Genomic DNA, 144179 nt, shown 5'->3' on the forward strand with positions numbered 1-144179 from the left:
ACCCCTTTTGTGTGAGTGGGTGTGGATGAGTGTGCATGGGGGAGGTTGTTTGGGTTGATGCACTGATTGAAAGTGTATCTTGTGTTTTTTCTATGTAGATTTAATTAAAAAAAATAAAAAAATAAAAAAAAATTTAAATTTTTTTTGGAACAGGCCCGCGGGCGACTCATCTGGTCCTTACGGGCGACCTGGTGCCCGCGGGCACCACGTTGGTGACCCCTGGTTTAGAAACATTCAGTATTAATTGTCTATTTATTTTTAGCACAACATAATTGCATGTAAATGTATTCTTTGTCGGTTATTATAGGCCCTTGTCATGCAAAATATTTGGTTAGTATTTATTTTTCTAATCAGCCTGACCAAAGCCTAAGGCTTATGTGTTAAATAAATATTCATTGTCATTAACACATGCTTTCGTATCATTTGGCAAGGTTGTAAACTGTATGTAGGATAGAAATAATTACTGAATACAATTAAAATCAAGACTAAGATGACTAATTCAGTGTAAATATTTAAGTGAGCCCTGGGCCCCTCTGTAGTTGAAAAGTTGGTCCCCGAGGTTAAAAAAAAGTTAAGAAACCCTGCTCTACAGTAGAAATTTGGTTTTAGTCTATTTAATTTTGTCAGAATTACAGAAGTGCTCTGCTATTTTTAAGGACATTCCACAAAAAAGCTTGTCAAAGATCATCTCTATGACAGCACTCTAGTGTTTTTAAGAATCTGCTGCAAAAAGTATTTTGAACTGATCTCACCGGCCACTAGATGAATAGCCCAAATGATGAAAAAGAGAAGACCTATGATGACATTTATTTATTTGCATACATATACTGTAATATTGTACACGGTAGGGATTTGTTATATATTGTATATATTATATACAAATATAATATGATATAATAATATAATATATCAGTATATATTATACACTGTATATATAATATGTAAATATTACATATATGTTATATTTTGTATTGCTACTATGGTAAATTTTAAGTCTACTTCATACCTGCATTATCCTTTCCATCCTTACCCTTTCCATCCTTTGAAGCTGAGCTACTGTGTGGAACAATTTCCCTCGTGGATCAATAAAGTTAGTCTAAATCTAAGTCTAAGAAACCTTAAGGAACATTACAAGTTGAACTAAATAAGTTAGTTGAACAAAGGACTACTAACTGCATCTGAAGTAAACAAGCTTTAGCAACACCTTAGTTACACGAATCACATTCCCCAAAAAATTAAAACAATGTAACTTCCAAAAAGGAGAGGACTTACAGTCGTGCCTTGAGGAACGCCTCAGTTATGTAAATCACAACTTTGGACTGCAGTGTTCTATGTTTGTTGGCAAGGTTTAAATATCAGTGCAAGGATCTGCCAATGTGTTTACAGTGGTCTAAGTAATTAGGAATTTTCTGCAAAAACGTTTGTCTCCAAAGTTTTGAACTGGACCCAGGTGCGGTGTCATGCATGCAGAAGCTCAAATAGTCCTAATGGCAAACCTTTGACTTGATCTGTTTAGATACACATCCTTGATGGATCAGAGCTTTGTCACATCTTGGGTATATGAGCCATGCAAAGTGACATATACGGTGCAGGCAGTCAAGATGACTCCATGGGGTCCTTTCTCGCCAGCGCCGCTCCTTTCCCAGCTGAGGAAATGAGTCACGGATGTGTGCTGACCTCAGGTTTCCTTTCAACTTTGGCCACTTCTGAACAGACCATGCAGCTCCTAATGCTTCTGTATGTGTTTGAATGTTAAATGTTTGTACAGGTTGAGAGTGACCCAGCAGACCCTGATATGATGGATGGATTTTGGCGTCTTCTCATTTCTCCCCGTAGGCTGACTGAGTGATCCTGCGCCATCAAATCCATCAATCACCAGGAGCAGGAGTGTCGTCCCCTTAAGGGTAAAAAAACAAAAAGTATTTGACCTCCTGACAGTCAATTTTATATTGACAAATTGCAAGCGGCCTGCACATGCCCGATGCGACAAGAGGCAACAAGTTCACAGATGCGGCCTGTGACCCCCAAGAGGAAATCACAGGGTAGAGAAAATATTCGGGACTATTTTCTATCACAACACCGACCTTCCTTTGCCTCTAATTATTATCTGACATGTGTGAGAAAACACCCAAATAAAAGAACAGGTGCCTGGCCAAGTCCCTGAACGCGCCAACAATTACGGAAGTAGGGCAACGTCTTTAACATAAGGATGAGAGGCACGTATATGTGACACACATTCCAGACCCTACGCCTCACGTTGCGTACGAGAGTTGAGGTGATGTTAAAAACAGTATTTTTACCATGCATGAAGCAGCTTTTTACTTGCCACGTGTCCGCCACCATCTGCCTTCTCGACAAGACTGGAAGTCTGCGTCTCTATAAAAATGCATGCAGGAGAATCAACAGCTGTTGAAGAAGAGCTCCCTCCAAGTAATGAAGGGTTAGGGAGGCCTGGCTTACTGTACTTGAAAAGGATGATATAGAGCAGTGTTTTTCAACCACTGTGAAATACAGTCTGGTGTGCCGTGGGAGATTATGTAGTTTCACCTATTTGGGTTAAAAATATTTTTTGCAAACCAGCAATTATAATCCGCCAAATAATGTGCCGTTGTTGAGTGTCGGTGCTGTCTAGAGCTTGGCAGAGTAACCATGTTATTCTCTTCCATATCAGTAGGTGGCAGCCGGTAGCTAATTGCTTTGTAGATGTTGGGAACAGGTCCTGTGAGACGACGATGGTTTGTCGTGATCACAATATGCAGACGACGACAGGTAAAAAGGTATCTAATGCTTAAACCAAAAATAAACAAAAGGTAAGTGCCCCCAAGAAAAGGCATTAAAGCTTATGGATGGCTATGTAGAACAAAACTAAAACTGAACTGGCTACAAAGTAAACAAAAACAGAATGCTGGACGACAGCAAAGACTTACAGCGTGTGGAGCAGAGACGGCGTCCACAAAGTACATCCGTACATGACATGACAATCAACAATGTCCACACAAAAAAAGATAGCAACAACTTAAATATTCTTGATTGCTAAAACAAAGCAGGTGCAGGGAATAGCGCTCAAAGGAAGACAGGAAACTGCTACAGGAAAATATCAACAAAACAGCAAAAGCCACCAAAATAGGAGCGCAAGAAAAGAACTAAAACACTACACACAGGAAAACAGCATAAGTCACGGCCTGATATGACAGGTCATGACAGTACACCTACTTTGAGACAAGAGCTATAGTGATGCATGGTTGGTTATGGTTTAAATTCATATAAAACAATTGCGACAACAACTTTTTATTATCTACTGAGTTTAATTTTTTAATGATTTCTGCTGGTGGTGTGCCTCCGGATTTTTTCAATGAAAAAAATGCGCCTTGGCTCAAAAAAGGTTGAAAAACACAGATATAGAGGATGTGTGCCAGCAGAGAGAAAAGTTCATCTGTTGGCACAAAGGTGACGTGTGCCAGTTTGAAAGGGGTTACAGTAATTTACGCTGTTTCTAACCTCAGCGCTTGTGATCTGACGGGATAAAATGTTTCTAACCTTAGTGCTTGTGATCTGATGGAATAAAATGGACCACTAAAGGTGGGGATAAGGAGTGAGAGCACTTGTGGCTCTTGCTGCAAATAAGTGTGATGACATGCATGAATGCAGTGTGTGCAAGGCAGACCACACATTTGCTGCTGGTGCTTTTGTCCAAAGGAAAATCTTGGCTGCTACGTTTAAAAACACTAAATTAGTCTGATTTCTCAAATAGTTTGTTTTTTTGGATTTCCACACCTACAGCCGCGATCAAAAGTTTACATACACTTGTAAAGAACGTAATGTCATGGCTGTCTTGAGTTTCCAATAATTTCTACAAGTCTTATTTTTTTGTGATAGAGTGATTGGAGCACATACTTGTTGGTCACAAAAAACATTCATGAAGTTTGGTTCTTTTATGAATTTATTATGGGTCTACTGAAAATGTGACCAAATCTACTGGGTCAAAAGTATACATACAGCAATGTTAATATTTGTTACATGTCCCTTGGTCCGCGACCCCGAAAGGGACAAGCGGTAGAAAATGGATGGATGGATGTCCCTTGGCAAGTTTCACTGCAATAAGGTGCTCTTGGTAGCCATCCACAAGCTTCTGGTTGAATTTTTGACCACCCCTCTTGACAAAATTGGGGCAGTTCAGCTAAATTTGTTGGTTTTCTGACATGGACTTGTTTCTTCAGCATTGTCCACACGTTTAAGTCAGGACTTTGGGAAGGCCATTCTAAAACCTTAATTCTAACCTGATTTAGCCATTTCTTTACCACTTTTGACTTGTGTTTGGGGTCATTGTCCTGTTGGAACACCCAACTGCGGACAAGACCCAACCTCCGGGCTGATGATTTTAGGTTGTCTTGAAGAATTTGTAGGTAATCCTCCTTTTTCATTGTCCTGTTTACTCTCTGTAAAGCACCAGTTCCATTGGCAGCAAAACAGGCCCAGAGCATAATACTACCACCACCATGCTTGACGGTAGGCCTGGTGTTCCTGGGATTAAAGGCCTTTTCTCCTCCAAACATATTGCTAGGTATTGTGGCCAAACAGCTCAATTTTTGTTTCAACTGACCACAGAACTTTTCTACAGAAGGTCTCATCTTTGTCTGTGTGATGTCAGATGAAACAAAAATTAAGCTGTTAAATAAGAGTTGTAGAAATTATTGGAAACTCAAGACAGCCATGACATTATTTTCTTTTCAAGTATATGTAAACTTTTGATCGCGACTGTACGGGTGAAGTCCAAGTGTCCATGCACACTCTCAAATGTGACTATTGGTCATACGCAGTGTGCCTCCCCGTACACTGGGAGGCTCTTATTTTCTTTTAGCGCGTTTAATTTATTTATTTTCCGGTTGACCTATATGACATCACACTAGACCAGGGGTGTCAAACTCATTTTAGATCAGGGGCCAAATGGAGAACAATCTACTCCCAAGTGGGCCGGACTGGTAAAATCACGGCACGATAACTTAAAAATAAAGACAACTTCATATTGTTTTCTTTGTTTAAAAATAGAACAAGCCCATTCTGAAAATGTACAAATCATAATGTTGTTGGGGTTTTTTTCACACTTACATGTTGCGGTTAATATTATTCTATCGTTATTTGTTGTTATTTATATTTTCTGAATAAAATATGTGATAATGTTCATCAGTCAACTCATTGGTGTTAATTTTCAATCTATCAATATTAAACAATTATATCAAAATCAAATTACAGTATGTTATTTATGTAATTTGATCATTTTCCTCGACTGATGTACTAACATGTGGTTTATTTTGTACTTATGTAGCATCATCTACACAGATACAAATAATTGCTATTGCGACATCCAGTGGACACATTTAGAACAGCAGTTTCTTCCATTCAAAAATTTCAGGTACATTTTTATACTTAGCAAACTCATCCCGCGGGCCGGATAAAACCTGTTCGCGGGCCTGATCCGGCCCTCGGGCCGTACGTTTGACCTCCATGCACTAGACGTATGTGGCTTCTAACAAGTTAAGAGCCTAGTTAGCTATGTTGTGATGTCCGCTGTAATATTGACAAATATGACGCCTCTAATGGCTATGCTGATGTTAAATAGCAAACAGCATCAATAAATAATCTTGGATTGCGCTACGAACATGACGCTACTACCAAGAATGTATCAGAGCGGATGCAGGTCCGAAGTAAAGAAGGAGCGACGGCAGACAGGTTGTTTTGAAGGAATTCTTGGACCGAGAATCATGAAAACAAAACTTTTGAATGTCTCGAAGTTCATTCGTAAAGCAGCAAAAGCTCTGTAGATTGATGGAAGGAGTTTTAAATCCGAAGGAAAACACTGCTCGTGCCCCGATTGGATACGGAACTTGGTTGCTATTTTTCTGGACTATCTTGCCAGTTGTGTGAAATACAGAGTAAATGTTAATTAGTTTGGTAATGCTGCTTGTAGAGGTTAGTGGTTAGTGAAGCATATAAAAAGTCTCCAATTGTTTACAATTGTTGCTGTTTTTATTGAATGTTATCTGCTTCCGGGATATATCCCGCGTTTTGAGGCTGACGCATGCGCGACACGAAGGGTCCCCTCGGCTGCACACCCCCCCTCGAGAGAGATCTTGTTTCCAATCGCATAATCTAGCAGGTGTGTTAGTCCAATTTTTCAAAAACCGAACACGGATGGATTTAGGTGGTTCCATGGACTGTAGGAGGCTCATTCAGAGCCAAGCTTTTCGAGAAATTGGACTGATTTAGTCCATGGACACAAACTTATGTAGCGGTTAACACTGAGAATTACTTAACATACAGCCAGTATTGTCTAAATCGGGGATGACAAACATAAGGCCGGTGAACAGGTTCAATCCGAGTTTGCTCAGTTTAAATTTGAGCTGCATTTTTATAATTAAAGAAACTGTTGTTCTAAATTTGTCCAATGGATGTCAAAATAGAAATTCTGTTAGGCAAGCAAACAGCTTATGGGGAGAGTATACCAACGAAGAGGGACACGGTAAAAAGAACCCAGCGTAAAACAAACAGGAGTAAAATAAACAATTGGTAACCCCGCTTAAAATGTTGCATGAGACACTGCACATTGATATAGTTCTGTGAAAATGATTGTCTTCTGTGCAAATGTAAAGAAAGTTAACAGTGTGATTTACTTCAATACTGTCACTCTTTTAGGTTTTTATATTTGGTTTGTTGAAATTGTTCACACATTGCACAGCTTTTATTTTTCTATCGATACATAGTGATGCCTAGAAGGCAACCTTCTTGAATAGTTTCTACCTCAGTTTGTTGAGTTAGCACAGGATTAATATGTGGAAATGACACATGAGGTAGTTGATACATAGAAGAGCTTATATTTATGCTTTACTTTGTTTTTTGTTCAATCCTAGATGGGCTGTGACTTAAAGTTGAACTGCTTTGATCAAGTTCATGGTGTTCTTCATGGTGTTTTTGAAACTGCACAAATTTTTTCCTCAGAATTTTCAACCAAATTGAAGTCTTTTGTCAAGAGAATTATTTGTGATATGCACATTTTCAGAATGGGCTTTTTCTATTTTGGGCCGAAGTAAAACAAAGAAAACAATCGGAAGTTGTCATAGTTGTATTTTTAAGTTATTATGCCATGATTTTACCCGTCCAGCCCATGTGAAAATAGATTTTCTTCCATGCGGTCCCTGAGCTAAAATGAATTTCACACCCCTGGTCTAAATAGTGGGAAACTAAATAACAGGAAACAAGTGAGTACTAGGGTCATTGTGTCTTGCCTATAGTCAATCAAGGTGGTTGGTAGCAGGGGTGTAGCACCAAGAGGCCCCTATACATATGACTCCTGAAGGGTCCCCCATCCCACCCTAAACCAAACTTCGCCACACACACACACACACACACACACATTTGATAGGTTTACATGCACTAAAAACAAACTATTGTATGGATTTGGTTGAATCCAGCTTTTTAAAACACATCTAAAAATTAGAAGTTTTTGACTTTTCAAAGATGGTTTAACATATCTAGATAAACCCCCTAAATTTATTTTTACAAAAAAGTGCCAACAAATTCAAAATAAAGTGACCAGAATATGATTTTGAATCATCATATAACCTGTCACCATTTCCTTAAATATTACAGTATAAATAGGTGAAGTCTTCCTTAACTTCAATAGTTTAAAGTAGAGATTAGCAGACTGATGTAGGATTATACAAATAATAAAAATACATTTGTATTATTATATTATTATTGGTGCATCTACGGGGGGTTAGCAAAGCTGTCTTTTAAAAGACAATTTTGTTTTAGCTTTAATAGAGGGTCTTTGAACGCACCACAGTTATGGGAAATTACATGTAAAAGTGAAATGTACACATAACTCTCTAAATGGTGACTATTATTATATTATTGCCTTTCTTCTATCACTTCAGCCGTGTTCCAAAATGTTGGTGCTGTGTATCAATGCTTAAAGGTGAGATTTGATGACGTTAAACATCCGTTATGAGTGAAGTTTTCCAAGCTGGCTTTGCCGGAACAAACCATTTAGCATTTTTGATAAGGGTGTGCAAGTAGATGTTTTTTATTTAATTCAAGCAACCTTAATATTGAACCATCAAGGCTATATTTATTTCATATTCTCATATTTAAGTGCCCCTGGGTGGCCGTGTCAGGTTCTGGAACTGCATGAGTGCTGCGGTTCATTGGGGGAAAAACATTATTTCTAATTTCCTCACAATTTGGACATGTTCACTGTGGTGCACCTGTGTTGACGGAGTATTTAGACAATAATCGCAATGCATGTATTTCTATATAGGACTGTAAATCTATACTGCTAACTGATGTACACTAACTGCTCCAAAAAGTACTCCTTCCTGGAGCAGACTCACCAGTGGCTACTTATGGAGCTTAATAGCACTCATATCGTAAACAAAGAAGTGTAGGTCGTAGCAAGGGACACAAGCGCTCAAAAAGCAGAGAAAAAGTACTATTCTGTTTTGCGTCCTCTTCTACTGATGTATTAATGCTGGAATTGTACCTTGAGTTGAGTGCAATTGTGTAGAAACTTTATTCATCTTAAAGCAAAATTTATTTTCCAGCAGCTTTACAGGGGTGGGAACACAAGGTCATGCAAGGTTTAAAACAAAAGAATATAAAATATTAAAACTGTCATAATAAGCTTAAGAAAATACTCATGACAGGCAGACATTAAAGATAACAAAACAAACACTGTATTTCTCTCTTCACACGTTCTATAACGTTCCTTTAAAAAATAAAAAATAAATACAGTACTGACAAGAAGACATGTCTGAAAAAGTTTGTCTCTTTTTTTAGGGACCAGAAGTTTATACAAGCAAACCCACAGGCGGTGCCGAACAACTTTTCCCCAAGCGAGTCAGAGCTTTTGTTCTTGTGACTCACATACAACAGTTTGTCAATATAGGGCAAATTAGTCATTTGTAAGATAATAGTAATCATGATCACTCATCTACCAGTTAACAGGGCTGTTTACAAAAAAGGTACATTTTTGTCTTTGTCACCTTATATTCAAGTCAATATTGGTACTTTTTTCATCTACAAAACACATATATAAGCTTTCGTGAGAATTCAAGAGTGGCAAGTGGTGCTGCAGCCAATCAGGAGCTGGAAGAAAGTGATTGCTGGAAAAGGCAAAAGGAGGAAAAAGGGACTTTTTCAAATTGATCATGAATAAACTAAAATGTTAAGTTAAAAATATTGGCTAAGCAAGGAGATTACAGTGCAAACTCCACACTGAAATGTTGAAATTATAAGAAGTACCGTATTTTTCGGACTATAAGTCGCAGTTTTTTTCATAGTTTGGCCAGGGGTGCGACTTATACTCAGGAGCGACTTATGTGTGAAATTATTAACACATTACCGTAAAATATCAAATAATATTATTTAGCTCATTCACGTAAGAGACTAGACGTATAAGATTTCATGGGATTTAGCGATTAGGAGTGACAGATTGTTTGGTAAACGTATAGCATGTTCTATATGTTATAGTTATTTGAATGACTCTTACCATAATGTTACGTTAACATACCAGGCACGTTCTCAGTTGGTTATTTATGCGTCATATAACGTACACTTATTCAGCCTGTTGTTCACTATTCTTTATTTATTTTAAATTGCCTTTCAAGTGTCTATTCTTGGTGTTGGGTTTTATCAAATAAATTTCCCCAAAAAATGCGACTTATACTCCAGTGCGACTTATATATGTTTTTTTCCTTCTTTATTGTGCATTTTCGGCCGGTGCGACTTATACTCTGGAGCGACTTATACTCCGAAAAATACGGTACATTAAATGTAAAAAAAACAAAACGTGTATGGGTGGATAGGTGAAATTCATTGTTGAAAAGTGTAAAAAGGTAATTCATGCTATACAATCTGTTTCTACCCTTGAGTGTGTGTGTGTGTGTGTGTGTGTGTGTGTGTGTGTGTGTGTGTGTGTGTGTGTGTGTGTGTGTGTGTGTGTGTGTGTGTGTGTGTGTGTGTGTGTGTGTGTAGATAGGTGTGCAAGCATTTTTGCGTGTGTGTGTATGTGTGTGCAGTGTGATTGGTGGGGGGGAGGCCCATTCATCTGTCTGGTGTGATCGTCTGTAACTGGGCCCGGGCACAAGCATGCATTCTGTGATCTCCCAGATAAGAGTCATCCATCTGCTGTGTGTATGTGACAAGGCCCAGACAGCCCCTCTTATCACTGCACTCGTCCGCTTCCCCTCCCTCCATAACACTTCCCCCTTCGTCCGCCGCTCTCGTCAACCCGCTCGCCCACCCTCCGATGCATTTCTTTATCTTGATTGGATGAAAAGTGTACCATCAGAAGTACTTATGTGCTTCAAATTTGTAATGCCAGTGCTTCTGTGGAAGAAGAAATCAACATGGAGCATTCCCAAGTGTGTGATAAGGTACACACGCACACACACACACACACAGGTAATTGGTATTCTGGGGCTTTTCTATCATCTTACCCACTATAGAGGCGCCTCAGAGAGCAGTTCTCCTGCGGCCCACCTTCCAGAAGAACACCACCTCACCATCATCTATCACACAGATGAGCGTGTGTGTTATCTTTCCATTTTTCAGACATGACTGAATCAGTCTGCATAGCAGGAAAGCATGAAAGCACCCATGACAAGCGGATTTGTGTACAGTAGCAAAACCCGGGGGAGTGGCGTTTGACCGCAAAGCACGTCTGTACAAACTTTGTAACAATCAATATTGAAGGACCCAAACCGGTTATTCATTTAGAACCATGAAACATGTGGCGCCCGGTGGTGGGCTGAATGAACGACACCAAAGTGGAAGCAAAATGCTGTGTTGCACATGGGATCATTTCGCATGGTGTAATGTGTTTGCATCATTAGTATTAATAGTGTGTGCCCATCCTCGGCCGCATACACTGAGTGCTACTGGGCCTTCAGCAGGACAGGTTTTTGCTAGTGGAATATTTATAGCTGTGCATTAAAAGAGGAATCAAAGGTTTAAGTGTACCGTTGCAACACTGCTGCCGTTCCTTTGTCTGGGCCTGTCCAAAAATGCCTCGCTGGAAGCTATTTACAGTGCTACTTTGAAAACGGGAGTGGTATCACATGCTGCCACTGCACCAACAATGAAATCCATTAAAGCACAACTGTCACTTCTGCTTTTGTTAGATCCCACTTCAAGAGGGGCAAACAAACACTTTGAAAGGTGACTTAAATGTCAAGAAGTCTTCTTGAAAGAGTTCATTGTCAGAAGTAATGATTTAAAGCGTTGGTAAACGTTACTGTTTACTGTTATATAATTATTATTTTTTAAATAAAGCTTACATACATTAAAGGGTGATATCTGACACAGAATGACAGCATATCAACATAATTAAAGGAACATGCCCGGAACAATTTTCAAACCAAAAAATATAACAAGACCATAAAGTATTTTTACGGATAATGTTTTAAAATATGTATTTTTTAAATGTCTAAATTTTTTACAATTCCTAATTATATTGAATAAACATTGTTCATTGACACAAGGAAAAAATTTGGCGCTCACTCTTGACTGTTTTGCATGTGCACATATACACAAAAGCAGTCCGAGTGAAGCAACTAACAATTTGCAGTCTTGTTAGCTACTATACCAAGATAGCTATATATTTAATGATAGCTAACATTAGTAGTTGGGCTGTCAAACATACGTTAACTCATGTGACTAATCACAAAAAATATTGCATAAATCATGTATATACACAGATTAATCATGCTATTTATTTTGACCGTACATGCTCCTTTACCTTAACCAAGATGGTTATCTGCAAGGCTGAAGGATGTGAGACTGGGGTGGCCAAAGTGACGCCCGTGGGCCAAAATCGGCCTGCAAGTCGTTACGTTTAGCCCACCAAAAGGTGGCTTCCAAAAATGTTATACATATTCATACGCTTTTAAACTCACACAATCATTGATGGCATGTCTGCAAGACTAAAAATGTTCATCTATCAAACGTGATGAGCTCAACTCCCTTAAATAATGGTGGTATGGGATTAAACTACTCACTTATTGTGCAGCACATGTACGCTTTAAATCGCTGCGTTTGGCCCACTGGCATGTTTGTACTTTGACACTTTGAGGCAAAATGTTTGGGCACCTCTTGTGGTCAGTGGTCAGGTCAATTCATACGTCAGTGCAAAGATGAGTGATGAGACTTGGACTTTTGTGCTCACTGGCAAATTTCACTTCAGAATGCACTAAATGGACTTCAGATAAATCTGTTACCAAATTTTGAACTAATAAATTACGTGCACTCAAGTAAAGCATTTAAAAAAAAAAAAAAATCCTTGACATTCTCACAAAATTGCATTTGTGTCTGAATATTTAACTCTTTTAAGTTAAATTAAATAATGCAAGCAGGTAATAACCTGTGATTGATTATGATTAATCTGATTGAAAGATGTATCATTTGATAGCACTAGTTAGTAGCTAAACAGACGCGAACATCAGAATTGAGCTGCCAAAAAACAATGTGTGTGCATTACGTGTGGCATAGTTTTCATGACCAAAGTCGGAAGAAGGTCCGCATATAGTGTAATGCTTCACAGGACAACACTTTCCAAAGTTAGTGGCCTCAAGGCAGCAGACTAAAGGTTGTTAACAGTCACTTTTCCACAGGTGATAAACTAAACCACACCGCCATCTTGTGGCTGTGTGCACGACCACTCCACATACAAGCAGAGCTGGTTCTGCAGAAATTACTCTTTTCTAGAACGCTAGCACAAGCATAAAGAAAAGGCCAACAGCAAAGTGAAACAATTTACTACTTTATTAAGTCTCAGTCAAACGGTGGACATTTCACCCATAACAAATCAAAGTAACCAACACAATGGGTTACAATGTTCTATCGAAGCACACAAGGTACAGCGCGAGGAAAAAAGTAGGCAATACCTAAACTAGCTTTTATATTGTGCATCCGAATGTCTGTTTTAATAATGCTAATGAATTATTTTCTGTACATTATCTTGTGAGCGTACTCTGTTCCTGTCTGTTTGCGTGTAGTCTTGGTCCTATATTTGCAGTTGTACATACATACTCAAGTATACTTACTACTATTTGTGTACACAAATGTTGTCATCCAAAAACAACTGCAAGCATACTGCTGGGCATAGTTAAAATTAAAATGTGGGGCTACTTTTGAAACAGGTGTTTTCTGAGAAAGGGCTCCACAATTACAGGGGTTGGACATAAACACTTAAACATAATTACACCAACATGTACTTATCAACTGTAAACTGAGGGCAAAGTGGACAAAGCATTAATGGGTAGGGACATCAATACATTACACACCTCTTGATGCTCACATGCCCGAGTTGTAGAAAAAAACAATTTCTTAATAGCATCGCTTGAAAAAAAAAAAAGAGTTGCACATCATGTGGCGCAGATTTAAGCCAACATCTATTAAAAATGAACATTCTACCTATAGCAAGATGGGGCGGGGGGTAGAATGCATTATCACACAGTGTTTACAGAGGTGACTTGTTAAGATGTGGAAAGCCAGGGGAAACATAAGAAGCTTATTGAAACAATTATGCTCTTATTGATACAGTAGAGTACACATTTGCTTAGTCACATCCCCGAATTGTGTAAAAGAGTGTATTGTAGGCCCATCCCTGAGAACACATTTTGGTTCAGTTCTAAGTGCTCCTGAAATGTGGTCATAACTGAACATAGTTGAATGGAATTTTTCTTTTTCCAAAAACAGCCAACGATAAAAATGACTGCTTCCAATATTGGTGAGATTCTTATCAATTGTTTTGCCAAAGGTAGGCTGACACACAATGTCCATTAAAAAAGAATCCTCTGTCCTTGTGTATATTGTTTTACAATATACTATATAAAACCATAGGATCATGTTGCCTGGGCTTCATTTTTTTTAGTTAACCCTGATTTTGAAAATCCTATAAACCATATTTTGTTACATTAAAAAAATATAATATTTTGTGCATAATGTAACTGACATCAGGAAAATGCGCGGCGGGCATACCCGGTATCCATCCTAACTTTCCGGTTATCATGTCCATTGATGACTGGTCCTCTCAGGCCCCCTCGGTTTCATGGTCACTGTCATCAGAAGCTGCAACACAAACAACAGACTTATAGTATTTTCTAGGGCTGTGAATCTTTGGGTGTCCCACGATTCGATTCAATATCGATTCTTGTGGTCACGATTCGATTCAAAATCGATTTATTTTTTTCAATTCAACACGATTCTCGATTCAAAAACGATTTTTTCCTGATTCAAAAGGATTCTCTATTCATTCAATACATGGGATTTCAGCAGGATTTACCCCAGTCTGCTGACATGCAAGCAGAGTAGTAGATTTTTGTAAAAAGCTTTTATAATTGTAAGGGACACTGTTTTATCAACTGATTGCAATAATGTACATTTGTTTAACTATTAAATGAACCAAAAATGTGACTTATTTTATCTTTGTGAAAATATTGGACACAGTGTGTTGTCAAGCTTATGAGATGCGATGCAAGTGTAAGCCACTGTGACACTATTGTTCCTTTTTTATATTTTTTATAAATGTCTAATGATAATGTCAATAAGGGATTTTTAATCACTGCTATGTTGAAATTGTAACTAATATTAAAACTGTTGTTGATAATATTCATTTTTGTTTCACTACTTTTGGTTTGTTCTGTCGTGTTTGTGTCTCCCCTCAATTGCTATGTTTATTGCAGTTCTGAGTGTTGCTGGGTCTGGTTTGGTTTTGGAATTGGATTGCATTGTTATGGTATTGCTGTGTATTGTTTTGTTGGATTGATTCATTTTTTAAAAAATAAAATAAAATAAAAATGTTTTAAATAAATAAATAAAAAATGAAAATATCGATTTTTTAAAAATGAGAATCGATTCTGAATCACACAGAGAATCGCAATTCGAATTCGAATCGATTTTTTCCCACACCCCTAGTATTTTTATTTTCCATGATGACACCATTCATACAACAAGTTGTTTTGTATGTTCACAGTATAAACAAACTATAAAGATGACTTACCATCTATCACAATTTCCCCACCCCTCTCCTCTTCCTCCTCATCATCGTCGCTCTCCCCTGAAGAGAAAACATTTGTTGTTGTTTTTTTGTGTAAAGTTAGTCAGACATTTACTTGTCTCAACTCAATGGGCTTGAGGACCAAAGCTGACACTTAACACTTTAAGAAGTTTTAGTTTCAAATAACACCATATAACGTAAAGAGTTATCATATTTTTCAGACCATAAAGTGCACCAGATTATAAGCAGCACTGTCGATGAACGGGTCTATTTTCATACACAAGGTGCACCAGATTATAAGGCGCAATAAAGGGGTCATATTATGATTTTTTTCTACATTTGAAACACTTCCTTGTGGTCTACATACCATGTAATTAGGTGGTTATTTGGTCCACATTTTGCACAGATTATGTTTTACAGATCGTTTTCAAGATGCTTTTAGACATTGGGTTTCACTATGTAAAGCGCTTTGAGTCACTAGAGAAAAAGCGCTATATAAATTTAATTCACTTCACTTCTGACCGTCTCTTTAGGATGCGCCATTTGGTGGGTGGTCCTTTTTTCATGGCTTCATTTCGACTACGTCTTCTCCCTGTTATCTTTGTTGTAGTTGCTAGCGCGTCCATATGTAGTCTACTGACAGATTAAGTTCGAACTATACGATAATTAGCATTAGAAATGGCAACAGCGGAGGAAGAATACCCCACAACAAGAGGATAGAGAAAAAGAAGGACCTTATTGATTGCGAGTCGGACTACAATGGCGGACACGGGCAAATTTTTAGGACTTATGCAGATCCCAAATACACATCAGCAGGTAGCAATAGGTAAGAAAAGTTGGTTTGGCAGAATAGGTCGAAACAAAACGCCAGATAATATGTCTCCTAATATTTGCCATTTTGGGGTCCTTATACACACGTACTTGCTCGAGTCATTTATTGAACAACAGGCAGTCCAACCGTATCTCTTTTGTGTGACTGCCATTTACTTGTCACACTTATCAAACCATGTACCAAATAAAATTGGTTTGAGGTCGGGTTAGCACAACTAGAAATACATGCATACACAAGGCGCACCGGGTTATAAGGCGCGTTGTCGATTTTTGAGAAAATGAAAGGATTTTAAGTGGGCCTTATAGTCCAGAAAATGGTACCTACCTGCAGTTGGTGCCTCATCCTCTTTTTCCTCATCTTCCTCTTCCTCCCTTTGGCCTTGCTCCTTCTCACTCGTTTCCTCACCGGGATCGTCGTCTGAATCAGAGATTACCACACAGTCGTCACCATTGCTGCCGTCAGCTGCTCTGGCATCGCCTCCCGTATCACTGAAGGAACACATGCACTAGTCAGGTCGATAAGCTAGAAATGCATGATTGTAGATTATGGACCACAATGCATTCCACCAGATATCTTTTTAATTTACACTGCAGGTCCAAGTCCCTAAACACAAAGAAAACATTAGGGGTATTTTGATTTCAGAATGCACTTAAAATCCACTATAAAGTTTGAACTTAAACGTTTTACAAGTGACTTGTTTTTCTTCATTTTACATCCCTCTCTCTGTATCTCTTTTGCAACTTGCTGATGACACTAATCTCATTGCCCACTTACCCCTGGGAGCATTTTGTTGGAATCCTAACAATAGTGAGGTACTGTTGCTCAATTGTTAGTTGGGATTTTCGAAATAATCGCGATTTGTATTTGTAATGATTCTTGATAAATGATAAATGGGTTATACTTGTATAGCGCTTTCCTACCTTCAAGGTACTCAAAGCGCTTTGACAGTATTTCCACATTCACCCATTCACGCACACATTCACACACTGATGGCGGGAGCTGCCATGCAAGGCGCTAACCAGCAGCCATCAGGAGCAAGGGTGAAGTGTCTTGCCCAAGGACACAACGGACGTGACTAGGATGGTAGAAGGTGGGGATTGAACCCCAGTAACCAGCAACCCTCCGATTGCTGGCACGGCCAACTTCTACCAACTTCGCCACGCCGCCCCCAATTAATTAAAAATTAAATTTAAAAAAATCAAAAATTGATTTTTGAAGAAAAACCAACAACTTTTTTTTAAACTGTCATGTCGATGTAGATTCCCATATCTGCCGTACAGACTTAAATTAGAAAAGAAAAGTGTGGGATACTTCTCTTGTTGCCTTATTTGTATTTGGTGTTTAGGTAGAATTGTATTAAACAAAACCAGTTTTATTTTATATAATATAGAAATTTATCAGAGCGGTTCATCTATTTTATGGAGGAAAGCAGTTAATCATAGAACTTGCACCCAATGTTTTTGATTTTGAATCGAGAATCGATTCTGAATCAAATCGTTACCCACAAGAATCGAATCGAATTGTGTGGTGCGCAAAGACTCACAGCCCTAAATTTTAGGTGTCATCTCATAATGTCAAAATGTGAAGAGCATGATGAGGAGGACCGTTTAAATATCAATTCTAAATCAACCAGGACATTAATTGGTTGATTCATGGATCAAACACCTTTTCAGTTCCTGGTTAGAGAACATCAAGTTGTTTTAAAGGCAGTGAAACATTGAAAAGTTAGGCATTTGCGTTCAAAACTTTATAGAAGGTCTAGAAATAAGTTCACCTTCATACTTTACAGTGTATTTTAGTTTCACCGGAATATCCCTTTGCACTTTTTGAGAGTAGTGTACATCCTTTTTTCAAGAATGTTTCAGGTGACCCTTATCGGATATCAGAGATTTAAATCATGCAATAATAAATACGAATAGAAATCTGGTTAGTTAGCCTAGACCAGGGGTCGGCAACCCGCGGCTCCGGAGCCGCATGCGGCTCTTTGACCACTCTGATGCGGCTCAGCTACATACTTGCCGACCCCCCGATTTTCCCAGGAGACTTATGGATCTCAGTGTCTCTCATTAATAACTCCCAGGGAAAAAATAATCCTATTTAGACTATAAATACTAGATAAAGGGCGTGCCCTGATTGCACTGCAGTAATTGTCCTCTATAGCATTTACATACAGCGTGCCAGTCCAGCCACATGTTGCATGTTATTATTAATCGCACACACAGGAGACAGCAAAGCATACTTACTCATCAGCCACACAGCTTACACTGACGGTAGCCGTATCAAACAACTTTAACATTGTTACGTTACAAATATGCGCCACACTGTGAACCCACACCAAAAAAGAATGAAAAACACATTTCTGGAGAACATCTGCACTGTAACACAACATAAACACAACACAACCATTACCCAGAATCCCATGCAGTCCTAACTCTTCCGGTCTAGATTATACACCCCGCTACCACAACCCCCCCCACACATCAACCCCCCCCCCCCCCCCCCCCTCTCCTTGCGTTGGTTGAGCGGAAGAGTTAGTGCTGCATGGGATTCTGGGTATTGGTACCGTCAGTGTAAGATGTGTATTGGTACCGTCAGTGTCAGATGTGTATTGGTACCGTCAGTGTAAGATGTGTGGTTGCTGAACTAGTACGGAAGAGTTAGTGCTGCATGGGATTCTGGGTATTGGCACCGTCAGTGTAAGATGTGTGGTTGCTGAGGTAGTACGCCTTGCTGTCACTTACGTGTGGTCAAGCAGGTACACTGTTAGGGCAGACTGTAGAGGGCGGTGTCATCACGCTCTGATATTCGGGAGTCTCCCGGGGAAAAATGAGAGGATTGGCAAGTATGACGCTATCAAGCGCCATTCATTCAAAACTCGCGGGCTGCACTAACATCAAATGTCCACATTAAAGTGCGTGCCGGTGCGTGTGTCGGAGACCCCTGGTTAATATAGCACAAAGCATTTAAGCTCTGTATGCAGTGTTTTTCATTTTAAATTGTAAATTTTTTTTGTGGCTCCCATCACTTTCTTTAATTTGTGAAACTTGCAAAAATGGCTCTTTGAGTGGTAAAGGTTGCCGACCCCTGGCCTAGACTGACTCTTCACATCATAAGTGTAAATACAATCTCAGCATTACATCGATGGCAGCCACCAGCAATTACTTTCTTTTCTTTGTGGCCTCTATCTATACCTCTAATGTGCCACATCGATTGTTATCCACATTTGGAAGAGGCCTGCTCCGATATAAAAAAAAATCTCTCTCTGACAGGACCGATGAGGGGCATTTTGACATGTATCTGCATTAGCCTTTTTGGAAATCTGATGACAGATAAGATAGCAATTTAAAAGAGGGATATACTGGCTCTGATGCAGCCACTACTTTGTCTCCAGCATTGTCCCATTCAAAGCACCATCTGATTGGTTATACCCAGAGCCAGCACGGTTAACAGCCAATCATCAGTAACAGCTGTGCATGCACAGTGCTAATCAGTGCTCACACGTGGCGCAAAGGGAAAAAAATTGTGTGGAGAAGTCTCTTAAAAAATGGGTTAGTCTTTCCCATGAGTTCGTTTTTTTGTGGGAGGACACCATAAATTAAATTTCGACCTGCCAAAAATGCAGACTATGCCTACTCAGTTCGTCCACACTCAAACATTAAAATGGAACTGTGGTGGCATGCATAACTCCGCTTCACAGCACATCTCATCGTTTGCCAGAGAAAACATGGCAGAAGGGATCTGTGCTTTCCACAAGAGCTTAGATGCGCTTCCACAAGACCAGTGAGTGTGCATACAGCCGCCTTGCAAGGTACAGGGTTTCCCGTAGGTTGCCAAGCTACCTGTGGCAGTGGGGGTGTAGTTAGAGGCATGGTCACACAGCCGTAATCGTACAATTTGCAAAATTTATCTATGATTGTATGATATTCTTATCTATGCTTATTGTACAATGTACTTAGTGGAAAATTAAGTGTCTAGAGACTTTTGGTGATTGTCTTTATTAAAAACGACTAGCAAAACATCTAGTATCTTTTTGTGGTTTTATTATAGACTGTACTCGTGTTTAGAGACTCTTCTACTTCAGTACCCAACAAAAAGCGAGCTGCAGCAAGCATGACGACACACTTGCTTCACGCTGCTGCTCCAGTTGAACTTTCTCTCCTTGAAAGCCACCACCATCCCCTAATATTTGCACATTTTGTAGATCACTGGCTGTGGGTAAATCTTGGATATATTAAAGTATGTCCACATCTAATCGCATACATGCTGTCTATGCTCCAGACAATCGCGTGTGTCTTGTTTACGTCATCACAACATCCGGTTTCGGCGATTAAAGTTTTTTCCGGTGGTCGAATTTTCGGCGCATTACTAGTCAATATTGCACAAATAGGCTATTCTCTTTTCATACTGTGACAACCTGTTGTTGGTAATGTTTTATGTTCGTGTGGTTGTGATTTGATGTTCATTGTTCCCTAATCCCATTATCGCAAAAGGCCTGAAAGGAGATTGACGGAGAATGAGGAAGTGTTGTTGTGTGTCTGGGGAAGCATACAGACGTGCAGGTGAGGGAATACCATTGGAAAAGGGCAGGTTGTTAGCATAAGATTGGGGGAAAAAAATGTTTAAATAAAGTCAGACTTTTGACTTCTTCTGGAAGCAACAATTCATTGTGTTACTTTAATTTTTTGATGTAAAAGGAAAACAACTTATTTTTAAGGTGTGGCGATTTCAATTTGGCCGTGGCGGTACGCCACAATCAAATACCTTAAGGAGAAACCCTGATGTATGGAGAAAAAAAAACAAAAAAAACTCCAGAAGCGTGCAACCCATCGTTTATTACTTCCGTAAGTGTAAAGAAGACAGACCAGAGACACTCTTCTGTCACTTGGCAACCTTTTGCCTTCTTTGTGAAACAGTAATCCAGTGATGTTAAAAGTGTGGCCCAGGGGCAATTTATGGACCCGTGGCACATAGTAGAAACTTTGTTTTATTCACTTTATACAACTTTAGGAATGTATTTGTTTATTTAAATGTTCCGTTAACTTTTCAAAATATCCTGCTGACCAGGGAACTTCCTTCACTTTTTGTTTAAACTTAGAAGATAAAATAATGTTTATCTTAATAAAAATGTTGTAATCCTTTACATTAGGTAAATAAACTGTTAATTTACCTTTATAACACATGCTGCTGAGCTTTGGAAATCCCTACATTCCATATTGGAATTTTAAACCAAAGATTCCTAATGTATAAGGTTATTAAAAAAACTTGACCAATGTTACAAACCCAATTTTTTTTTTATTAAAAATGAATTTAAACTACCGTATTTTCCGCACCATAAGCCGCCCCGTATTATTAGCCGCACTTTCAATGAATGGCATATTTCAAAACTTTGTTTACCTATTAGCCGCCCCGTGTTATTAGCCGCACCTACGCTACGCTAAAGGGAATGTCAAAAAAACGGTCAGATAGGTCAGTCAAAATTTAATAATATATTACAAACCAGCGTTCTAACGACTCTGTTCGCTCCCAAAATGTAATGTGCAAATGTGCAATCACAAAAATAGTAACACTCAAAATAGTGCAGAGCAATAGCAACATCAATAACTCAACGTTGCTCGAACGTTAATGTCACACAACACACAAAATAAACATTTAAAGCTCACGTTCTGAAGTTATTACTCATCCACAAATCCCTCGAATTATTTTTCTTCTTCGGTGTGCTTCACTTGTTTTTTGACACCATCTGTGATGTGGACGCGCATGCAGTCGTAGATCAACAGGGACGGAGCTGCGTGAAAAAAGTCACCCGGTCTCTTCGCTCATCTTTTCTTCATCCATCCATCCCTTCGAGTTAGCTTTTATGATGACGCCGGCTGGAAAGTTCTCTTTTGGCAAGGTCTTCCTTTTGAATATCACCGTGGGTGGAAGTTTCTGGCCGTTAGCATTGCAAGCTAACGGATATTCACCGTACGTGCTCCCGTTGTATCCACAGTGCGGTTCACAGGAATATCAAAAGTCAGTGGAACCTTGTACGCGTGTCTCTTAGTAGGAGCCATTTTGTGGTCTTTACAGAAACACACAAATGAAATGAAATATCCGCGCGCTTCTTCTTCTACGGGGGCGGGTGCTCACCTTGGCGGTTGCTTACAGTAGAAGAAGAAGCGCTTCCTCTTCTATGGGGGCGGTTGCTTACCGTAGAAGAAGAAGCGCTTCCTCTTCTATGGGGAAAAAAGATGGCGGCTGTTTACCGTAGTTGCGAGACCTAAACTTTATGAAAATAAATATTAATATTAATCCATATATAAAGCGCACCGGGTTATAAGCCGCACTGTCAGCTTTTGAGAAAATTTGTGGTTTTTAGGTGTGGCTTATGGTGCGGAAAATACGGTAAGTGTTGAATTTTTTATTATTTAAACATTTAATGTAAATATTTTTACTTGTACTGCAAATGAATATCCAAATATGGGCTAACAGCCTCCTTGACTACAAAAAATCGGTATTGGTCCTGCATAAACCACATTGGTGTATCACTAGTGTAAATCCAGTCTTAATTTATTTTATGTATTTCACTAAAAAAAAATTTAAATTGTTATTGCTCCACATAGTGGGGAGGTTATTAAATTAGTTAAATCAATTTACACAAAGTGTGGATAGATGTAAAACAAACACTAAGAATCTGTCCTACCTGCCGTTCTCTCTTGGTTGCCAGAGTGGCGTGAGGTAGTATCTCAAAGGATCCTTGTACAAGTCGTCCTTCAATATCTAGATAAGGACATACAGTTTAAATAAGAAGATCTTAACTGTATGCATTAAACAAATAAAAACAGAAACTGTAAATTCAAAACATAGAATATTGCAAACACACAGTCAGCCATACCTGTGCTACATCATCTTGACTGGGGTTGCTGTGGTCACTGAACCAGCTGAAAAACGTCTGGTAGACGCCACGTGACATCTTCCTGGGTTCGCTGTTGGCCGTTAGGTTATGGCCACGGTTCCACAGAATGGGGTTGGAAATAGACATAGGAGATGCTGAAAAACATCAGAGCGTTAGTCCCAATCCAGTGGCTGACAGGTCAAGAGATTTCCATACAAAATATGACAAATGAAAACCACAAAGTGATACCCTGACCATTTCAAAATAGCTCCATTGATAATAATGGAGCAATATGTCAAGGAATTCAGAATAATGATTTTGGTTGCACTAAAATTAAATCAAATTTACTTCACATCCACATCAGTGTTAAATCGCGACAGGGTTTTATGCTGTCGATCTTCAATGAGTGAGATCTACCAGTAAGTAGCAACTAAGGCTGCACCAAACTATTTCTTGAATCATTCAATCTATTAATAAGTTTTTCAAACAATCTGTTGATTTAATTTATTTTTGTAACAAACTGTTTAGTGTAATGGTGCAACACACTTTTCGAATTAATTCCCTCAAAATACACAAACAATTTTCTTGTAGATAGAAACTTTAAATGCATGTTGTTTGGTCGGGGATAGAAAATAAAATTACGGTTTTGTTTCCTAAGCCATTCTGGAGAATCACCCTTGATGCCTTGTGCATTAGAATGTGTGCTGTTGTGAAAAGTCATTCCTAATTTGCAGTTTACAGAGCACTTCAAAATAGTTGCATTGTTTGCTGTAATATTATCCTCTCACTAGACTCATACTAATCTACTTTTTAATTTCCGAGTAATATCCGCTAAATTTTGTAACTACCGTATGTTAAATCTACAGTTTTGTTCAAGTGGACTAAGAACTTATTCTTATGTTGTTTCAAGCTATCCTAACTTATGTTTCCTTGTTGTCTGCAATCTTGCTCTGTCAGTCACATCTTTCTTCAGTTTCATAGTGATATGAAAACTTGAAAAAATGCAGTATATTTGCTGAAATTGTGGTAATATTAATTTTGGCAGGGTGACTCAGATGTTAGAGCAGCCGTCCAGCAACTTGAGGGTTCCTGGTTCGATTCCAACTTCCGCCCTTCTAGTCACGACCGTTGTGTCCTTGGGCAAAACACTTCAACCACTTTTCTACCAGTGCCCCTCACTCTGGTGTATGAATGTTTGGTGGTGGTGGGAGGGGCCATAGGCGCAAATTGGCAGCCACGATTCAGTCAGTCTACCCCAGGGCAGCAGTGGCTAAAATTGTAGCTTACCACACTATCAAGTTCGAATGTGGAGTGAATGAATGATGGGTTCTCAGTTTTCTGCAAAGCACTTTATATGTCTAGAAAAGTGCTGTATAAATCGAATCTATTATAATTAGAGGGGTCACACTGCATTGAGTATGAACATACACAAACAGTTAGCAGTAGCTGCTAGCAGTAGCCTCAACTGATTACAAAAGGACCAAGCTGCAAAGTACGAGCCACAAGTGATACATATTTGTGATCAGCATTGAAAGGCCTTGATTGGGATCTGTCAATCACAAACTTTTCCACCAAAATTGGCCAACAATGATTGGGGGACGATTGGTTGGAACACAGTGGCATCTTTTTCACCATGCGTGGCCATCTTTTCACGTGACAATTATGTATTTACCTCATCGTCCCAGCCCTACGATCACATGCACTAACTGCAAATGTTTGAATGTATTCATGGTGAGTGCTAGACAGTGTAACAATGTCAACACAATAACTAAAAAAGGTACTTTGTTGTTCTCCTTTATTATATACACGAGTTTGCGCAAAACAAAGTCAATAGTACAAAATAACTACCATTATTTAAATCCTATGGTTTTGCCCCATTGATCATCCTGTGTCCGGGGACTTATATTCCGCGAGTTTGTAAACATGAACAAAAATTATGATTTTGTGAAAATAAAACTTTAGACTTCTTAAAGCACTTATTTATTGTGTTGTGTCAAGCTATCTAGACGTTGGGATTAGCATGCCTGTGAAACATGCTCAGCCTTGTCTGCTGATAAACAATGGTACTTGAGAGTGATACTTAAAATACTAAGAACTAAAGTTTATAGGGCATCTCTAGCTGATAGCCGCTTCTGTCAGTCGAGTTACAAAAAATAAGTAAAGTATCAACCAGAGGGGATCAGCGTTGAAAAGCATTAATGGGCTGTGGCCAATTACATACTTTTTTACAAAAATCGTCAGTGGCCAATAGATCGGCTCAACTCTAGTGTTAATGTAGAATGTTGATAAAAGTTCTTGAAATGGGTTTTCAATACTGTGCGCAGAAGGAGTATATGAACTGTGTGTTTATTTATTTGTTTTACCTCCAAGTCCAAGTTGCAGCTCCTTCATGATGATGTTGTTCTGGAAATATGGGTTACGTCTAAAGTGGAAACGGATTCGGAAACCCACTTTGTGGTTCTTGAAAGTCTCGATCTGAGGTAGGTAAAATGTTAGAAAGTGGCTTTGTTAAAAAAAAAAGATCACACACAAAATGACTTACACCTCACAAGTGTGTATCCTACCTCCAGGTCAATCATGTAGCTCAGAGCATCTTCGTCCGTCTCATCAATGTGTGCAGAAAGGTGCGGGTGGTTCAAGAGCTGATAACGTCAGAGTCAAGGTAAAGCATCAACATGTTTACGTTCATGAAGTATTCACTTAAAGTAAAGGTAACGGGTGGCGAGTGGGGTAGTCTTCAGTGGAAGGATACAGCAGTCACCCAGAAGCCAGGGATTGTTTTTGTGATGGAGCTGCGCTGGTCAAGATGAGGCCGACGCATGCGGCTGATTTTCTGCTCCAGGCGCTGGTGGAGCCAAGCGCTTTTTTTCTCGAGAGTTTCAAGTCTCATCTGTACCTGCGCCAGGAGAGCCACTGACTGTCTCATCTCTGGAGCCATCTTAACCGACACAATGGCGCACTCACCATCCTCATTGTCCTCATTCTCAGATGGGAAAGAGGAGCTTGGTGTGGAAGAAGATCCAGACAAAGAGTAATCGTTTTCACCTGCATCTGCAGCATCCTCTTTGTCTGTGCTGTGCATGGATGTGGAGCTGTCTGCAGCAGCCGCCTGGGTTTTGGAGCGCGCTCTTAAGGCCTGTTGACCCCCTCGGTTTTTCACTTTGCCGCCCTGCTTCACTTGCTTGGCTTTTTCAGACGAGCATGGAGTCTCTCGGCTGTCTTCCCCGTCTCTTCCTGTGAGGCTGGCAAGTGCTTCAGCAGCTGCTATAGCAGCTGAATCAGACTGGTCCAGAAGAGTACGGGGATCTGGTCCTGTGGTCTCCCCGGCATCATCCTTTGCATTAGCAGATGTTTGAGCCTTTGAGGACTGCGGTTTGTCGGATTTGTGGTCTTCAGAACTGGAGTTGTTGGCAGTTGTAGCATCGGTGTTGTGCATCCGTTCTGCACCAGGGGCTATTTGCACGGCATTTGCTTCCTCCTCACCTCTCTTTCGCCCAACTGCTCCTGTGCTCTCAGAGTCCCCATTCTTGCAAGTTTCCGATTGATCAAGCACTTCTTTAGACGAGTCTTTTACTTTAGATAACTTGTTAGGGATAGAGCTCCCCTCATCTTGGTCCGGCAACGGACACCTCTTCCTCGATTCGGAGTCGGCGGACTTTTTGCTGTCCGTCAATTCACTCATGCTGGCTAGCTAGCCAAACAGCTAACAGGGTAGGTGGCCTCTAAGCTCTAGCACAAGAAATGTTAACGTATCGCGTAAGTTCTAAGAATAAACAAAAACGGGCGGTCGTGATTGTGTGATTATATGATGTTTCTTAACGTAACCTACATCATCAATGACGCGCAAACAGGAAGCAGCTCGCGGCCTACGAGAAACGTTAGCGGATAGCCGTTAAAATGCTAAAGCTAGTTAGCGCTACATTACCCAGTGCGTGTGTCCTCGGAGTTACAAAAGGCGGGCCATCAAGAACGACCACACGAGGCAAACAATACAACTTTTACCGTGTTATATTTATATCCTTCAAATGCAACGCGTGTTCTTTGTATTAGCTTGTGTTGGAATAATCCTGCAGCTTCCTGTCCGTCGTTACAACGTGCCAGAAAAAACAATTCTCTCATTGGCTGCAGCACGTCGCGCTAAAATCTCTCCACCAATCAGATTCAAGGGTGTGTTTGCTGGATGATAACAGTATACGCTAGTTCTTATTATATGGCATTATTATATCATTGCAATGTTTACATACCACTTTATAAAGGTGTGGCATTTTGAATTAAACACAAACGGAGTAAACCATTTGTTATGTACATTTATGCATCGATTCTCTCTGTAAGACATTAACATTAAACAATACGGTTTTAAAGGTGCAGCTGGATTGATGTACAGTTGCAATTTTCACCTGATACCCCAAATTTGTGATGTCCGGATCGATATTGAACTATCAATAACCCCGATACTGGTATCAATACTTGTTTAATAAAAATGTAATTCAGTGATTCTCAAACTGTAGTTAGTTAAAGTTAAGTTGAAGTACCAATGATTGTCACACACACTAGGTGTGGCAAAATTATTCTCTGCATTTGACCCATCACCCTTGATCACCCCCTGGGAGGTGAGGGGAGCAGTGAGCAGCAGCGGTGGCCGCGCCCGGGAATCATTTTAGGCGATTTAACTCCCAATTCCAACCTTTGATGCTGAGTGCCAAGCAGGGAGGTAGTACGTGCGCAGGCTCCATCTAGTGATACGACAAAGAACCACTTGATTAAAGTACAGTATTTTCCTATATTCAAACACAGTGTTACTAATCAAACTGTGTGTAATGTTACAGTGGCCAACATATTAAGTAAAAATAAAACCTGTGTCTTGTTTTTAATGAATACTTAAGCCTACTATGCTACTGTATTTTAATGTTGGTCATTATGATGGTACTTGGAGAGCCAAGTTTTTTTTCTCAGGTGGTACAAGGAGAAAAAAGTTTGAGAACCATTGCTTATAGTTTTTTTTAAATAAGGTGTAACATTAACGAGAAAACAGTGTAAAAAAAAAAAAGTAATTAAACTTGTGAAAAAGAAAGTGTGTCAAAATTGGATGCGTTTGTTGAGTGTTGTTTGCAAGTTCAGTATTGTCAAGTTAATGTATATTCTAACTGAATTGTGATTCATCTTTATTGTAATATTAGTTTATTATTAATTCATTTATTGTAATATTTTTATTATTTTACTTCTTTCCTATTTCGGGTACTTTGTATGATTTTGTCCTCTGCTTTTTCTGTCTTATTAGCTTGCTATATCGTTATTCACGCCATCAATATAGAGTTTGAAATAAATAAATAACTCTGTCTCATATTCTTCATGCTTTGAGGTATGTTATTATTTATTTATTTTTTTTCATTAATCAATCCAACAAAATAATACACAATAATACCATAATAATACAATTCCAATTCCAAAACAAAAACCCGGCCCAGCAACATTCAGAATAGCAATCAACAGAGCAATTGAGAGGACACACAAACATGACACAAAACAATCCAAAAGTAGTCAAACAAAAATGAAAAATAACAACAACAGTTTCAATATTAATAAGAATTCCAACATAGCAGTGATTAGAAATCCCTATTTGACATTATCGTCACAGCCATTTATAAAAAATAAATAAAAAAACATTTAAAAAATGAACAATAGTGTCACAGTGGCTTACACTTGCATCACATCTCATAAGCTTGACAACACATTGTGTCCAATATTTTCCACAAAGATAAAATAAGCCATATTTTAGGTTAATTTAATAGTTAAAACAAACAGGTATGTTATGGTTTGAAATGCATAACATTTTTACATTTTTGCAGACATATTCGGTATAGTTGCACAAAGTATCGGTATTGGATTGGTATCGCAGACACCAGCCTGAATTTTACTCGGTGACGGATCGGAAAAGAAAATTAGCGGTGTGGTACACTAACTCTGTGTTTTTCAACCTTTTTTCAGCCAACGCACATGTTTTTCATTGAAAAAATCCTGAGGCCCACTACAAACAGAAATCATTAAAAACTAAACTCAGTAGCCGATATTGACAATAAAAAGTTGTTCTCGCAATTGTTGAATATGAATTTAAACCATAACCAAGCATGCAACTATAGCTCTTGTCTCAAAGTAGGTGTACTGTCACGACCTGTCACATCACAATGTGACTTATTTTGAGTTTTTTGCTGTTTTCCCGTGTGTAGTGTTTTAGCCCCTTGTCTTGCGCTCCTATTTTGGTGTTTTTTCCTGTTTTATTGGTATTTTCTTGTAGCAGTTTCATGTCTTCCTTGAGCGCTATTCTCCACCGCGCTTTGTTTTCCCAATCAAGACTATTTTAAGTTGTGTGGACACTTTCCTTCTCTGTGGGGCATTGTTGATTGTCATGTCATGTACGGATGTACTTTGTGGACGCCATCTGCTCTCCGCACGCTGTAAGTCTTTGCTGTCGTCCAGCATTCTGTTTTTGTTTACTTTGCAGCCAGTTCAGTTTTAGTTTTGTTTTGCACAGCCATGCCTAAGCTTCAATGCATTTTCTTAGCGGCACTCGCCTTTTGTTTATTTTTGGTTTAAGCATAAGATACCTTTTTACCCGCACGCTGCCTCCTGCTGTCGTCTGCATATTGTGATCACCACAAGACTGTTCCCGACATCTACAAAGCAATTAGCTCCCTGCTGCCACCTACTGATATGGAAGAGTATTACACGGTTACTCTACCGATCTCTACACAGTACAGACACTCAACAACGGCCCATTATATATGGATTATAATTACTTGATTGCAAAAAATATTTTTAACCCAATTAGGTGAAATTACATAATCTCCCACGGCACACCAGACTGTATTTCACGGCACATTGGGGTTTTCCCGTGTGTAGTGTTTTAGTCCCTTGTCTTGCGCTCCTATTTTCGTGTTTTTTCCTGTTTTGTTGGTATTTTCTTGTAGCAGTTTCATGTCTTCCTTGAGCGCTATTCTCCACCGCGCTTTGTTTTTGCAATCAATACTATTTTAAGTTGTGTGGACGCTTTCCTTCTCTGTGGGGACATTGTTGGTTGTCATGTCATGTACGGATGTACTATGTGGACGCCGTCTGCTCCGCACGCTGTAAGTCTTTGCTGTCGTCCAGCATTCTGTTTTTGTTTACTTTGCAGCCAGTTCAGTTTCAGTTTCGTTTTGCACAGCCATGCCTAAGCTTCAATGCATTTTCTTAGCGGCACTCCCCTTTTGTTTATTTTTGGTTTAAGCATAAGATACCTTATTACCCGCACGCTGCCTCCCGCTGTCGTCTGCATATTGTGATCACCACACGACTGTTCCCGACATCTACGTAGCAATTAGCTCCCTGCTGCCACCTACTGATATGGAAAAGTATTACACGGTTACTCTACCGATCTGTAGACAGTACAGACACTCAACAACGGCACATTATTTCATACTTGCCAACCCTCCCGATTTCCCCGGGAGACTCCCGAATTTCAGTGCCCCTCCCGAAAATCTCCCGGGGCAACCATTCTCCCGAATTTCTCCCGATTTCCACCCGGACAACAATATTGGGGGCGTGCCTTAAAGGCACTGCCTTTAGCATCCTCTCTCACCTGAAAGGGAGACTATTATATGTGTTCGTTATCCATAGGTTTATCTATAACCCATAAAGTAGGCAGGCAGGGAGCTATTTCTCCAACGTGTGTTTATTCCAGCCGGCACGTTCATACACTGACACACAACATCCGGATTCCCATCATGCATTGCTTCAAAACTATGGCAAGTAGTAATGTCCAAAAACATAACAGAGACGAAGCAGAACAACGAAGAAGAGACATGGCGATGAAGAGTAAGAAGAAGTACGCTTGCAAGTTCCAAAATGATTGGAAAAAATAATTTCAGTTCATCCAGGACAGCTCGAAGGGGAAGGGGTATGCTGCCTGCACATTTTGTAGATCAGACTTTTATGTGTGTGTATATGTGTAAATAAATGAACACTGAAATTCGAGTATTTCTTTTATTTATATATATATATATATACATATGTAACCGGTGGTCTTTTCCTCTGCGTTGTGTGGCTTTTATGGAACACGACCAACACCATGGATTGCTCAGCTGCACTTTACTGATAATACACAATTGTTGTCAATAACTTTTTGCCATCGTCGAGTCCCTTTCCCCGTTATCGAAGACAAAAGGCCACGTACAACACTGAAATAAACATACCTGGTAACTCACAGAATGCAATTGTTGTCAATAACTTTTTGCCATTGTCGAGTCCCTACACAAATATAATACAGAACAACAAAGTGAACTTAAGTTCTTAATAAGACAATACAATTTCTGTCGTCGCATGGACGCCTACCTTTCCCCGTTATCGAAGACAAAAGGGAAGTTGGAAAGCTTGTCCAATGCATATAGAAAGACAGGTGTCACAGTAATTATTGCAGTAGGAGGTTACAACGAGACAATGGTTCCACATTGACAAAACATCAAACAATATTCAGGTATTTACATGTAACTTACACATTTTGTGTAATTATAACAATAATAAAACATTATAAAATTCATTATTTACAATACATAATTGACCCCGTTACACATACATAATAAAATAAATATACTCCTCCCCCTTAACCCCGCCCCCGGCCCCGCCCACCTCAGGTAGAGTGGCTGTGCCAGCAATCGGAGTGTTGCTGGTTCAATTCCCACCTTCTACCTTCCTAGTCACGTCCGTTGTGTCCTTGGGCAAGACACTTCACACTTTGCCTCTGATGGCTGCTGGTTAGCGCCTTGCATGGCAGCTCCCGCCATCAGTGTGTGAATGTGTGTGTGAATGGGTAAATGTGGAAAAACTGTCAAAGCGCTTTGAGTACCTTGAAGGTAGAAAAGCGCTATACAAGTATAACCCATTTATCATTTATTTATCATTTATCTCCCGAATTCGGAGGTCTCAAGGTTGGCAAGTATGCATTATTTACGGGTTATAATTTCTTGTGTGCAAAACATATTTTTAAACCAATTAGGTGAAATCACATAATCTCCCTCGGCACACCAGACTGTATTTCACGGCACACTGGGGTTAGTTCCAGCATGTCTGGTTGCCAGTGTTCTGTACTACATGGTAGTGTGCTGGGGGGGGGGGGGGGGGGGGGGGGGGGGGGCAGTACATCTAAGAAGGACAGCTCCAGACTGGAGAAACTGATCAGGCGGGCCGGTTCTACGATCGGAATAAAACTGGACTCACTGGTGACGGTGGCAGAGAAGAGGACTATTTATCATTTATTTATAAAAACTAGTGAGCATATCATGGATGATGCCAGTCACCCTCTGCATACCGTTGTCAGTTGCCAGAGGAGCCTGTTCAGTGCTAGACTGCTTCATCCCAAGTGCAGGACTAATAGACTCAAAAACTCCTTTGTCCCACACACCATTAGACTGTACAACTCCTCTCTGAGGGAGAGAGGGGGGTACTAGCTAGGATGACAGGGGATGCAAAACAATAACAGTGCAATACTTTTTCATAACATGGTCACTACTGTCTAGTTTCTCTTGTTATATTCTTATTTTACTGTTATATTTTTATTCTCATTGTTGTTTTTTATTTGTATTCTATTGTAATATTTTTTTTATTTTGTTTCCATTTATACCCCCATTATTTACTTTTTACTTTTTAAATTCGATCTCAATTCTGTACACTGCTGCTGGAATTTTAATTTTCCAGAGGGAACTCTCCTGAAGGAATCAATAAAGTACTATCTATCTATCTATGTCGAACAGGGACGTGCACATGATTATAGAGGGGCAGGGGCTCAAAGTCAGAAAAGGGCAGGAAATTTTTTTTTTACACAATATGGAAATTAATGTAAAATGTAATTTGCTAATAGGAAGCTAACTACTTAGCTGTGTGTCCTTTGTAGGTAAAAGTGATTGCCATTTCTTTTGTGTCAACAAATTATGATCATAATGAGTTAATTCACATTATCATAGGCTTAGAAGACATGAAAAGCAACAAAACACTGGTTTATTATTAGGCTATTTATTGTAAAAGATAAGCATTTTAATAATGGACATTGAACAGTGCAACATGAACTTTGAAAAAAAATACAAAAATAAATACCCAAATGGAAAAAACTTCAATGTGAAAATCTGTCCTTCTTCCCTTAACTTGATGAAAACACCATCAAGTTGTAACTTATGGTCTTTCTCACTTAATGCTCAGACTAAACAACTGAAACGCAATACAGGGCCAAAAATATGGACCAGGGGCCAGTAGAGGGCTGTATCCTTTCCTTTCTTTTTTTTGGCATTGTGCTGCATGCAGGCATAATCAACATGAATCAAGTTTAAATACAGATGGCAATATTCCGAACAGATAACCTACATCTTATATCCCCAGAATGCTGAAATTATTATTATTATTAATAATAATAATAATAATAATTATTATTATTATCATTATCATTATTCTCATTCTTATTATTGTTATTATTATCATTATTGTTATTATTATTTTGTTAACCCACACAGTAATAGCAAAGTCACAATAAACTTTATATCTAAAACTCTATTGTGAGAAAAATGTGATCCGCCGTAAACACAATGCATTTTATTTTGAAAATTAACCCGGTGTTTTATTTTGTATTTTGGACACTACTTCCTGTCCCGCACGATCCGCTCTGCTCTGTGCGGACTTGATGTGCCGTGCTCAATTGATGCGCCGTGCTCCGACGTCCGGCAAAAACAGAAGCTGACACATTGAATAATAGAATAATACAGCGTTTTTCTGAAATATTACCCATATTAGATGCTGAATAAGTGGACGGCGACTAGACCATAACTCACAGGTTCAAGTTGCTCCACTGTCACGTCTCAGCGGAAGCGGCAGGCTCAAACAACCCGGTATTACAAGAAAACGTGGGGTTTTTGTACCGCTGTTTTTTTGTGTGTTTTTTCTTTTACATCCCTGACAGGAATTTATTAATGTTGTTTACAGAAAGAAAAAACACACACACACAGGCAGAGGGCACTTTTTAAGACCAGGCAAAAAAGGGCAGGTGCTCAATTAGCTCCCATAGGCCTGATGTCGAAGCTCCAGTTGCGGCGTCAATTGCCAGCCCGAACCAAACGCAACAGGGGGACAGGATCATACCAACTTGAAGACACATTTGGAGTATGGAAATCCCGGTAGGTCAGGGCTAAAATTAGCCTGCCGCTGCGGCCGACGTGTGATGTTTTTTGCAGGGGGGATACACGATCACAGGGGCTGGCATGACAAGTTTCCCATGCGTGACATTTAACGCGAGGAGTAGTGCTTGTTGTCATTAATTGCGTGCACAGACAGCCGCCGCCACGCAGCATCGCGTCCCCCCTGCAGCAATGTCCTTTTTAACCATCCCAAGCCAAGAGGGCCTTTTTATTCCCATCAGCAGCAGAGCAGAGCATGATGACGACGACGAAGATGACGACGACGACGACGAGGGAGACGTTCGCCTGATCCCAAGGTGCTCCCCGATCCCCAGGAGGCGAGGCGCGTCCATCCACGACGAGACTGCCGAGTACCTGCGCATCCAGGCGGCTCTCTGCCCCGGGAAGCGCGTGTCGTTCGCCGACATAACCGGCGGAGACCTGGTGGACGTCCGGGAGTTCGTCGCCTTCGACTCGGACGACGAAGAGGACTCTGCGAAGTGGCAGGAAGAACGCGCAAAGTACGGCAAGTGTGAGCGAGAAGCTGTGTTCCACGTCCACGCAGACTTTGAGCCCCCCGGCGGAGACGCGCTGCTGCAGCAGGTGAGCGCACATAAAGTGGCCATAGAGCAGATCCAGCCTGTGGCGTACGAGCCCCTCGCTTTCCACGGTCTGGTCCGAGTGCTCAACGTCTCCTTCCAGAAGGCAGTCTACATCCGGTCCAGCATGGACAACTGGGCCTCGTACTTTGACCACCCCGCAGAGTACGTCCCCGGCTCCCACCACGGGGACACGGATCAGTTCTCCTTCAAGTTGTCGTTTGCGCCCCCTTACGTCACTCATGGCTCTCGCATCGAGTTTGTTGTCCGCTATGAAACCACCGAGGGGGATTTCTGGGACAATAACGGCCGTATGAACTATGTGGTCACACTGCTCCTGACCCATGAAGAGGAGGAAGAAGAAATAAACAGTGAGCTGCAAGAGACGAGAGGGATCCTCAGACACCCCAAAGAACACAGGTAAATGTCGGATTAACTCAGGAGTGTCCGGACGTTTCCCACAGGTATAGCTCAGTTAGGTAGAGGGTTCCAGGTTTGATTCCCGCTTCCGCCATCCTAGTCACTTCCGTTGTGTCCTTGGGCAAGACACTTTACCCACCTGCTCCCAGTGCCACCCACACTGGTTTAAATGTAACTTGGATATTGGGTTTCACTATGTAAAAGCGCTTTGAACCACTAGAGAAGAGCGCTATATAAATATAATTCACTTCACTTCACTGAGGGCTGCAAATGAACAGTTTGATATTTTTAATTTTCAAAACCAATGGGGCTCCCCTCAGTTTTGGGGAACGTTAAAGTTCCTGGGGCACCCAAATGGGTCTCAGTTCATTGCTAATATATATATATCTATTTCAGATCTATCCATTGCCATGACATTAAAGTACCACTGATAGTCACACGCACACTAGGTGTGGTGAAATTAACCTCTGCATTTGACCCATCCCCTCGTACCACCCCCTGGGAGGTGAGGGGAGCAGTGAGCAGCAGCGGTGGCCACGCTCGGGGATCATTTTGGTGATTTAACCCCCAATTCCAACCCTTGATGCTGAGTGCCAAACAGGGAGGTAATGGGTCCCATTTTTATAGTCTTTGAACTCACGACCTACCGATCTCACACTCTAACCACAAGGCCACTAGACGAGAACTTAGAAACACATTTTATTAAACAAAGAAAAGCCTGTTTTTTAAGCAAAAACACGAAATATGCAATATTTTCCCCAAAACCATTTTTCAAAATGGAATATTTGATGTGAAGTAATTGGAGCTTGAAAGTAGGTCAATACTTCATAACAACATTGCTTTTGATTCATTATACCTTTTTTTTTTTTTTAACAATGACTGTTTAAAAATAGGGCAGCACGGTGGCAGAGGGGTTAGTGCGTCTGCCTCACAATACGAAGGTCCTGAGTAGTCGTGAGTTCAATCCCGGCCTCGGGATCTTTCTGTGTGGAGTTTGCATGTTCTCCCCGTGACTGCGTGGGTTCCCTCCGGGTACTCCGGCTTCCTCCCACCTCCAAAGACATGCACCTGGGGATAGGTTGATTGGCAACACTAAATTGGCCCTAGTGTGTGAATGTGAGTGTGAATGTTGTCTGTCTATCTGTGTTGGCCCTGCGATGAGGTGGCGACTTGTCCAGGGTGTACCCCGCCTTCCGCCCGATTGTAGCTGAGATAGGCTCCAGCGCCCCCCGCGACCCCGAAGGGAATAAGCGGTAGAAAATGGATGGATGGATGGATGGATGTTTAAAAATAAATCAGACTAAATAAATCTCCAAGGTTTCTCATTGTATCCCATTGGGTTGAGTTTTTTCTTGCCCTGATGTGGGATCTGAGGATGTCATTGTGGCTTGTGCAGCCCTTTGAGACACTTGTGATTTAGGGCTATGTAAATAAACTTTGATAGATTGATTGATTAAAGATCTTGTGGATCCAAAACGCCCCTACTCACAAGTGTTAAAAACAAGTCATATAGCAATACATATTATGTTTATTTTCAACACTTAACTATATATAGATCAAGTTCAGATCTATCCGTCGATTACAGGGTTTTATTATTTTTTGAGCAAAGTAAAAAAAAATAGCCTGCATGGCAGCTTTGTCTTATGAGTGTCAATATTGTAACTTTTTCTCATTAAATTTGACCTGTTTGCTATTCTATTCCACTTTGTATGGAGTTTTTTTTGTAATAGTATTTTTAGAATGTGCTGCGGACCGTTAAAAAATTATCTGCGGGCCTTTAATGCCCCCAGGTCGCACTTTGGACACCCCTGGATTCAACTATCAAACCCATAGGCATAAACTTTAGGGGTGTACCGATACAACTTTTTCACAGCTGATATGATACCGATGTTAGATCCTTGATTATTGCTGATACGATATCAGAACGAATCATACATGTTTGTATTGTTTTGTAATGTGGAATGTTAGAAAAAGCTTGATCGAGCGAAATTACACAGATAACTATGATCTGTATGAAAAACACAAATCTATTTTTGGTTAACCTTCTGGAGTAGACAAATACTGTCTTTAAATTGAAGTGGAGTGGTAATTGTTTTTTGTGAACCTGATGCGGACACATTTGTTACTGGATACTTTCTAATACGTTTTGCCTTGGAGGCCTTGTATCTGTAAGTAATATACAACTATAATCATTAGATACTTTTTTTTTTTTTTTTACAAATGTCAGGTTTTAGACTGCAATATTGTTCAATTAAGGCAGGGATGTCAAACATGATGCCCGCGGGCCAGATCAGGCCCGCAAACAGGTTCAATCCGGCCCGTGAGATGAGTTTGCTGTGTGAAAAATGTAGCTGCATTTTTAAATTAAAGATACTGCTGTTCTAAAAGTGTCCACTGGATGTCGCAATAGCAATTCTGTTAGGCAAGCAACTAGTTTATACCGAGGGTGAGCAAATATACCAAGCAAGAGGTACGTGATAAAGCGGGGCTGCGACTCCTCCCCCTCGACCCAACGTAAAACAAATAAACATTTTTAAACTTAAAGAAAGTGAACAATGTGAGATTTACTGTAATACTGTCAGTCTTTTAAGTTTTTATTTTTGGTTTGTTGAAATTGTTCACACATTGCACAGGTTTTATTATTCTATCAATACATAGTGATATCTAGAAGGCAGGGAGTAACTCAACCCTCTTGAATAGTCTCTACCTCAGTTTGTATGGTTTGTTGGGTTAGCACAGGATTAATATGTGGAAATGACAAATAAGGTAGTTGATAGTAGTTTTTATTTCTGCTTTATTTTGTTTTTTGTTCAATCCTAGATGGACTGTGACTTAAAGTTTAATAGCTCTGTAGATACACTGAGATTAAGTTCATTGTGTTCTTCATGGTGTTTTTGAAACTGAACCAATTTTTTCTTTAGAATTTTCAACACACTTGGAGTGTTTTGTCAAGAGGATTATTTGTGATATGTACATTTTCAGAATGTGCTTGTTCTATTTTGGGCCGAAGTAAAACAGAAAACAATCTGAAGTTGTCGTAGTTGTATTTTTAAGTTATTATGCCTGTCCGGTCCACATGGAAATAGATTTGCCTCCATGCAGCCCCTGAGATAAAATGAGTTTGACACCCCTGAATTAAGGACACTTATTACATATGACTAGCTAGCTATTGTCTAGCTTCTATAGCCTACCATTTACATTTTGTAAATGGCTTGACTAAAATACAAGAAGTACTCATGGGAACAACACTTAACTTCCATACTAAACTGCACAGATAATAGAGTTATTGAATAATTTCAAACTGACATTTTATGACCATCTCCTGGGACGTAGCGCTCCACCACCCCAGCCACTAGAGAAAGGACAGGGAGATCTATAAAAAGCACAAGTCAAACGAGGTATATATTAAAATAATGCGACAATAATGGTTCTTAGTAATATCTTGTAATGCACAAACAGTTAAGCTGACTGCTCAGAAGAAATAAGCATTCATTGCCTCTTCAGTGTTGCTGCCTAGAGACTGCAATTAGAATAGCAAGAACAGAAAGTCTCCAGTCAAGCAGGCTGTCAACAAATATTATGTAATGGCAGCATAGGTCCAAGAAAGTCAACGTTTTCAAGGAGATTACATCTAGCGTGCTATGCCGTTACCAAACAATAACACAAGTGTTATGAAGCCAGTGGACACACCCCTCCGAATGGCAGTGGTGTGAGAGGACAGACAAAATAGGAAAAGGGCAGGTGTCAGTTTTCAGTCGACCGAATTTCACCTCTGACCTTTTCCATCTGTCAAGAAGAAGACGAGCTACTTGAATGGAGATTGGCCTTTTCCCTCTGGACACAATTGTAACCCGGTTTTAACTTAATGGAAAAAGCACAGTGATTCTCGACTGGTATAGTCACGACCCACTGGTATAGATGTGACCTTCCCAAACGAGTGGAGTCTTTTGAACAGCTCTTTAAAGTAAATGATTCGACCTGATCTGAGAGTTGTTTGTTTGTGAGTTGCATCCTAGTTAAAGATAAAGTTAAAGTTCCAATGATTGTCACACACACACTGGGTGTGGTGAAATTTGTCCTCTGCATTTGACCCATCCCCATGTTTACCCCCTGGGAGGTGAGGTGAGCAGTGAGCAGCAGCATGCGCCGCGCTCGGGAATAATTTTGGTGATTTAACCTCCAATTCCAACCCTTGATGCTGAGTGCCAAGCAGAGAGGTAATGAGTCCCATTGGTTGTAGTCTTTGGTATGACTCGGCCAGGGTTCGAACTCACAACCTCCCAGTCTCAGGGCGGACACTCTACCCCAGGGGTGCCCACACTTTTTCTGAAGGCGAGCTACTTTTCAATTGATCAAGTCGTGGGGATCTACCTCATTCATATATATAATTTATATATACTTATTTATGAAATATATGTACCTCGCCTTCCGCCCGATTGTAGCTGAGATAGGCTCCAGCGCCCCCCGCGACCCTGAAGGGAATAAGCGGTAGAAAATGGATGGATGGATGGATGTTTTTGTTAACAAGTTAAAGGTGTTTAATGATAATACAAGCATGTTTAACACATATAGTTAATATTGTTAATAAATTAAAGGTGCTAATGATAATACAAGAATGTTTAATACATATAGTTAATATTGTTAACAAGTTAAAGGTGTTTAAAGATAATGCAAGCATGTTTAACACATATAGTTAATATTGTTAACAAGTTAAAGGTGTTTAAAGATAATACAAGCATGTTTAACACATATAGTTAATATTGTTAATAAGTTAAATGTGTTTAATGATAATACAAGCATGTTTAACACATATAGATTCCTTTCTTTCATGAAGACAATAATATAAGTTGGTGTATTACCTGATTCTGATGACTTGCATTGATAGGAATCAGACAGTGGTGCTGATAACGTCCGCATTTTCAAATGGAGGAGAAAAAAAGTCCTCCTTTCTGTCCAATACCACATGAAAGTGGTTGGTTTTTGGCATCTTATTTGTCCAGCTTCCGTACACCTTTGTATACACTTTACAAGAAATACTTTGGCAGCAAACTCCGTAGCTTGCAAGCTTGTGCACGCCAGCTTTCTGAGACTCTTATTTTGTTAGCGCAGGCAGGATGAAGCAGAGCTTTTATTGTGCAACTGTGCAGTCGGTCTTTGGAGTTTTGACGACAGGTACGGCGCCAGAGTCTGTTGAAATAAAAAGTGTTTCTCGCCTTCCTGTCGGTAATTTTCTCTTAATAATGAGCTGGCAGCAGCCAGCGTCATCTCAGAAGACCCTCCGGTGCCGTGAATGTCAATCAAGTGACGAAAGTGACGTCATAGTGAAGATTTATGATCGCTCATTTTTAGGACTATTTTTTTCATGCCTGGCTGGCGATTGACTGACACACCCTCCGTGATCGACCGGTAGCTCGCGATCGACGTAATGGGCACCCCTGCTCTACCCACAAGGCCACTGAGCTGGTTAAAACATACACTGCAGCATAAAAGACTGCAACGATTCTTTACTGTGAAGTTTTCCATACATGCAAGATACACAAAGAATCACGGTGGTGTCAGACTGCATGGTGGAGATCCTTGCTTTATGTGTTTAGAACAGGGGTGGGGCCATGGGTGGGGCCAGGGGCCCGTCGAGTCGTTTGCTTTGGCCCACCAAAGGGTGGCTTCCTAAATTAAATATATTCATATTGACCTCTTTCCGATCCAATATTGCTATCGGTCTGATGGCGGCAAAAAAACGCAAGTATGTAATTATATGGGCTTGCAGATAAAATGTCCTTCAGCATGTTTACTTGTGCAAAAATGTCCTCCAATAAGCACACAAGGTTGGGCTTTTCTTATATTCATTATGTATGTAGTATTGTAGGCTACTAGGAGCTAGCAGCTACACAACAGCTAAGCACACAATAGCGCACAAGCTAAACGTACGTAATAAGTGTCCTTAGTTGAAGAATACTGCGATCTAAAACTGCGCATTTGTCAATATAAACAAGTATCCAAATATCGTACTTGCATCTTACTTACACATACAAATCTCCAAGGCAGAAGTGTATTGAAAAGTATCCAGTAAAAAACTTATCACCATTATTCAACTTTCTGCGTCACCAGGTGTCGCCAAAAAAACTATGACTACTACACTTTAATTTAAAGACAGCATAAGTCCATTTCAGTGGGTTGATAATAAATAGGTCATTGTTTTTTCACACCTACAATTGTTCTCCGTTTGACTAATTTTACCTGTAGAAGCCTTTTCTAAAACCCTCTCCAGACACCACTAAACCTCTCCCGATCATTACTACTGGACATCTATCATTGCTATTTGCACTAATTAAAGGCACTTCAATCTATTTGTGTTTCACTTATAATTGCTATATTTGGACACATTTTAACTTTGGCCCTTGGAGACAAAAAGGTTGGGCACCTGTGGTTTAGGACGTCTAAGGAAGTACCTACTGGTGATACGGCTGTTTGCAAAGAACAAAAAAGACTACCATGGAAACCATTCTGAAATGTTAACGTGTACATATTGTGTCCAATACAGTGATAGTGTTTGCATCACAAAGTCATGGAAATTCTATCTCAGATTTGTAAACCTATATATGCAGCAACCGAGATGAGCTGCTTCTGTGAAAAGGTTTTAAACATTTTGGGGCTTGATTTTACATAAAGTATTTGTGTAAAAGCATCTGAGCAACTGCTGCATGTGTTTATATTAGCACCTTAGGGGGGTATTCCCAGGTAGGAGATTTAGCAAACTCTGACTCTAATCTTCAACTCAGAGTTGACCTTTGTCCAAGATTTAAAATTTGGCAGGACTTTTGTTGACTTTAGTACAACATATAATCCAATACAAATAACATTTGAAAAACAACAAGACAAGGCAATACAAATAAAATATACATCTAAAATGCCAAAAAATTCAAATGTGAAAAACAAACCTGCAGAAAATAGGCAACCTTAAAATGTTTTTTTTTAACCGTTGGTTTGGTGGGTTCCACTGCCCTCGTTCTTTCCCCCCAAAAAAGAACAAGTAACAAAAGTTGGAACACATGTTGACAAGTTCACAAAAGCAGGACAAATAGCTCTACTATCAATCCTGAATTGTATGATCACCGGAAGTAATTGAACATTCACCAACCAAAACAAATAGGGAATGGGTGTCTAATTGTTTTTATGGAGGGCCCAATCGCAATTATGGCTGCTCTCAGATGGTCGCATGAAATAGTGAACATATATGAATACAAACGTATAATAGCCTTGTAACACAATTTGCATAGGCAACTGTTTTTGAACATTACTATAATTATACATATATTATTATTATGATATAAAAACAGATTGATGGATAATTTGCTTGAAAATGTAAGTCAAGCTGACAAGCAGACATCCATGTATATATTTTTTAAATTTGTTTAAAAAAATGAAGGCAACATCTTTATGCATGATCAGATAACAGTGTAGAACACGAAATTGCATGCAACACATTTTTTCGTCAAAATTGAAGGAACACATACATTTAGTCAGAAAGTGTTTTATTATTTGTAGCCTCTTGCAGGCCACATAAAATCAATCAAAGTTGATTTATATAGCCCTAAATCACAAGTGTCTCATGATGTGGTGTACCACTTCAAATGATGTGGTGGCCGGGCCACATAAAATAATTGGGTGGAACCTGTAAAATGATGTGATTGGGTCACATAAAATGACGTGGTGTACTATATAAAATGACATGGTATACCACATAAAATGTTGTAGCGGGCCTTGAGTTTTACCCCTGTGATATAAAGGGAGGATTTTAATTTACCGTCTGCATGTGTGGGGCAAACTTATTAACACATTAACCTTCATTAACACATCCAATCAATCATATGCATTATCATTTATCATGAATGTTAGGTCCAAGATAGAAAATATGACTTGATTAGCAATTTTCTAAAATATGTAAACGTGTGCAGAACGGTTTATTTACCCACAAGGCTTGCAGGCATATGCACAGTCCTGGACAGCTTTCCTTATGTGTACACTTTAGGAAAATAATATTGAACTGTGCAGATAATGTAGTTTGTACTGAATAAGTATTACAATCACGGAATCAGACCCTTTTGGCGTGGTTACTATTTAATGTGCATATACTAAACTATTTAGGGAAAACATATCTTATACAGTATAGCTGACAAAGCAAGTATTTGTCATGTGTCATATCTAATACAACTCTTTAATAATGAAGTCATTTAATATATATATTTTTAAATGCATGTAACATCTTTTTAAAACTAGCTGTGGGTCAATAATGGCCCAGAGGCAACACTTTAGACACCTCTGCAGTAACGGAACAAAGCAGTTATGTAGTTCTTTACAGAGAAGGCAAGAAAATTATAGCATCAAAACATTTATTACAAACTATGTGGGAATCTATGAAGGAGAGAAAACAAAGGTTTGCCCAAGGCAGTCATAGTTTGAATGCAGTATTTTATTAATTCAACATTTTGTTATTGGTGAAGAAGTGGTGACTAAAACGTTTTTAAAAACACACAAAGGATGCAGACAATAAATTGTAAAATTACTGTTAATTTAGTTTTAAATTATATTTGCCATGCGAAGTGAATAAATGCAAATGCCTAATACATAACACATTTTCCACGTGGGACCAATTTTCTTATTTGATGTATTTACTAAAATAGGAGACATTTTTAAAATAAACAAAACAATCTGCCATTTTGGATTTGCCGATTATTTTTTTCTTAATTTATATACAATGGGTACAGAGAGTATTCACTCTTTTAATTTTTCACTCTCTTTTTTCATTGGAGCCATTAGCTAAAATCAGAAAAGTTCATTTTATTTCTCATTAACGTACACTCACCACCCCATCTTGACGGAAAAAAACTGAATTGTAGACATTTTTGCAATTGTCTATAAAAAATAAAATATCACATGGTCACAAGTATTCAGACCCTTTGCTGTGACACTCATATTGAACTCACATGCTGTCCATTTCTTCTGATCCTCTTTGAGATGGTTCTGCTCCTTCATTAAACTGACTGGACTCTATTAGGAAAGGTACACACCTGTCTGCATAAGACCTTACAGGTCACAGTGCATACAGTATCAGAGCAAATGAGAATCATTAGGTCTAAGGAACTGCCCAAGGAGCTCAGAGATAAAAAAAAAAAAAATGTGGCAAGGCACAGATCTGGCCAAGGTTAAAAAATAATTTCTGCAGCATTTAAGGTTCCTCAGGTTCCCAAACTTCTTCCATTTTAAGGAATAAGTTTGGGACGACCACAACTCTTCCTGGCCCTCCAGCCAAACTGAGCAAGCGTGCGAAAAGTGCCTTGGTTAGAGAGGTAAAGAAGGACCCAAAGATCACTGTGGCTGAACTCCAGAGATGCAGTAGGGAGAGAGTTCCACAAAGTCAACCATCACTGCAGCCCAGCACCCCTAGGGGCTTTATGGCAGAGTGGCGCGATGGAAGCCTCTTCTCAGTGCAAGAAATATGAAAGCCTGCATAGTTTGTCAAAAAAACACATCAAGGAGTCCTAGACTATAAGAAAAACAATTATCTGGTCTGATGAGACCAAGATTGAACTTGGTGTCAATTCTAAGCGTTGTGTGGAGAAAGCCAGGCACTGCTCAATACAATTCCAACAGTGAAACAAGGTGGTGGTAGCATCATGCTTTGGGGGTGTTTTTCAGCTGCAGGGACAGGACAACTAGTTGCAAGATCAGGGTTTGTTCAAGAAAACCTACAAGCGAGCATGTTAGGTGTATTGACTATACGTTACCATGGTAACTGACTTGCGGCGCTTTCTGGGATACCCACCCCAACCCCAAGGTGTAATCAAACCAAGCTTTGTGTTAGGCTTTAATGAGTATCTACTGCATAGTTGTGCCAGCTAAACTATAAACTGTTAAACATTTTCTGCTTCCTGGCTCTCACCCCAAACTACTTTTCTTTTTCAGTATTTGCAATTATTTTGAATCATCACACGAGTGGACAAGTGAAGGTAGAGTAGAAATTACAACAAATATCCCCCCAGAGGGTGCATTTCTTTTGGACATAAAGGCACTGAGTGAAATTGTTTAAGTGGTGCACAATATTTGTTTTGTCTTTGTTCGCTGAAGCAGATGGATCAGAGACCTCTCCGAGTGATTGTCTTGAAGCCCCCAGCCATTAAGCGGACTGAAATGGATGCCAAGGCAAGAAGGCTGTTAGAAGAACTGCACTAAATCTTAAAGTATGAGGACTGTCATTGTTGATTAGGAACTTCTTGTGAATTAAGACATTTTAGAGCAACATGATTAAAGTATTTACTCTGTTGTTAACCTCCACCTAATGTATGCATGACTAATCAGAATCATCTTAATTGGTCAAGTATGTAACACGGAAGGGATTTGACTTTGAACTCTGTTCAATGCAATCAAAGATTTTTAAGAAGTCTAAGGGGGTAATGAAAGATTTATTTTTTACAACATCTGACCTAGAAGGAAAGAATGGTTGCCCTTTGGTGGCCATCTGTATCGATAATGTTCACCTGTGCAAATGTCAAAAGACCACAGATCAAGATCATTTGATGCAAACATTTTAATATAAAATCAACACAAAAAATGAAATACTGAAAAGCTAAATGTGTTAAAACAATTAAGAACAATTAGTATTCAAAAAAACATCAATCTGCTCGAACAGCAACTTAAATGAGAAATAAAGTCCTGTGTAAACCATTTTTGTCTACCATGGCAGTGAAGTTGGTGGACGAAAATTTGAACCAATGATGTTGGTGGGTCTGGCCTCTGATCTGGTAGAAAAGGAAGTTACAACCACATTAAATGACAAAAAATAAACATGTTTCATAGTGCCACTATTAAAGGACAACCACACTTTTTATTTTGTCTATACCTCATAATCCCTACCTGAGACAAAAACATGATTCCCTTTGTATTCATTTGTAATATTCGGCTTGTACTACACAGCCAACATTATTTTGCCCTTGACTCAAAAAAAAAAAAAAAAAAAACCCAAAACCCGCCAACACTCCATTGAGCTGCATATTACCTAAGCATTAGTGACACCGTTATTAGAAGAACTAACACAGAGGAACTACGTTAACCAGCACATTGATCACAGAAAACTAGCTACTGTGGCTATTTACATACTGAGCTGGGGAGCTGTTGCATTATCGCCTCTTGAGTTGTTCAAAGTTTGTATTAGATTATAAATCATGCCTCTCAGCTGTGTAGTAGAAGGTTGTGGTCATGAGCCAAGAAGGTGGTGGACTTTGAAATTCAATTCAGCCCCGCAGATATCAATAGTAAGATGCGAAAAAACGCTGGTTTGCAGCCATCTTTTTTTTCTTCTAAATTTTACCTCTAAGGATTATGCTGAAATCTTCATCTAAACGGGAAACAAATCATGAGAGCAGACATTGTACGGTAAGTGATTGTTTTATTATATACATAGTTTGTATTGCTTTTTGCTTTACTATTGTTAGATCTGCTGTTCACACAGCGTCTAAAACTTTTAGCTCATCCTTCGTATATTCAGGATCAAAAAGATTTAGTTCTGGATTATCATGTCCCAAAGTAGTCGTTAGTTCTCATGAAGTCCGCTGTTACTGGTAGTTGAAGGGAATAATGAACACCGTTATGCGCTCTATAAAATAATGAGCCGCCGTAATGCTAAAATGTCCAAAATACAGTAAATATTAAATGTTATTATGAATGTGCCTGTTATTACGTTCAATCACAGATTTACTTGCAGCATTTATTTAAAACATTGATGGAAGTGTTTTACAGGGCTTTATAGGCTAAATACATTGAATACTCATTACCTGCATTGTTAGCAGTCTACAACAAATTAAAATGCACAACAAAGAAAAAAACATTTGTGTACTTGTCTCACATGGTGATTAAAAATGAGGGGCAACATTTTTAAAAAGTGCACTTCCCCTTTAAGATACTGTCTGACTTACCGATGAGTATTGTTACCCCACACAAAAGGAACTGCTTCTTCATCAACCTCTGTATAACAAAGAGGGAAATCAATACATTATATGTATACAATAAATCTCTTTCATACTAATTGTGATATGCATTCTTCAATTTATACTTAAGAAATAGATGGGGTGTTTTAAAATTTCCTGCAATTGGGTGCATTTCTACACTATGTCAACCTCTTTTGGCTGTCTTTTTGACACTTAGAAGTCCCATGTAATGTACCAAATAATTTGTTTATTCTTGGTAGATAGTTTACTAATGATTGTATTACATCCGGAGATGCTTTCCTCTTAATTCACCTTAGGTGAACGGAGCCTTGGCCAGGAGGACTTGATATCATCAGACGGTATCCAGCGGTCATTGGGTGTTTCGACCCTGAACCGCAACACCCTACCGCTGGTGGGCCGGCAGTGGTGGCCAAGTCACTGCCTATCTCCTCCGCCTGGCTTCCAGCTCATCTAGTCTCTCCTGCTCCATAACCAGCAAGAGGCTCTCTCTGCTGCCTCCCCCATCCTGCGAGCTGCTGTCTTTCTCTCCTTCACTGTTATTCCCAAGGCTGTGAGCATTCTCCATACCGACTGGGCAGGGAATCCTCTGCAGCCGACCTCGACCGGGAACAGCCATGCCTGCCATCCTTTTCCCCTGCAGTCATTCAAAAGGTCCTGGTATTTGGCACTTTTCCTTTCAAAGGCTTGGTCGCACCCTTCTTCCCATGGGACTGTGAGTTCTATGAGAATGATCTTCTTTGCCTCTTCAGACCACATCCGGCCTCAAGGTTGTCTGGACAACCTGGGGGAACTGCAGCCCTCCTCCCAGGTATACCTTAATGTCCCAAAAACGGGCCATTTGCAATAGGCTCTCCCTTAATGTTGCTGTGGTTGGTGGCTTTTTTCCCTCCCTCACAAACTGGATTGATCTTGTTCTTCCTTGTGGTTGCCGTTTCTTGCATCTCTGCTGCTCCAGGGTGTTAGCCAGTGTCATGAGCACCTTGTCATGACGCCATCTGTATCACCCTTGAGTGAGTGCTGCTTTACACCCCGACAGGATGTGCGCCATAGTACCCTTCTGCCCGCAAAGCTTACATAGTGGATCCTCTCTCATGCCCCACCTGTGCAAGTTTGTTGGAGTTGGGAGTGTGTCATACACTGATCTCAGCAAGAAAGAGATGCGGAATGGTTCCAACTTCCATAGACTCTGGCAAAACTTCAGTATTAATGCTATTTGACCTCAGTGCTGCATTTGACACTGTCGACCACTCAATATTTTTGGACAGGTTGGAAAACTGGGTGGGGATCTCAGGCACCGTTTTAAGCTGGTTCAAGTCATATCTACAAGATAGGACCTGTTTTGTTTCCATTGGTGACTTTGTATCAGAACCAACCAACGTAACGTGTGGAGTGCCCCAAGGTTCAATCTTGGGGCCGACTTTATTTAACATCTATGTGCTCCCACTAGGACAAATCATGCAAAATAATAACATTGACCATCATTGCTATGCCGATGACACCCAAATCTATGTAGCGCTATCACCAAATGACTATCGCCCCATAGATCTTCTGTGCCAGTGCATTGAGCAAGTCAAACACTGGATGTGCCAAAATTTCCTACAACTAAATGAAGATAAAACTGAGATAATTGTTTTTGGTGCTAAAAAAGAAAGGTTTAAAGTCGTCCAACACCTTCAATCACTGTCCCTGAAAACCTCAAATAAAGCCAGAAATCTTGGGGTTATTTTAGATTCTGATTTACATTTCGACAGTCACATCAAATCAGTAACAAAATCGGCCTACTATCACCTCAAAAATGTAACAAGACTTAGAGGGCTCATGTCAGCTCAAGACTTGGAAAAACTTGTACATGCCTTTATTACCAGTAGGCTAGACTATTGTAATGGTCTCCTTGCAGGTCTTCCCAAAAAAACTGTCAGGCAGCTACAGCTTGTTCAGAACACTGTTGCTAGAGTTCTAACAAAGACCAAAAAATGTGAGCACATTACACCAATTCTTAAATCCTTACATTGGCTCCCTGTACATCAGAGAATTGATTTCAAAATCCTCCTGCTCACATATAAATCACTACATGGTCTAGGGCCGAAGTATATCACTGATATGCTCCCACTATATAAGCCCTCTAGATCACTAAGATCTTCTGAGACCAATCTGTTAGCGGTTCCCAGAGTAAACTCAAATCAAGGTAACGCATCATTCAGTCACTATGCAACAAATAGCTGGAATAAACTTCCTGAAGATGTCAGACTTTCCCCAACTCTGACTATTTTTAAAACTAGACTGAAGACTTTTATGTTCACCATAGCTTTCAGCTAAATCTTTTAATCTTTTAACGTCCGCACTGTTTTTATTTTTATTGTCTGCATTTTAATTTTGCTTTTATTTTTCTTTAATTTCACTTTGTTGTCTGTGAAGCACTTTGAGTCTGCCTTATGTATGAAAAGCGCTATACAAATAAAGTTGCCTTGCCTTGCCATAGATCCGCCCACGTAATCCTTCTCTTAGGGAGGTCCCATTTGGTCCAGGCTCCCTGTAGTTCCACTGCTCTTGATTTTCGACCTTCCTCTTCCAGGTTTCATACTTCCTCCTGGATCATAGCTCTTCTTTCCCTGAGTTCTGCCTTACTCTACTGTTGGACACGGGAAGTTCCAAGGCCTTGTCTTCCTGTGCATGGCGTTCCTATGTCACATAGCTTCAACATGCTCTCAGCTTGTGCAACAGATGTGTCAGCTGCCCACTTGCGTCCTGATCACGTAGTGACGCCTGCGTGTCTGACTTGTTCATCCTGGGAGTCTCTGTATGTCATTAAGACTCTGCACTTTGCTACCTTGAATTCCTCCACCACGAATGACAAGGGAAGCTGGAGCTGTCCTGATCTTATGTAGAGGCCTACTGATGTGAAGCTTGGAGGGATTCCCAGCCATTTTCTGAGGTACTTATTGATCTTTCTCTCCACTCCTTCTACACATGTCATAGGGATGTCATACACCGCCAACAGACACATGAGTCTTGGTAACAGTCCATGTTGGTAGAGCCATGTTTTACATTTACCAGGGAGTCCTGATTTTTACATTATTTAACATTATCATCATTAGGTTAGGTTAAGTTACTTTATTAGTACCAAAAGGTAAACTTGTTTTGCAGCCAGGAAGATCAGGACATCCATTAAAACATACAGGAAAAAGTAAACTCTTAGACATGACAATACAAAGACCTACCACATAAGCATTACAAACATTGGTAAGATTATAAAATTGTAGATGTACTTAAAGTTCCCCCTAATAAGGATTGAAAATGTGATGTAAAATTCTATAACATGCATGCAAAGAACACAGGAAACATTTCCAAAAAATACCTTTCATACAGTATTTCACCATTTTGGCAACTAAATTCTGTAGCCACGCCACCACGGGTAATATATTTCCGGTGTTGTGACTTCTGTTTACAACCTGTCACGCCAAAAAATACACCTTCTCGCTTGCTACTAATACTGTAGAAATACAAATGGTTCGGAACTAACAGTGTTTGGATTGTAATCATCTAAATATGATTAGCAACAAAGTGGACAGCCTTAAACGTTATGGCTCGGAGAGTGAATGGAGGTGACAACAAGTAAGCTAGCTAGATGGTTAGCTAGCTAGCAAGCTTGTTTTGGTGCTCCTCATTGTCTCCCTGTCCTGCAACTTGTTTAGGCAAGATGAACAGCGAGTACCTACAGCTGAGGAGAGCGTTCAACAGATTTAGTTTCAATTGTATTTTTATTGATGTCGCATAAAAAAACCCGCAGAAGTGATATTTTGCCGTGAATATTAATGTTTTCACGGACATTTCACGTGCCTGCTATTGGTACCTGTTTTTGTGCATTTAGGATTCCCATAAGTCCAGAGAATATGAAATCAAACCATGAAGACATTGTAGAGCTGTTAATAAAACAATCTTGCCTGCCTTCATACTTGCTCCAGACAAGTCATTTTAGATTTTCCCCAAGTTCGCTATTGTAGTCCCTAAATTCCTTCTTTTTCTGTCTTCTTGTTGTGGGGCAGACTGTCTCATACATGCACATGTATCCTCCGCTGTTGCCATTTATAAAACAAAATAGTGCAGAGTTCAAACTTATATAGGTCAGTAGACTCCATATGTAAGCGCTAAAAACTACAACATGGCCAACGGGGAACAGAAGCAGTTGTAGTAAAGGCACGTGTTACAAAGGCTCCAAAGTAGGCTACTGACATATGCGGTAAAATATTGCGTCATTTCCCATTTTATCAATATTATTAATCTAATTGCTTATTTACTGTTGATAGTTGGTTACTTTCTGTTGTAAAATGGGTCTAGCTACACTTCTGTTTAAATGTATTGACAACTTATTCTTCTGTTTGGCTACTTTACATTAGTTTTGGTCAATACTACAAATTTGGGTATTGATTTAATACCAAGTAGTTACAGAGGCAGAATTGGCCATACCTATGCTGATACTTTAAATTTGTAACATCATTGAATGATTGATTTTTCTCATCCACAATTATAATGCGCCAGAAACACAGAATGGCGTATTAACAATAGCAATAAATGATTTCCTCCTATTGGCTTGGATTTAAATAATTTAATGTTTGCCCTTAAAAGCCCCATGTGTCCTGGGACTTATTTCCGGAGTTTTTATCTCTCTAAGCACTGTGAGACCAACCATATGCTGTAGGTTGTATTCAGTCACATGACATGAGTGGAAATAAAAGAAAGTGGGAGGCCACCAAACCAACATGGCTACTGTGCAACACTGCGTGCAAACAGAGTACGCAAAGAGTCTATATTTTACCGCTAAAACCCAATACGAGCAAAAAATCTAATTATGCAATGCAATCTATCTCTATATGTTATCAAAGAAAGATTTGTCAAGTGATCTCAAGGATTATCCATCGGTTGCATTCCCAGACATGTCGAACGATACGTTGTCAATCTACATAACAAAACAAATGAATTTTTGGAAAAGCATGTAGACTTAGAACTTCTTTGTGTGTGGCTGCGTCAAGGAAATTGGTATCAAATTATCTCGGATAAATTGTGCATTGTTAATGCTCAGGTAAGGTTGCATTTGATAATTTAACCTAACTCCATGTAAACAAACTGTGTTTAACAGTTGATAACCTTGATTCACTGTTGTTCATTTTCACATAATGTTAACCACTGAAAGATCATCGGGGACACCAATTAAGACCTGGCTGGTTGTGAAAGAAGAAAGAAGTGATCACAGCTCAATAAATATGCGTGATTTTTGCCCTGTCTTTATAGAAATATAACTATGGATGTCAACGTTGTGTATGTGTTGAAAGCTTCATTTATAATTGCTGCCCTTAGTAAAAGCTGAACTCTTTCAGGTTTTGCTCACATTTGCTTTCTTTTATTTGGACTCGCCGAGTTGGTGCTTTACGAAACACTCACAGCAAAAATGCGTTTTAAGAATTCCGAAACAAATAAAAAAAAAACAATACCAAGATAATACTTCAAAGGGAATCACTAAAAGTTAAAAGTATATCAAACAAACTTAATGTGATAATTGCAAATGTTCTTTGACTCTGCTACCTTGGACTGGAGTGATATATTTCAGAGCCACTTTTCTCGTCGTTTTGTAAAATCTTTACATCCTTCGCTCTTCTTGATTACCTCTCGAGGAACTCTGAAGAAACGTTATCCTTTTCATGATTTGAACAGTTCCACAGCCTAACAATGCAAGTATAATGCATTTTTCTTGGAAACGCTCGCTGACCTCCCACTTCGAGGCTTGCATAGTTAATGAGCCATACGTGACATCAGGTGAATATAATCTATTCTGATTCTAAACTTGGTATCATTACCGTTGACATTTGTATCAATCCGCCCAGCTTTGCTTACATTCAAGAGCTGTAGTTTGCATTTAGCATAGTCTCCTACAGTGTATAGTGTAGCAACTTTAGCTATTCGTTGTCCTCCAAGGATGATACTTGTAAGAAACAGTTTATTTGCCGCCATGCAGGCGAGGATTGCTGACTTACAAGTGACTTTGCACTGTGGTAGGACGTTAGTTGCTAGCGTGAATACTACATTGCATTGAGGACGCCTTCGTTCGCTTGTCGCTGTCAAAATTGCAGACACAGCTACAATGTGTCATCAACACGCATTAACACAATATTACGATAGTATTAAAAGCTCTATTATCAGCCAAATTTATATCATGTTGGACAAAACCCAAAACCAGTGAAGTTGGCACATTGTGTAATTCGTAAATAAAAACAGAATACAATGATTTGCAAATCCTTTTCAACTTATTTTTAATTGAATATACTGCAAAGATAATGTTCGAACTGAGAAACTTAATTTGTTTTTGCAAATAGTCGTTAACTTAAATTCTAAATTAGTGATTATTTGCAAAAACAAATTAAGTTTCTCCTTCTGCAAATAATCATTAACTTAGAATTTAATGGCAGCAAGACATTGCAAAAAAGTTGTCACAGGGGCATTTTTGCCACTGTGTTACATGGTCTTTCCTTTTAACAACACTCAGTAAACGTTTAGGAACTGAGGAGACCAATTTTTAAGCTTTTCAGGTGGAATTATTTCCCATTCTTTCTTGATGTACAGCTTACGTTGTTCAACAGTCCGGGGTCCCCGTTGTGGTACTTTAGTCTTCATATTGCACCACACATTTTCAATGGGAGACAGGTCTGGACTACAGGCAGGCCAGTCTAGTACCCGCACTCTTTTACCATGAAGCCACGCTATTGTAACACGTGGCTTGGCATTGTCTTGCTGAAATAAGTAGAGGCGTCCATGATAACGTTGCTTGAATGGCAACATATGTTGCTCCAAAATCTGTATGTACCTTTCGGCATTAATGGTGCCTTCACAGATGTGTAAGTTACCCATGCCTTGGGAACTAATACACCCCCATACCATCTCAGATGCTGGCTTTTGAACTTTGCGCCTATAACAATCTGGATGGTTATTTTCCTCTTTGGTCCGGAGGACACAACGTCCAGTTTCCAAAAACAATTTGAAATGTGGACTCGTCAGACCACAGAACTCTTTGAATCAGTCCATCTTAGATGAGCTCGGACCCAGCGAAGCCGGCGGCATTTCTGGGTGTTGGTTGATTAATGGCTTTCGCTTTGCATAGTAGAGTTTTAACTTGCACTTACAGATGTAGCGACCAACTGTAGTTACTGACAGTGGTTTTATGAATTGTTCCTGAGTCCATGTGGTGATATCCTTTACACACTGATGTCGGTTATGGATGCAGTACCACCTGAGGGATCAAATGTCACGGGCATTCATTGCTGGTTTTCAGCCTTGCTGCTAACGTGCAGTGATTTCTCCAGATTCTCTGAAACTTATGATGATATAACAGACTGTTGATGGTGAAATCCCTAAATTCCTTGCAATAGCTGGTTGAGAAATGTTGTTCTTAAACAATTTGTTCACGCATTTGTTTACAAAGTGGTGACCCTCACCCATCCTTGTTTGTGAATGACTGCTCATTTCATGGAAGCTGCTTTTATAACCAATCATGGCACCCACCTGTTCCAAATTAGCCTGTTCACCTGTAAAAATCTTTAAATAAGTGTTTGATGAGCATTCCTCAACTTTCTCAGTCTTGTTTGCCACTTGTACTAGCTTTTTGGAAACATGTTGCAGGCATTAAATTCCAAATTAACTAATATTTGCAAAAAATAAAAGTTTTTCAGTTCGAACGTTAGATATCTTTTCTGCAGTGTGTTCAATTGAATATAGGTTGAAAATTATTTGCAAATCATTGTATTCTGTTTTTATGTACCATTTACACAACGTGCCAACTTCATAGTTTTTTGTATATTTGGCATTACCCCAACTGATGGTATAAAAAGCAATTACTAATTCACAAATTAACACTTAAGTATTTGTAATGAGCCCAAAGCACAAACATAGGAAATAGTGTATTTGTGAGAATGTTGTAGCAGATCTAAAATGTGGATGTAAAAGTTATTAATCTCACCATTCTCCCAGTCTTCAGTCATGTCTGCGCTGAATTGTGACATGATTGGAACCTCCCATTTTCTGGGTTTTTCAACTCCACCTGCCAAACAAAGCAGCTGTCAAGTCAAAAGCAACGCATTAAGATGGGCTGAGGAGTCTTCTCACCACTGTCTGTGCCCATGGAAATTTTGTACGGACATGTGTCAGTGTGGCTGGCCAGCTCCTCCTTAGGCACAAGGTGGCAAGCATTAAATGGACAAGTTCTAAGTTCCTTTGCCAGTTGTGGATGGTTCTGTACCAATAAAGCAATTGTCAAAAATACATTCGACTGGGCATAGACAACACAGAACAATTCAGAAAAAGGGGGAGTTGGGGTGTTTTTGAAAGGGTTTCAAACATGATAACTAGCACAACTTGACTCGCAGGAATGCCAAATAGACCTGCAAGATATGTACATACAGTCGTGGTCAAAAGTTTACATACACTTGAACAATGTCATGGCTGTCTTGAGTTTCCAATAATTTCTACAGCTCTTATTTTTTTGTCAGAGTGATTGGAGCACATACTTGTTGGTCACAAAAATCCTTCTTTTATGAATTTATTATGGGTCTACTGCAATGTTCCCTTTAAGGTGCGCGCCTGTGCAATTGCGCACTGCTCAAGCGTCCTCTGCGCATGGCAAATCTATGCCACACACAAAATCAAATAAAAAAATAAGTGCATAACAATTTTAGACACGGACACTACAGAGAAAACAGTTTTCGTCATCATTGTTCAAATATTGTAACGTTTGTCGAGACGCTTTGAGGACATGAATTCCATCCATCACTTTACTGAGCAAAACTCTTTATTGTAGGCCATAAACACATCACCAAAACATTAGTAAAAAAAATTATATCTAGCAAAAATAGTCATTTTCTGCAGTACAAACCAGACCAAAACAAACTTTGTTATATCAACAGCAGTCGCTCGCTCTCTCACTTGCGCCAACACATGCACATATGGCACTTAGCCAGTGATGCGTTTACAGCCACACAAAAAGTCGGACAACTCCAACACCACACATAAAGTGTAATTCCAGGTCGTTACACTATGATTTACCAATCAAATGTGTGCTTATTCTAGTGTCATTTATTAGGAATCTTAATTTATAAATATTAATCATGAAATGCTGTTAGTATATTAAATGAATACTAATAAAAATATATTTTTTACAAACAGGAAGTTGCAGGAATGTACACATGATCCCCTGCTTACATCTCATTGTGCAACATGTGAACGTTTTAATGGGAACTAAATGCAATGTCTGAAAGAGGTACAAATTATTTCCAAAGCAGGACCTCCACCCAGACAAACAATACACGTACACAGTTCATGAAAAACAATATTTTTTGTTATTGTCATTGTAAGTGGGCCTAAACACTTATATTAAAAAATAACCTCATGGAAATGACTGCTGTCATTTGATTATAATAAGAGAATGTTGTCTGTCTATCTGTGTTGGCCCTGCGATGAGGTGACTTGTCCAGGGTGTACCCCGCCTTCCGCCCGAATGCAGCTGAGGTAGGCTCCAGCACCCCCCGCGACCCCGAAAGGGACAAGTGGTAGAAAATGGATGGATGGATGGATGGAGATTTAACTTGTTATTTAGTCAGGTTTGGGACAGGTGTGATGCTGGTGTAGCCACAGTGTGCACATCTGATGTTGCTCACATGGGCTCCACTGAATGTTCAGGGAGTTTTTGCGTTTGCTCACACATGAAAAATTAGAGGGAACATTGGTCTACTGAAAAAGTGACCAAATCTGCTGGGTCAAAAGTATACATACAGCAATGTTAATATTTGGTTACATGTCCCTTGGCAAGTTTCACTGCAATAAGGTGCTTTTGGTAGCCATCCACAAGCTTCTGGTTGAATGTTTGACCACTCCTCCTGACAAAATTGGTGCAGTTCAGCTAAATGTGTTGGTTTTCTGACATGGACTTGTTTCTTCAGCATTGTCCACACGTTTAAGTCAGGACTTTGGGAAGGCCATTCTAAAACTTAATTGTAGCCTGACTTAGCCATTACTTTACCACTTTTGACATGTGTTTGGGGTCATTGTCCTGTTGGAACACCCAACTGCGCCCAAGACCCAACCTCTGGGCAGATGATTTCAATGTGTCCTGAAGAATTTGTACGTAATCCTCCTTTTTCATTGTCCCATACTTGACGGTAGGCATGGTGTTCCTGGGATTAAAGGCCTCACCTTTTCTCCTCCAAACATATTGCTGGGTATTGTGGCCAAACAGCTCAATTTTTGTTTCATCTGACCACAGAACTTTCCACAGAAGGTCCTATCTTTGTCCATGGGATGTCTTCAGGACAACCTAAAATCATCAGCCCAGAAGTTGGGTCTTGGGCGCAGTTGGGTGTTCCAACAGGACAATGACCCCAAACTAGGGGTGTAACGGTACCCAAAAATTTCGGTTCAGTACATACCTCGGTTTAGAGGTCACGGTTTGGTTCATTTTCGGTACAGTAAGAAAACAACAAAATATAAATTTTCTGGTTATTTATTTACCATATTTGTAAACAATGGCATAACATACATATACACACAGGGTCCATTGCCAGGGTTAATGTGGTCAACATATATCAAATAAAAACTAAATAAGATAAGGCTCAGAATGGTTTCTTAACAAAACCTTTCTACATATAAAGTGCTTTTTTTGATTGATTGAAACTTTTATTAGTAGATTGCACAGCACACTACATATTCCGTACAATTGACCACTAAATGGTAACACCCGAAAAAGTTTTTCAATTTGTTTAAGTCGGGGTCCACGTTAATCAACATTAAACTGCCTCAAGTTGTTGCTCAGATTAAATAAAATGACAAAACTTTTCTTCTACATATACAAACCCCGATTCCATATGAGTTGGGAAATTGTGTTAGATGTAAATATAAACGGAATACAATGATTTGCAAATCATTTTCAACCCATATTCAGTTGAATGTGCTACAAAGACAACATATTTGATGTTCAAACTGATAAACATTTTTTTTTTGTGCAAATAATCTTTAACTTTAAAATTTTATGCCAGCAACATGTGACAAAGAAGTTGGGAAAGGTGGCAATAAATACTGATAAAGTTGAGGAATGCTCATCAAACACTTATTTGGAACATCCCACAGGTGTGCAGGCTAATTGGGAACAGGTGGGTGCCATGATTGGGTATAAAAACAGCTTCCCAAAAAATGCTCAGTCTTTCACAAGAAAGGATGGGGCGAGGTACACCCCATTGTCCACAACTGCATGAGCAAATAGTCAAACAGTTTAAGAACAACGTTTCTCCAAGTGCAATTGCAAGAAATGTAGGGATTTCAACATCTACGGTCCATAATATCATCAAAAGGTTCAGAGAATCTGGAGAAATCACTCCACGTAACCAACATTGAATGACCGTGACATTTGATCCCTCAGACGGCACTGTATCAAAAACAGACATCAATCTCTAAAGGATATCACCACATGGGCTCAGGAACCCTTCAGAAAACCACTGTCACTAAATACAGTTTGTCGCTACATCTGTAAGTGCAAGTTAAAACTCTCCTATGCAAAGCGAAAGCCATTTATTAACAACATCCAGAAACGCCGCCGGCTTCTCTGGGCCCCAGATCATCTAAGATGGACTCATGCAAAGTGGAAAAGTGTTCTGTGGTCTGACGAGTCCACATTGCAAATTGTTTTTGGAAATATTCGACATTGTGTCATCCGGACCAAAGGGGAAGCGAACCATGCAGACTGTTATCGATACCAAGTTCAAAAGCCAGCATCTGTGATGGTATGGGGGTGTATTAGTGCCCAAGGCATGGGTAACTTACACATCTGTGAAGGCACCATTAATGCTGAAAGGTACATACAGGTTTTGGAACAACATATCTGCCATCTTTTTCATGGACGCCCCTGTTTATTTCAGCAAGACAATGCCAAGCAACATTCAGCACGTGTTACAACAGCGTGGCTTCGTAAAAAAAGAGTGCGGGTACTTTCCTGGTCCGCCTGCAGTCCAGACCTGTTTCCCATCGAAAATGTGTGGCGCATTATGAAGCGTAAAATACGACAGCGGAGACCCCGGACTATTGAATGACTGAAGCTCTACATAAAACAAGAATGGGAAAGAATTCCACTTTCAAAGCTTCAACAATTAGTTTCCTCAGTTCCCAATCGTTTATTGAGTGTTGTTAAAAGAAAAGGTGATGTAACAGTGGTGAACATGCCCCTTCCCAACTACTTTGGCATGTGTTGCAGGCATGAAATTCTAAGTTAATTATTATTTGCAAAAAAAAAATAAAGTTTGAGTTTGAACATCAAATATCTTGTCTTAGTAGTGCACTCAATTGAATATGGGTTGAAAAGAATTTGCAAATCATTGTATTCCGTTTATATTTACATTTAACACAATTTCCCAACTCATATGGAAACGGGGTTTGTAAAAAGTGCAACAAACAGTTTCAAGTCAACTCAGCCTCAGATTAACTTTTCTTCCCCCCCCCCCAGCCTGGCTAACTTGGCAGTAAGAGGATATATGGGCTCATTGTTCTTCCACCATAGAAGTGGGTCAAAATCTAGTTCTTAATGCAATATGGTCTTAAATCTGCTGCTATAAAAAAATGTGTTATTGCTTTAGCCCTGCCTGACTCGCCGAGGAGAGGCTGCTTGAATGCGGTGGTGACGCTTCAAATGGGTTAGCATGTTTGACGTGTTGGCAGAAGCATACCTGCTGCTGCTGAACAATGTTGGCAAACCTCCGTCCTCCATTTCTGTATCGCACCGAAGTGTTCCCAAACGGGAGATCTTAATGAGGCAGGAGGGTCTTCCAGCTCCGGTCGTTGCTAGCATGCCGTGTGTTGTGCCTCGGTGTGCATTGTTTACACAACGTGCGGGACGCTACTTAATATGTCCGTGTGGAAACTCGTTCGGTACACCTCCGAACGGAACCGAAACCCCCGTACCGAAACGGTTCAATATAAATACGCGTACCGTTACACCCCTCCCCCAAACACATGTCAAAAGTGTTAAAAAAATGGTTAAATCAGGTTAGAATGAAGGTTTTAGAATGGCCTTCCCTAAGTCCTGACTTAAACGTGTGGACAATGCTGAAGAAACAAGTCCATGTCAGAAAACCAACAAATTTAGCTGAGTTGCACCAATTTTGTCAAGAGGAGTGGTCAAAAATTAAGCCAGAAGCTTGCCAGAAGTGTATGGATGGCTACCAAAAGCACCTTATTGCAGTGAAACTTGCCAAGGGACATGTAACCAAATATTAACATTGCTGTAAGTATACTCTTGACCCAGCAGATTTGGTCACATTTTCAATAGAGCCATAATAAATTCATGAAAGAACCAAACTTAATGAATGTTTTTGTGACAAACAGGTATGTGTTTCAATCACCCTATCACAAAAAAATAAGAGTTGTAGAAATGATTGGAAACTCAAGACAGCCATGACATTACCGTATTTTTCGGAGTATTAGTCGCACCGGCCGAAAATGCATAATAAAGAAGGAAAAAAACATAAGTCGCATTTTTTGGGGAAATTTATTTGATAAAATCCAACACCAAGAATAGACATTTGAAAGGCAATTTAAAATAAATAAAGAATAGTGAACAACAGGCTGAATAAGTGTACGTTACATGACGCATAAATAACCAACTGAGAACGTGCCTGGTATGTTAATGTAACATATTATGGTATAAGACATTCAAATAACTATAACATATAGAACATGCTATACACGTTTACCAAACAATCTGTCACTCCTAATCGATAAATCTGATGAAATCTTGTACGTCTAGTCCGTGAATGAGCTAAATAATATTATTTGATATTTTACGGTAATGTGTTAATAATTTCACACATAGGTCGCTCCTGAGTATAAGTCGCACCCCCGGCCAAACTATGAAAAAAACTGCGACTTATAGTCCGAAAAATACGGTATGTTCTTTACAAGTGTATGTAAACTTTTGACCACAACTGTACATTCCCTGCCCACTCACCTTCTTGCATTTGATAATGTGATATGGTAGTCGACAAACACGAATCTGGTGGTTTTTATCAAACGGGCACTGGAAAAGTCTGTCCGGGTCAAATTCTCCCTTTTCCTCTTTATGTGAGAAAAAAAATACTTTGAATGATTCAAGGAACTTCATCATACCAGCACACATGAGATGACATGACAATGATGTGGTGAAACAATTACCAGATTGTTCTGGACACATTTTCTCCACCGAGCGAGTCTGGCATGGTCCAGTGCTGCTCCCAAACCTGATGGTTGTCATTTTTGCAACTTTTTAGACTGTGCCTCTAAAACAGAAAAACTGTTAAAACCTTCTCATTTAAAAGCAGTGAATATGTGTGTCCAGTTTGTCGTCACATAAGTTTAAATACAACCAAAAAATGTTATGCAAGTCCTTCACACTCACATCAAATGTTGAGTATTACAAAAGGATTGTTATATTTACAGTTCTGATAACTAAACTAATGTGAAGCCACAGAAAATATAAATAAACGTAAAAACAAAAATGTCAAATTTTTGAGAATTTATTTTTGCAAGCTATAGAAATGTAATCTCAGGGCATTCAATCGATCGCAACTGTACTGTTACAATGACCTGGATGAATGAGAGCATTCATAGACTATATAAATTTATTTAGGCAGTGAGGATTTTTTGCCTATATACACTTCATTAGAATGCATTTGAAATGAAACATTCATGTAATTGAAGTGTACAACTTTAACTTAAAATGTATTACAAAAATATGGCGGCATTAACCATTTAGGGCAGGTTGCACAAAGTGTGGCCCGGGGACCATCTGTGGAGTTTTGTTGGCCCGCAGCATATTGTCAAAAAATTAAAAACTAACAAAATAGAGCAAAAAGACCTAATTAAATAAGAAAAATCTTAACTTTTGGTGCTAATAATAAACACTTTGTCACCTATAATACAAAGCTGACACAAAATGTTGACTTTAAATATATATATAGTCTGTTTTGAGCAATTTTTTTATAAAATAAAACATTAAAATGGCCCCCGCATCCTTTGCTTTTTCAGTATGCGTTCCTAGCTAACTGATTGGTGATTGAGACCAATACTGCCTTTGCCTGTGATCTCTGCAAAATAAGGCCCCGTTTACACTAAGCCGGATAAGGTTATCCAGGGTAAATCACACCTAACCTTATCCGTGTCCACGCACAACAATGCCACCGTTTAAGACCCCCACCTCCCTCTGTCCGCCGGCGCAACGCGACCTAGTACGCATGCGCGGGGAAATTTTATTTAAAAAAATGCACGAGTCATATAGTCACCTCTGACGTGGAAGTGTATTCTTTCTATCTGCGACGGTATAGAAAATGGCTGCTCTTTTTGTGAATAAGAGAATTCTTTGTGTGGTCTGACGACGACGTGGAGTTACTCTTAAAAGTGACTCAAGACTATAAAACCTCCATGGCGACGAGGAATGTTGATTGGGAGTCCTCGCCATCGAAATCAAGGACATACTGTCATGGTTTTTGGAGTGCTACCCATCGCCGGGGGAGGCCAGCTTGAACAGCAAAGGTTTTCCCCACCAAAAGGAGGACATAACTAAAGGTATGTTTTTGTGACAAGGTTATTCTGTCTTAATTTAACCACACTTCCTGTGTGGGCGGCGTCTTTCTGGCGTCACTTCCTCTCTGAACTCACTTTGTAAACGATCAATGAGTCCATACAAAGCTAAGTGCCGGAGATTCAAGAAATACACGGCTGACTTACCCGTGTAAAAATTTGTCTGAGGAGGGGGACCTTAAACACTGGTTTAGTGTGGCTGAAACGGGGATTAGGCTAAATAATTATTCGTTTAAGGGGTTAAATGACTTAGTGTAGACATGGCCTACCTACTCAGTGGCCTGGTGGTTACAGTGTCCGCCCTGAGATCGGTATGTCGTGAGTTCAAACCCCGGCCGAGTCATACCAAAGACTATAAAAATGGGACCCATTACCTCCCTGCTTGGCACTCAGCATCAAGGGTTGGAATTGGGGGTTAAATCACCAAAAATTATTCCCGGACGCGGCCACCGCTGCTGCTCACTGCTCCCCTCACCTCCCAGGGGGGTGATCAAGGGTGATGGGTCAAATGCAGAGAATAATTTCGCCACACCTAGTGTGTGTGTGTGACAATCATTGGTACTTTAACTTTAACTGTTGTCAAATCTTTCAAGGAAGTCCTGGCCTCCGACTGTTCAACGTGGGTAAAAATCTAACAATATTGTGATAAAAGGACTTCTATCCAAGTTTTCTGTCATGTAAGACAATGAGGTTCTAATTACAAAACTAATGTTGTGATAAAAGGATTTCCATCCACGTTTTCTGCAATGTAAAACAATGGGGTTCTAATCACAAAACTAATTAGGAAACTATTTAGACAAATTTACTGCAATAGATGAGGTACGTCCAGGCTGTATACTAGTAAATATTAAAACAAGAGTAGCAAAAGTACAGTTGAAAAGAAGATAGTTTTCCAAGCCTCGCTACACAAACAATTGCGAAAAGGAGACAACATCGTGGCACACAGCCAACTTTGCAAGTCGCAGAACTACTTACTACGTGCAGTTTCTCAAAATTGAAGTAATTATGTTTAAAGTACGTACGTACGTATATCTTTAACAGGTTGTTGTCAGGAAAATGAGGATTTACCCAGCGATGTTAGTTGATTGCCTGATTGCCTTGAGGTGAGGATGTCTGCGAAACCTTACAGATGAAAGCGCGATCTTGAGATTCCAGAAAGACCACGTGACCAAGACGCAATGCACCCTGGGAAGTAGTGGCAACTCCTCTCATGTGGCTTTTTTTTCTTTTTTCATATGGTCTTATCTGTTTTTGTTCTTAATGTGCGAGGGATACGTGACATAACTAAAAGAAAGTCATTATTTTCAGTCAGTCTGAAAGTAAATATTAGTGATGGGTTGATGAGGGGTCATGAAGCATTTTGACACATTGCAAAACTGTATTGATACTGTGTCGACACTATGTCATCTGCTGGACATTAAAAATCCCTACAGGCAACCTATGGACCGACTCAACTGACACTGATTTTACGACCTAGTATATACAATAATATAAACCAAGTCATCGTATTTCATTTAGGATTATTTCATATCTTCATTTAAATAAAAATATATTTTTATCTTTTTTAGATACAGTCAATAAATAATGTGAACATGTATCATAACATGGAAATCTAAGAGAACGTGTTGTGAATGAGGATGCTTGTGGACTGGGATTTAAAAAAAAATTTTTTTTTACACATTTTTATTTAAAAAAAAAAAAAGTTTATCCAACGTATTAAATTTTAGACGACTTCTCTTCTTAGTTATTATTTCTCCGGCTGTAGAAAAGACCCGCTCACAGGGCACAGAGGAGGCGTCAGTGCGACACAGTTCGCGTATCGGTCACGTGACCGAAACAGCTCATGATCGGTCACGTGACTTTCTAAAAGCAGTACGCGCACCGACACAGGGTTTTGCTCTATGAGCTCAACGCATGCGCCGATGCATCTGTGTTGCCGGACCCATCACTAGTAAATATGTATGCTTTCTACAGGAACCACATTCATGTAAAAAAGAATAATCTTTTTGGAAACAACCGTATAGGGAGGTCGATCTCATTTTAGTCATGGCTCCAATAAATCTAGTGGAGTCGCCAATTAATTCGACAGTAATTTTAAAGGTAAAATTGTTGACTTACTATTAGGGTTGCAAAGGGGTGGAAAGTTTCCGGGAAATTTACCACGGAAAGTTAAGCTCGGGAAGTTTGGAAATATTTACCATTTTTTGATTATTCAAAGTTGGACACTGTCCATGGGAATTAATGGGGAATTACAATAATTATATACTTCCGCCCGAATGCAGCTGAGATAGCTCCAGCACCCCCCGCGACCCCGGAAGGGACAAGCGGTAGAAAATGGATGGATGGATGGATGGATGGATATATTATTGGGCACTTATCTAAATGCTGCTGCATCTTTGTGGCATTTTTGACGTAGCTCTTTGCACAGTATTTGAAAAAAACCCTACTTACTATGTAGTTTGGAAGGCAGGTGTATCATAACAGCAGTGCAACAAAATTCATTATGTTTCCTTCTTTGTAACGTCCTTAACGTCACAGCTGCAAATGGCGAGCTTTTTGATAACATTGCCCAATTTTTTTTAGAAATGAACAGTCAATATACAACAGATTATTTTATTATTGGAGGAGACTTTGATGAAGCCCCAAAACTCTAAACTTGACAGATCTTCACAAAGAACTGAGTGACGAATATATTATCAACCCAATATACAATAATTTCTTCAGTAAATTATCTCTGCTAGACCCGTTTAGTATTATTCATCCTGACTCAAAAAATTCAGGATATTGGAAATTAAATTGCTCTCTTTTAAATAATAATTTGTACTGTGAGGGTATCAAAGAAATACTATTTAGACACATAGAACTCAAAGATTTCACGTATACTCTGAATTGGGAATTACTGAAATTTGAGTGCAGAATGTTTGCCATTAATTTTGGAAAATAACTTGCTAAAAAGAAAGCTAATGAATACAAATATATCGTCGTTGAAATTAACAGAAATATTAAAAGAAAAACAATTTTGGATGATATAGAGAAATGGCATTAGGTAATCTTCGAGATGAACAAAGTGTATATTGAAAAGGCTAAAGGTGATTTTATAAGATTAAGAGCTAAATGGTTGGAGCTTGGGAAAAAAATATATAGTTTTATAGTCTGGAGAAGAAACGTGGATCTACAAAAAAATTTTCAAACTTAACATAAATTAAGTTCTCATTGCAGATGCTAAAGTAATTAAAACATATATTTGAAATTTCTAGCATAAACTATACTCGTCTTCTTTTAATGTAGAAGATTGTGACTCATTCTTACAAACAGTTACCCCCTTTATACCCAAAATTTCTTCTCATAATTCAACAACATGTGATAGTCCCATAACAATAAGAGAACTGGATACAGTGTAAACAAAGCACCTCTTAATAAAAGTCCTGGAATTGATTGTTTGGGATTATGTTCTGGGATTATATAAAATAATTACTGTTGTGTGTCTTCAACGAAGCTTTAGATTTATAGGACAACTGCCAGAAACAAGGTATCATCACTCTTTTACTTTTACATCGATAAAGGAGTTGTCATTCTTTTTTTAGATTTCTATAAAGCTTTTGACTCTGTAGAGCATAACTTCTAAAACAATTGGGATAACTATTCAAGCCCTAGATTTATTTAGGTTTGGTGTTAGGTTTAGAGAAATGGTCCAAACTATTTATAATGGTAATAGCAGTGTCACTCTTTGTGAAGGCTCCTCTTAATAGATTTGAACTTAAACGAAGTATCAGACAGGGTTGTTCAATTTCTCCCTTTTTCTTTTTAATTGCAGCTGAGATGTTAAACTTATACGTGGTCAACTGCATTCGCGCAGAATCAATCAGTGTTGGAGAACACACTGTATTAATTGGCCAACTAGCAGACGATACTTGCATCTTTCTTCAAAGTGACCAGCAGGTCCCAACTGTCATACAGGGTTTACAGGCCTTTTCAAATTATTCTGGTTTGGTAATTAATATGAAGAAGTGTGATATCATGTTTTTTCATGAAACAGAGAAGCAATCGGTTGGTGGAATTACTGTTAAAAACTCTCTTCGATATCTTGGAATTACTATCAACAAGTCGACAAGTGATAGATTGGATTAAAACTTCTCTAGGAATATTCAGAAATCAAAGTCTATGTTTAACTGTTGGCTTCAAAGGGACCTCACTTTAAAAGGAAGGATAATCGCTCTCCAAGGCTGAAGGGGTTTATATGGTTTATCCTTCTCTATCATTATATGTAGATAAAAAAAAAATCTTCAACCATAAATTCTACTCTGTTTAAATTTATATGGACAAATACAACATAGTATGTTAAAAGAAATGGAATGATTAGAAACTACGCTGATGGAGGTTTCAATGCAATATACTTTGAATAGACAATAGACTCTTAATCATGTGTTCAAAATCAAATGGATAAAAAAATGTCTGATGTCTGATGAAAATTGTGGGGGCCTCGGATTTTTACGAAGTTGTGATTTTAAGTGTTCTAAATTACTCATTAAGTTATTTAATTTCCAAAGAAGCTTTGTATTCCTGGGAGGTGGCCTGAAAACATAACTTCTCCCCACATAAATGCATTCGTTGGAATAACCAATACATCTTACACAGAAACAAGGCATTGTTTTACAACAATGCTTTGGAAAAAAAAATCTTTTTTTTTCTGTAATTTTTTTTATACGAATGGAATGTCTTTTGAAAAATTTGCCTTTCCTCAAATAAGGCTGAAAAACACTGATATTGTCATGATCCGTGGTCCGGATCATGTTTTTGTGTTTTCTGTTAGTTTTGGACTTCTTGTGTTATTGCTTGTGCACCTGTGAGTTTGTTTGGTCACCATGGTTACTTGATTGTTGCGTCGACCAGCATTCCTCCAATGGGGAATTCAAATTGCTAGTCTCTCCCAGATTCTTTTTATGGCGATATGCTGTTGTTTATATTCAATCACCAGGCAGAAGTTGGTATTTTGTGGTTTATTCTCCAAGCTTAGAGGACAAACCTGAGACCAATCCAGCACCCAAGCGTTCCCTAGCCCGGTCCAGATCGGTCTAGCTCGGTCTCCCGGAGGTCCCGTGATCTTCCGTCTGTCCCTCGCCCTCACTCGCTTTGTTTAGACTACTCCGAGTTATCTCTACTCTGACACATTCCAATCTAGAAGGCCAACACCTCACTATGAGACTCAAAGAAGGAAGAATACTAGCTATTCTTTATATGACTATAGGAGTTTAGAAAGAAGTAACACTTAAATATGGATATATGGAAAATATCTCGTTCCATCACTCCCCCTTTAAGATCTTCTTATAAGATCTTTTACTACTAGTTAAACACTTCTAAAGCACGCCCCACATTAAAGTAGGTGCTGTTTTTTTTCTTTAAGCAAGCTAGCGATAAAACAACAGCTTATTTACATGGGAGATAGATGGAGGGAGTCCACGTCAATGTCGTCATGGTCAGGGAAGTAAACCAACAATTCTTGAAAGTCTTAAAGTTACCACTTTGCTAGACCCCCTTTAGTGACACTTAGCCCAAGGGGCGATAAAGCAACCGCATGAGGCTATGATGGCCAAAAAAGCTCCGAATGGAGACCAAGACAGACTTAATTAGGTCAGTCCACCTGCCTAATGTGCTTAGAAGCCAATCTTTGAAGGGGTCAGAGAGAGAGTTCCCTAGACAGGGCCTGGAGGCCCTTTAAGGCCCTCTGAACTGAGCCATCAGGGGTAGTGTTGTTAGGAATGAAGGTACAGCATTGGTCACCAAACATTGCACACACTCCTTCTTCCTTGGCTAGGATGCGGTCAAGGGCTATGCGGATCTGAACGGCCCTGAGGGAGGTCGGGGCAAGTTGTTCAGCAAGTCCCTCAACGGCGTCACGAGTCAGGTTGGTTAGTCTCAACGGCGGCGGGGAGTTAGAGAGGCCGCTGAAACAGGAGTTCCAAGGGGTGTTAATTTGGTGACTGGGGTCATCAGTCTAACCATAGCACAAAGCCCAACGGCTGACGTCGGGATTCTAATGTACAATCTGTGCTTCCCACAACACCAGAATGAGTCAGCTCGTGCCTAAGGGCCTATCCTAGAGCCATCTATCAGTGTGGTGCACCAGTAATGGTTGATGTCACCCAATTTGTTGGGGGACGGAGAGGGTCCTGTAATTTGAAAACGCGTGTAATTCAGCTTTTGGGCCACAAAGGGAAGAAGTCGGGTGGCATTGTCAACAGAAGGGTACACATGTCAGTCAACTTAAAAGGGGCGGGGTAAGTGTGGGAAAAGGGACGTCCAGCGGAAGAAGCAACACAGTCACCCAGGTTTTGGCATCCACCTGAGCCACAGGTTGTCTGCACCCGCTCCTAAGGTCAAAGGTCAAAGTTACCAGGCCTTCGGTGGTGATGTCATTAGCACGCACGGATGTGAGCCTTTGAAACACCACCGAGGTGGGGTGGTACTTTAGGTGCTACAGAGGGTGTAGAGGTAGTTAACGCCCTCTCAAGGACATTAATTTTAATAATTCCTTTAGCGTCTGTATCAGTCAGGTCAAGCCCCAAAACAACATAAAAGGGAAGATGGGCACAACTTACCAGAGTATGTTGTCTGCATCCGACACCAATGGTTCAGGGTTGAGTCGTAACAAATATAGAGGTTATTACCACGGTAATAGTTATTGTGTCCCCCGTAATTAATCACACTGCACAGGTCAAAAATAAGTCTTGCTATCCCCTTTGACCCAGTCTATTTAAAGTCCGCTGTATGTTCTTAGACACTTGTCAGTCACTGTCGTCAGGAAGGATGAACTGAGACACAAAGACAGTAGAACACGCCCAAGGGATAAACGGGGATAAACATCAAACTTTTCACTTAATGTAACGACACAGATAGTTATGCTGCAAACAAGCAAGAAAAACTAAGAAACATTTAGCATACTGGATTGGTCTCACACAAGGATATACAATATAGAAGTTGAAAAGAGTAATGTAGGTAGAAAATCTCTCTCGTCTCCTGGGCTGAGGGGCAGATGTTGTAGCGATGTCAGCAATGACATCCGCTGGTAATCTGTCAGGTTCTTCAGCTGTAGTGCAGAGGGAGAGGTGGTACCAGGTGTCCCCTCCACCAGCCAGTCGAAGTGAAGTGAAGTGAAGTGAATTACATTTATATAGCGCTTTTTCTCAAGTGACTCAAAGCGCTTTACATAGTGAAAACCCAATATCTAAGTTACATTCAAACCAGTGTGGGTGGCACTGGGAGCAGGTGGGTAAAGTGTCTTGCCCAAGGACACAACGGCAGTGACTAGGATGGCGGAAGCGGGGATCGAACCTGCAACCCTCAAGTTGCTGGCACGGCCGCTCTACCAACCGAGCTATACCGCCCCAGGTATAGGACTGGTCCCTTCAAGGGCGTGGGACGTCCGTTCCACGACCTTGAAGGGACCAGTCCACCTGAGCTCCGTCCACTTGCGTTTGATGACCTTGATCTTGACCCTCTCAGCGGGCGGAAGGGAATCTGTACAGAAGAACTGGCACACAAATTCTGCAATTTTTTGTGTAAAATACCATTTTGGTTTTACGCTGAGTCCTCCTTCCATGGGGGGCTGCTGGTCCTGTGAATGGCTGACCTGTATGCAGCTCATAGGGTGAAAAAACTCAAAGGGCGAAAAAACTCAAAGGGCGGTAAAACAGTTTTATTCACGAACCTTCGAATGATCATTAACGCTAATTGCAACATGTCAATCCAATTAAATTTGGTCTGTGCACAGATTTTAGCCAATTAGTTTTTTATGTTCTGGTCCATCCTTTCAACCTTGCCTTGGGACTCAGGATGGTACCCCAAACCTGTGTTCTAGTCCGAAAGCCTTTTCGACCAAGGCTAAGTGAGTATTTTTTTAATGGTTGCCGTTGTCTGACCTAATCTTTTTGGGGAAACCATGTCGGGGTACTAGGTCATTCACAAGTCATTTAATTACTGATATTCATCCTCTTTTGAGGTTGTTGTTGCTTCCGGCCAACCACTGTGATTGTCAACACAAGTCAGTACGTACCTTTTCCCTTGATCATATCAGTGAAATCAAAGACTATACATGGTTCACCCTCACCTCCTCCATTTTCTAAATTTGATCTATTAACCTACTATCGATGTGTAAAATCGTTTTTTTCAAATTAAAATTAGTTATAACTTCTTACCCACGGTAAAAACGTTAAAACTATGGAATGTGTCAGAGTCGGATGATTGTCGATTTTGTTCCAAGGAGTCTGTATCCACCCTCACTCACCCCCTTCTGTTTCTGAAAAAAGGACTGTGTTAGTCATACTATCACTTTCAGAAACATCTCAGAAAAAGGTCAGCTAATAGTCAAGTAGCGGAGGACAGGTCATGTTTGAGGTCAATGAAAGTCTCTTTAGCCTCTATGGTCCACTGGGGGGGTGGTGTTAGGGTAGGGGACCCCTTAGCGATATCACAAATAACTCAAACTCAACTAAACCCTAGCTTTTATGTAACTTATTCAATATGGTGAAAGTAACAAATATGCTTATATTTGTATTGTCACCAATACTAGAAAAATACTACCCTTGTGGCGAATGCTTTAGCAATAGTATTTTGAATTTTTACCACACCTGGTGGCCCCAATAATTCATTAAGTCAAGCTCATGTTGTAAAAAGTTGAATGATGCGGACACGTTTGTTACTGAATACTTTCTATCAGACTTCTACCATGGCAACTTTGTGTATGTAATGAGCAAGTATAATTATTTGATATGCTTAAATGTGTAATGTGTCGTTTTAGCTCAGCTGTTGTGTAGCTGCTAGCTCCTCGTAGCCTACAGGTGTCTAAAGTGCAGCCCATAGTAATGTGTTTAACATAACCATGGGCTAAACCTAAACAATTGAAAATGTGGTATTTGGGTGTTGGTGTAATGTTTGGCAGCTACGCCGTGTCTTATCATTGGACCTAAGTTCTTTGGTTTTGTAGGCGAGACAGAGAGCAAGGGAACAATGTGGGACACTATTGTGTCCATCTTATACCATGCTAGCTGTTGCAAAGATAGGTCAACATGAGCAGCCACACCCTGAGTTCCAACATATATAAATAATCATAACATATGGCGAGTCGGGTGGCAGAACACACGGAAGCATCTCAGCCAGTCAGGGTTTTCACTGCTAGAGCAGTTGGATGTCAGCCATTCCTGTTGTTTCAGGCTGTGGTATGAGCTCCTGGAGTAGCCTTGGTAGTGGTGTCGCAGCTGGGTGGTTCAGCCGTCAGGTAACACCAGGAATGTTCCTTCTTTGCGATTTGAATGTCAGGGTACAGTCTGTAAAGGAGGTCCAGCAATCTGAACCGGAAGTGGTTTGGTGACAGGTAACCTTCTTGTGACCCCAGCGAAGCCTTCGACCTTTAAAGAGGAAGCACACAGTTTTTTTGTACCTCTGCATTCAGAATCGAATGGGTGGCTGATAAAATTGTCCGTTGACACTCATGTCCAGCAGGGGTCCTGTCGGTACTTCCTGCTGCGGCTCCTGATGTGGGCGTCCTCTTACACGCCTTCGTGTTCGTTTGTTGGCACGACGGAACCTTTCCTGTTCGGAAATGTTCGGACAGTCACGACTCCAGTGACCAGGCTGGTCACAGCCGAAACAGTGTCTACCCCAGACTGGCTTTGAAGCATCGTGTTGTCCACCACCCGAGTCCAACCGCACGTCTGTTGAGGATTCTTTCCTTCACCTGTTGGAACTCAAAAGCAAGGTCACCCACTGCCGAATATACCTTAGCTCACATATGTCAGAGTCAAGGCCCGCGGGCCATATCCGGCCCGCGAGAAGGTTTTTTACGGCCCTTGGGATGATCTTGATTTATTATTAGAACCGGCCCGCAGACCGCAGATCTTTTACACGCACCAAGCGGATGCCGGTCCAAGGTTCCGAAAGGGGGCGAGCGGCCCGCCGGGACGCGCCTGCCGGCCGAAGGGCTGCAGCCCGGCCGTCAGTCGCGGAGCCCGCCGTGCCACGCGCGCCAAGGGGGCGGGCCGAAACCCGGCCCCGAGGCCCTGAGACTTCTGCTTTGTTTCCCCAAACCGCGCGTCACCGCCGGGCCCGCACCACCGTCGGGCTGCAGCCCGAGCGTCGGTGGCGGAACCCGTCATGTGCCGCGCGCGCCAAGCGGAGCGGGGGGGTCAAGCGGGCCGAAACCCGCAGGCCACCCCCTCACCACGAGGCCCTGAGACTTCTGCGTTTGACCCCTACGCGCGGCCCGTCGGGACGCGCCCGCCGTCAAGCCACGAGGGCCAGCCGTCGGGTCGCGGAGCCCGCCGTGCCACGTGCGCCAAGGGGCGGGCCGAAACCAGCGGGGGGTTTCGGGCACCCAACTCGCCTCCCTCCCACGGAGGGAGGAGGGGGGTTTAATGTGAACATTACTGTGCAATCACATATTTAGAGTTTTTACTCAATTCAAGTTTAAAAGTTAAAGTTTAATATTTGTTTTCACTGCATGTTACTTCTCCTTAAACAAAGTGTTGTTTTTGATTTATAGATTTTTGCACTTTATTTTATTGTATTTCAATTTAATTATATTTTAAAAATATTTCAGTTGAGTGGATGATAGAAAATTGCTATTATTGTTTTTTTCTTTGAAGTAAATTTAGCCCACTTTTGCTAAAATAGAAAATATAGGCTACTGATGGTGCCTTGAATACCGGTTTCTTTCATTTAATGTTCATGTTATGGGGATTTTTATATAAAGGAAATTTGTCTTTTGTGTCTGTTGAAAATTAAAGATTACTGACAGAGCCATAAGAAAATATTGCTTTATTTATCTGATCATATTGGAATATATTTGTTAGGTTTTCAGTAGGTTCAATTAGGTTCACTAGACTATATGCGTCATTTAAAAATTTTTCAATGAACAGTCGAACAGTCCGGCCCTCGGCTTGTAGCTAAATTTTTTATTTGGCCCTCCGTCCATTTGACTTTGACACCCCTGCCTTAGCTGATCTTTGACCTTTTGGTTCTTTTAACCTTTTATCTTCAGCGATCTGTAATTTAAGTAGTCGTTTCCTTGTTGCTCTGTCATTAGCCCTATTTTGCATGGGATGAATAAAATGTCCTGCCATATATTGTTTTTGGCACCGTGTATATCAGGGTTAACTTTGTCCAAAGTGTTTGGCCAAAGGTTCCCTCCCGGAGGTACAGGTGGGAAACAAGGTCAACAATGGCTTGCATGTATGCATCGGCAAGAGACTTATATTCAAGTAGGCCCCTATAATTGTCATGTGTCAAAAATGTCTGGTGTGCACCGCCCTCTGCTGGAGGAAAATGGTCAGACTTGCAAAATAAGGGGTTAATACTTTCTCTTTTAACGTTGATGTTCCAGGTAATTTAATGTTCAGTGAATGTATAGGATAGGCCGATGTCGTTGTGGCTTGTACAGCCCTTTGAGACACTTGTGATTTAGGGCTATATAGATAAACATTGATTGATTGATTGATTGATGGTTGATGGTTGATTATATGACCAAAATGAACTTATTTCATTTATTCATTCATTTTTTATCGCACTCATAGTTTTCCATTCCATTTTGCATTTAATTATTCCTATTGATTTCTTCCCATTTCACTCAAACAACTAAACAAACAAATAAACAAACTTGCAGCTAACCACAATCAACAGCATACCATTTACGAATACCTTCATTTGTCACTTTCTCATCTTTCTTTCACTTTCGTTTTCCTTTACAAACAACCTCCTGTACCCTAACTCTTCCTTACACTTCACACAATGTTTCTATTTTCTGTTCTCCTAGAAACCATTCACGTAACGTAAGGTTATAAACATCCTTTTCCCCTATTGTTAATGTCATTTCTCAAAAATGTCTGCCGTAGGAAAATGGACAGACGTGTAGAAGGGGTTAATTTTCGGAGGCAAGATTAATCTTAGAGGGGCGTGTTAATACCTCCTTCTCTTGTCACTGGAGTAGGGGGCGGTGGCTTAGTCAAAGTCTGGGCGGGTCGTTTGAATTGTCTTGCGCATGCGCGGCAGACAAAAAACCAATCAGTTCATTCTGTCATTAATCGTTTCTTTTGCTGCATTTCGTTTTTCCACGTAATCCCCGTTTACTTTTATCATACGCCAAACTCTTAAATTCTCTCCCTGAGTGTTCCATTTTCACCAGCGCACACACACACACACACACACACACACACACACACACACACACACACACACACACACACACACACACACACACACACACACACACACACACACACACACACACACACACACACACACACACACACACACACACCCACACACACACACACACACTCACACACTCACACACTCAGCAGCACACACACACACGAGCACTCTCTCTGCGTTTCACCTACCATAAAACTTCCAGTTACTTTTTTATTTTATTTTATTTTATTTTTTATTTCCTTATTTTACCAGACGTTTGAGTTCACGACTTTTCGAGTATTGTAAACCCCCTCTTAACCCTTTCAAGGAACGTTCTCTTTTTTTTTTTTTTAAACTGTACCTGCTAATTCCATTGTCGACAACCGTACATTCAATTGATCATCAAAAACAGTAATGATTCATCACATTTTCCCCAGCCGCCATCACATTCTTGTCTGTCACACTCCTTGGCCATTGTGTCCATTTTTTTTTTCAGGGGCCTCGAACCCCTGAAGGCCTTTAAACCCCAACCCATACGGCGGCCTTTAACCCCGTGCAATTTATCGTACAATATGCAGGCCTCCAACCTCCATATCATACGAGGGCCTTTAACCCGTTACTCTTTTAGGCGGCGACCAACTACCCAGGGTGAGCCACACCCAACTATTTGCTTACTCGTCAGTGAAGCAGCCCGTCACGGTAATCTTTATCGTATTATTAATAAGGACTCTAACCTCAGAATTAAAAATACGAACGGACTTTAACCAACAACTTTATCGTATTATTAATAAGGACTCCAACCTCAGAATTAAAAATACAACCGGACTTTAACCAAGAACTTTACCGTATTATTCAGAAGGACTCTAACCTTGCGAATTTTAATATACGGATGGACTTTAACCAATAACTTTATCGCACAGATGAAAGATTCAAGACACAATGACATGAGTTGACCACTATGTACAACTATTATGTAAAATGGCGGACAGGGCAAAAATGCAATCAATCTATCAAAATCACCACTCTGTGCCTGGGATTACAAAACAGTGTTTGACTTACAGACTTCAGGACAGACTCCTAACGCAGATTTTATCTAAAAAGAAAGGTTCTGCTTACCTTGAATTGGCCAATTGAGTCTGTCCAGAAGATTGCAAGAAGTCATCAATCAACAGCGTGCCATCTCGGACGAAGACCCCAAATTGTTGCGTCGACCAGCATTCCTCCAATGGGGAATTCAAATTGCTAGTCTCTCCCAGATTCTTTTTATGGCGATATGCTGTTGTTTATATTCAATCACCAGGCAGAAGTTGGTATTTTGTGGTTTATTCTCCAAGCTTAGAGGACAAACCTGAGACCAATCCAGCACCCAAGCGTTCCCTAGCCCGGTCCAGATCGGTCTAGCTCGGTCTCCCGGAGGTCCCGTGATCTTCCGTCTGTCCCTCGCCCTCACTCGCTTTGTTTAGACTACTCCGAGTTATCTCTACTCTGACACATTCCAATCTAGAAGGCCAACACCTCACTATGAGACTCAAAGAAGGAAGAATACTAGCTATTCTTTATATGACTATAGGAGTTTAGAAAGAAGTAACACTTAAATATGGATATATGGAAAATATCTCGTTCCATCAACGCGCACCTGTTACTCATCAGAGACTCTATTTAGTTCTGCCTTTTCCGGTCAGTCGGTGTGGAGTCATTGTTTTTGCGTCACACCTATGCCACGTAAGTGTTGATTATTCTATGTCCTAGTCCATGCTAAGAAATTAGCTTCATGTGTTTTAGGCACGCTTGCCTTTTTTGTTGTTTTGCCTGCATTTTGGTAGTTTGGATTATTTACGTTTAATAAACCAAAGCCTACCTTCACGCTGTCGTCCGGAGCCGTCCATTGTTGCGTTGAGAGAACGAACCGCAGCAAACTGCACCCCCTATGTGACAGATATACAGAATAATTAAAGCGGGAAGTGTGGTAACATTTCTCTGGGTACCTGCTCATATACGAGTGGTGGGGAATGAACTAGCAGATACTGTAGGTACGCAAAGCAAGCAACCATTAAAACAGAAGGCAACATGGCGATTGACCACAGTAAAGAAGAAGTGAAGAATATAGTTAAGATAGAACACAAAGTGGCAGGATAATTGGAATAAGGAAACAAAAGGTAAGGGGTATTACAAAGTCCAGAGGAGAGTAGGTGTCATGAGAGGAGGCAATAGAAATATGAGGTTAGGACATACATATATAAATGGTTCATTGAAATTGATAGGGAAACATGATACAGCCTGTGTGACTATTGCCATCAGATAGAAAGTGTAGGGCAGACCTGGGCATTCGGTGGCCCGTGGGCCACATCCGGCCCTTTGTGCGTCCCTGTCCGGCCCGCATGAGGCCAATCATAAATTACAAAATACATTTAAAAAAGTATCTGTCGAGTGTGCAATACAACGGTGCTGCTTTTGTTTTGAAAAGCGTTATTTGTATTACTTCTGCGTGTACGTATGCTCGTGCGTGATTGTGAGTGAATGTGAACAGCGGCAATCACAAATTACAAAATAAAAAATAAAAAAACATCTATGTCGTGCGTGCAATAGAACTGTGCTGCTTTTATTTTGAGAAGTGTTATTTATGGGCGTATGTCCGTGTGCAACCTGTGAGTGAAGGTGTACAGCGACAAGTGATGCCCGGTTATCCCTGAGACGCTAAAAAGAGAATAGTTGATGACGAATGCCGTGTTTTCAACAAGACATGGACTGCCAAGTATTTCTTTACAGAAATTAAAGGTAAAGCCGTGTGCTTAATTTGTGGTTCACAGGTTGCTGTGTTTAAAGAATATAATTTTAATTGCCACTACATGACGAAGCACGAGGAAAAATACCGGAATCTGTCTGATGAAGCGCGCGCGCAAGGGAGGCTGATGCGTTGATGGTAAAACTGCAAACCCAAATAAATGATAAATGGGTTATACTTGTATAGCGCTTTTCTACCTTCAAGGTACTCAAAGCGCTTTGACAGTATTTCCACATTTACCCATTCACACACACATTCACACACTGATGGCGGGAGCTGCCATGCAAGGAGTTTTTGCCAAATTTCACACCCCCAGAGATGCAGCCATCAGGACAAGTGTCGTCATTTCTCACAAAATCGCCAGAAAAAGTAAAGCGTTTTCTGACGGAGAGTTTATTAAGGAGTGCATATTGGACTCTGTTGCGCTGATATGCCCAGAGAAGAGGGGCGCATTAGAGAACGTGTCACTCTCCCGACGCACTGTAACGAGGCGGGTTGAGACCATCGCTAGAAACTTGGAGCTTCAGCTGAAGAACAGAACGGCCGACTTTGACTGTTTTTTGCTGGCTTTGGATGAGAGCTGCAATGTACGTGACACCGCCCAGCTGCTCATCTTCTTACGTGGGATAACTGCAGACTTTCAAGGAGGAGCTGGCAGCCATGCAGTCAATTAAAGAGACAACCACAGGTAATGACTTGTTCACATTTAAACGAAGGTAAATGCGTGTTTGGACATGTTAGGACTGAAATGGGACAAGCTGGCAGGTGTGACAACAGATGGTTGTCCAAATCTGACGGGGAAAAATGTTGGACTTTTAAAGAGGATGCAGGATAAAGTGACAGAAATGGACATTTTTGCATTGTATTATACATCAGGAAGTGTTGTGTAAGACAGTGTTAAAAATAAAACCATCAAAAGCGATATGCTTTTGTATAAAGTTAAGTTAGGTTAAATGAATTATTTATCTTACGGTATATCAAAAATAATTTGAGCAAAATTTAATTGAAATATTGTCGGTGTGGCCCTCCAGCAGTGCTCAGGTTGCTCATGTGGCCCCCGGTAAAAATTAATTGCCCACCCCTGGTGTAGGGCATGTTTTCATGCACTATAGGAAATACAATAGAGAAATATAGGGAAATACTGGAAAATAAGTTAGCGAAAGAAAGGGTTAGGTTAGTAGTGGAAGATATTTTAGGATTCCACTCAGAACACGCAGGATACAAAGCATTACATACATTAAAAAAAAGACAGGGGGTTAAATAAAATAATATAGTGTAGGGTTCCATCTCGGTCCACACTCCAGATCAAAAGGTGGCGGTAAATAGACACCAGAAGGTTGTTTGCCAACTGCCATTAAACCAGAGAAGAAGTCATGACGGTACCTACCCGGAAGTTGACGTTCCAACATGGCGCTGTCCTCTTTGAGAATGGCTCAACATTTGTCTTTGATTCGACTCCGGAGAGTGACAACTAACTGCAAAATAAACGACCTGTGCCCACCTTATGCGTGTCTTCAGTCCAGGTGTGTTAACAACTAATTAAGGTTGATTCCTCCATTATTTGCATTTAGTCAATTGGCGGTCTGTTGATATTAGTTAGCTGCCTATATAAAATGCTGTCATATGTGTTTCGAGCTCTCCAGAATACAACTTTTTATTAACTATGAATAATTTTAATATAACCATGGTGATTATATATTGACTTTAATTACACGTTTTATCTTTCGCACTAATGATTCATGTACCTGTCAAATGTCTCCCCGTGTAGATATTACTCTTCGTCAGAAGTGAGACGAGGTGTTGTACATTATGTCACTTCCAAGCTCCAATGGGCAAACAACAAATACGAAGGTTTTCTCAAAAGACGATTGCCCCGCGTCTATGTGCTCCACCATACTTTATCACAAGGTAAAGTCTCACGACGTCTGCACCACAACACTGCAATTGTAATGGTTTCAATAACGATTACAATTCATTAAGCACACATGAACTCGACTGTCCCTCTTGAGGCCCTGTAAGTATAATGATTTAGTGTAAAAAAAATCAGCTAACTTCTCACAAAATGTGTTTATTTTATCCATCCATCCATTTCCTACCGCTTGTCCCTTTTGGGGTCGCGGGGGGGTGCTGAAGCCTATCTCAGATGCACACGGGCGAATGGCGGGGTACACCCTGGACACCTCATCGCAGGGCCAACACAGATAAACAGACAACATTCACACCCACATTCACGCACTAGGGCCAATTTAGTGTTGCCAATCAACCTATTCCCAGGTGCATGAATTGATTAACGTGGACCCCGACTTAAACAAGTTGAAAAACTTATTCGGGTGTTACCATTTGGTGGTCAATTGTACGGAATATGTACTGTACTGTGCAATCCACTAATAAAAGTCTCAATCAAAAAAGCATGTCTTTGGAGGTGGGAGGAAGCTGGAGAACCCAGAGGGAACCCACGCAGTCACGGGGAGAACATGCATACTCCACACAGAAAGATGCTGAGCCCGGGATTGAACTCAGGACCTTCGTATTGTGAGGCACATGCACTAACCCCTTTTTTCCACCGCGCTGCCTTGTGTTTATTTTAGGGCTGTCAAAATTACTGGTTAATGAAGAATAGTCCATCATCATGATTAATCAGATTTTGTATAGCATGCAGTTAACCCATCTGTAGCGCAGAATAGAGAGCGACTGATATGTTTTTTCAGGTCTGATACCAATAACCGATATTTGGAGACGATATTCATTTGCAATAAAAGTTATTCAAACATGAATAGTATGTTATTATCAATTTCCTTTATTTAACCAGGTCAAGACTCATTGAGATTAAAATCTCTTTTTCAAGAGCGACCTGACAAAGAGGGCGGCACAAACAAAGTATAATAATAATAATTACAACAAGACAATACAACAGAACAACAGCAGTCATACCACAACAGGTCAAAAGTTATTTAAAAAGATTAAGTAATAATTAAATTTAAAAGCAAGTACATTTCCCAAGAAAACTGGTTTCGTGATCTTTTAAAATAGACTTAAACTCCCCTAAAGTGATCAATTATGGTAACCTCAGACCTTTCTGGATGTCATTCCATGACCAGGGAGCAGCATAACTGAATGCTTTTTTTACCCCAAGTTCTCTGTTGGCTCTAAGAACCAACATGTGGAGGATATCCTGTGAGCGTAGGCTGTAATGACTGGAGTCTCTACACACAAAGGAACACAGATAGGTGGGGACAAGTCCAAGAAGATATATAAAAACTATCCATCAAGAAAGTCTTTGGGCAGTTAAAGATGGACATTTTGCCTTTGCAATAAACAGATGTTTTTTTAAACATATTTTTTTAGGAAATGTTGGACTAGTGGCAACAATATTTTATGAGGCTGTTGTGGTTAATTTAGCACTAAACAACATCAGGGGATTTCTCAGACTTTTATTACTTGTCTAATGCTGCAGGTCAGAGGAGCATCAACATTTGCATTTCAAAATATGGGAAATTGGTAAAAATATGGGACTTCTCTACATCCCAATAACTCCTCATTTACTCCATTTCATACAATTTTATAGCAGTTTATGGATTTAATAAGGTTATCTTGTGAAGAACCCTGAAATATTGAAAACATTAAAAAAATATATATTCTGGGCTCCTTCACGTAGATTATCGATGAGACATTTTCAAGCTGGCTGACATTTATTTCTGGATGTGACAGAAATAATGCAAATGTTTAAGCTGCTGCCTGCTCTTTGCTTATATTATAAGTCTCCTATTCAGAAACAAAAAGCATCCTTATTGACCAAGTATGTTTAACACAAAAGGAATTTGACTTGGTAGACGGTGCTCTCTTTGTTCAGTGCAAGAAACAAAACAAAAAAGTGCAGCAAGTACGAGGGAGCAAAGTACCTTGGCGACCATCCGCGGCGTCAGTATATTTACACAAAGTTTGGATTTTTTGCAGAAATATTTTTTCTGTCATCTTCATATCCATCTCTGTCCATTTATCCACTCAGCATTCTTCTACCTCTGTGTCATGTTATTTGATTGAATCACGGAACATAAAACCGCACGCTCCTTTAATGAGCCAACGCTGCGAGTGCTGCTGACTGAGGATGAAACGGTTAGATGCCAGGAAAGAAGGACATAAACTGGATTTCCTGGCAAAAACAATGACGTTTTGAAAGTTAAGCAGCAGAGATATACTCTGTTCAAGCGACCGACATTGCAGGAGGAAGAGAAAGGGAGAGGGTATTGGGGCGTGGCAGCAAGATTGCTGCGGTGAAAAAGAATCAAAGGATGAAACGTTCCCCTGTTAGCATGCTGAGTTTTTAGATAGACTTTATTGATTCCTTCAGGAGAGTTCCCTCAGGAAAATTTAAATTCCAGCAGCAGTGTACAGAATTGAGATACAGTATAATTTAAAAAGTAAATAATAAATAATGGGTGTATATGTTATTGTTTTGCATCCCCTGACATCCTATTACACCCCCTCACCCCCAGAGAGGAGTTGTACAGTCTGATTGCGTGTGGGACAAAATAGTTTTTGAGTCTATTAGTCCTGCACTTGGTATGCCAGAATTTTAGCTAATGTGCAACATACTTTGCAACCTTTTGAAGTATGCTAACTCTTCTAACTATTCCAACATTTAGCATTTCAAAATTCATACTACATTTCATTACGGTTTCTGCTCTTCACCTTCAAACCATTGTATCCGTTAATCTATTTCAACTGTCAACATTTCTACATTCCACTAGTATCTCACTTAAGCGTCAGCTCTTTAAAATTCATACCATTTCAACATTTAAACAATTTGAACGTTCAAACCATTTCTGTCTTCATCCTACATTCCATTAGCATTTCAGCTCAGCGTCAGTTCTTTAACGTTGAAACCATTTCAACATTCAAACTATTCTTACATTCTTACTACATTCTTTTAGCATTTCAGTTCAACTTCAACATTGGAGCATTCACACACAATTCCTTCATGAATTGCCTCATCTAGTTCATCTTTATTATTTTATATGAAAAGGTAATAGAGTACGGTAGTGGTAAATCCTGATGTCCACGACAGTGGATGTTGGAAAATGTTACCCAAACCACCTTAAACTCCTACTTGTGCTTAAAAAAACCTCTTCATTTCTACCTTTATACACACAATAACTGGATAAAACCTGCTGGTCAGTATGGCAGCCATTTTGGGAAGACAAACAGATTTCTATTTCATTGGGCAAACCCCAACAAACCACAAATCACTGGAAAAGCCGGGATGTCCACCACAGCACTACAACTTTTAATCTTGCTGATTGTTTTGCATATGAAATAAGACTATGAAATGCATGTCCCACAGAGCACACAAATGCATTGTTGGCTATCAAATGTCAAACCAAACATGTTAAATGAAGACAATGTCAATACAAGTGAGCATTATAATAGGGGTAAAGTGTTTTAAGATGATGATACTAAAAAGAGTGTATTATTGTGTCAATGTAGGATTGAAGCTTCTCTTCCGAGATGCCAACGAGGTTTTGCAGATAAAAACAAGGTTGACAAGTCATGGAGTCGAGTACACAGATTTGTCCTATAGGGAACTGGAGAAACTCAGACAGGTGAGCTGGTTGGCTGTTTTGCCTTCTTACACACCATTTATAAAAGTGGGTATTAGTGGTTCCTGTTGGTGTGCCTTGCCCCACTTTAGTAGACTTGTGATCCAGTATCACTGCTTCTCAAAGACCACCTAAAGACTCTTAAGCTCCCTTTCAATATACCACAGAAAGAAAATGTTTTCAATGCAGTATGTTTATTAACATTGATCTCATATTTGTTCTGTTTCTATGTTATGTCTCTTCACGTTTGTGAGACAGTTTCGCCGAGACGTGATCAAGTCCATCCCAGTGATAATAATAGCCATCCCTCCCTTTGCTAACTACCTAGTTTTCGTCTTGATGTAAGTTACTCTGAAATGTCTTTTTTCTTTGATAATAATTTAATATCTCAGCCTACGAGCTCATTGTGTTCCATGACCAAGCTCGTAACTTGGAAAACTCTTATCTTAAATCACCTCCGCCTATAGAAATGAATAGAAATCAATTAAATTTGTTTGGCCCTCCCAACACAGCAACATTTGAACATGTAACATGCTGTTTAAAAAGACAAAATAACTTTTATATAAGAAATGTTGTTAAAAAACAAATAATATAGTAGTACAAACAACTACAGTACAGCAGTTTTATAAAGTAATGTAATACAGTAATAATAATTAGTACTGTCTTTGACCAAAGATTTTCATACTCTATTCTGATTCGTTAGATTTTGCCTATTGTTGACGATCAGCCATATCTGTGTTTTTTTTAAAGAAAAATAATCAGATGGTGCGATATAGTAGCAGTGTTTCCCACACATTCATTTATTTGTGGCGGCCCGCCACGAAATAATTACGTCCACCACAAATAAAAATAAAAATACATTTTATTTTTTTTGTCCTGTCCAGCTTCTCAGGCAAATCATATAGTTGATGTAGATGCCCATATAGGCTGTTCAGATTTACTTTACAAAAGAGAAGTGTAGGATACTTCTCTTGTTGCCTTATTTGTATTTGACCACTACTGTTTTCTGTTTATTTGTTACTGACTGTAGCAGGACACCTCTGCCTCTGTTTCACTTTATGTTGCTGGTAAATAGTTATAGTAGTAGGCTAAAGTTAAATTATTTAGTATGCACTAATTAAAGGGGCAGAGCTTTAAGAGACATTTTAGCTTTTATATTTTATAAGATATATTTTTTGTAAGAACCACAATTAATAAATATATTTCAGTGAATAACTTATTGTTCAAATCTGTATATAAATATGTACATAAAGTGTTGTAATTATATTGTAAAATGGATGGATGGATGGATGTTTAAAACAAAACTGTTATTATTAATTAGTAAGTATACATTTTTTGAGCCTTTTTAGAGAAAATCCTATCATTGTAGTAAATTATGCAAATTACTCGATGTCATGGTAACCACGCACATAGCCACGCCCCCACTGCCACAGGTATCTTGTCAGTTTATGGGAAACACTGAGTAGTGTATACTGACAGGTCACTAGGGGTCAGTAATGTCACATAGACATAGCATTTACTGTAAATTCCGGACTATAAGTCGCTACTTTTTCCTACTCTTTGAACCCTGCGGCTTATTAAAGGTGCGGCTAATTTATAGATTTTTCTTCGCTAACGACCAGAATGTTTTGTATTTTAAAAAATGTCTTCATTAAACACAAGCAGAGACACTGGAAACATGTGTTATTGTTTGTGCTATGGCGCTATCTTTTGGACGAGTTCGCTCACTGCAGGTGCTGCGGGGTGAACATCTACAGTATTTCCTTCTGTTTAGTGCTTTGAACCGGAAGTGCAAGTGCCGTTCCGTCTTCTACTCGTATTGATTCTTCATTCATCTCCAAGCAACGTTTGTTTTACAATATAACTGACACAATTCATTCATTAAACCGTCCCTTGTGTGATGTCTTTAGACGTGTTTTCATGCATATTTTTGTACATGCTATCGTAATGTAATCAAGCTAGTGTCATTAGCATGAGCTAATATGCTAATCCATTCACGAGTGTCTGTGTTAGTATTGTTTCAGTTTAATAAATTCCTCAGTAAATTCACCAGAACGTCACCGTGGAATTATTGAGTCTGTTTAGCTGATTTGAGAGCTAGCTTCTGCAGCTAGTGGGTCCATGACTGTGACGTTTGTTTTGTTGGATCAACCGTTTTACTGCCGTGTTACAGGCACTGTTTGGCAACAATTAAGATATGCAAAAAAACATTTACAAAATCTTTGTGTAATTAACTAATTTGTCAGCGCATATATCAGCGGCTTATAGTCTAGTGCGGCTATTATACGGAAAATCTTTTTTTCTTCTAAAATTCAGTGGGTGTGGCTTATATTTCGATGAGCTCTAAAGTTCGGTTAATATGGTACATGTATGTGAATATTCTAAAGTTAATTAAAGGAATATAGTGTTTCATTTAAATCCGCAAAACAAAGATCCCATTTGCGACCTTTTCCACCCTCAAAAAAGCCTAATGCACAGTTTGTGACCACCTCAGCTCTGGCACACAGTTCCAAGAAGACATTAAACTTGACGAAATAGAGCAAGTAAAAGTCATAATAAAATTTCTGTTGGTGAACCTGCCAAAGGATCATTACCATTACAAAAGGAGAGCTACACCGCGTTCCATGTGTGATGACAACGCGTCCCAACAATCCACAATCACGTCCGCCATATAGAAACCTCCTACTAAACACTATTAGTAAAATATTACTATTGTGTGCAGACAAATAGTTTTTATATAATAATAAGAGCAGATGCAGGCACCGCTCTAAAGAATAGATAGATAGATAGATCGTACTTTGATTCCTTCAGGAGAGTTCCCTCAGGAAAATTAAAATGAAGGCTGAAGAGACGGTCAGAGTTCCCTCAGGAAAATTAAAATGAAGGCTGAAGAGACGGTCAAAACCAAGATTTATCTCTTACTACCGAAACTCTATTTGTCTCCACACAATAATATTGTTTTAATATTTAAAGAAGATATGATGAACACAATCAATTAATCTGCTGCTGCTTAGGCCGCTGGGGGCTCGTAACTTAATCTATGCTTGCCATTTAAAGCGTAACAATAAGCAGAGACAGCTAGTATCTCAAAATACTCATTAATGAAGGTACTCGTGAATTGAGGTAACACTCTATACCAGTGGTTCTCAAACTTTTTTCACTATGTACCACCTCAGAAAACACTTGGACCTTCAGGTACCACCATAATGACCAATATTAAAACACAGCAGTGTAGTAGGCCAAAGTATTCATTTCACAATTATATTTAATATTTTGGCCACTGCAACATTACACACAATTTAAACAATAACACTATGTTGTAATATAGGAAAATAAAACACTGTACTTTAACCAAGTGATTATTTGGCGCACCACTAGATGAAGCCTGCGTACCACTAGTGGTGTGGTACAGTTTGAGAATCACTGCTTTATGCCCTAGTCTTGCATTGTGTCATCACTTCGTCCACTTCCCTTTGCTCGGTAGGTACCTTTTCCCCCGCCAGCTGCTGATTCCTCATTTCTGGACCCCAAAGCGGCAGGTAGAGTATAGGCAAGTGTATCATTCATTTAGGGCCCGGCACCACTGGCCCTTACTCAAAGGGCTCCAGCAAGTGAGCAGCCAGGTGAAAGATTCTCAGCTACGGAGTCATCTTGACCACCTGTGCTCCAAGGTAAACCAACAAGGCTGAAGTTGGCTTCAGATTTGAATGGTGGGCGATACTGATAGTCGATGCCAGAGACTTTTTACTTGAAATATCATCTGATCATTAAATCATTTTGTAAAAACAAACAAAAACCCAACTACCCCAACATATAAATAACTTGTTTAAAGAGTCATTATAACAAAGCTTGTGTTTGTGAAACCTTTCATCTATTTGTGAAGATGCAATAATGACACACCCTTTTTTAGACATGTAAACCAGATTAAAAATGGTCTAGATTATAAACTACTGTACCTAGATTTCTCAAATATGGACAAATCACAAATTGTGATTTGTAAAACATTTATTCCATTGCATGCATGAAAATTCTATAAGGACACATTTATCTAGACCTGTACTATGTGGTCTACATGCCTAAAAAGGGTTACATGGGTCTTTATTGCATTTTCACAAAAACGTATATGAAAGGGTGGGTTTGTCGTTATTTTACTTTAGTAACAAAATTATTCAATCTTGTTTTTATATTTTTGTTTGGTTGGGTTTTGTCGTTATTTTACTTTAGTAACAAAATTATTCAATCAGGGAATTTCAGGCAAACTGTATCAGTCTGGAATCGACTGTCAGTATCGCAGGCTGGCAAATTGGAAGCCAACTCCAGCCTTGTTAGGCCAGTGCATTATTCATTGATATAGGAAACATGTCTAATATTTCATTTTTCAGGTGCAAACTGGAGCAAACCCCAAAGTGTCTGAAATTCTTGCTGTTCGAGGCTTGTTTTCAGGGCCTCCCCTGGGTATAAACAGGTTAAATGTGGATCAAATGGTCAGTAAAAATGTCCTTTCACACCTGAATTCTGTGGACTAATGTGTGTGTCCTTGTGTTACTCAGAGACAGATCAGCTCCTTCCTATTCTTGACACCCCGCCTCCCAGGCTTCTTAATTAAACGGCGGCTACTTGGCCACGCTTTTGAACTGACCCTGCTGGACCAAGCGCTCAGCAGGCTGGGTCCTCACCAACTCAGTGACTCAGAAGTGAGACAGGTCAGACTCTGGACCCGAGGTGTTTGTGCGTTTGAAGTTGTGATGGTACAAACCCATGTATTCCTCTTTTTAGGCATGCTATGTGAGAGGCCTCAATTCTGATTGTGTTAGTACGGAAAAGTGTCGTGAGTGGTTACACCAGTGGCTTCAGATATCCTCTTCACTGAAAGGTAATGTGCGGTCTATTCCAAGCTATTATGCTGCGTCATCAGTAGGTAAAATGTGGTAATAGTGTCAAAATGCTAGGAGTACCTTGAAGGTAGAAAAACACCATACAAGTAAAATCTGTTTACCATAATCTAGTGGAACTGTTTTGTCTTCACATCCATCTTCATTTTCTGCAATACATTTGATAAAAACCTCCCGGATTTAATTAAAACATTTTTCTTCCCAGAATCAGAAGTATCGCTACTTTTGCACTGCCTTGCGTTTCTCTCCGCCAACTACCCAAATAACGGCAGCCACTCCTAACAAAGCCTGGAGCCCTCCTCTTCAGACCATGGCCAGAAGTTACTTCTGACTCATTTTTGCTGATGAGAAAAATATTTCAAAACATGCTTCTCATGGCAAATTTTCTGTTTCAGGGGTAAAATAAAAGCTTTTTTTTTTCCAAGGCATGTATGCTGTAAAATGTAAATCCCATTGCTGATGCCAGACATTTTTTCTGAGCACCTTTAGTTTTGGATCACATCTTACAGAGGCTAATACTCCCAAGTTCTGTGAGGATATAATATGGAGTGCACTTTACATGTTGCAGTGGTTCTAATACACATTTGTTATTTCTCAATATATCCATAGCGTTATTTTATGTCATCTGTTTAAATATAAGCACAAATGTCCCCACAAAGCTACAGACTAGTACCATGCACACAGGATAAATTTACTCATGGAGTGTTACCTTTGTTCAAGCACATCCCATTTGTAAACAGACAGCTTTTTTGTGAACACATTTGCAAGGTCCCATCAATCATCTGCTGTATTTGTTTTCAATGCATGTTCCTCATTGTGTGCCCTGCTTAATGTTAACACATGATGGTAACTAGCAACCAATTTGGCTGCAAGACAGTCTTTGGAGGATAAAATAATATAAAAGAAAATAACCTGTCATTACCAGTGTTTGTAAAAATGTTCAAATGTGTGCAAGAAAAATTTATAATATTGATCAATAAAGGCCCGATTGGCCGGTATAAACCTATTGAGTGATGACACTTTGCATCAAATTTGCTTCATGTTAAAAGTCTGTTCACTCATCTGGTGAGATGATGCTAAAAACTGTCATTGAAGCTTTATTTGTTCAAATTGTGCTGACTGTACAAAGAGGAAGTTCTAAAGGAAATACCACATGCTCATGTGCCCCTTACCAGGACTTGCTCATTACATTTAAAATGGGTTGCTGGCATACCTTCTCATGTTCCGTGATGTGTCTTGCAGTGCCATGTAATAAAGTTGTCCAATAAAAATGCATCTACTCTTAAATAAGTCAATTTACAAATAATTTAAAGGTTCTTTAATAAAAACAGATTGGGAACCGACAAACCTTAAAAACTACTACCTGAACAAGCAAATTCAAAGATTATATTCCTCAACCATCAAGAAAACATTGACAAAAGTAGACAGTGCTGCCTAAGAAATGTAGATTGCATGCCTAAACACACATTTAAACCAGAAACACTCCTGACTTATTAAAGCATCCAAAAAAGGAGAGGTTCTGTGCACTACATCTGATAAAACAAAGAAAAGAATTTAGGCGCGATGTTTAATGTGTGGACTGAATCACATGACCTCGTAGCCGCTACGGATGCCTCTCATCAGCACGCAGGCAAACACAACACCCATGATCTGCAAACAAAACATTACATATTTTTAAAAAAGCATGCGTGTCAAGTGTTTCTCATAAAAGACTAGTTAAGCAGGACAAGTTGGGAAAGTTTACAGTTGACAAATACCTCCACAAGAGCAAGAACGAGAGCTGCAATTATCACCCACTGGATATTTTTCCTCAGTAAATCCTCGACTGCACTGCGACAACCCTTGAGGGAGAAAAGAGAAAAGCGGACATCTGTCGGTAAGGCGGACTGCCTCCTTATGTGCGTAACAAACTCATGTTAATTGAAAATGAGAACACTTGAGGTTTAGGACGAGGTTCTGTGTAGCTTGTCAAACATACTCCCAACATCCCCACAGATCTGACATTTGCATTGGGTATGCAACAAGAACATGTTGCCAGATCTTGAATAGGTTACTGACAAATTGAGGCAATGGGCCTTTGAACCAATGCAGCTTGACTTAACAGGCTGCAGAATGAATCAAAAGTAAAGTATCTCCAACATCCATGTAATAAGGCCAAACAAAGTCTAATGTGTGACATATTTGACCTAATGGGTACAAGCTAGTGTGTTGTATTTGAACATTACTTACACTGTACTACCAACTTCAAATGTAATGTGAATGTCTCCCTGGACTAGTTAGTACTGGACTGCAGCTCATGTTTTCTTGCTACTGGATTGAGTCACTCAGTGGCAATTTCCACAATAAGGTCTTATCTCAATATATATCAGTGTTCTGCAGTCACAGGTTTTTGTTGCAGTTGGATTATGCATTAAAATACAGACTTTTATGGCGGAGTCCCAGGCTCACCTGACATTCTGCTTTTCCAATAACTTGTTCAGCTTTAAGCAAGGAATACACCAGTTAAGCTTTAAAGAGTACAGTCATTTAATGGCCACAGTTCCTTTTCATCTGTAATTTATATGAACCCTTTTTTTTCTTCAAATGCATACATATTTTCCCAAATTTTCTAAGTATAATGACCATTCAGCTGGATTATATTAACTAGGGCTGTCAAAAACAAGTTAATTCGTGATTAATTGGGGGAAAAAATCTGCATAATGTATACAGTATAGACAGATTAATCACGCAATTTATTTTGACAGTACAAGTTCATTTTCCTCAAGTATGGATTGTTACCTGAAAGGTCTTTGAATGGTCAAGTACTCTAATAAATAAGACCTTGAAACATTGGCTGTTTAGAAGCCAAAATTGGAATTATAGTCGATAGGCTACTGGTATAAAATGGAAGTGTATACTATAAAATGGAATATATATTTTATCAATTGTTTCATGTATGCATGGAGTGTACAAGGTGAATGGGGCAGTGAGTGTCTACAACAACACATTCGGCACTTAAGTCTTGGAATCTTACTTTTTAATATTGTGAATCAGTGCACTATGTTTTGAATGTGTTTGTCTTCATTTTAATTTGCCAACAGACTGGAGATGGAAATTAGCCATTGGCTATTATCTCAAATATTTACATGTCAAATGTTGATTAGGACATCTTAATCCTCCCTTTTTAATCAGCTACATCCAAATCCAGTGATCAGGTCAATGCGTAAGTCAGTGCTGAGATGAGTGCGGGGACTCCGACTGGTGTACTTACTGGCAAGTTTTTCTTCAAAATACACTCTAAAAGTTAAAAGTACCACTGATAGTCTCTCTCACACACACACACACACACTAGGTGTGGTGAAATTACCCTCTGCATTTGACCCATCCCCTTGTTCCACCCCCTGGGAGGTGAGGGGAGCAGTGAGCAGCAGCGGTGGCCGCGCTCGGGAATCATTTTGGGGATTTAACCCCCACCCCAATTCCAACCCTTGATGCTGAGTGCCAAGCAGCGAGGTAACGGGTCCCATTTTTATAGTCTTTGGTATGACTCGGCTGGGGTTTGAACTCAAGACCTACCGATCTCAGGGCGGACACTCTAACCACTAGGCCACTGAGCAGGCTCGTTATGTGAGGGTGTAGTTGAATTAATTAAACAATAAGATAAAACGTTAAGTTTTAAGCAAATAAATGAGTACAGTAAACATTTAAAAATGATTATGTATGACATTCTGACAATACAATTGCAGTTGTGTAAATATTAGTCTTTTTTGTTAATTTAAATCATGCAAGCAAGTAATAACCTGTGATGAATTCAAATTCAGTGTGATTAATCATATTTTTAATAATCATTTGACAGCACTAATTAACTAAATAAATGCCAGGCAACTATGGTTACCTCTTGGTACACTTTGGCAGAATCGGTCATAGCCCCAACTCCACAATTGGTAGAGACATTCAAGCAGCATGAGTCAGGCACGGAGGTCTCATCGGGTTGGAAGCTTCTCCAGTCGGAGGAGTTGTTCACACCACAGCATTTCAACTGGAAGCATAAAATGGACATTGTCGAGGTTTGAACACGACCACAGGATGAATGTCACGCAGCAGCTTATGCAAAGGCAAACATTCATGCAGCACTAGGATGCAGGCTTGTTATGTGAGGGTGTAGTTGACTTAATTCAACAATGAGAGTGCAACTCACATCCTCCTGCATTGCATCCACGCCCGCTTTGAATTCAGCTGAGCTGTTGCTGTACCTGGAAATCATGTCCGCCAAACTATCCTGGACGACATCTGAGACCTTGTGGGGGACACAAGCTTTTAATCAGGCACACGCGTGGCAGGTCTCGCCCACTTTTCCATCATTCACTCACTTTGTTTCTGAAGACGTAACCGGCGATGGCTGCAGCAATCTGAACAATGATGACCAGTGAGAGAAGGATGGCAAACTGGGGGAGAAAAATCACAAATTAAAAATGTTTGTTTCGTCACTTGGTAGTTATCCGACAACTCGCGTTACCATGGTAACCATGCAGTAGCTCTCCTTCCAGGCGCCGCAGCAGCCAAAGAAAGCAATAAAGAAGATGACCACGCCGACTGCGATGATGACGATGGGAGCTCCTGAAGCAGACGCATCACTGATCATAAGGGTGCTGTGCAGGGACATTTGGACCAGGATCCCCACTACAATCAACGCAAGGCCACATAGCTGCAGAGGAGAGGATTTTTGTTACAAGGCAGAGAGCGTAGGGTGGTAGAGTCGACCTCATTTCCTAACAAAATAATTCCTGGACGCAGACAACCACATTGTATTCCACCAAGCACCCTCAAATTAATTACTGTATGAAAATGTGAACGTTTATGTGCTGTAAAAGGTGCTCAGCAAAACCCTAAGATTCAAGAATAAACAAACTTTCTGGTATGGAACCTTTGATTCAATAGAGGTGTAGAGAATTCCCAAAAGTGTCACCTTGTACGCACATTTGTGAAAGTTAAGGCTCCTTTTCTTCACAACAGCTGGTAAAAAAGATGTTTTAAATGTAGAAAACAATCATAATATGCCACTTTTAAACTACTTCCTTGTGGTCTAGATAACATTTAATGGTGGTTCTCAAAATCTTGCATAGATTATGTATTGCAGACTGTCTCTTTAGGATGTGCTGTTTTGTGGGCAGTCCCATTTATGTGCCGAAGCCCTCCTCCAGGCCAAGGCCTCTCCGATTGCGTTTACACTCGTCAGCCATGTTGTAATTTTTAGTGCTTCCATATATCGAGTCTACTACCCAATACAAGTTACTGACAGATACGTTAAAACTATACGCTACTTTTTATTAAAAATGGCAACAGTGGAGGATGATAGCATCCATGAGAATGTACGAGCATGTCTGCCCCACACCAAGAGGATGGAGAAAAAGAAAGAACTTAACTACAAGTGAAAAAAATGGCTTACTCACACAAAGCTCTTTGAATAAACCTCTACCATATATGGAGATATTCGCAGACATGTCACTAAAGTTTTACTTAAAATTTGAAAAAAATGCAAAGTGTTACTATCTCCGCCATGCCTCTATGATTTGGTTTACAATTTTCGGGAGTTATGGGGATCCCAAATACACAAAAACAGATGCCAAAAAAAGGTAAGAACTTCTTCTTCTTTTTTTTTTTTTTTTAAGTAATCCTTAATTTATTTAATTTGGTCGTAAACCATTGTTAGGCCTAACTAAATATTTTTTACTTTTTGGATCTTTCAATCTAGTTGTTGAAACTTCACTAGGCAGTGTTTGTAACACTGCTTTTTGCACAATATGGCTTTGCTTAAGTCACAAGGTCTATTGTGATAACATTTTGATTGACCCAGCTAAACAATTTGATATGGTTTGTCCTCATTAGGTCCCAGCTTCTACCCAGGATCCTATCCTAGCTTACTAGGCAAGAGGCGGGCTATACACCCTGGCACAAGTCAATCACAGAACACAGGGACAAACAACCGTTAACACTCACATTCACACCTATGGATAATTTAGTCTTTAATTTAAAACTGCTTTAATGTGTGTTTTGTATTTGGTATGTGGGAGGAAACCAGTGTATCCAGTGAAAACTCACACATGCAGGGAGAACAGAAACTCCACAGAGATGCCCAAATGGAGATTAAACCCTCAACCTCCTGAGACTGCAAAGCGCTACTAACCCCAATGTTGTTTTCTTGTCTGCTTATCACACTTCAGACAGCTATGATGAATAAACAAAACTGGTGAGCAAACGGAAGGAAGTTGCTTTATTCTGCCACATGCTCTCTTTCGTCATGTAGAAGTTAGCAGACACTCATGCGGGGGGGAGCAGCTCATGCGATCGTTTGCTAAGATTATGACGGTAAACTGTTTGAGCAAGTATGATCAAGTTTCCCTGCATGACACTTTGTTAGAAACTTAAAATCTGCACAGTAAGCACACTTTAAAGATGTCAGGCTGAACTCTTGACTAAACTTCACTAAAAGGAGGAACATTTTACATATATATTTTTTACAGTTTAAATTGATAGAATATTAAAATAAATCTCATCCAGCCAAGGGTGATTCAACAAAACCCTTGTTAAAATGAGGGCTAATTGGGATCACTTTTACCTTCTTACATCAACAGTACAACTAAAAACAGATTGTTTTCATACATCATATTTTTTGGTGTGAGAAGATTCAATGTTCTGAGCTTGCGTGGTTACAGTGATTCAACCAACAAAATACAGTTGATAAAATTAATTTTAGTTTCAATTCACACGTGTACACTGTTTGACCTAAAATGTGCTCACCCTGGGGTAATTTTAACATCACACAATATTTACAGTGTTAAGTCTGTTATATCAGTCCGATCAGTTGCTGTGGAGCAGCAGCACTTTAAAACTATGGGATTTCAGGTTCTTCTTTTATGTACAGTAGTACATCAACTTTTGAGTGTTTTGAAATACGAGCCGTCTCAGCTTTTTAACACACAAACGCACAATTATTTACACACTATTGAATAGTGATGCACCGAAAATTCAGCTACCTAAAAACTTTGATCAACCATAAGCAACGCACGCAATTGTTTGGAGCCTTGTCTTGCTTGTTAAATAAAATAGGTCCTGGCAGCATGTCTGTGACGTGGACATGCTTTAATATATCCGAGATATAGTGAAGCGAAGTGAATTATATTTATTTAGCGCTTTTCTCTGGTGACGAAGCGCTTTACACAGTGAAACCCATTATCTAAGGAACATTTAAACCCGTGTGGGTGGCACTGGGAGCAAGTGGGTGAAGTGTCTTGCCTACCAACAGAACCCCAGTAAAAACGAGGAGTTGCCCACGAGGAAAGTTGGGGGGTGGGGTGGGGTGGGGGGGGGGTATGATACGTCGCCCACACCTTCTCTTCTTCAACTGGCGGCTTGGGCGGTGGGACGGCGGCTCTTCCAACCAGGGCATGCACACAGCCTCACTCCAGCGGATCTGACCTGCTGAATTCCCTTACCCGCCTTTAGGGCCGTCCATCCATCCATTTTCTACCGCTTGTCCGCGGGGGGTGCTGGAGCCCATCTCAGCTGCATTCGGGCGGTAGACAGGGTGCACCCTGGACAAGTCGCCACCTCATCGCAGGGCCAACACAAATAGACAGACAACATTCACACTCACATTCACACACTAGGGCCAATTTAGTGTTACCAATCGGGCCGTTGCTAGAAATTCTGAGCCTTCTGAAAGAATCTGTGTGGGCTTCTGTTGTCGAATTTGGCTGTTTCCTCAAAAAAAAAAAAAATACTACCAGTAGATTTCTCACGCTGTAATTGTCTACATGCTTACTGGTCAGAAGATACAATGAAATACAATTTAAAATTGCACACGAGACAGGTGCTTTATGCTCAAGGTTTTGATGGGCATTATCATACAATGTGAACTTTCTCACACTGTAATCAAACTCTGGCCGCGGGCCAAAGCTGGCCCGCCATGTGAATTAATTTGGCCCTTGAGGCAATATCAATTAACATTAAAACTGGCCCGTCTGTATTATACAGTGGCGGTCCCGCTGTAATACCACATTCACCGCTAATATTCATACATGCCAATCGGCAACCCTGCTGATAAAAACTCCAGAATTTCAGTGCCCCTCCCGAAAATCTCCCGGGGCAATCATTCTCCCGGATCCTTCCCGATTTCCACCCGCACAACAACATTTGGGGCGCTCCTTAGAGTCACTGCCTTTAACGTCCGCTTTTCCTCCATACAAACAACGTGCCGGCTCAATCACATACTATGTGCGGCTTTTACACTTACACACACACACACGGGAATGCAAACCATACTTGATCAACAGCCATACAGGTCACACTGAGGGTGACCGTATAAACAACCTTAACACTGTTACAAATACACTGTGAACCCACACCATACAAAAATGACAAACACATTTCGGGAGAACATCGGCTCCATAACACAACAAACACAACAGAACAAATACCCAGAACCCCTTGCAGCCCTAACTCTTCCGGGACGCTACACTATACATCCCCGCTACCACCAAACCCCGCCCCCTCCCAACCCCGCCCACCTTAGTGTACTCCGTGCTGAGTTTAGCAGGCGATTTGGCAACTTTGATGGTCAGAAATGTAGATTTGAACTTCTTAGTAATCCCTTCGCAGTTGATGTGGAAAAAGCACCAACTAACCTCCAAATGGAGCTGATTGAACTCCAATGTAACGACACGATGAAGTCAAAGTATGATGCTGTTGGCGCCGCACAGTTTCCACAATTCATCCCTGACAATGCCTCAGCTCCGCAACCAAGCTGCTCAATTGCTCTCCATGTTTGGCAGCACTAATCTATGTGAGCAATCTTTCTCCTCAATGCATACTTGCCAACCTTGAGACCTCCGAGTTCAGGAGATGGGGGTGGGGTTGAGGTTGAAGGGAGAGGGGGTAGCTTGTATATTGTAGCGTTCCGGAAGAGTTAGGGCTGCAAGGGGTTCTGGGTATTTGTTCTGTTGTGTTTGTTGTGTTACGGTGCGGATGTTCTCCCGAAATGAGTTTGTCATTCTTGTTTGGTGTGGCGCATATTTGTAACAGTGTTAAAGTTGTTTATACGTCCACCCTCAGTGTGACCTGTATGGCTGTTGATGAAGTACGCCTTGCATTCACTTGTGTATGTGTGTGAAAAACTGCATGTATCATGTGACTGGTCCGGCATACTGTTGGTATGGAGGAAAACCGGACAAGATGGCGGGCTGTCTTCACTCAGGTCTGCATGTCAAGGGGTGAAGGTGTCAGGTGAGAAAGGACGCTAAAAGGCAGTGCCTTTAAGGCACACCCCATATTTAGTTATCCTGGTGGAAATCGGGAGAATGGTTGCCCCGGGAGATTTTCGAGAGGGGTACTGAAAGTCGGGAGTCTCCCAGGAAAATCGGAAGGGTTGGCAAGTATGCCTCAATGAAAATGACGAAAACGTCTCACAGGATACGTCTGACTGATTAACACCTTCGTTTGATAATGAAGGTTGCCTCAGCTCAAAGCCTGAGCCCCGTCATTAATGAACTAGATCCAAGAAAAGACGGCAGGTATCTGGCTTGGGCACATCAGATTAGATAAGTGTGTCGCAAACTGAGTAGTAAAAAGGCCTGAATGGTTGATTTATTCATTGTTATTTTATTTTCAAATGTATTAGCCTGTGGAAAAAGTTAATTTTGATATTTACCTCAGAAGGCTGCAAATAGAAAAGAGGCATTCAATTTTTTATGTAAGTTTTATTTGATATGCCATTGATGTTTTTTCGTTTGTTTTTTGAAAGTTGATTTTGCACTATTAAGTTATATAAGCGTTGCTTGTTCCATATTCAGCGTTAAAGCAAATCAGTGTAGCCAACTGAGCAATACTTAACGTTTTATTCATGCACGTTCTCTTGCTACCTTAAGGCTTGAATGTTTGATTCATTCATTATTTTATTTTCAAATGTATTATTAGCCTGTGGAAAAAATGTATTTTGATATTTACCTCAATTTTTATTTACATTATATTTGATATGCCATTGATATTTAAATATTATTATCAATTATCATTTGAAACTCGATTTTGCATGTCACTATAAAGTTATGTAAGCCTTGCTTGTTCAATACTCAATGCAAAACTTGTTTGGGTCCCTATTAAAAAGTTAATTTGTTCAACCTTGGCCCGCGGCCTCGTTCAGTTTTACATTTTGGTCCACTCTGTATTTGAGTTTGACATCGCTACCCCATTCACTGCCACATTCCCATTTTATTTATTGTTTGTCCAGTGTTCTTGACAGTGCCTGGTGTAATACACCCAATTTGTTTCCTTTTGTTACGATTACCAACTTAAAAAGTCAGAGTATTTTGTATTATTATTTGTCTCACTCTCATTTCATATACATTTTCAATTAACCACTCAAACAGGTAGTGGGTATTTTATTGTATTTAACAATCTAGCACTGATATGCATAAAAACAAAGTGTCCTGGTTGAAGATAGTCCGCAGGTAAATACATATGTAGCATTGAACTTAAATGTGCAAGTAAAACAAAGAGCACACATTGTTGTATAACAAATGTGGAAAATAACAAGAGGACTCATCGAATCTCAATTAAAGTTTAAATTGGTTCGTTTGTTCACCAATTCTCATCAGAAAGCCTAACGCTAGGCCTTTTTGTTAGCAAATTTGCTAATGAGGTCTTTGAAGTCCAATTGTCAGCTTAGCTGCCTTTCAATTGTAAGTCCAGCAAGGCTATTTAGCCTCTCTTGGCTTGTTGTAGATCTGAGATAGTTCTTAACTAGTTTCAGTTTGCTTAACACCATTTCTCCACCTGCAACAGTCATAGGAAATGTTATGATATGAAAGTCAGTGTACAACTGTCCAAAATTCTAATATGATTTAATTTGGTTCTTTAGTCAATAGGTCTCACACTAATGTATTACCGATCCAGTGTTTCCCATAAACTGCCAAGATACCTGTGGCGGCGGGGGCGTGGCCACCATGACATCATCGAGTAATTTGCATAATTTACTACAATGATATGATATACTTACTAATTAATAACATTTTTGTTTTAAACGTCCATCCATCCATTTTACAATATAATTACAACACTTTATGTACATATTTATATACAGATTTGAACAATAAGTTATTCACTGAAATATATTTATTAATTGTGGTTCTTACAAAAAATATATCTTATAAAAATATAAGAGCTAAAATGTCTCTTAAAGCTCTGCCCCTTTAATTAGTGCATACTAAATAATTTAACTTTAGCCTACTACTACAACCATATTTACCAGCAACATAAAGTGAAACAGAGGCAGAGGTGTCCTGCCAGTCAGTAACAACTAAACAGAAAACAGTAGTGGTGGTAGATAGACACAAAGCTTCATCAAACATCTGATCCACTGAACAAAGAGCTCCAAAAATCTTGATCCTACACTTCTCTTTTGTAAAGTAAATCTGAACAGCCGATATGGGCATCTACATCAACTATATGATTTGCCTGAGAAGCTTGACAGGACACAAAAAAAAAAAAAAAAAAAAATTAAAATTTAATTATTTTTTTTTTAAACTTTTTTTTTTTGTGGCGGCCTTAATTCTTTTGTGGCGGGCCGCAACAAATAAATGAATGTGTGGGAAACACTGCGATCTATAGGGTAATTCGTAGGACCAACTTCTTCTCACAGTCCAAAAACATGTATTTCTGCTTCATTTCAGAATAAATTATTTGTTCATAGGTCTTCTGTGATTGACTGGTGATCAGTTCAGTATAGATAGGGGTGGCGTGGCGCAGATGGTAGAGCGGCCGTGCCAGCAACTGGAGGGTTCCAGGTTCCATTTCAGCTTCCGCCATCCTAGTCATGGCCTTTGTTTCCTTGGACAAGGCACTCCTGATGGGTCGTGGTTAGCGCCTTGCATGGCAGCTTCCGCCATTAGTGTGTGTGAACGGGTAAATATGATGTATAATGTAAAGCGCTTTAGGTATCATTGCAGGTATAGTAAAGCGCTATAGAAATACAGACCATTTACTATTTAGATAGCATTTAACTGTCAGCCGTTGCATCACTCCAAGGAGAGTTTTCAATGCCAACAAATCAAACTTTTAAGCATAGACAACATGTCAACCAACCATAACTGCAACGGGAAGAAAAATAGATTTGAAGTTATTATGAAAGCTGTAAGAGCACCATATAACACAAGAACACTGCCAGTCTAATGGTAGATTTATTTCTGAGGCCCAGCATTATATTGTTTTCTCTGGTCAAGCTATGGCAGCAGCTTATTAGCACGACCAAAGTAAATATTTGAACTTGAGTCAAATAGGCATACAATGGTTGATCTAGGAAAACAGACACTAAAAGACCAAGTAAACATAGCCAAGAGGACGACATAGGCCCTTTAAAAAGGAATCAGGATTAACAATTACTGGAACAAAGTTTTCTAATTGTCACCTTTATTACTTAGATATAACAAAGTGTCTATTTGCTGTTTCAGATGCAAGTGTGCAATCACTTTCAGCAAGTTTACATGATATTGTAAAATATGTGTACACATGTGGAACATGCTTCTTTGACTGCTATTGGAGCTTGGGGCAACATTTAAACTGCATCACCTGATGTACAGTTAAAAAAAAAAACACAAATGTGTGGCACCAGTTTTTTTTCATGATTTTCTTTGGGTGTTTTATCAAAAATGTATGGATTTACAGTTTAAATCTGTTTTCTATTTTTAAAAAAAAAGGGGGATAATAACTTGGCAGATGAAACATCAAAAGTACTAAATAAAATATATATTAAAAAAAAAAAAACAACATAATTCACTTCTTCCTCTTCATTGTAAAATAACTTCAAGCTTCCCATTAGAAGGAGAAAAAAAAGTATCACATGATGCTAGAACATGTAAAATCTGGTCATGAGATTCACATTCCATCATCGCCACTTGCTGTAAAGCTCTTAACACACAATGGAAGGTACAAGTAGGTTAGAGTGTATTTTAAGTTCATTTACTTAAAGGGGTCCTACTATGCAAAACTAACTTCTCTTACCTCATGGTACCTGCTGTTGTGTATTTGGGATCTGCATTAGTCCCCAAAATGTGAAGGCATGGCGAAGATATTTAAAAAAAAACAACAACAACAATTGTCCCTTCTGTCATACTTCCGCAAAAAATTAGCAGTTTGGAATTTGCTCTGTCCTGTTACGTTTTTTACACCGGTGAAGTCGGCGGATTATCCTTATAGAGTATAAATTTACCTTAATTGGTTTGCGCGAGTCTGCCATTGTAGCCCGACGCCATAGTATATAAGCTCCTTTTTCCTCTACACTCTTGTTGTAGGGCACACTGGCTCGCTCAGCTGTTGCCATTTCTAATACAAAATTAAGTGTATAGTTCGAACTAATATCTGTCAGTAGACTCTATAAGAAAGCGCTAAAAACTACAACACCGCTGGCGGGGAGAAGACGCTGTCAAAGTGGAGGCATGTATATACTGCAAGACCGCCCACTGTCTACCAACTGTCTCTTCTACACGTTTGTAGAAGAGACAGTCAGAAAACAGCTTGAAGACGGTCTGTAAAACCGGAAATAATAATAAACCACTTTTGCCTCTTTCCAAACGACCCGTTCGGAATTTGAGACTTTAGCAACGTATCAGCAGATATCTTCATTTATGATAGAGGTTTTCCCGAGGAGCTCTGCCGAGTAAACCATTTTTATTCAGTTGAAGTCAATAGGTTCCTTCTCTTTGGTCATCCTTTTGTTATGGGGCAGACAGGCTTGTACATTCTCATGCATGCCAACATCAGCCACTGTTGCCATTTTTAATAAAAAGTAGTGCATAGTTTTAATTTATATCGGTCAGTAGACTCGATATGGAATGGCTAAAAACCACAACATAGCTGAATGGGGTAGACGCTGTCAGAGGGGGCTTGGCTTGGTGGATGGCTTCTGCACGGAAATAAGACCGCCCACAAACGGCGCACTCTGAAGAGACAGTTTAAAGCGGTTTGAATATAGTCTATAAAACAAAAACCATGCACAATTTTGACCAAATAACCACCATTACATGTTATGTAGACCACAAGGAAGGGGAAAAATCATGATATGACTCCGTTAAAAAGGGGAACTGCACTTTTTGGGGAATTTTGCCCATCGTTCACAATTTTTTACGAGAGACAAGACGATGAATGTATTTTTTTAATGCATTCTAACTCGTAAATAAAAGTTTGCTTACAATGGAGCCAATGGGAGGTCCTCCTTTCTACCCATAAAGCACTCTAAATGACCATCAAAAAAGTACTTACATTTTGTGACTTGAATATTAACCAAATATTTGTGATATTTGTTATTATAAGCGCTAAGTTAATGCAGACAAATCATTTATGGCGGCACCGTAATCAGAGAAAGTAAGCTTGTGTGGCCATGTTGACATCATCGGCTGGTGAGCTGCTTTCTCACCTCAGAACTCATGAAAGTTTATTCTAGATCATAAATATGGTGTTTCACCTTGATAGTTGAAGGATGAGGACATAATCCGACAAGATGGTCAACTCTGGCATAAATGGCGGGAAAGACACAGAGGCTCGGTTCTACCCCCCTTTTTTCTTTGTGAGGATTATGAGTCATTCTTCATCTAAACGGGACTATAAAAACATCCTACCAGTCGGCATCCTAGTGAGAGCAGACATTGTACATAGTAAGTGATGTTTTATTAAGTTTGTTGGCTCTCATGATGTCTGCAGTGAGTAGTAATCAGTGATGTTGGTGGAAAACAAAGCAAACGTCGTAATGACTTTTCGAAATTAATGCATTGCGTATGCTTAATTAAAATGAGCAAAATATTAAATGTTATTATGTATATAAACGTAAATAACATGTATATAAAACCTTGATGGAGGTGTTCAGATGTTAAAGGGCTTTTATAGGCAGAATAGAGCCCATGCGCTCTGCTGTAAGCAGAATTTTGATCGCATTTATTTACTAGTTAGATAAAAAATAAAAACGTGTGCTTGCCTTACATTAGGATTGTGAATGATAGGCAAAATTCCAAAAAGTGCAGTTCCCCTTTAAGATTTGTAGTCGGACAGGGGCTGGGAGATGTCATAAGATGTGTATGCTGATGGTGAATCATGATATCATTCCCCACCTAATGCAACAAAGCAGATCCGATACAAGGCGAAAGGCTTCATAGGGTGGGATACACCACTAAAAAAGATTTACTTTGAAAACATATTGAATTAGAGTAAAGTGGGCTGATGTAACTTTGAAAACATTGTATTAGAGTAAGTGGGCTGATGTAACTTTCTGTATATTACTTTGCAGGCACAACAAGCCATGTTATTATTTCATGAAAATCAAATGTCACGGTTATCTACATTTCCGTGCCTGCTTCCTTTTGATAAGAAACATTTGGTCAAAAAAAGAAGAAGTTAACCATAACTCACCCAGAAAATGAAGTTAAAAAAGAAGAGCATGTACTTGACACACTTCATTCCCCCTTCGAGACTCATGTTTGAAGAGGATCAGTTTCCTGGATCAGGCAAAAAATAACATTTGTCAACTTTACTTCACTTTTTTTTTCCACAGAAGTGAGCAACAGCTGCTCCCCCCAAAAAGATCTAAATAATCTCCCCAGGCGATAATGAGACATTCTGGCTTTAGTGGTTTAAAACAGATGCGATCAACTTTTTATCAGTTTGCCTTCTTTCCCCCATCGACGATGCGCTGGGAAAACAGCATTAAAGCGGCATCAAATGTTTACAACCAACATGAACTAAAGTGCGTAGCTTTCAACTCTTAAAAGTCGCCGAGGCCGAAACAGAGGTTCCGTTCTGAGAAGCACTGCCCAAAGACCGTTAACCACCGCCAGCAACAAAGACAGCTTTGTTCGCCAAACGAAACTCGGTGGTCTTTATTCAATTTGTTAGAGAAATTAGTCTTGAATAAACTCCACGCTAACTGGAGCGTGTCATCCATTTTAGCCGACGACTGTAGCGTTTTGTACACCTTTGTAACAAACCACATTACTGTAAAAACCTAAATTTTATTCAAACCGAGTTCAATTATAAGTTAAGCATTTTGTTGCCTACCTTTTAGAGGAGTGTAAACGCCGTCGCCGAAGGACGAGGAGGACAAAAGCGTAGAAGTTTTGGAGTGCTTCTGTCGTTTCTAGTCCCTCCCCAATTGTCGATGCTGCTCCCAGTCCCTACTTGTACTCCTCCGCCACTCCATTTATTGACCTTGCCTCACGTGATACCTTCAAGGCCCCTTGGTTAAATGAATACTGTTGGTTTTGGCTTAGACGTCACGTGAATCCACCACTGTTTGTCAAACTATTACTAGTGCTCGGTAGTGTTACCATATCTGAGTTATTGTGCAGAAATATGGGGAAATAACTACACATGTGCGCTTCATTCGTTAACCGTGTTACAAAAATATCAATTAGACTGATACATAATGTTGGATGTAGAGAACATACATCCCCTTTATTTATTGAGTCAAAAGTATTGAAGTTCAATGATTTGGTAAAATTGCTAAAACGAGGTACAAAGCAAACTATGATCTGCTACCAAATAATGTACAACAATTATTCTCTACTAAAGAGGAGAAACATAACCTTAGAGGAAAATGTAATTTAAAACATTTATATGCACGTACAACACTTAGAACCTTTAGCATATCAGTATGTGGAATTAAATTATGGAATGGATTAAGTAAAGAAGTTAAACAATGTACTGATATGATCCAGTTTAAGAGGTTGTTTAAATTAATAGTGCTTACAAAGTACAAAGAAGAAGAATTATGAGAAACACTTTCAACCTTATTAAAAATAAGATATTTGTTGTCTATCTGTGTTGGCCCTGCGATGAGGTGGCGATTTGTCCAGGGTGTACCCGGCCTTACGCCCGAATGCAGCTGAGATAGGCTCTGGCACCCCCCGCGACCCCAAAAGGGACAAGTGGTAGAATATAGATGGATGGATATTCTTCATCTCAGTATATTTATCATGACTGACTTAATTATCTATTACAAAAACTGCTGTATTGATCATTCACGGATGTCATTGTGCTACAAAAAGAAGTCAGTAAATTAACGTATATATTTGTAAACGCTCTGCAGTGGGAAAGGGGTAGGATTAAATACACTTTGCTTCTTCCTACTCTTTTTCGGACATGATGTAAAGTGAAATGATATGAAATTGTGTGATGTATTATGCTGTAAGTGTGTTCATGTTCAAAATAAACTATAGAAAGAAAGAAAGAAAGAAAGAAAGAAAGAAAGAAAGAAAGAAAGAAAGAAAGAAAGAAAGAAAGAAAGAAAGAAAGAAAGAGATGTACAACTCTTGAGTCATTTTGAAACCCATATAGGTAAATTGTGTAAAATAATCAAGTTTAATCTCGCAAATGTTCGTGCAATTCGAAATGAAATGCCAACTGACGACGACTCTTGCTGGCCTACTGCCTTCGGTAATGGCACCATTCCCAAATTATGTCGGATCTATTGATAACCTCACTAACAACTTTAACGACACCCTGCGTGACACCATTGATAGTGTAGCACCGCTAAAGCTAAAAAGGGCCCCTAAAAGGCGTACCCCATGGTTTACAGAAGAAACTAAAGCCCATAAATTATCATGTAGAAAGCTGGAACGTAAATGGCGCACAACTAAACTTGAGGTTTTCCATCAAGCATGGAGTGATAGTTTAATAACTTATAAACGCATGCTTACCTTAGCTGAAGCTAAATATTACTCAAATCTCATCCACCTCAACAAAAATTATCCTACATTTTTGTTTAGTACAGTAGCATCGCTAACCCAACAAGGGACTCCTCCCAGTAGCTCCACCCACTCGGCAGATGACTTTATGAATTTCTTTAATAAGAAAATTGAAGTCATTAGAAAGGAGATTAAAGACAATGCATCCCAGCTACAACTGGGTTCTATTAACACAGATACGACTGTATATACGACCGATACCGCCCTCCAAAATAGTTTATCTCTCTTTGATGAAATAACATTAGAGGAATTGTTAAGATGTGTAAATGGGACAAAACAAACAACATGTTTACTTGACCCATTTCCTGGGAAACTTATCAAGGAGCTTTTTGTATTATTAGGTCCATCAGTGCTAAATATTATAAACTTATCACTTTCCTCTGGCACTGTTCCCCTAGCATTCAAAAAAGCGGTTATTCATCCTCTACTCAAAAGACCTAACCTCGATCCTGACCTCATGGTAAACTACCGGCCGGTGTCCCACCTTCCGTTTATCTCGAAAATCATCGAAAAAATTGTTGCACAGCAGCTTAATGAACACTTAGCGTCTAACAATCTCTGTGAACCTTTTCAATCCGGTTTCAGGGCAGATCACTCTACGGAGACAGCCCTCGCAAAAATGACTAATGATCTATTGCTAGCGATGGATTCTGATGCGTCATCTATGTTGCTGCTTCTTGATCTTAGCGCCGCTTTCGATACCGTCGATCATAATATTTTATTAGAGCGTATCAAAACACGTATTGGTATGTCAGACTTAGCCTTGCCTTGGTTTAACTCTTATCTTACTGACAGGATGCAGTGCGTCTCCCATAACAATGTGACATCGGACTATGTTAAGGTAACGTGCAGAGTTCCCCAGGGTTCGGTTCTTGGCCCTGCACTTTTTAGCAGTTACATGCTGCCGCTAGGTGACATCCTACGCAAATACGGTGTTAGCTTTCACTGTTATGCTGATGACACCCAACTCTACATGCCCCTAAAGCTGACCAACACGCGTGGAGGCGTGTCTTAATGAAATTAAACAATGGATGTCCGTTAACTTTTTGCAACTCAACGCTAAGAAAACGGAAATGCTGATTATCAGTCCTGCTCAACATCGACATCTATTTAATAATACCACCTTAACATTTGACAACCAAACAATTACACAAAGCGACTCGGTAAAGATTCTGGGTATTATTTTCGACCCAACTCTCTCGTTTGAGTCACACATTAAGAGTGTTACTAAAACGGCCTTCTTTCATCTCCGTAATATCGCAAAAATCCGTTCCATTTTGTCCACTAACGACGCTGAGATCATTATTCATGCGTTCGTTACGTCTCGTCTCGATTACTGTAACGTATTATTTTCGGGTCTCCCTATGTCTAGCATTAAAAGATTACAGTTGGTACAAAATGCGGCTGCTAGACTTTTGACAAGAACAAGAAAGTTTGATCATATTACGCCTATACTGGCTCACCTGCACTGGCTTCCTGTGCACTTAAGATGTGACTTTAAGGTTTTACTACTTACGTATAAAATACTACACGGTCTAGCTCCATCCTATCTTGCTGACTGTATTGTACCATATGTCCCGGCAAGAAACCTGCGTTCAAAGAACTCCGGCTTATTAGTGATTCCCAGAGCCCAAAAAAAGTCTGCGGGCTACAGAGCGTTTTCTGTTCAGGCTCCAGTACTGTGGAATGCCCTCCCGGTAACAGTTAGAGATGCTACCTCAGTAGAAGCATTTAAGTCCCATCTTATAACTAATTTGTATACTCTAGCCTTTAAATAGACCCCCCTTTGTTAGACCAGTTGATCTGCCGTTTTCTTTTCTCCTCTGCCCCCTCGCTGGGTTATTCCGGTTCCGGTGACCATGGATGAGGTGCTGGCTGTCCAGAGTTGAGACCGGGGTGGACCGCTCGCCTGTGCATCGGTTGGGGACGTCTCTGCGCTACTGACCTGTCTCCGCTCGGGATGGTCTTCTGCTGGCCCCACTATGGACTGGACTCTCACTGTTATGTTGGATCAACTAGGGACTGTACTTAGACGGGGGGTTACCCACATATGCGATCCTCCCCAAGGTTTCTCATAGTCTTTCACATCGACGTCCCTTGTGTGGGTTCTGTGCCGAGGATGTCGTTGTGGCTTGTGCAGCCCTTTGAGACTTTTGTGATTTAGGGCTATATAAATAAACATTGATTGATTGATTGATTGATTGATTGAACTGAAGCTGCAAAATTGTATTTTTCCATTCGAGGATTTTCAGCCACTTCACCTGTTGCCTTAAAAGCTGGTCTCAGGCTGGTCAGAGTTAAAAAACACCTTTGGAAATCTTGTACAAACAAGCAATTCAAGTTATGGATAAAAAAAACTAGGCACTATCATCACTGTGCCATTCTAAAAAAATACAGTATTTAAAACTGGGACAGTCTTCACACATTTGCAGACTTAAAACTGACCTATAAAGTACTGCATGAATTGGCTCCAGATCCTCTGGCAGCCTGTCACTCGAGGCTCTGTCAGAGGTGACTGTTATATTCCTCTGCGCAAGAGCACTTTCAGTAAGTCACCAGTGAGGGGTGGTCTCCGCCAGGGCTGCTCTTTGTCAAAGGTTCTGTTCATAACTTTTATGCATGGAATTTCTAGGCGCAGTCAGGGCGTTAAGGGGATCCGGTTTGGTGGCTGCAGGATTAGGTCTCTGCTTTTTGCAGATGATGTGGTCCTGCTGGCTTCATCTGGCCAGGATCTTCAGCTCTCACTGGATCGGTTCGCAGCCGAGTGTGAAGCGAATGGGATGAGAATCGGCACCTCCAAGTTCGAGTCAATGGTTCTCACCTGGAAAAGAGTGGAGTGCTATCTCCAGGTTGGGGAGGATATCTTGCCCCAAGTGGAGGAGTTCAAGTACCTCTGAGTTTTGTTCACGAGTGAGAGAATAGTGGATCATGAGATCGACAGGCGGATCAGTGCGGCGTCTGGAGTGATGCGGACCCTATATCGATCTGTCGTGGTGAAGAAGTAGCAGAACCGAAAGGCAAAGCTCTCAATTTACTGATCGATCTACATTTCTATCCTCACCTATGGTCATGAGTTTAGGGTTATGACCGAAAGGACAGGATCCCGTATGATATGAGTTTCCTCCCTTTGAGGAAAGGTAATAAGCTATGTCATCTCCACATCGAGAGGAGCTAGGTGAGGTGGTTTGGGCATCTGGTCATGACGGCCCCCGAACGCCTCCCTGCGGGAGGTGTTTAGGGTACGTCCGACCTTTCGGATGCCACTGGGAAGACCCAGGACATATTGAAGGGTCAATGTCTCCCATGCTGGCCTGGCAACACCTCAGGATCCCCTGGGAGGAGCTGGGCGAAATGGCTGGGGAGAGGGAAGTCTGGGCTTTTCTGCTTAGGCCCCCGCGACCTTCCCTCGGATAACAAGATGGATGGATGGATACATGAGGCAGGGGTCTCCAACCTTTTTTGCACCAGGGACCAATTTAATGTAGCCATCATTTTTCACGAACTGACCTTCCACGTGTGGCAGATAAATACAGCAAAAATAAGTGCATGAAAAATCCAACTCACCATTACACTGAATTAGTGGGAGCCCTGGGCTTGTTTCTTTGTGATGAGATGGTCCTCGGTAGGTGGATGGTATTTGGTGAAACACCCAAAATGTGGATATCGTGCAAAAGTCCATTTGCGCCAGCAATTCAACTTCAAATGGGAAACTAATATCTGATATAAATTCATTACATGTAAAGTGAGATATGTCAAGCCTTTATTTCTTATAATTTTGATGATCATGGCTTACAGTTTTTGAAAACCCCAAATTTTCTGATATTTTCAATTTAAGGTTTTCTTAAGCTGTAAACCAAAATCATCTAAATTATGTCAAACGAGGGCTTGAAATATCTTCAGTCGCATGTTATAAGCCTACTTCATGCATTAGTTTCACCTTGTAAATCTATTAACTGGAATAAATTAACCTTTACAAACTATTCTTTTTTTTTTGTTTCACCTGTATCTACCATCAACTTACCAGGGACTGCACATGGAAATTAGCCTTTGGCTACAATATGGTACATTTCCATTTTAAATGTTCATTAATGTGCATTGTTTTTCCCACCTTTTTGAGGAGCGCCTAAGTGAGGCTGATCCGTTGGCGGTCCCGTCTTGTCTCCCTGTAACGTATGTCTGCTCTTAGCGGGATTGTGCCGAAAATGTAATTTCAGTTCTTATGTGTCTTGTACATGTAAGAATGGACAATAAAGCTGATTGATTGATTGATTGTTCTATGTAACAAAGATATAAAAAATATAACAAATGGAAACTTCCTATCAGGCATATTTTTATACACCTATGAACAAGCTTATTTGTGTGTCTAGTGCAGGAGAAAAAAGTTAAGTCAGAGAAAATGCAGTCGTTTATAAATTATTTAATGTTTCTATGCGGCCTGGTAGCAAATGTGTCAGTACTTGTCCCGGGAACCAGTGGTTGGGGACCGCTGCACTGGGTTTTCAAAGTCATTTTCATTGCAATTATAACAATGAGGTAAATACGTGTGAGTTTTAAAAAACTAATAAAAGCCTCATTATATACAATTGCCTATTTGATTATTGTATTTGATTACTGACAGATTGATGTATAACTTGCTTTAAAATTATAAGTCAAGGTGAAAAGCAGATAGTTATGTATTTTTGATAAACCCCACAAGAAAGCTTGGAATGTGTTTAATATGTTCATATGTATAACATGCATTGTACAGGTGTATCAAACTCATTTTTATGAAGCACCTCATCGTAATTATGGCTGCCTTCAGAGAGGGTATTGTAACGTTTAATATGTTTACATATAAATGAATAATCGCCTCATGATATTAGTACACAATTGCCATTGCATTTATTAATTAGATTTTTTTAATGTACAATATAATGGATAACTTGTTTTAAAATAAGTTATTTTGACAAGCAAATATTTAAGTACTGTATGGATTTGTATTTTTACAAAACATTTAATACAGTTTAAAATACATGTAATTTCATGCAGTATATACATGTTTGTGGGCAGCATGGTGAGCCAGGGGTTAGTGCATGTGCCTCGCAATACGAAGGTCCTGGGTTCGATTCCCTGGGCTCGGGGTCTTTCTGTGTGGAGTTTGCATGTTCTCACCGTGACTGTGTGGGTTCCCCCCGGGTACTCCGGCTTCCTCCCACCTCCAAAGACATGCACCTGGGGATAGGTTGATTGGCAACACTAAATTGGCCCTAGTGTGTGAATGTGAGTGTGGATGTTGTCTGTCTATCTGTGTTGGGCCTGCGATGAGGTGGCGACTTATCCAGGGTGTACCCCGCCTACCGCCCGAATGCAGCTGAGATAGGCTCCAGCACCCACCGCGACCCCGAAAGAGACAAGCGGTAGAAAATGGATGTATGGATATACATGTTTGTCAAAATGGAAAGATCGAATACATTTATTAAGAAATATGAGGTACTTTATTGACGCACATTATTTCCAGGCTTTCAGAGGCCATATAAAATGATGTGGCCTTGGGTTTGACACCTGTGCACTCGGGCTATTCAAATGGTACGGCGGAGGCAAAATCCGGAATGACATATAAACTTCCCCGGAGTTCAATTCAAAACTTGGTAGAGACTAAAATTTTTGCAGAAGATTATTAAAAACACTTGAGTACTATAATATTATTACAATATAGATGATCTTTGACTAGCTTTTCTTAAAAACAGCAGAGTGCTCCTGTAGAAGAACTTTGACTAGTGTAAACATATCGCTTGGGCTTTGATTTATAACAAGTCATTTAATGAAGTGAAACCTTTAAGGTATGGCAGATCATTGCATTGACATTTAACCTCCTGGGAGTTAGTATCCTTTGCAGTGGACACTTATATTTTGCATAACAAGGCAGTTTTTTTTTTCACAATAACTCTGAAATAGATAAAAAAACACTCTGTTTTATTTATATATGTTACATCCAGGAATTAAATTGGTCAACACTCTGTTGAGTCGTTAGTGAAGAGCAAGTTGTGCAAAAAGTACTAAAACATTCAACAGTTGGAGATCAATCAATCAATCAATCAATCAATGTTTATTTATACAGCCCTAAATCACAAGTGTCTCAAAGGGCTGCACAAGCCACAACGACATCCGCGGTTCAGCGCCCACATAAGGCCAAGGAAAAACTCACAACCCAGTAGGACGTCGATGAGAACGACTATGAGAAACCTTGGAGAGGACCGCAGATGTGGGTGTACCCACTTGTGAAAGTCCAGTCCATAGTGGATCTAACATAATAGTAAGAGTCCAGTCTATAGTGGGGCCAGCAGGAGACCATCCTGAGCGGAGACGGGTTAGTAGCGCAGAGATGTCCCTAACCGATGCACAGGCGAGCGGTCCACCCTGGGTCCCGACTCTGGACAGCCAGCACTTCATCCATGGCCACCGGACCTGTGCCCCCCCCTCCACAAGGGAGAGGGGGGCAGAGGAGAAAAGAAAAGAAACGGCAGATCAACTGGTCTAAAAAGGGGGTCTATTTAAAGGCTAGAGTATACAAATGAGTTTTAAGATGGGACTTAAATGCTTCTACTGAGGTAGCATCTCTAACTGTTATTGGGAGGGCATTCAATAGTACTGGAGCCCGATCCATCATTCATCCATTTTCTACCGCTTGTCCCTCTCGGGGTCGCGGGGGTGCTGAAGCCTATCCCAGCTGCACTTGGGCGGAAGGCGGGGTACACCCTGGACAAGTCGCCACCTCAAGGCAATAATGCCCAAATAATAAATATCTATGTTATTTGGACAACAGATTTGTCAACTAAATGCTCAACATACGTTGTCACTTACACACAAAGAAAGTTGTTGAATAATATGTAATCAAACTATACAGTATAACAATAATGATTTGCGTGTTTGGAAAAACGTACTTCCAATGTGTGATTTTATGCTCTCTCGTAAACATTTATTGAGCAGTTGTTGTTATCATTGTTATTAATATAATTTTTCCACGGCCTACTGGTTTATTGTCACACATGATATCATTAAAGGACACAGCGAATATATTCAACAAAATAATACATTCTGTTTGGTTTTAGGATTACAAATGATAATAAATACAGATGTCCACAGAGATTATCCACAAGAGGATGCTATAGACTTGCAAGAGTTGTTTAGCTTTTTTAGTCAAAAGGTAAACAAGGGATCTTTTTTTCACAGCTCACTACTTTAGGACCTTAACAGATTATGTGATGTTTTGAATGAGTCATTCATTCATTCATACAATTTGACTATACACTATTGTGGATGTATTCGTTTAATCTGGAGTCAGAATATGTTTAAAGAGGAGACGATGCGTAAACTGAAAATCAGACGTATTTATTCCCTATTGGATACAATTTGTTACAACAATTTGTTAGAGCGCTATCTTTCCCTAGTATCGACACGGCGACTTACACAGGTCTGTCCGGATGCGTCCTTTCCCTCGGGCTCTTACAATATATATCACAATGTATGAATATGCGATAAGGTGTCTTCTTCCAGTCGTGGAATCTTCCTCTGCCTTCTCCTTCCTGGACTCCGACCCCACATCTGGTGTTTGTCCTTCTGACCTCAGCAAAGAAGCCAAGTGACCAGTGAAGATGTAGGAGATAAGTGTTTACTGTCGGCCTCAACTTTCACCCAGTTTCAACTGAAACTCAGAACATATGATTAGTTGCACGGCATATTCTATATCTTAAACATTTCTTAATTACTTCATCCTTCATTATCTTAATGATATCCCAACACAATACATTATTTAGCAAAGAGAAGTAGTATTCAGTATTAATAATTCTTAGATTTATTTTAGAAAGTCGTGCGTTTAACCTTTGGCATATGTAAACCTCCTGATTATTTAATACATGTAGGATTATTTAAATATTTCTGTTTTACTTGTTACTGTTTCCTCTCGTCACTTCTCATCATTTTTTGTATTAAGTCGTGTTTACAATGTTTTAGTTTACTGTCCGGTTCGTCGTGCTGTATGTACAATACAGACTTTAACCGTGGAATTTTCTTATTCGCTTCCGTTTTTCTTGTCATGACAACCAATAAAGTTTAACGATGGCACAAAAAAAATATGACACGTTCAAGTCCAATGTTCTGATTGGCTGTGGGTTTCATGACGAGAAAAAGGAAGAGGAAAGGGCGGGATTAACCGGAACCAACTGGCGTTAACATCATGGCGGGACACACGAAAGAACGAAACAACAGCCTTTCCACAAGAGTCCGGTCTTTCATTTTAACGGTGCTGCTTTTCTTTTTACCTCAAACATCATTACAAGTTACAGGTAAAGGAGGTTAAACGCCGTATTTAGAGATGTAATTGTTAGTTGTCAAATATATACAGCATCCTGTATCACATTACAACATACAGTACTTGCTAAGATGTTAGCTTGAGTATGCACCTGTACACTGGAAACTGTAGACTTGTAAAATAGATAGATTTTTTTTTATGTAAACCTGACACTACTACAGTGACCAGTGTAATTTGCTTTTCGATGTAACATGAAGTGTTATTTTGTTGAACATGGTCTTATTCTAGTTCACTCATCGGGACACATCACAACAACATGCGTATGATTGAAGTCAATCAATCAACGTTTACTTATATAGTTCTAAATCATACGTTTCTCAAAGGGCTGCACAAGCCACAACGACATCCTTGGCTCAGATCCCACATCAGGGCAAGAAAAAACTCAACTCAATGGGATGACAATGATAAACCTTGGAGGGGATAGCAGATGTGGGGATCTAGCATTATATTGTGAGAGTCCAGTCCATAGTGGATCTAACATAATAGTGTGAGAGTCCAGTCCATAGTGGATCTAACATAATAGTGTGAGAGTCCAGTCAATAGTGGGGCCAGCAGGTGATCATCTTGAGTGGAGACGGGTCAGCAGCGCAGAGACGTCCCCAACTGATGCACAGATGAGTGGTCCACCCTCGGTCCCGACTTTGGACAGCTAGCGCAAAATCTGTGGTCACCGAATCTGTGCCCGGGAGAGGGGGCCAGAGCAGAAAAGAAACATAAGTTGTTCATGTTTGCCTTGTCTGACAAATGAATGAGTGTACTTTTGTAATCTAGGTAACACGCCTCCAGTCATCAATCTCAGGGATGGAGAATCATATGCAATGTCGGGTTCCAATCTGTTCTGTTACAACAACTCCATGGTACCAAACTGGAGGCAAACCTGGACAAGAATTCAGGTTTGTTCCTTGACAATTTGTTCTATTGATGCTCATGCAATTTGTATTTAATGTACTGTAAGTAAATATTGATAGGCTATTGCTCAGTGTGCCAACCTCACAGACAGAAGATCAAGAGTCTTTGTTGGAGCGAGTCTGTGTGGAATTGGCATGTTTTTACCTAGGTTATCTACCGTAGGTTTTCTCAAGACTTTCTCATGCATCCCCAAAACATGCACATTATGTTAATTGGAGACTTTAAATAGTCCATGGTAAAACAATGCTGCTGTTTTGATATAATAACATCGTTTGCTTGCGTTTTTGACTCATTCTGCTTCAGTGTGATGCAGACCAGCAGTGCTATGCTCAAATTTCTTCAGCAAGTCGACTACTTGCTCTGTCATGTTTTTGATAATTCCTTTCTTTAATTCAATGAATATCATTCACTGTTTCTTCTCAAAGCTGTCCTTCACATTTACCTGCTTCCTTCTCGTACTTGGAAAAACAAAGTCATGTTATTAACTATTTATTATTATTATTATTATTAGCCTTTATTTAACCAGGTAAAATCCCATTGAGATCAAAGATCTCTTTTCCAAGGGAGACCTGGCCAAGAGGGCAGCAGCAAGGTTACATTAAAAACAGTAAACAAATACATAAAACATCACATTTACGACATTAAATCTTGCTCACATAACACATGTGCATACAGACAAGGTAGACTGCAGTCCTTTCACAGAAGCTTTAAACTCATTCAACGTAACAAGGGTTTGAAGTTTAATATTCGATTGTAGGTTATTCCAAGCCTTCGCTGCTGAAAACCTAAATGCTTTCTTGCCCAGTTCAGTTCTTACTTTGGGGACGACAAATTGCAGAACATTCATTGAACGAAGATTGTGACTTCCTTGTTTCTTCGTTAAAAGACAAGACAGATAAGATGGAGTGATACCCAGAATGGTTTTGTAGATGAAAACTATAAGCTAATGCTAGAGCGTTTGGGCGGATGTTACAGGGTTTACTGTGGCATTTGCTATGCCAATTAAAGGCCTACTGAAACCCACTACTACCGACCACGCAGTCTGATAGTTTATATATCAATGATGAAATCTTAACATTGCAACACATGCCAATACGGCCAGGTTAACTTACAAAGTGCAATTTTAAATTTCCAGGGAAATATCCGGCTGAAAACGTCTCGGTATGATGACGTTTGCGCGTGACGTCACGGATTGAACGGAAGTATTGGGACACCATTTTGTCCCAATACAAACAGCGTCTGTTTTCATCGAAAAATTCCACAGTATTCTGGACATCTGTGTTGGTGAATCTTTTGTAATTTGTTTAATGAACAATGGAGACAGCAAAGAAGAAAGCTGTAGGTGGGATCGGTGTATTAGCGGCTGGCTACAGCAACACAACCAGGAGGACTTTGAGTTGGATAGCAGACGCGCTATCCGACGCTAGCCGCCGACCGCACCGATGATCGGATGAAGTCCTTCGTCGCGCCGTCGATCGCTGGAACGCAGGTGAGCACGGGTGGTGATGAGGGCTGGCGTAGGTGGAGAGCTAATGTTTTTAGCATAGCTCTGTCGAGGTCCCGTAGCTAAGTTAGCTTCAATAGCGTCGTAAGCAACAGCATTGCTAGGCTTCGCCAGGCTGGACAGCATTAACCGTGTGGTTACAGGTCCAGGGTTTGGTTCGGTGTCTCCTGATAGTAGAAGTAATAGTAGTAATAGTAGTAGGGGCATGTTTCTTCTGTTTCTATCCGCAGTTAAGCACAATGCTATCACGTTAGCTCCGAAGCTAAAGTGCTTCACCGATGTATTGTCGTGGAGATAAAAGTCACTGTGAATGTCCATTTGGCGTTCTCGACTCTCATTTTCAAGAGGATATATAGTATCCGAGGTGGTTTAAAATACAAATCCGTGATCCACAATAGAAAAAGGAGAAAGTGTGGAATCCAATGAGCCCTTGTACCCAAGTTACGGTCAGAGCGAAAAAAGATACACCCTGGCGTCCTGAACTGCACTCTAATCCTTCACTCTCACTTTCCTCATCCAAGAATCTTTCATCCTCGCTCAAATTAATGGGGTAATCGTCGCTTTCTCGGTCCGAATCGCTCTCGCTGCTGGTGTAAACAATGTGCAGATGTGAAGAGCTCTTCAACCTGTGATGTCACGCTACTTCCGGTACAGGCAAGGCTTTTTTATCAGCGACCAAAAGTTGCAAACTTTATCGTCGATGTTCTCTATTAAATCCTTTCAGCAAAAATATGGCAATATCGCAAAATGATCAAGTATGACACAGAATGGACCTGCTACCCCCGTTTAAATAAGAACATTTCATTTCAGTAGGCCTTTAATGGTAGGGATACTTAAATTTTTACTTGCAACTTAAAGCATAACAATTAGCCAAGAGACAGCTCTTATCTCAAAACACTTAAATTGGGACATTCTTGAGTTGTGGTAACACTGTATTGATAGGTTTTGCCTCATTTGGGGTATATTTCTTACACTATGGCATTGGCAATGAAATGTTATCCATACTTCAGCCAAATGGTTTGGCTCCACATTAACAATACTTTTCTGACAGGTCAGAGTTTGGAGCTTAACAGTGTTCAAGGTGGAAACTGTAGGGAACGAGGAGGAGCTGCAAGAGCTAGAGCGCTTCACCATCTGGAACTGGTTCCAGAGTTTATTGCGTGAAGGCCATAATGAAACCACAATAAACATCCACCTGTTCAGCAAAAAGACATGTTTCAAGATTGAACCTACCGACAAGACCGTGTACAATGTCAAGTCGCTACGCAGTAAGTGGTGTCTACCTAATTATCTGGTATCATTCCTGTTTGGCTAAAAACAATGTTTTTCTTTCAGAGTTTGACATATATTTATTTCTTATCTTCCTTGCTGGAATAATGTTATTTGCCTTTGCTGACTCCCTCAGCAGGTAAATTATCGTTTTTGACACTTTTTAAAAATCTTCATTGGTGAATTATTAAATACCTTTTTTGTCATTTTTTATTGCAACAGGAGCCAAGTCTTCTTCTATTCTGCTGGCATGGGTACAGGAATGTTTGCTTCTCTCATCATTCTCATTTTTTTACTGGCCCGCCTTTTGCCGAGGGTAATCAAAGCTTTTGAAAAAATAAAAAAGTAAAACAGGAAAGAAACACATGCATGTCAGTTTAAAAACAGTACATATTTGTGTTTTGACAGAAAAGCCCGTTTTACTTATTGGTTGTTGGCGGCTGGTCTTTCTCCATCTACACCATCCAGCTTGTCTGTAGAAACCTCCGCCTGATTCTTCAAGAACATTGGCATGCGGCTTTAGGTACATACAAAAATTGTACATAGGAATGTAAACAATGACCATTTCATCATGTTTTCTGTCTTTTTGCTTCGGGTTAGATTTCTGTAACACTATGTAAGCCAATGTACTCTCCCCACAGGTTACGTGGGAGTGGTAGGCTTCATCAGTTTCACTGTGTGTTACCGCTACGGCCCTCTGGTTGATGAAAAGAGCATCAACATTCTGTCGTGGACGCTGCAGTTGTTCGGCTTGGTCTTGATTTATCTGGGGATTCAAATTCAGGAGGTGGCGTTAGCCATTATTGTCGCAGCCGTATTTGCTAAGAACCTGGAGTACCCCATCATGATGGCAGTGAGGTGAGGACTGACACATGATGGCGCAAGAGGGCTTTGTTTATGCTTTCAAAATCTTTATCCAACCCAAGTCTCCTAATAACATAAAAAAATATTCTTACTCATATCTGTCATTGCATTTTTCTTTTTTTAAAGCTAATTTGCAATTATTGCTTAGGAAAATTCGACACTATGTTCACTTGAAGCCATTGAAGCGTCGCCTGTTGACTGAGGAAGAGTATCGCAAGCAAGGGGAGGAGGAGACTGTGCATTCTCTGGAAGAGTTGCGGAAATTCTGTCACAGCCCAGAGTTCAGCCCGTGGAAGGCCGTGAGCAGGCTTCAGTCCCCCAAGAGGTGACCATTGTCATCTTTTTACTCGCATTAAATTGATTAAATAAAGCTTAATTGGTTTTGTGACGGCGCTCCTAACTCAAAACACTTGGGTCTCAAACGTTCCCCCTTGAAATGAATTTAATTAAATTCAATTGGTATACTTTTCAAATGTTCTTGTAGTCAGACAATATTTTCGGTATATAAAATGGAATTAGAATTCCGCGGTTAAAATTCCATCTAATTTACCGGAAGTATGGTCGGACTTCAAGAACATTTGAAAAGTATATGATTAAGAAGACATAACAAACCTTTTTGAGCAATTCAATTGGTTTTGATCCCCTACCCCAACAGCACAATTTTAACATGGAACATGCCTTTTAAAAAATTAAACTTCTAAAAAAATGTATTTTATGAAAAACAATACGATAGAATTTACTATAAACAACTACAGTAGTTTTATGAAATATTTTAATAACATACAGAATTTACCTTGGAGAATGGACTTCTATGGTATCTTTTTCCAGCTGCTTCTCCATATTTTCATGGATAAATGTCTGTTGGTTAGATAATATTTTAATGTCCTTGGCTGTCATCATTGAATCATTCTGCTTCAATATGGTGCAGCCTAGCAACTGCTTCACCAAGTTAGCGAGCTACATGTACGCGCTCTGCTGTGTTTTTGATGATGAGTTCTTTAATTCAATGAATGTCATCTACTTCTTTGCACTGTCCATGACATTTCATGACTTTCCCACGGTTGACTTGGATCTTTAGCTGTAATCTAAGGCTAAGACTAGATGTCAACTTGAGGCGTGGGTGCTTCTAACAAAAATGTTTTCTTGCATCTTAAAGCATAACAATTAGCTGAGAGACGGGTCTTATCTCAAAACACTCGTGAATTAAGGTTACCACTGTATGTGGTTATAGTTTATTTGTATTTTATTATCGTAAAAGCATTCAACACAATCTAATCCTAAAGCAGGGAGAATACTTTTGATAAGAGGGCAACCTGTGATTGAGTACAACATGCCTGTCTTGATAAGCTTACCTAATTTTTCTTATCTAAAGGTTTGCAGATTTTATCGAGGGGTCGTCACACTTGATGGCCAATGAGGTGTCGGTCCACGCACAGGAATATGGCTGCAAAGATTTTTGGGTGGACGAATTTTTTGACACAGATGACGAGGACGATGTCCCATCCAGCCTCTGCCAAAATCAGGATGAGGAAACTTAAGACGCCTTGAAAACACTGGAAACACAGAATTTCAACCTTTTGGGAAGGTTGATGGCGCTCTGCTGCTTCAACGCTAACACTCGGACTGTTGAGCCACTGAGTTGTAGAAGAAGTCGGTGACCATTGCACACTAAAATGTGTGCTCATTGTTATTCCAGATACTGTACCTGGATTTCCTCACTTACATACAGTCAAAAACTGTTTTTAGAATGATCCTAAACATTGAATGTAAAACATGGTTTATGTGAGTGCGAGCAATTTATGTTGTATAACTAGTATTCTGTTGATAAATCTGATAAACTTTCATATTTTTACAGCTTGAAACTGGGTGCATTCTCTTCATAGAAACTTTTTTTTTTTTTTTTAACATGATTTACTCTTCTATTAAAATTATAAGTCATCATTTACTACCTTTTTAAATCACAGGTGTCAAGTTGAAACCCGCCACATTGTTTTATATGGCCCACAAAAGCCTGTAAATTTGCATCAATAAAGTACTTTATTCTTTCTTACTAAATGTATTCATTCTTTCTATTTTTGACAGAAAAAAAATACATGCACTGCATGCAATTTCATATCGTTTAAGCTTTAATATCTATTTTTCCTTAAAATAAAAATAAATACTTGAATATCTGCTTGACTTATTTTAAAAGCAAGTTATAGATCAATTACCCTCATGGACAACGACAGATACGCACAACCTGTGAGAAGTTGGACCCCCAGCCCTTGCAAAACTGTCGAAATACTCTCAATCGTTTGTGCATTTGAAATAGTTGTGCTGTTTTTGTTTCCCAGTTATAGATTTGTTTTAAGGTCGATCAAAGTTTAGCCAGCCAGCCACCCCCCTCTTTGTTTTATGTTATTAATGGTTTATGATTGATGACCAGTAGGGGTGTCAAAAAAAAATTTGATTTTCAAATTAACAGACGAGTTGGCATGTGCCTTCTGCCGCGCTCAGGAGGCTTTATCGTCGACAGGCAATATCACTGCCACGGCAAGCTGACCAATTGTGGGTGGTCACCGATGGTGCTGTCTGTGAACCCGGATTGGGTGCGACCCTTTACATCACATATGGAGACACAGTCAGACTAGCAGGATACGTAAAGCCCAAAATTCCTGGCTACCCTGCGAGGTGGAGGCTTCGTCGATAGCGGCTGCAGGGAAACACTTCGCCCCCTACATCATGCAGTCCACCCTCAAGGCGTATGTAGAGGCGAGTTCTCAGCGAGCCCCCGTGTGACGTCTTTCCTATCGACGGCTAGCCGCTACCAGGTGCATGTCAGGCACATGGCTGGTGCATCCATCCTTCCCTCCGACTTCGCTAGTCGCAATGCCCCAGAGTGTGACAACCCGACCTGCCGAGTGTGTGTTCATTCACAGCACGGCGGACTCGGCCGTGCGCAACATCAACGCCTACGACGTTGTGTCGGGTGCCCAGAAGCTATCTTTCACCAGTAGGTCGGCTTGGTTGGTGTTGCAGGCCGAGTGCCGCACGGGCGTCCACCTGTGACAGGGGACGCTGCTGTCGAAGAAGCTTACAACTGTCCGTGTCGTCAAGCTCTACCTGAATGTCGCCACACTTGGCGAGGATGGCCTTCTGGTGGTCCGCCGACATACCCCGATGGCCCCCACGCATGAGTGTATTATTGTGCTCAGAGCTTTGCTTGACGGCTTGCTTACGTCCCTTCATGTCAAGCTGGACCACCCCACGGCGGGCCAGTTGAGCACGGTGGTAAAGCTCTACTTTTTCGCGTTGGACATGGACAGTGACATCTCCCGTGTCACAGAGGGCTGTCGTCCATGTGTGGCGTTGCATACGGCCCCCACCTTTGTGGGCACACAGTCCACTGGCGTCCCACCAGAGGCTGTCGGGACTGCCTTCGCAGCTGACATGATGAGACGCAACAGGTAATTCATCCTCGTGGTTAGGGTGTGTGTCACGTCTTTCACGCTCTCTGCTCTGATTGAGGATGAGTGCCAGGATACCCTCAGGTAAGCCTTACTGCGCCTCTGCGTGGGCCTGTGTCCCCTGGACGGCCCATTTGCTGTGGTCAGAACCGACCCAGCCTCCGCGGTTTGCAGCCTTGTCCGTGGATGATCTGCTGGCGCAACACCGGCTTGTGATCTTGATTGAAGCACAAAGAACGTGAACAAGAACCCGATGGACAAGAGGGCGGTCCAGGACCTGCAGGTGGAAATCTTTCATTTGGAACCCAACTGTGATGCTGTCCCGCCCCTCATGCTCTACGTAGCTACGGCGCGATTGAACGCCCTTGTTAGGGCTCGCGGCTAATCGGCGAGGGAGATGTTGTTCCAACGTGACTAGTTCTCCCACAGGCAGCTTACCGTCGATGATCTTGAGCTCATCTTGCAGCAGCATGCACAGCGTGTTGCGAACCGTCTCCATAGCATGAGGTCTAAGGCCCCGTCTGGTCGTGTGGCCTTGTCTCCGGACCTTCGGCCCAGGGATTTGGTGTACCTGTATGACAATTGCAACAAGTCCAGGGCGAGGGATCGCTATCTGGTGACCTTTGTGAACGGTAATTGGTGTAACATACCGAAGTTTGCAGGTAGTCAGTTGCGGCGCACCTCATATAGACTGAGGGTGGGTGACTGCCACGTTGTGCGCAACCAGGCCACTGTGTCTGACTCACACGAGGTGGGACTCACGATGGACGAGGAGGGGCCTGCGGAGGACTCATTCCTGCGATGCTCAGACATTCTGTCAGCTATAGCTAACCATCCCTGGCCCCCGGACAACCCTCACCTTGCGGCAGGGCTGCCTCTGCAGTTGAACGGAGCCAGCGTGGTCGTGTCTGTGATGGGTGGTGACTGGTCCAGTGAGGTGACTGAGGATGTGCCTGCCGTGGGTGACCGAGCTGACCAATCTAATCAGTGCCTTGAGCCTGAATTTAATCAACCACGAAAGGCACCAAGCAATATAAACCAATTGGAAGCACCGTAAGGCGGGTCTAGCCTGAGAATTTAGCAGAGAGGACAGCACCTTTGGGCGGCCGCGCCTGTCAAGCGTGGCGGTGGCGGCATATTCAGATTTGTGACTGGATCGAGATAGAAGAGGGTAGTAGCGGGATATGCTCAAATACTTCTTAATTGCCAAGAAAAATAAAATAAAATAAAATAATTAAGAGTCTTGGATGGCTAATTAGAGATGTATAAAAAAGATCAAATTGATAATACTACACCAATTCCGCATACTGCAGTGGATGTGCGACACCCCAGGCATGAATATGCAATTATTAAAGAATTGAAGTTTAAATCATTATCAGACAAATTATTTGAGGAAAAGATTCAGAATATGTCAAAATATACAGATGCATCTACAAAACCCAAAACCAGTGAATTTGACATGTTGTGTAAATCGTAAATAAAAACAGAACACAATGATTTGCAAATCCTTTTCAACCTATACTCAATTGAATACACTGCAAAGACAAGATACTTAACGTTCGAACTGGAAAACTTTAGTTTTTGCGAATATTAGCTCATTTGGAATTTGATGCCTGCAACATGTTTCAAAAAAGCTGGCATAAGTGACAAAAAAGACTGAAAAAGATACTTAACGTTCGAACTGGTAAACTTTATTTTTTTGCAAATATTAGCTCATTTGGAATTTGAGGTCTGCAACATGTTTCAAAAAATCTGGCACAAGCGGCAAAAAAGACTGAGAAAGTTGAGGAATGCTCATCAAACACTTATTTGGAACATTCTACAGGTGAGCAGGCTAATTGGGAACAAGTGAGTGCCATGATTGGGTATAAAAGCAGCTTCCATGAAATGCTCAGTCATTCACATTCAAGGATGGGGCGAGGGTCACCACTTTGTGAACAAATGCGTGAGCAAATTGTCCAACAGTTTAAGAACAACATTTCTCAACGAACTATTGCAAGGAATTTAGGGATTTCACCATCTACGGTCCGTTATATCATCAAAAGTTTCAGAGAATCCGGAGAAATCACTGCACGTAAGTTATAGTTAAAGTGCCAATGATTTTCACACACACACCAGGTGTGGTGAAATTATTCTCTGCATTTGACCCATCACTCTTGATTACCCCCTGGGAGGTGAGGGGAGCGCGATGATATTACGGACCTTCGATCCCTCTGGAGGTACTGCATCATAAAGCGACATCAGTGTGTAAAGGATATCACCACATGGGCTCAGGAACACTTCAGAAAACCACTGTCAGTAACTACAGTTTCTCGCTACATCTGTAAGTGCAAGTTAAAACTCTACTATGTCAAGCCAAAGCCATTTATCAACAACACCCAGAAACGCTGCCGGCTTCGCTGGGCTCATTGTTTTTGGAAACTGGACGTCGTGTCCTCCGGACCAAAGAAGAAAAAAAAACATCCGGATTGTTCTAGGCGCAAAGTTCAAAAGCCAGCAACTGTGATGGTATGGGGGTGTATTAGTGCCCAAGGCATGGGTAACTTACACATCTGAGAAGGCACCATTAATGCTGAAAGGTACATACAGGTTTTAGAGCAACATATGTTGCCAGCCAAGCAACGTTATAATGGACGCCCCTGCTTATTTCAGCAAGACAATGCCAAGCCACGTGTTACAACAGTGTGGCTTCATAGTAAAAGAGTGTGGGTACTGGACTGGCCTGCCTGTAGTCCAGACCTGTGTACCATTGAAAATGTGTGGCGCATTATGAAGCCTAAAATACCACAACGGAGACCCCCGGACTGTTGAACAACTTAAGCTGTACATCAAGTAAGAATGGGAAATAATTCCATCTGAAAAGCTTCAAAAATTGGTCTCCTCAGTTCCCAAACGTGCATATATCTGAAGTTGATCTACAGATTTAAGCATTCAAAGTTAAAAAAAATATCTAAATATATGACCCACTTTTAACACTTTTTTGAGTGCGACCCTCAAGGGTCCAAAGATTTATAATGTAATTTTTTTTTCAATTTAAAAACAGTCAATGCTCAAACAATTATTATGAATCAAAATCAATGTCATTGCGAATTATTGACCTATTCAAGGCTCCAGCTCCCTCACATCAAATGTTTTACTTTTGAATTTTCTTTTGGAAAATTTTGCATAGTGTGCTCAAATGCAGCTGAGATAGGCACCAGCACTCCCCGCGACCCCGAAAGGGACAAGCGGTAGAAAATGGATGGATGGATGGATGTTATGGGGAGTTAAAAAAATAAATAAAAACATTTTATATTAACGGATAGATCTAAAGTTGAATTAGAGATTTAAGCATTGAAAGTAAAAAACAAACAAAAAAATTACTTATTTTTAAGACTTTATTGGCTGAGACCCTTTTGGGTCCTGGGACCTATACGTTTAAAATATTTGACATTTGAGTTTTTGGAGGGAAAATATTGCATAACTTTTGTTTATGCCATAGAAAAAAGGGGTTTCTTTGACAAAAAGGGTACACGACAAGATATATAAAAATATAAAAAACAACAAAAACTTAATATCAATGGATATATCTTAAATTAATCTACAGATTTAGCATTCAAAGTAAAAAATAATAAATCTAAATATATGACCCACTTTTAACACTTTTTTGAGTGCGACCCTCAAGGGTCTAAAGCAGGGGTCACCAACCTTTTTGAAACCAAGGGCTACTTCTTGGGTACTGATTAATGCGAAGGGCTACCAGTTAGATACACACTTAAATAAATTGCCAGAAGTAGCCAATTTGCTCAATTTACCTTTAACACTGTTATTATTAATAATTAATGATATTTATCTTTGTGGAAACACTGATCATCTTAATGATTTCTCACAATAAATATATATAGAAACAGATAAATATCAATATGCAACACTTTATTTTTATATTTTCTCTAAGTGCACATTTTTCAAATTGAACATTTTCAAATGATCACTTCTAAGACAGTCTTGTGAAATCACAATATCCCATTTTAACTAGCTAGCCACTAACATTTTTTAACAAATCATGAATTACTTTGCACCATGTTTGTACAAATAATAACTCATGTAAAATACAAAAGTAAACTCTCAAATTTTTAAATCATGTCACACTTTGAACTGGACACCAAATCTGTTATCTGTTTCTTTGTCAGTTAGTGGGAAGCCTGGCATTGCATGCTGTTAACTAGTGTGTTGTACTCTGGTGTGTAACTTGACACTGCAACTCTGAGTGAGTCTTGCAGATGTGCATCAGTGAGGCGTGTTCTGTGTTTGTTCTTGACGAAGTTCATGTCAGAAAAGGCTGATTCACAAAGATAAGATTTTTCCTCATTGTTTGCGGAACCTTCTTAATCTTTTGGACATATTTTCACAGCAATCTGGCCTTAAGCTTAATTATGATAAATGTAAAATGTTAAGGATCGGAAATCTAAAGAGAACGTCCTTTCGAATGGAATGCAAAGTGCCTGTTTTGTGGACAGATGGACCAGTTAACATACTTGGTGTTGTTGTCCCAGAAAATCTGGAAGATCTAGGCTCAGTAAATTATGATAATCTACTAAGAAAGCTGGACAAAATTATGCAATTATGGAAAGGGAAATCCCTAACCTTGTATGGTAACATTTCTATTGCCAACTCGTTAATTATTCCTCAATTGATTTATTTGTTTTTGTCATTACCAGATCCATCACAAAACTTTTTTAAGATTTATGAGCGGAGGGTCTTCGATTTTGTCTGGAACGGCAAACCAGAAAATATTAAAAGAAAGGTTTTGTACAAAGAGTATGAATATGGGGGCCTGAAACTTCTCAACCTTGAAGCTATGTGTCTGTCTTTAAAAGCATCAATTGTTCCAAAGATGTATTTAAACATTGAGTGGTACACAAATGTCCTGTTGGACAAAAAACATGTACTGTATCAAAAGAAATTGCATCCTTTTTTACAAGTGATCCCCTCCCAGAGAGTCTGCTGGGAAACATGGCGGGGTTCATAAAGGAAACAATCCACTCATACTGGTGTTTTCAATTTTATGTGCCAGAAAAAAGAGACGATATTTTGCAGCAGTTAATATGGATGAACTCTAATATTGTAATAGATGGAAAGCCTTTCTTTTGGAAAAATATGTTTGAAAGAGGAATCATTTTTGTCAATTATATTATCAATGAGAATGGTAAAATTATGAAGTATGATGAATTTAGAGCTATGTATGGTGATGCTTGCTCAAGCTTTTCATTTTATCAACTAACTGGAGTAATTGGGAAAAGATGGAAACAAATAATTAATTATGGAACTACTAAATTATTATTTTGTAAACCTCTAATAAGAAATTCTAGTTGGCAAAAAGGAACTAAAATAAATAGAAAAATATATAATTTTTATTCAATAAAGAAATCTTTGAAGGCTGCCTCATACAACACAAATGGAAAATGGGAGGACTTTTTTGACTGCCCGTTGCCATGGGATGCCATATTCAAACTAATCTATAAAACCACTATCGATGTGCAAAATCGTTATTTTCAAATTAAAATTATTTATAACTTCTTACCCACAGGGAAAATGTTAAAATTATGGAATATGACAAAGTCAGATGATTGCCGATTTTGTTGTCAGGAACCTGAATCCACCCTGCATTTGTTTTGGTATTGTCATATTGTGTCTTTGTTTTGGGTGGAAGTTGAAAAAATGTGTTAGGATTGGTTTGTTTATGAAGCTTAATGTGGTTTCTGTTATTTTAGGAGAGTTCATTGACAATCATGATTTAGTCAATTTAATTATAGTACTCGGTAAAATGTTTATTTTTAAGGCCAAAAACAGATATTCACTTAGTATTACTTTCTTTAAAACATTTATTCAGTATTTTCTAACTTTAGAAAGTTACATGGTTGAAAACGATAATGATGCCAAAAAACATTAAAAAAAAAGATGAGAAGTCCTCAAAGGCTTATTTTGAAAGTATAATTATGTTTATAGATTATATGATATCTGTTGTTGTGTTCCCTAATTTGAGTGACCTGGACATAATCTGGACTCTACATAAATGCTTATTTTGAAAATGTAATTTTGTTTATAAATTATATGCAATCTGTTGTGTTCCCTAATTTTTTTCTGTGTACATGAATGAAGGTGTGTGTTGCTGAGTCCGACTTGGACATTATCTGGACTGGACCTGGTTTAAAAAACCCTTTAAACAAATCTAATTTCATTGACAACCTGGTCTGTTGAAGATAAGGCCCTTTTTTAAAAAATAAAATAAAAAAAGATAAATAAATAAAAAAACATTTTGTTGGATAAAAAAGAAAGTAAAACAATATCAAAATAATTGCATAAAAAATAGTAATTAATGAAAATGTTAGTGGAACAGCAGCCTATACAATCATGTGTGCTTCAGGGACTGTGTCCCTTGCAGATGTGTTGTCTATGTTGTGGGAACCAGAATATTGGTAGCAGAAAGAAATAACCCCTTTTGTGTGAGTGGGTGTGGATGAGTGTGCATGGGGGAGGTTGTTTGGGTTGATGCACTGATTGAAAGTGTATCTTGTGTTTTTTCTATGTAGATTTAGTTTAAAAAAAAAAAAAAGTTTTTATTTTTTTTTTAATTTAAAAAAAAATTTTTTTTTTAGAACAGGCCCGCGGGCGACTCATCTGGTCCTTACGGGCTACCTGGTGCCCGCGGCACCACGTTGGTCACCCCTGGTCTAAAGGTTGGGGTGGTATGGCGTAGTGGGTAGAGCGGCCGTGCCAGAAACCTGAGGGTTGCAGGATCGCTCTCTGCCTCTTACCATCCAAAAAATCGCTGCCGTTGTGTCCTTGGGCAGGACATTCACCCTTGCCCCCGGTGCCGCTCACACCGGTGAATGAATGATGAATGAATGAGTTGTAAAAATGAATGATGGGTTCTCACTTCTCTGTGAAGCGCTTTGAGTGTCTAGAAAAGAGCTATATAAATCTAATCTATTATTATTATAAAAATGTGTTTTTTTTTTCCAATTTAAAAACGGTCAATGCTCAAACAATTATTATGAATACAAATCAATGTTGTTGTGAAGTCTTTACCTATTTCAGGCTCCAATTACTTCACATCAAAAGTTTTTTTGGGGAACATTTTGCATAGTGTGTATTTTACTGTAAATATTTTTTGACAATTTTGACAAAAAGGGCATAAGAACAAAAAAGCAAAAAAAAACATAAAAAACCCTTTTATCAACAAATAGACTTAAAGTTGATCTACAAATTTAAGCATTGACAGTAAAAAATTTTTTTATTGCTATATTACTTACTTTTAAGACTTTAATGGGTAAGACCCTTTCGGGCCTGGGACCTATAACATTCATAACATTTAGGGAACCCCCAAGGATTCAAGTGACCTTTGCACTGCCGCCATCTTTCAATCTTGAAAATTGTCATGGTATATTGGTCAAGTGTAAGGGTGGCTCACCTGAGGTTTGACTATTCTTATTAAATTGGTAGAAGTTTAAAAACAGACCTAATTGGCAGCTAAAGCTCAAAGCCAGACAGCAAAATCATGCATCGTTCAGTGCACTCCATCAAACATTGAGATGATTAATCTTGGTGCATTAACGAGGCGGATTTGACATGGCGACATTTACTGTAACTGCGCTTGTCATTCTCCTGCTGTGACTCAACACAGAGCCTACAATTACACTTGGCACTACATGTGGAAAACAGCTGACACAGCAAACCAAATCTGTACGTGTTTCCCCGGGGCTAAAGGCGGCTTGCACAGCGGCGTAATCACATTTCCTACGCAGCACAGCATTAGAGGGGGTAACCTTGCACATGAGAAAAGTCATCTCTTGATGACTAATGGGTAAACTAGCCTGTACACGACCCCACTGTCACACGCATGCCTTTACGTCATGGATAAAGAAAGAAAAAAATAATCTGAAATCTGACCTAAAATGTGGCATGTTGCAATGTATACGTTTGCGGCCACATTCATACTCCTTATCTCCAGTTCTATTTTTAGAAATGTGTCGGCACGTTTTCTGTGTCATGGTAGACCTTTGACCAAAAAAATCAAATTGAGAGATTGAAAAATGTTGAAGGCTACATACATGCCTTCAAGTTTCTTTGGTTTAATGCTGGCCCAGTGGCTTTTGTCTTGGTTAACATGCCTTATTTTCTTCACTCAGTCAAACTTTATTTAAGGCCTACTGAAATGAATTTTTTTTATTTAAACGGGGATAGCAGATCCATTCTATGTGTCATACTTGATCATTTCGCGATATTGCCATATTTTTGCTGAAAGGATTTAGTATAGAACAACGACGATAAAGTTCACAACTTTTGGTCGCTGATAAAAAAAAAGCCTTGCCTGTACCGGAAGTAGCGTGACGTCACAGGAGGAAGGATTCCTCACAATTCCCCGTTGTTTACAATGGAGCGAGAGAGATTCGGACCGAGAAAGCGACGATTACCCCATTTATTTGAGCGAGGATGAAAGATTTGTGGATGAGGAACGTTAGAGTGAAGGACTAGAGAGGCAGTGCAGGGTGTATCTTTTTTCGCTCTGACCGTAACTTAGGTACAAGGTCTCATTGGATTCCACACACTCTCCTTTTTCTATTGTGGATCACGGATTTGCATTTTAAACCACCTCGGATACTATATCCTCTTGAAAATGAGAGTCGAGAACGCGAAATGGACATTCACAGTGACTTTTATCTCCACGACAATACATCGTTGACGCACTTTAGCTACGGAGCTAACGTGATAGCATCGGGCTCAAATGCAGATAGAAACAACATTTAAAAAAAACCTGACTACAAGGATAGACAGAAGATCAACAATACTATTAAACCATGAACATGTAAATACACGGTTAATAATTTCCAGCTTGGCGAAGCTTAACAATCGAAGCTCACTACAGAGCGGCGGCGGGCGTTGTAGCTTTCGACGACACCCCGGCCGCCATCAGAGTCGGCAAGAAACATATATTTCCCCAAAGTTACGTACGTGACATGCACGTAGCGACAAGCACGTACGAGCAAGCGATCAAATGTTTGGAAGCCAAAGCTGTACTCACGGTAGTGCATCTGCTATCCAGCTCAAACACAACACAACCTCCTGATTGTGTTGCTATAGTCCGCCGCTAATACACCGATCGCACCTACAACTTGCAGTCTCCATTGTCCATTAAACAAATTGCAAAAGATTCACCAACACAGATGTCCAGAATACTGTGGAATTGTTCGATGAAAACAGAGCAGTTTGTATGGTGACACATTGGGTACGAATACTTCCGTTGCCGTCGTGACGTCACGCGCATACGTCATCATACATAGACGTTTCCAACCGGAAGTTTAGCGGGAAATTTAAAATTGCACTTTATAAGTTAACCCGGCCGTATTGGCATGTGTTGCAATGTTAAGATTTCATCATTGATATATAAACTATCAGACTGCGTGGTCGGTAGTAGTGGCTTTCAGTAGGCCTTTTATTTATATATAGAACTTTTTCATTTTTTATTTAATTTAAGAAAAATATATATTTTTATTTTTTATTAATCAATTAAACAAAATAATACACAATAATACAATAATAATACAACTCCAATTCCAATTCCAAAACCAGCCCAGCAACATTCAGAATAGCAATCAACAGAGCAATTGAGAGGACACACAAACATGACACAAAACAATCCAAAGGTAGTCAAACAAAAATTAATATCAACAACAGTATCAACATTAATAAGAATTCCAACATAGTAGTGATTAGAAATCCCTCATTGACATTATCGTCACAGCCATTTATAAAAAAAAAAATTAAAAAAATGAACAATAGTGTCACAGTGGTTTACACTTGCATTGCATCTCACAAGCATGGCAACACGTTGTGTCCAATATTTTCCACAAATATAAAATAAGTCATATTTTAGGTTAATTTAATAATGGATCCCATATTCCAGTGGGTTTTATCTTTGTTTTACCTTGGTTGACATGCCTTATTTTCTTCACTCAATCAAACTTTATTTATATATATATAGCACTTGTCATGCACAGGCAACTGGCAACATCTAAAATATTGTATAAAACTTATTTAAAATACATATAGTGCATCCATCACTTTTTCCACATTTTGTTATGTTAGTCTTAATCTAAAATGGAATACATACATTTGTGTCTCACCATAATGACAAGATGTGTTTTTATTTTGCAAATTTATTAGAAAATAAAAAAATACCAAAAATCACATGTACATAAGTATTCACAGCCTTTGTTCCATTCTTTGTTGATGCACCTTTGGCAGCAATTACAGCCTCAAGTCTTTTTGAATACAATGCCACAAGCTTGGCACACCTATCTTTGGGCAGTTTCACCCATTCCTCTTTGCAGTACCTCTCAAGCTCCATCAGGTTGGATGGGAAGCATTCTTTTTTTAATCCAGGATGTCTCTGTAAATTGCTGCACTCCTATTTCCCTCTGTCCTGACAAGTCTCCCAGTTCCTGCCGCTGAAAAACATCCCCACAGCATGATGCTGCCACCACCATGCTTCACTGTAGGGATAGTATTGGCCTGTTGATGAGCGGTGCCTGTTTTCCTCCAAACATAAGGCATGGCATTCCCGCCAAAGAGTTCAATCTTTGTCTTATCGGATCAGAGAATTTTGTTTCTCATGGTCTGAGAGTCCTTCAGGTGCACGTTGGCAAACTTTTTACAAATAAATGGCATCCGTCTGCCCACTCTACCATGTACAGGCCTGGTTGTTGGATTGCTGCAGAGTTGGTTGTCCTTCTGGAAGGTTCTCCTCTCTGCACAGAGGAATGCTGTAACTCTGACAGAGTGACTATCGGGTTCTTGGTCACCTCCCTGACTAGACTAAGATGACTGCAACAATGTACAGAGACATCCTGGATGAAAACAAACGCTTCCCATCCAATCTGATGGAGCTTGAGAGGTGCTGCAAAGAGGAATGGGGGAAACTGCTCTAAGATAGGTGTGCTAAGCTTGTGGCATCGTATTCAAAAAGACTTGAGGCTGTATTTGCTGCAAAAGGTGCATCAACAAAGTATTGAGCAAGGGCTGTGAATACTTATAGACATGTGATTTTTATTTATTTATAAATTTACCAATCACATTATCATTAGGGGTTATTCTCTGTAGAATGTCTAAGACAAAAATGAATTTATTCCATTTTGGAATACAGCTGTAACATAACAACAGGTGGAAAAAGTGAATCAATGTGAATAATTTCCAGATGCTATGTATATGTAAAAATAAAAAATAATACATTAATAGGTGAATAAAAACAAAACTTAAAGAGAATAATAGTAAATTAATGCAATTGAAAACCTAATAAGAATTTAACATGATCACCATAGGTCTTTGTTCTGGTATTTGGAAAAGGTAAAAGTTTTTTGCCAGAGACCCTTAGGATCCGCAAGGGTTGATATGGTAAAAGCAGGTCAGATATGAAGGCGCAAGGTCATTAGGAAATGTATAAATTAATGGAGGCAGTGCAGCGACTTTAAAACTGCTGTAATGTGGTCCCGCCTCTGGTCCTTGCCAGCAGAAGTGCAGGTGAGAGTTGTAATATTTATGTATTGTGTTTGAAGACTTCTCTTTTTAGTAACGCTTTTAGTTAATGCACCCTTTAACTATCATTTTTAATCCACTTTTTATAGCATTGCCACTGTTGTTTTAGATTAATTGTTGTTTTGATTCACCTATGTTTTGTACAGCGCTTTGTGATTTTATCTGTGAAAAGTGCTTTATAAATAAAATGTACTTACTTACTTTGGAAAGACCAGAGCAGAGCATTACACTTGTCTAGATGACAGGAAATAAAAGCATGCATTAGCACATGTGTTGGCCTGAGAGGAAAACGGGCAGACTTAGGCTTTTTTCTAGTTCACTAATACAATATATAGTTACTATGCCTTGCTGTTATTATAAGTGCATTTTTTTTCCCACTAGAAGACTATTTTGTAATGTTCCAATATATCTACATACTGGCTTGCAAATGTTAACACTTGCCTATTGCCAATATAAAGATAGTATGGATCTATGTGCACTATCTAGCATTCACTGGTCTTTGTATCAAATTGATTAGAAATAAAATTTAATGGAAATCACAGCCAATATTTATTGTAGAAACACAAAATGCAAAAAGGTCACATTAAAAGCCATACATACAGTTTGCAGACTACAGTCAATCCTGGTTGTGTCTGATAAATGAGGGTCAAACATGTTTCTCACCTTGTGAAAACAACGTCATTATGAAATATTTTGAAGGCAACCATCTTGTGCTTGATTACATGCAGGTAAAGTAATATCAGCTTTCCAGACAATCATCAAACTCAGAATATATCTTAATTTAACAAACTAAGTGGTTTTAAAAAAAGACACAAAGTAGTGGGCAGTGTGTCATAGTTCTAAAATAAAGGTTCAACTTCCCATTGCAAAGCAATGCAAGTTAAACATGTTGCTTTTTCGACAGCAAGAAGAAAAAGATGTCACTTCTGACAAAAAGACATATCTTTACAAAACATCAACAGAGCATGTGCTCCTTTAACAGACAAGACAAACAGCAAATCCATATATTGCTTCACAGAGGACTCAGACAGATGTAAAACAGTAAAGCCTGGACACAAATCAAAAAGTCCAGTGTTTAATTCCAAGTGTTCAGTTTGTTGTGTCAGTATTTGTTGATTCCAAATATCCGCACTCCATGGAACTGAGGCAACTTTGGCAGCAGGACACTGAGGAGGGAGCAGGTGTTGATTAAGAAATGCGTACGGTCGTACTTTGTGTAGAAACTGGCAAGAATGTAGCTGTAAAGACAAAGACATCAAATGAGTACAGTATAAGGTCAACATTATGGGGCAATGATTTATTCACTTTTACTTTACTGGCAGTGCAGTTGCCAGAATTTTACTGTAAAAAATACTGTGGTACTGTAAAAACAACAACTGTAGATTTGACCTCATCCTTACATGCCGCTGCCCTGCCAACGCGCGCACACACACACACACCCACTGTGCCAGTGTCACTTCTCTGGTGCACTCACAGTTTAGAATCATTAAAACGTCTTAATTCTAACAGCCAGCTTGCTGCAATGATTAGGAATACAAACATAAACTCCACTTTGCCGACTTAACTAGTGGAAAGGAACGAGTCAGGAAGCCATTACATGTTATGTAGACCACAAGGAAGTGTTTTAAATGTAGAAAAATCATAATCATATGTGCCTCCACTGCGACAGCATCTTCCCCTGTCATCCATCTTCTTCTTCTTCCGTGTATCGTCTTCATATGTCCATCTTCGTGTCGTGTAGCCACTCCCTCGTCTCAGGTCCCACTTGGAAGAGGCCCTCCTCTGAAGGTGGTCTATGCCGGGGACAGGTGGTGATGATGTGGTCGGCAGTCTGCTCAGGCTCCCCGCACTCACACGCTGCACTGTCTGTTAGGCCCCACTTCTTCATGGACGCTTTGAAGCAACCAACCCCTGTGCGAAGGCGGTTCAGGAGGGTCCATTGCCGGCGAGGTAGATCTTCTCCCTCCACGCCACCTTCAGGATCCTGGATGTAATGGTGTAGGCGTGTCTGTCCTGCTGACTCCAACTCCTGCTTCCATTCCGCTGCCAGCCAGGCTTTGGTTGTCAGATCCTCCGGGATGGAAATAAGCATCTCTTGTGCGGCCTGATTGTATGGGTGGCGGGACTTGAGTCTGCTTGGAGGTGTTGCCATGGTGGTGGTTTCATGGAGGAGGTGCCAGCTGTGTTCCTGGGCTTTCCTTGCCAGGGCGAGGGTAGCGGCCTCTCGCCGTAGGCCGGCTGGCGCTATCCCTGCTAGGACTGGCAGGTAGAACACGGGGGTGGGTTTCAGGCAGCCACTTATGATCCGGAGGGCATTGTTGATGGCCGTATCGACCTTCTTGGCATGTGGGCTTCTACACCAGGTTGGGGCACAGTACTCAGCTGCAGAGAATACGAGGGCTTGTGTGGAGATACATAGTACCTTGGCCGAGGCCCCCCAGGTTGTACCAGCTAGGCGCCGGATGAGTGAGACCCTTGCTGTTACTTTAGCCCTCACTTCATCCAAATGTTGTTTGTAGGACAGTGTCCTGTCCAAGCGTACGCCCAGGTACTTTGGGGCCTGCTGGAACTCCAGGGGTTTGTTGTCCACTAAGATCTCCAGCTCCCTTCTTGCTTCCCTGTTGCAGAGGTGGAATGCTGCTGATATAGTCTTTCCCTTACTGAGCTGCAGTCGCCAGCTTCGAAGGTAGGCAGCCAGGACGTCCATGTCCTGATTGAGACCATCTTCAACCGCCTTCCATGTGGGCCGGTGTAGCATGATGGCTAGGTCATCCGCGTATCCATACCTTCTAGATGTAGTCACCGGTAGGTCAAAGATGTAGATGTTGAAGAGCATCGGTGAGAGGACAGACCCTTGTGGGACCCCGTTTCTCAGCCTCCTGAGCCTGCTGCGCTGGCCATCACTGGTCTGGAGAATGAAGCTGCGGTTTGACAGCATCTCCATGATGAAGTTGACCATATGACGGTCCGGGATTGTTCTCAGCAGCTTCAGGTGGAGTCCACGGTGCCAGACGGTATCGTAAGCAGCAGTCAGGTCCAGTAGTACCACCCCAGCTTTGGTTTTGGCCTGGAAGCTGTCCTCGAGATCTTGTGTGAGAAGGGTTACCTGGTCCACTGTAGACCTGCCCCGACGGAAGCCAGCCTTTCCCTCGGAAGTTGTGAGTCAACTACTGGCTCAATTCGGCTGTGTATCATCCTCTCCAGGATTTTAAAAGGGACGCACAGCAACGAGATTGGTCTGTAGGACTTGGGGTCATCCGCAGGTTTGTTGGGTTTCAAGAGGGCTATGACAGCGGCCCGTCGCCATGCCCTTGGGAGCTTGGACCTCCGGAGGCACGCAGAGAAGAATGCACGCAGCCAGGCAGATGTTATTTCGCTCTGGTGGATCACAAACTCTGGGTTGATGTTGTCGGAGCCTGGTGCCTTGCCTTGTTTGAGTTTGGCCATAGCGTCCTTGAGCTCAGCTGGTGTGAAATCTCCTGACAGGTTGGCATTAACACTGGCCGCCCTAGAGAGACTGGATACCTCGTGGGATGTTGAGCGGGCAAACTCTTTGTCCGCGTCTGGGAAGCGGCCATTTTTCAGGAGTTGGGCTGCGATGGAGTTTGCTGTCACAGGGCACTTGGGAGGCGGTGTACTTCTTCCTGAGAGCTGGTTTATGGTCTGCCACGCTTTACGGCTGGAGTGGGTAAAGTCAATCGACTCAACGACCTCTGTCCATTTAGCCCTGCGAGTGGCGTCCAGCTTCTCAAGCAGTGCCGTTGCTGTCGCATTCACTTCAGCTCTTGAGCTAGCCTGCTGGTGGGCTCGCAGGAGGTGGTTGCACTCCTCGTTCCAACCCGGGATGTAGTTTGCATTGTAGCCTCGTGGTATGGTTTTCTTCGCTGCTCCTGTCAGCACTTCACAGTAGGCTGCATATGCAGCATCCACATTAGGAGTGTCTGGGTCCGGGAGGGTGACAGATCTTCTCTCTGTGTCAACAGAAAAAGCATGCCAGTTGGCCTTCCGGAAATTCCATCTTTTGACAGGCTTCCCTGCGACCGGCTGCACCAGTGATGGTATTCTGATGACAGATGGTCGGTGGTGTGATCGGGGGAACCTGTCAATGACCCTTCTCTCTGGCATCGGGTCATTACTGTGGAACACAGCAAAGGCGAGGTCTGGGTTGGTGAAGGTGTTCCATCTGGAGGAGTAGAAGCTTGGTGGCTCTTTGGGGTCAAACAGGAGATGGGCGTCGGCATTGGAGGCCCAATCGCTCAGCGTCTCCCCATCCGGTGTTGTGTGGGAGTATCCCCAGTCGGTGTGCTGGCAGTTAAAGTCCCCGGCGTAGATGGCGGGTGCCGGGGTAGTTGGGAGGGCCGATGTGGACAGTACAGATGGTGGGGGCTTGTACACGTTCACAACCGTTGTTGTCTGTATCCTCGTGGACATCCACTCGAGACTAGCGCCTGGAGGGGATTGGCCTGTGGCTGTCCAGCTGAGGTCAGACCTGACAAAGGTGGCCATCCCGTGCTGCCTGCTGAGGATGGAGCCGGCGAGGTAGAACCCGGGAAACCTGAGAAAGTCTGCTTTTCCACAGTGCGTCTCCTGAAGGAGGACGGCCGCGACTTCATGGGAGTCGGCGAGGTGGCGTATGATATCCAGTTTGGCGGTGGTGAGGCCCTCGACATTTAGCTGGAGCACTGTCAGGCCCTGGCGCTCGATGGTCGGGATGGCTGCCCGCCCTGACATGGGCTTGCGTCCCTCCGGCCTCTTGCGCCCTGATCTGACAGCTTGACGATTGGTTGGCGACATTCGTTTCATGAGCTGGTCTTGCACCATATCTCATTACTTGCAGGGGAGGCCGCGTGGAGGCTGTCGTCTTCTCCATGTTGTAGGTTTTAGTGCTTCCAGATATAAGTGTGAACTATACGCTAATTTGTATTAGAAATTGCAACAGCAGAGGATGCATGCGCATGTGCGAGCCAGTCTCCCCCACAACAAGAGGATAGAGAAAAATCAGGAACTTGTTGACGACAGCGTTGGACTACAATGGTGGAATTGTCAGCTCAGCAGTGCTATCTTCAGTGCTAACTCCTGTGCTTTTTGACTGTCTTTTTTTTTTATAGCCTTTTTAAAGCATTTTTGTAGTTTTGTTGGCTCAATATGAGTACTAAGAAAGCAATAGACAAGCAATGAATGTTTGAAACAATCAGGAATAGAAACAATATCCACAACATTGTGGACACGGCTTCCTGCCTCAATCCTTTCCACTGGTAAAGTAAGTAAAATGGATTTTACATTTTTACTCCTAATCATTGCAGCAAGCTGGATGTTAAAGTTAAGGAGTTTTAATGATTCCAAACTGTGAGTGCACCACAGAACTGACACATGCACAGTGTGTGTGTTTACGAGCATCTGCAGGGCAGCAGCATAAAAAAAAAGAACAATTTAGCTCAGGGATGTCAAACATGCGGCCCGAACGGGTTTAAACTGACCGCGAGATTAGTTTGCTAAGTGTAAAAATGAGCTGCATTTTTAAATGAAAGAAACCGCTGTTCTAAATGCATCCACTGGATGTCACAATAGCACTTCTGTTAGGCAAGCAAAAGGTTCTTGGCCCTGCACTCTGCTGCTGCTAGGTGACATCATATGCAAATACGGTGTTAGCTTTCACTGTTATGCTGATGACACCCAACTCTACATGTCCCTAAAGCTGACCAACATGCCAGATTGTAGTCACCTGGAGGCTTTTTGATTGATTGATTGAAACTTTGATTAGTAGATTGCACAGTGAAGTACATATTCCGTACAATTGACCACTAAATGGTAACACCCGAATAAGTTTTTCAACTTGTTTAAGTCGGGGTCCACTTAAATTGATTCATGATACAGATATATACCATCATCATAATACAGTCATCACACAAGATAATCATCAGAGTATATACATTGAATTATTTACATTATTTACAATAATTATTTACATTTTGACACTTGTGATTTAGGACTATATAAATAAACATTGATTGATTGATTGATTTTCTAAATGAAATTAAATAATGGATGTCCAGCAACTTTTTATATCTTAACGCTAAGAAAACGGAAATGCTGATTATCATTTGACAACCTAACAATAGTACAAAGCGACTCTGTAAAGAATCTCGGTACGATTTTCAACCCAACTCTCACATTTCAGTCACACGTTAATCACACTCTTTTTTCATCTCCGTAATATCGCTAAGATTCGTCCCATTTTTCCCCCCACTGAGATCATTATTCATGTGTTCCTTACGTCTCGTCTCGATTACTGTAATGTATTATTTTCGGGTCTCCTTATGTCTACCATTAAAAGATTACAGTTGGTACAAAATGCGGCTGCTAGACTTCTGACAAGAACAAGAAAGTTTGATCATATTACGCCTATACTGGCTCCCCTGCACTGGCTTCCTGTGCACTTAAGATGTGACTTTAAGGTTTTACTACTTACGTATAAAATACTAAACGGTCTAGCTCCATCCTATCTTGCTGATTGTATTGTACCATATGTCCTGGCAAGAAATCTGCGTTCAGAGAACTCCAGCTTATTAGTGATTCCCAGAGCCAAAAAAAAGTCTGCAGGCTTTAAAGCATTTTCTATTCGAGCTCCAGTCTTTACGAGTGCCCAGTTATACAAACCCCGTTTCCATATGAACAAAATTGTGTTAGATGTAAATATAAACGGAATACAATGATTTGCAAATCTTTTTCAACCCATATTCAGTTGAATATGCTACAAAGACAACATATTTGATGTTCAAACTGATAAACATTTTTTTTTTTGCAAATAATCATTAACTTTAGAATTTGATGCCAGCAACACGTGACAAAGAAGTTGGGAAAGGTGGCAATAAATACTGATAAAGTTGAGGAATGCTCATCAAACACTTATTTGGAACATCCCACGGGTGTGCAGGCTAATTGGGAACAGGTGGGTGCCATGATTGGGTATAAAAACAGGTTCCCAAAAAATGCTCAGTCTTTCACAAGAAAGGATGGGGCGAGGTACACCCCTTTGTCCACAACTGCGTGAGCAAATAGTCAAACCATTTAAGAACAACGTTTCTCAAAGTGCAATTGCAAGAAATTTAGGGATTTCAACATCTACGGTCCATAATATCATCAAAAGGTTCAGAGAATCTGGAGAAATCACTCCACGTAAGCGGCATGGCCGGAAACCAACATTGAATGACCGTGACCTTCGATCCCTCAGACGGCACTGTATCAAAAACCGACATCAATCTCTAAAAGGATATCCCCACATGGGCTCAGGAACACTTCAGAAAACCACTGTCACTAAATACAGTTGGTCGCTACATCTGTAAGTGCAAGTTAAAGCTCTACTATGCAAAGTGAAAGCCATTTATCAACAACATCCAGAAACGCCGTCGGCTTCTCTGGGCCCGAGATCATCTAAGATGGACTGATGCAAAGTGGAAAAGTGTTCTGTGGTCTGACGAGTCCACATTTCAAATTGTTTTTGGAAATATTCGACATCGTGTCATCCGGACCAAAGGGGAAGCGAACCGTCCAGACTGTTATCGACGCAAAGTTCAAAAGCCAGCATCTGTGATGGTATGGGGGTGCATTAGTGCCCAATGCATGGGTAACTTACACATCTGTGAAGGCACCATTAATGCTGAAAGGTACATACAGGTTTTGGAACAACATATGCTGCCATCTAAGCGCCGTCTTTTTCATGGACGCCTGCAGTCCAGACCTGTCTCCCATCGAAAATGTGTGGCGCATTATGAAGCGTAAAATACGACAGCGGAGACCCCGGACTGTTGAACGACTGAAGCTCTACATAAAACAAGAATGGGAAAGAATTCCATTTTCAAAGCTTCAACAATTACTTTCCTCAGTTCCCAATCGTTTATTGAGTGTTGTTAAAAGAAAAGGTGATGTAACACAGTGGTGAACATGCCCTTTCCCAACTACTTTGGCACGTGTTGCAGCCATGAAATTCTAAGTTAATTATTATTTGCAAAAAAAAAAAAAAGTTTATGAGTTTAAACATCAAATATCTTGTCTTTGTAGTGCATTCAATTGAATATGGGTTGAAAAGGATTTGCAAATCATTGTATTCCGTTTATATTTACATCTAACACAATTTCCCAACTCATATGGAAACGAGGTTTGTATATTCCACAGGTGGTATAGATCTACATGGTGCATGTATTCAGATGCATACTCAAGAATGAACACAGGTGTTGTGAGTAAACGACAGACCAATTGCACGCTGACATAAACAAGTGTAGACCCACTTACAGAACAATTGGTGAGATGGTGAGGAATTTGCGTGAAGCTGTGAACTGTATACCGTAGTCCATCTGTTCCCAGTGTGTGAGCAGACGAGCTTTTCCTTGGTCCGGTGTCTCAAAGGGTGTGCCCTTTACCGTATGCAGGAACAGGTACATCACCTGCACAGGTACAGGAAGGAAAAACACTTGGTCATTAATCAACATTGGTACTTCATATCCTACTCTCTCCCTGAGAATACATTTAAGTAAGAGACAATTACTGAGCGTATGCAATCAAGGAAACATGTATAGTTTTAATTACACAATGTTTCAAGCCACAAAAGCAAAGTCAAACGTGATTATAAAAAGAATATTGCTGCTGAGGAGTTTCTATCATCGTGGGTGGAGCTCACTGATGTCATGATCTTCTGTAGAACGTCAACTAATCGAGAATGAACAGCGTCTTAAGTCATACACTCCATTCTACCCCAATTGTTCATTCATTTATTTTATATCCCATACCCTTGAAATACTAGTTATGGTGCAACCAGATCACTTCCTATATTTGGGTGATGTGGCTGCTGAAAATGCGTGAGATCCCCTTATTCACCGCAAGTAAGATGTGTACAAAAGCCAATTCATTCACCAGTAAGCGGTTGGAGCTGCCAGGGTGCCTCTCTGAAAAGGATCTCTTTGGGAAGAACATACTACAACCACAGTCCATCGGGTTGGGCTAAAAAATGCAAGAGATCAGGCTAATCCTCGATATAACAAAGTCCACTGATCAGTCAGTAAGGAACGCAAACTATAGTGTTCCTTTGGGCTGAAAGCGGAACACACAAACTGAGGCCGATTGAGTCGTCGCTAGGCTGCAACATCAGGAGATTGGCAGAGTCCGCGCAGGTAAAGCAGCACTAAGATGGGGAGGAGGCGCCTTGCTTCTGGTCTAAAGCCAACCGCTAGGAAATTAAAAGAGATGCTGGTGTCGGAGGTGACAAGGATGAAGGTAGAGCGATATAAGATGAAAGCTGAGTCGCAGGGCCTACAAGGAAGTTGGACAATCTGACATGGAGTTGTCAACCGGAACTTCAGTTGTTCAGAAATTTTGAAAGGCGAGGTTTAGCTTTCTGAGTCGGTCAACCTACGACACATTTTCCTGCCATAACAAACTCAACCAGTGGTTTGGGAACGAGCAATGTTGTTACCTCTGCAATACGAAGAACGCGAGCCTCCAGCACATCTTGTCAGGCTGTAAGATCGCTCTCTCTCAGGGGCGCTATAGATGGCGCCACGACCAGTACCTAAGAAAGCTAGCCAAAGTCCTGGTGTCGTCAAGGCAACAAGAAGTCACCACCAGTAAAGAACCCTGTTAAAATAATTATGTATACCGTATATTACCAAATAAACGCCCTTGTGCAAATAACCGCCCATGTCCTAATAGCCGCCCGGCGTCTGACCCCATTTTGTGAACTAACCGCCTCTTCCTAATAACCGCCTATGTCCAAATAGCCGCCCATGGGCTGTTATTTGCATAATTTAGATAAAAATGCTACTGGGGTTGCGTTTGCTGCAGTATTATTGTTTTGATGGTTTTATAGAGTACTTGGTACCATAATTTTATTTTTCCTGTATGCTGCTTTATTTAAAACCTGGAGTGCTGTAGCCTTTATTTTATTTAAGTGACAGTATTATTGTTCTGTTTTGATGGTGGGTTTTATACTTGAGTACTTGGTACCATCATTTTATTTTTCCCGGTAGGCTGCTTTATTTAAAAAGTTTATTTATTTTTAGTATTGGTATTCTATTTGACAATTGTTGCACTACTGCCATGTTGAGGCCTTGTTGATCTCTTGTCTTTTGATAGCCTACCTCATGTTGATCTCTTGTTTTTTTGTTTGTATGTTTACAATAGCTTTTAAATTTAAAGTTTTTTGTACGAAAAAAAAATACTGGACAGTAACCAATGTAACCAAATAATGGCCTGGTGCAGGCTGGTGCAAAAATAAATAAAAGCCTTGTGCAAATAACCGCCTGCTTCTTTTAAACGCCTGTCTCCAAAATCGATTTTGTGAAATAAATGCCCTGGGTACTATTTGGTAATATACGGTATATTATCATCATAACTTTATGCTTAAGGGCCATTGCTATAAATTATTGTCAATTGTTCTGAAGTGGTATTTTTGTATCTGTGCAAAGT

General features: G+C 40.2%; 7 protein-coding genes across 14 annotated transcripts in view; 3 read left to right on the forward strand and 4 right to left on the reverse strand.

Moving 5' to 3' along the window:
• Positions 1–8573: 8573 nt before the first annotated feature.
• tspy (testis specific protein Y-linked) lies at positions 8574–26912 on the reverse strand. 2 transcript variants are annotated; one of them, XR_009826765.1, is made up of 10 exons: positions 25511–26912; positions 25323–25400; positions 25122–25233; positions 22759–22913; positions 22567–22643; positions 16209–16372; positions 15056–15112; positions 14035–14124; positions 10494–10565; positions 8574–9158 (listed from the first exon to the last, which is right to left on the reverse strand). XR_009826765.1 is itself a non-coding variant. In XM_062053358.1 (8 exons), the coding sequence occupies exons 1-8, from the start codon at positions 26438–26440 to the stop codon at positions 14087–14089; spliced, it is 1611 nt and encodes a 536-aa protein (XP_061909342.1). In that variant the 5' UTR covers positions 26441–26911; the 3' UTR covers positions 12816–14086. The 2 variants fall into 2 exon arrangements, 1 of the variants encoding a protein (XP_061909342.1); XM_062053358.1 differs by lacking the exons at positions 8574–9158; positions 10494–10565 and having other exon boundaries at positions 12816–14124; positions 25511–26911.
• A 6723-nt stretch (positions 26913–33635) lies between these two features.
• si:ch211-167b20.8 (protein phosphatase 1 regulatory subunit 3A) lies at positions 33636–47030 on the forward strand. Of its 2 annotated transcripts, none has more exons than XM_062053362.1 (3): positions 33636–34966; positions 44930–44973; positions 45092–47030. In XM_062053362.1, exons 1-3 carry the CDS (start codon positions 34140–34142, stop codon positions 45142–45144), a joined length of 924 nt encoding a protein of 307 aa, XP_061909346.1. In that variant the 5' UTR covers positions 33636–34139; the 3' UTR covers positions 45145–47030. The 2 variants fall into 2 exon arrangements, with proteins under 2 accessions (XP_061909346.1, XP_061909347.1); XM_062053363.1 differs by having other exon boundaries at positions 45095–47030.
• Positions 45537–63828, reverse strand: zgc:56699 (uncharacterized protein LOC405758 homolog). 6 transcript variants are annotated; one of them, XM_062053370.1, is made up of 7 exons: positions 63670–63828; positions 61198–61301; positions 60995–61101; positions 55120–55177; positions 54971–55051; positions 46936–46984; positions 45537–45762 (listed from the first exon to the last, which is right to left on the reverse strand). In XM_062053370.1, the coding sequence occupies exons 2-7, from the start codon at positions 61274–61276 to the stop codon at positions 45696–45698; spliced, it is 441 nt and encodes a 146-aa protein (XP_061909354.1). In that variant the 5' UTR covers positions 61277–61301; positions 63670–63828; the 3' UTR covers positions 45537–45695. The 6 variants fall into 6 exon arrangements, with proteins under 6 accessions (XP_061909354.1, XP_061909352.1, XP_061909351.1 ...); XM_062053368.1 differs by having other exon boundaries at positions 55117–55177; XM_062053367.1 differs by having other exon boundaries at positions 55120–55243.
• A 15081-nt stretch (positions 63829–78909) lies between these two features.
• On the forward strand, positions 78910–88476 carry letmd1 (LETM1 domain containing 1). The gene is made up of 9 exons (XM_062053371.1): positions 78910–79086; positions 79332–79471; positions 83048–83163; positions 83419–83501; positions 86645–86831; positions 87543–87644; positions 87711–87863; positions 87937–88033; positions 88258–88476. The coding sequence occupies exons 1-9, from the start codon at positions 78971–78973 to the stop codon at positions 88332–88334; spliced, it is 1071 nt and encodes a 356-aa protein (XP_061909355.1). The 5' UTR covers positions 78910–78970; the 3' UTR covers positions 88335–88476.
• Positions 88477–89355: 879 nt separating this feature from the next.
• On the reverse strand, positions 89356–104279 carry cd63 (CD63 molecule). Its single transcript, XM_062053372.1, has 8 exons — positions 104124–104279; positions 103479–103564; positions 92548–92736; positions 92402–92476; positions 92230–92328; positions 91927–92070; positions 89810–89893; positions 89356–89702 (listed from the first exon to the last, which is right to left on the reverse strand). The coding sequence occupies exons 2-8, from the start codon at positions 103542–103544 to the stop codon at positions 89637–89639; spliced, it is 723 nt and encodes a 240-aa protein (XP_061909356.1). The 5' UTR covers positions 103545–103564; positions 104124–104279; the 3' UTR covers positions 89356–89636.
• Positions 104280–113956: 9677 nt separating this feature from the next.
• Positions 113957–120752, forward strand: nemp1 (nuclear envelope integral membrane protein 1). Its single transcript, XM_062053373.1, has 9 exons — positions 113957–114132; positions 114930–115051; positions 117623–117839; positions 117907–117979; positions 118063–118156; positions 118249–118363; positions 118482–118698; positions 118853–119029; positions 120077–120752. Exons 1-9 carry the CDS (start codon positions 114024–114026, stop codon positions 120240–120242), a joined length of 1290 nt encoding a protein of 429 aa, XP_061909357.1. The 5' UTR covers positions 113957–114023; the 3' UTR covers positions 120243–120752.
• A 13494-nt stretch (positions 120753–134246) lies between these two features.
• Positions 134247–144179, reverse strand: part of ormdl2 (ORMDL sphingolipid biosynthesis regulator 2) — a 15537-nt gene continuing 5604 nt past the window's right edge. The window contains exons 3-4 of the mRNA XM_062052042.1: positions 142011–142162; positions 134247–134959 (exon numbers count right to left, since the gene is read on the reverse strand). Coding sequence (XP_061908026.1) covers positions 134824–134959; positions 142011–142162 — 288 coding nt within the window. The 3' untranslated portion in view covers positions 134247–134823. The remainder of the gene's footprint in view (positions 134960–142010; positions 142163–144179) is intronic.

This window comes from Entelurus aequoreus, linkage group LG07, assembly GCF_033978785.1.
Source record: "Entelurus aequoreus isolate RoL-2023_Sb linkage group LG07, RoL_Eaeq_v1.1, whole genome shotgun sequence".
In the NCBI taxonomy this organism is placed as follows: domain Eukaryota; kingdom Metazoa; phylum Chordata; class Actinopteri; order Syngnathiformes; family Syngnathidae; genus Entelurus; species Entelurus aequoreus.

Bases quoted from the DNA above. Each gene is read 5' to 3' on its own strand.
- tspy (XM_062053358.1), bottom strand. From the start codon at position 26,440: ATGAGTGAATTGACGGACAGCAAAAAGTCCGCCGACTCCGAATCGAGG. The intron at 25,401-25,510 runs GTATCCTTCCAC...TGACGTTATCAG, and splicing joins CTGGCTTCTGGGTGACTGCT to CTCTTGAACCACCCGCACCT. The intron at 25,234-25,322 runs GTAGGATACACA...TACCTACCTCAG, and splicing joins GCTACATGATTGACCTGGAG to ATCGAGACTTTCAAGAACCA.
- si:ch211-167b20.8 (XM_062053362.1), top strand. From the start codon at position 34,140: ATGTCCTTTTTAACCATCCCAAGCCAAGAGGGCCTTTTTATTCCCATC. The intron at 34,967-44,929 runs GTAAATGTCGGA...TTTCTTTTTCAG, and splicing joins AGACACCCCAAAGAACACAG to TATTTGCAATTATTTTGAAT. The intron at 44,974-45,091 runs GTAGAGTAGAAA...TGTTCGCTGAAG, and splicing joins ACACGAGTGGACAAGTGAAG to CAGATGGATCAGAGACCTCT.
- zgc:56699 (XM_062053364.1), bottom strand. From the start codon at position 61,276: ATGACAACCATCAGGTTTGGGAGCAGCACTGGACCATGCCAGACTCGC. The intron at 55,244-60,994 runs GTGAGTGGGCAG...TTATTGGTACAG, and splicing joins ACATTATCAAATGCAAGAAG to AACCATCCACAACTGGCAAA. The intron at 46,985-54,970 runs GTGAGATTAATA...TTTGTTATACAG, and splicing joins GACTGAAGACTGGGAGAATG to AGGTTGATGAAGAAGCAGTT.
- letmd1 (XM_062053371.1), top strand. From the start codon at position 78,971: ATGGCGCTGTCCTCTTTGAGAATGGCTCAACATTTGTCTTTGATTCGA. The intron at 83,164-83,418 runs GTGAGCTGGTTG...TTTGTGAGACAG, and splicing joins AACTGGAGAAACTCAGACAG to TTTCGCCGAGACGTGATCAA. The intron at 86,832-87,542 runs GTAAACCAACAA...TTCATTTTTCAG, and splicing joins TTGACCACCTGTGCTCCAAG to GTGCAAACTGGAGCAAACCC.
- cd63 (XM_062053372.1), bottom strand. From the start codon at position 103,544: ATGAGTCTCGAAGGGGGAATGAAGTGTGTCAAGTACATGCTCTTCTTT. The intron at 92,477-92,547 runs GTAACGCGAGTT...TTTCTCCCCCAG, and splicing joins GCTACTGCATGGTTACCATG to TTTGCCATCCTTCTCTCACT. The intron at 92,071-92,229 runs GTGAGTTGCACT...TTATGCTTCCAG, and splicing joins TGGATGCAATGCAGGAGGAT to TTGAAATGCTGTGGTGTGAA.
- nemp1 (XM_062053373.1), top strand. From the start codon at position 114,024: ATGGCGGGACACACGAAAGAACGAAACAACAGCCTTTCCACAAGAGTC. The intron at 118,157-118,248 runs GTAATCAAAGCT...GTGTTTTGACAG, and splicing joins TGGCCCGCCTTTTGCCGAGG to AAAAGCCCGTTTTACTTATT. The intron at 118,699-118,852 runs GTGAGGACTGAC...ATTATTGCTTAG, and splicing joins CCCATCATGATGGCAGTGAG to GAAAATTCGACACTATGTTC.